The following is a 144,179-nucleotide window of genomic DNA, read 5'->3' as shown; positions in this document are numbered from 1 at the left end:
ATGATTAAAAAATGTCCAAACATTTCGGATATCGGATATTTTTTTTAAAACATTTCAAAAATGGCAGATGCAACATAGCAGATGTATCTATTTTTTAATAGCCAACGTATAAATGGATAAAGTGGCTAAAATGAGTGTGATGCTATATGAACTACTTTAGCTGGGGACCCCCTGGACCCCCCCCTTGGAGAACCACTGATGTAAGCAACACAGCTGCAGCTTGTCAAATTGAGGGTGTGTTAGATTTAGGCGTGTCTGTGCATTCACAATACTGTTGACGACTGCTTGCACATTGACACACAACCGTGGCTCTGGACACCTGAATGTAACACGCCCATTATTCATTTGATTAGCTGCAGCTGTTTGCCATATTTTCAATCTGCTGTAGTTTTTAACGTGAACCTGATAACTAACTACAAAATCACCCTAGGGTGTCATGCTCATTTAAACTATGTAGTTCAACTACATAGTAGTTTAACCACTTAAAGGAGTAGTTCACCCAAACATGAGTTATTTTCAATTATACACCCCATGAAGCTGAGATTTTGATTTTTTTTGTCGCATTCCTAAGCCAATAATTTAATGACCAACTAAGTCTCACTCAGAGTCTCCTACCGAGTCTCCTACTGACCGATGACCTTGTAATCAAATTATTGGCTTAGGAATGCGACAAAAAAAGAATCTCCATGAATTGAGGCTTCATGGTGTGTGTAATTAATAGAAAATAAGTCATTTTCTTGGGGTGAACTACTCCTTTAAACCCCAGCATCCATTTTCTGGGAAAACCTTTGTTGATCCGCTATTTTCCGCGGAGATAATGTAATACAGAGCGAAAACTGTAGCTCTGAGCGACTCCGTTCAACAGACGCTGTGAGCTACTGCATCCTGAAGCTACTGCTGGGCTGTCTCTTTCATGTAGGCCACGGACAATCTGGAAGAACTGCACCCAATGAAGGTCTTCCAGCTCTCGGTCAACAAATCCCCCCCGAGCTGAAAAAGGCCTCGCGCTGCCTCTGCCAACGCAAGGCATTTGTGTGTGTGTGTGTGTGTGTGTGTGTGTGTGTGTGTGTGTGTGTGTGTGTGTGTGTGTGTGTGTGTGTGTGTGTGTGTGTGTGTGTGTGTGTGTGTGTGTGTGTGTGTGTGTGTGTGTGTGTGTGTGTGTGTGTGTGTGTGTGCGTGCGTGCACTTACGTTAATATACTTGTGAGGGTCAAATGTCCCCGCAATAGTACAATTTGACGGATAGACGTTGTGAGGACCATCCTTCCTGGTCCTCACAAGACAAATGGTTGGTTTATGGTTAGGTAACAGATTTGGCCAGTTTAGGGCTCACAATTAGGAAAATATTCAGATTATGGGGTTAGGATGAGGATCCGAGATTTAGAGGTTAGGTTTAAGGGTTGGCATTAGTGGTTAATATCTGATTTATACTTAGTTGCGTGCCTGTTTCACCCCCCGAAAATAGCTGATCTACAAGCTTGCGACGTGTCACGAGCTTGTAGATCTGCTATTTTTGGCTTTAGGGTTAATAATGACCACTTATTGTTTCTTAAATGCCATTCATAACATCGCCGCCCTAAAATGTTTGATGTCCTCGCAAGTATAGTAATACGTGTGTGTGTGCGTGTGCGTGCGTGGTATTGCAGCTGTCTTGGATGTGACCGGGCCAGAGCTAGGGTAGGGGCTTGCCACGGGTATATTTATAAATGTCTTGATATTTCCACATGAACCGCGCTCTCACTCTTACTGGAAGTAAGAGTTTTGTCTCGCTGAATCTGAGTCAAGTTTTGTCTCGCTGAATCTAATTGAGTGTTTTGTCGGTGTCGTGCAGAAACCTTGTATCTCCATTATTACTTAGTGTTTTCATAAATGAATGCCCTATATATTATACTCCATTGTGTCATGCAAAAGAAGCGAAAATAGCCAATCTACAATCACAACATGTCGCATAAATGTTTTTTCAAACTTTTCGCCAAAATAACATAGCCAAAATTGTGGTGCCAGGTTGAAAGTGTGAAGTGTGTCTCTGGGTTTCATAAATACTGAACCAAAGAAAAGTATTAGAGCTTTTGACTAAATAACAACTACAGTACATTGGATCCATTGGTTCTTTTTTTTTTTTTATTTCCTGGAAGGTAACAGTTTTGCACATACACGTTTTTTCCACCCAACAGCCAGGATTTGCAACGGTCGCAGTGTACTTGAACTATAGCCCAGACCTGACCTTGATTTATTGAGGGGGACAGCAATGCATTCTGGTTACACTAGCAAACAACAGAGAAGGTCTAAGATGAAGGCAAGCATGATCGTGCGATATTAATCATATAAATTATATAACATTCCTGGTATTTCACATTTTCTCTTGGAAGCCATTAAGCCAAGGGGGGTGCGAGTGTTTGAAGGTCAAACCACAAGTCATATTTCAAGGCAGCGCCAAACAGCTGGTCCAATGTTAGGGCTGTCACCATCGTTACATTTTTGCTGACGATTGACTGTCTATTAATGGTTTAATTGTGTTTTTGGCATTGAACAATGGAACATACTGTATAAATTAGCCTTTTGGGAAACTACAACTGCACAGGGCAGATATGACAAAAAACATAAATATACAAAGAAATGACTGACAATGACCGGTAACAATAATCAAAATAAATAATATAATATGGCCGAAACAGGCTATATATTCTTAATCATTTTATATTTGAACTCATTGACAGCCAGAGTTAAAGCATCGTCTAATGCTGGCCTTGCGAGTGTTTTTTTTACTAACCTTTGAAATATCATGGAATATTATTCTTCCCAACGATCCACCGGGCGAACGCCTCAAAAGACGTAGAGGGGTCTCCGAGAGTCGGGGGGTGGGGGGGGGGGACGTGCCGTCGCGATAATCCATTTCATTGACGGGCAGTTGAACGAGGCTTGTTTTCACCAAAAAGCAACAGAAAGCAGAGAAAAATATATTTTTATAAATCCTATAATACTAAACAAAACCGGCTTCACTTTGTTGTGATCAAGTGATTTCTGGGTGTACTCTTTGGTGCTCCTGGGATCGTTCACAGGCTGCGGAAGAGCGCCCTCTATCGTAAACCACTGAAAACGCTACATGACGAGTGACTCGTCAATATCGGTGTGAGTCATGGATTGAAATGACGAACATACTCGTCAATGGCAGTCAATGAGTTCAAAAAAAGTTAACAGCGAAAAAGGCCAATGGGCTCTATTCACAGCAGCCATATTATGAAGACATTCACAGGTGTTACCAATGATACTAATGAAGGCTCTGTTCCATTCTGGTCAAACAGAGTCAGGGTGCTGATATTGTGCATGTTGGCCCACTGGAAACACTCTGTTACACCAGTGGGTCTACAGTTGGGGTCCAGGGACCCTCATGGGCTTCCAAATGGCCCCTTACAGGTGTGTAACTCTGAGAGCGTACAAATGGAACCAAATGGACCCGTAACCATTTGTACACTCTCAGAGTTATGGGGGTGTTGGAAACCACTGTGCTAGACTAAATGGAACAGAGCCTTCATTAGTATCATTGGTAACACCTGTGAATGTCTTCATAATATGGCTGCTGTGAATAGAGCCTATCTATATGAGCTCACGGCGCATAGCGCGACACGCTTTGTGAAAATATTCTTGCAAAACATTTTTTGCAAGATGTTTGATAAAACGTGACAATCTTCGCCCTACAATGACATTCCCAAAAAAACAGGGTCACCGGGTTGAAAAAGTGCTTAGCGGTTTGCCGGTGGAATTATGAGTTATGCGGTTGTTTGTCCTTGGCGAGCGCTCTCTCCGCGCACAAGGCTACATTTCAGTGTGCCCCCCGTCCCCCCGTCCCTTGCATGTTTCCGCTGAAGTGCACGCCGTTGCATTATCGCTGGGGGTGGGGGGGTGGGGGGTGTAACCTGAAACCACGCCCAAGACTGCAACCGTTAGCAAAACAACGAGCCTGGCTGTGGCGGAAAAAAAATCTTTTGTGGCCCTTTTGAGGATGAGTTGGACATATTCAGGTCCCCCCACTGTATCTTATTACAGGTATTTATCATTGCTTGGTCAGTCTGCCTCCCATCCATTATCCTACGTAATGAGGTGGTGAAGAGATGCTGAATTCATCACCAGAGCAGCGGTGGAAAGTAACTAAGTACATTTACTCAAGTACTGTGCTTAAGTACATTTTTTATACTTCTACTTCTTTATACTTTTTACTCCACTGCAATTATTTACTTAGTAGAGTTACTTAGTAGATTTAGATTATTGTTACAAAATAAAAATATACATTAATTACCTCGACTATACAATTCTATACAAAACGCGAGAGAGTGGTTGGAGGTCCTTACACGCTAGGTTTGTAGATGTGTTATTGTCACTATTTTATGCTACAACATGTTTAAAAAAATTGGACTAGCTCCAAACCAGACAACAAGGCCTCACACCGGCTCTGTGATATTTTGTGTCCGCTCAAGGAGGAGTCCTTGAGGGCGTTCCAGGGAGTCCCCAGCTAAAGTAGCTGATATTGCATCAAGATCAGTTTAACCACTTTAACCTTAGATACATCAGCTATTTGAAAATAGCCGACTAGACTAGAGCTATGTCTGCTATCAAAAATAAATACAAACTTATATGAAATGTTATAAATCTTGAATATTTTGGAAACATTTTAACAACACAAATCTTGTATGGGGGGGAGGGAAGGGCAGACACATACTGTATTAACCACTTAAACCCCAGCGTCCATCCATATTCTGGTGGGAACATTAATCAAAAAATAGCAGACGCATCGTGAGCTTGTAGATCGGCTATTTTTGGCATAGAGATTTGGTTGTAGATGAAAAAAAAAAGTGTTAAAAGTACACGTAACTCAAGTTCAGTTCTCTTTAAGACTAGAGGGGTTTTTAACGTGGTTAATTTGAGGGGTCCGTGATATGGAAAACGTTTTGACAACTGGCCTAAGAGGGGTGGAGAGGAGAGCGTGTGAGAGTGGAAAGGAGGAGTGGAGGAGGAGGAGGGTGGTTGTGGGAGAGAGAGAGAGAGAGAGAGAGGGAGAGATGCAGCCTATTAGCCTGCTTCTGGCAGCGGCCTGCCTGGCTCTTACTGGTCCCTGGGTGAAGACTCTCCCCGCTCTTGACATTCCCTTCACCGGCTGGAACAAAAGAGCCTCCAACAACACTGAGCTTTATGTGCGAGGAGCCGTGGCCTAATTCAAGGCTGCAGTGTCTATAGGGCGTGATAACTGTGGGCCCTCTCCTCTCCTCTCCCTCTGCGAGTCCAAGCCGCCCGTCTTGTCTGTCTGTCTGTCTGTCGGTCTGTCGGCCCTTCCAGCGCTTGTCGGAAGGGGGAGCGGAGAGATATGTCAACGTTTTTCAGGCCAAGGACCCCTTAGCTGAGAGAGAGAGATGAAGCAGGGACCCCCTCTGTAGGCTATTGTATAAAATTGTGTTTCAGATTAAACTTTTTATTGTTTTTACTTGGTCTGCTCTTTTTCCCCCTCTTCTACACCTTTACCTTTTTGCCAAAAATAGCCGATCTACAAGCTCACAACGCCTCGCGTGTAGATCGGCTATTTTTGGCTTAAGTTCTCCTCAGAAAAGGGATGCTAGGGGCTAACGTAAAAATGTGGTTAATGTAAAAAAAAAAAAAAATCATATCACACAAAGATTTGGCGGCCCCACTGTAGTATTCTCTGAGGACCCCCTAGGGGTCCCGGACCCCCTGTTGAAGACCTCTGCTGTAGAGGCATTCATTCTCAACCTTTTTCGTGCTAAGGAATTGATATATTTGGCCGCGGACCCCCGTCTGAAAATGTTTTGTGCCAGGGACCCCCCGGAAGAGAACATTTGTGTGAAACAAAATCTTCAACATTTTCGAACATATCTCACGATAAATTAAAATCTCTGCGATACGATTATTGTGAGCGTTATTTTTTTATCCGATTAACTCATTCAGTGCCTGACTTATTTCTGACAGTTTGGCTCAGAGTGCCAGAGCCAATATCTTGGGTTCTGAACATTTATTAAAAAAAAAAAAAGAAAAAAGAAATGTTTTAGACGTCCAGTGGCACAGGGCTTATGATACAACGGACGTCTTAGACGTCCAGTGGCACTGAATGAGTTAACGATGATGACGATTATCGTCCCATCCCTAACTTGTACATCATGTGACATACAGTACTAGCGTCATGTCCAGAGGGTGTACAGTCAGTGCATCAAGCTGCCTCACGCTGCAGAAACAGGAGCTGTGGCTGTGGGCCACAGGGCTCGGCAAGACTGACTTACTTGCCCAACATGAAAGTTGTCATTATGCAGAACTGTTTCACAATATTGTATTGAAATTAGTAATGCATTAATGTGTTCATCACTTTAATGTCACAGCCTGGTAAAGGTGGGGATGATTTGAATTACTTTTATGTGCGGCTGGGTAGATTCATAATACGTAATCATTTATCACTTGATGTATGTTTTGTGATAATAATCTAAATCTGCAAAATAACTAGCAATTTTAGCCTCTGAGATGTAGTGGAGTAGAAGTGTAAAAAAAGAAGAAAGAAATACTAAAGTACAGTATTCAAGTAAATTCACTTAAGTTACTATCCCCCCACTGGATAGACGGGAAACCAAACAGACATTAATACTGAAGTAGAACTATTTTAACCCATTAAAACCGGGAAAGAATCTGGGTTGTTTTAGATTTTTGCGTTGGCTATTCAAAAATAGCAGACATACAATCTGCTATTTTTGAACATTTTAGAAAAATCGTGAAAGCACGAGGACTACTGATTTTAGAAGGCATTTGTAGAATCGGCCTCCGGTCTAAACAAATAGATTAAACAAATCTCTATTTCATAAGGTTTCGTCTGTTAAGCCCGGGTAAAGTCATTTGAAACCTGTCATGTTGATTAAGGTCTGGACTGAATAAAGGGGGGGGGGGTTGGGTTCAGGAACGCGGGCCAAACGTAAAGAGGTTTGCCCCTTGGACCGTGACGCTCGGCTTTCACCTTTACGACCGAGAAGGTCAAGTGCAGCCGTCAGATACCAGCGATAGCTTCACCGCCCGGGAACGACTAGCCCGTATCCCACCCGCCACTGGTTTCGTTCTCGTGGTGGGGTCCTCCTGGGATCACCATGGGGTCCTTATGGGTCCATTTGGTTCCATTTTGTACACACTCAGTCTCGGAGTAAGTGAGTTACTGAGTGTACTCCTGTAACTCCAACCGTAACACAGTAGATTTGGGGGTTCCAGTAGTAGTTCAGTTCAGTTCAGTGATTTTCAACATTTTAATTTTTTCTATAGGATTTTACAGTGTAAATGTGGGTCCCAGAGATAAAAGAATGTAATCAAATGGGGTTCCGTGGACTTATCAACACTGGGGGTGCTTGGAAAAAAAGGTTGAGAAGAGTCAAGAATCAACTTTATTGTCACATCACAGGTTTAGAGGTGTAATATGACAATCCCTGACTTAAACTATAATGGAATCACAATCTGCCAGGTAAAATCTTCAGTGTTATTTAACCCATTAAGACCTGAGGCCGATTTAAAAAAAAAAATCTAAATCCTAACGCTTTAAAAAAAATATATATATATTCAAAGATGTGCACAAATTTTCACGATTTTACAAAAATAGCAGATCTACAAGCTCATAGCACGGCACTCGGTGCCGCGCTATGAGCTTGTATATCTGCTATTTTTGAATAGCCTAAAGAAATCTAAAAGTGACACAGATGCGTTCCCGGTCTTAATGGGTTAACTCTAGAGAGTGTACAAATTGAACTGAACGGGTCCATTGATGCGGTTCCACTTGTACGCCCAGAGTTACAGACTCGTAGAGGGTCCATCTGGGGACCCCCGGGTGGTCCCCGGACCTGTCGTTGAGACCCGGTTTCTCTTATCCCGTGCTGATTGGGTGCGTCTAACAACCTTTGGACGCACAGGAGAGACGGCGCTCCGTCAAAGTTCCCCCCCTTTTTTTTCCACGGCGCAAAAAAAAAAAAACGAAGGTCATTTTATCCAGTCATGCAGGAGAAAACCATCTGTTTGGCTTAAGCATTAAAAAGAAGGGAAAAAAAGATACTGACAGTAAAACAGTTGACTGAGTTTACAAGAGCCTAATCTGGGGAATAAATAAGCTATTATATAAACAGTAGAGGAATTGTAGGATCACGGCCCTGTGTAACCAGTGAATTAACCCATTCAATCCTTTCAAGATTTCTTTGGCTATTCAAAAATAGCAGATATACAAGCTTATAGCGCGGCACCGAGTGCCCCGCTATGAGCTTGTAGATCTGCTATTTCTTTTAAAGAAAATCGTGAAAATGTGTGCAAATCTTTGACTATATATATACATTTTTTACTCGAATATTTGCTTCTGGTGGGGGTCCCTGGAACACAATATTTGGAGATGTGGGGTCCGCGGCCAAATACATATCATTTTGGCCGGGTGGTCCTTGACAAAAAAAAGTTTGAGAACCACTGATATTATAGCAACATATGTTTTTTCCCCAAAAAACTGTTAGGATTTAGAAGACATTTGTAGAATCCCCAGAAGCAAAGATTTGAGTTAAAAATGTTCGCTTTAAAAATATACAGTATATATATTCAAAGATTTGCACAACAAAAAACTGATATACAAGCTCATAGCGCGGCACTTGGTGTCATGCTATGAGCTTGTATATCTGCTATTTTTGAATAGCCCAAAGTATGGTTATAACTAAAATGGGTTAACATGGATTGAATGGGTTAACATGACTTTTTGATCAATAGGAGACTTGAATGGGGAGTTTAAAAAAATTATCGTCTCTGTCGGGTGGAAACCTCATATGTCACCAAACTGTTGCTTTTCAATATTCAGATTGAAAAACGGCAAAAGCAGCAGCTCTACAAGCTCGACAGCTTTCGAGCTTGTAGATCTGCTACTTTTGATGCTTTTGTGTGACGCTGTTGTATGATCAAGTAGGGCGTTAATTTATGAAAAAACACAAACAGTAAAACATTTGGAGATGAGAGGTTTCTGCCCGAACAGCAACGATATATATCATCGCTGTCGGCCAGAAACCTTGAATCTGCATTGTACATCGTTTTATGTTTTTATTTAGCCATCATTCTATAATACGCTACTATATAATAAGTTATAATTCTGCCAATGTTCTGGTAAATGTATGTCACAATGATGATGATGCGAGTGAAGAATCAAAGAAAATCAACGATCCAATCCTAGTTTAACCCATTAAGACCAGGAACGCATCTGTGTCATTTTTGATTTCTTTGGCTATTCAAAAATAGCAGATATACAAGATATACTTGTAGATCCGCTATTTTTGAAAAATCGTGAAAACTTTTGCAAATCTTTGAATTTATATTTTTTAAAGCAAACACTTGTAACTCATCATTATTATAAAAAAAAATGTTTGATTTTTTTTTTAGAATTGGCCTCAGGTCTTAATGGGTTAATCATGAAGGTAAAGGGCCTTGTCATGGAACGGTTTTGGGAGCCCTTGGAATAGGTGGTGGGATTTTAGTTCTGCCTTGTTTACACATGATGTGGACATATTGGGGATAATTTGTCAAGGAGAAACACTGAGATCTAGGCCTGTTTGTCCCAAGAGTGACATCAGCCAGATGATCTAGGCTTTCATAAGGACATGAGGATGCAATAAAATTGTGCCCCAACCCAGCCTAACAGGTTTGGATTTATCATGGAGGGAAAGACATTCATGCTGGATCTACATGTTAAGCATGAGTGTTGACTTAACCTAGATAACATCTTGGCACACACACACACACACACACACACACACACACACACACACACACACACACACACACACACACACACTCTGTCTCGCTGCAACGAGCCATGATGACACCTCCCCACACACACCCCAAACACAGCGCTATCAGCAACGCTGGAGTCACAGTGTACCGAATGCGAAGGTCGCATCTTCACACACACACACACACACACACACACACACACACACACACACACACACACACACACACACACACACACACACACACACACACACACACACACACACACACCAGCTTATGTCATCACTCATTGGTGTTCAAGGGTGACAGACACACACACACAGACACAGACACACGCGCGCGCTCGCGCTCACACACACACAGACACGTTTATATTTAGACGGCGGCACAGGGACGTTGAGTGACATTACACATAACATGCGCTCCACACACGGACACTTTGAATTTCCATACTTGTAAATAACAGAAAAAGAAGGTTAGAAGTGACCTCAGAGAGCTGGTGTTATACTGGGAGAGGCAGAGAAATGACCGTGCACCATCTGCACGTGAACTTGAACAAGACAAGTCTCCGTTATACTATACCCAGCCTACTGTGTCTCCTAGGGGTTTCACCAACTAGTCCAGTTGTTCTCAACCTCTTCAGGCCCCGACCCAAATTTGATTACCCCCCCCCCCCCCACACTCTGACAAGCACTTGGAATTGTAGGAGTTGAGGCATTACATCGTGAGCTTATAGATCTGCTATTGCGTTTGTTGATTACTTTTGCTGTAATTGTCTTTATTTTATTTTATTTCTTAATTTCTTATTTTATGCTTTTTTTGTATTAAAATGGTCTTAAAATTCCTTAAATGGTCACTTCACTGTCACCTGGGGACCCCCCCAAAATCACTTGGGGGTCCCGACCCACAGGTTGAGAACCACTAGACCACTGAACTAGTCGACTCCTATAACCACTAGTCCACACTGTGGCAGTAGTCGAACTAGTCAATATTTGTTTTAAGTATGATTGAATTATTATTAATATTTTCTTTATAAATCAGGGCTGTATATCTACAGTACATAAGCAGCTGTGGGCCCTAAAACAATTGTTCTCTTAATACATCCATGGGTAATTGTTGACAAACAAATAATAGCAGTCATAAATGATGCTGTGCCTACATAGGAAAACGCACAAGCCGAGATACAGGATTTTTAAGTAATAAGTTAACCAGGAAGTGAATGGAGCAGTAAATCTTCCGTTCGACGTTCCACACTGACGGCCCCAGCCCGTAGGAGTACGTGCAGTGACAAAGACTACCCTCCCTGTCCGGCTTTTCCCCAACCCGAACACGCCAAATTGTGTTTGTATAGACGCCCGGCCAAGCGGGATGCACCACGGTGGATTCGAAACGCCTTAGACTGCCCACCACGCGGTGGTGGGCAGATACTTTACCCCTACATCATCTGAACACCACCCGAGCCCCCACCCAAGCCCCAAATGATCATTTTAAACATCGGCATTAGTATCGGCCCAGAATGTCCCAATATGTGGATCCCTAGGGCGCTGAAAGTTCTCAAACTGACTGTCTGCATATTGAATCAATGTCTAATTCAGTGGGGTTCTTTCAGGGGGTTCAAGGAGGTCCATTTATTCACTGTCAGAGTTCATGGGGGTCCATTTATTCACTGTCAGAGTTCATGGGGGTCCATTTCTTCACTCTGAGAGTCCATGGGGGTCCATTTCTTCACTCTCAGCGTTCATGGGGGTCCATTTCTTCACTCTCAGCGTCCATGGGGGTCCGTTTCTTCACTCAAGAGTTCATTGGGGTCCGTGGCCTAAAAGTTTGAGTCCCACTGGGTCTAATCAGTGTCATGTATTTGATTTGTTGCAGATCACAGATGTGTCCTTGCCAAACTACCTGGTGGCCTCGTCGGTGGGCCTGCTGCCCACCCAGCTCCTCAACTCCTACCTGGGCACCACGCTGCGCACCATGGAGGACGTCATCGCCGAGCAGAGCCTCAGTGGATACTTCGTCTTCAGCCTGCAGGTCAGCGGACAGTGAACCACAATGACACACATGACAACACCAAATACACCTGATAAAACTGGAATAAACCCGATACAACTGGAATAAACCAGATACAACTGGCTCAATAGGAGCTGGGATGAACCCTAGCATCCATATTCTAGGTCCAACATTTGGCATTAAAAAATAAAAGACAAGAAAACATGCAGTTTTTCCCTGCAATACACATTGTGTTCAAATGCTTTCTTAAATTTGATGGACTTATAATGTTATTTAAACATTTGATACATTTAACAAAGTGGCTATATATATATATATATATATATATATATATATATATATATATATATATATATATATATATATATATATATATATAATTATTAGACCACCTTTAATTATGCTATGGACCACTCGTGGTCTGTGGACCACTGTTTGAGAAACTGTGCACAATCATAAATCACTCCTGGGCACTAGCGAAGCGCGAATGGAATGGCAACAGGTGTAAGCAACGTGGTGACAGTTTCAAGCGACCTGCGGGTCAGAGAGATAGAGCGGTGGCACATTTCTCCCTTACACACACACACACACACACACACACACACACACACACACACACACACACACACACACACACACACACACACACACACACACACACACAACAGAGCAGGAACTGCCCCCTGGTGATTCACACCCTTCTTGAAACACAAGTCACTTCATCTGTTCACATGGGGCTCATAAAACTGCTCACCAAAACATTAATACTTTGCGCGCACTCATTTCCCAATACAGAGGATATATAAACCCTACAAAATAGATATGTTTTAACCACTTCAACCCTGGGTCCCTATTTTGGGCCATGTCATTATAGGCGAAAATTATTATTATTATTTATTTTTCCCACACATTTTCTATCTACAAGCTCACAACGTGTCGCATTGCGATGTGCTGTAGTGGTTAATGAGACTTTATTTTAATGAACAATGTTTTTCTTTTTTCAATTATGTGATTAATTGAAAATGTAATTGAAAGATTAATGGCTAAGACAATCGATAGTTGCAGCCCTACAATAAATCCAATCTCCTTTTAATCTAGGCTCCTATTTTAATGGTCTATCTAGGGTGTTTTATGTTTTATGCTTCATGTTCTTAGCAGTCTAAATATCGTCTAACATAGATTCTTGAATGTACCTGGTATCCTAGATTCTTTGAGGCGCTACACTGTTCTCTCTACACTCTATTTATGTGATTATTTACCTTTAATATTGACTAGAGTTCATGCTTACTCTTGCTTATTCAGATCTCGCACTTTGTTAGTCGCTCCGGATAAGAGCGTCTGCTAAATACCTACATTGCAAATTGCACAGGAAACGACAGTGTGGAATCAGCCAGCTAGCTCAACCAGTTAATGTCTGTACCTCTGAAAACGGTGTTTAAAAAGCCCACAGGAACAGATGACTGCATTCATTGCGTGCTCACCTCTTTAACAGGGCGTGTTGCTGTCTTATGGCATACCTATCTATTATGATGTGTCCTGACCCTGCCATTAACGGTCTATTTAATCTGGTTTAAGCAATGCTTAGTGGAATGTTTTCATTATCGGTATCGGTATCGGAGCAGGTGTGTCATCGAGTAAAAGCGACTTTAGACTGGAATGTGACCTAGTGAAGTTTGTCATATGTGGGTCATGTGTGATGACTCATGGGGTGCGTTCGGAAATACAGCACTGAGCGCACTGGCCAATGCAAACTAATAGGCGAGTGCGCTCCGGTGTGCAATTTCCGAACGCACCCAGAGTTACGATTCAAAAGGTTGTTCTTTGCCTTGTAGATCTGCTATTTCTGCTATTTTTAGACATTTTTTGAAAATGTATGAACATTTTTCAACATGGAAAACCATTATGACGATCATGCAAAAATAATTGTGATTATGTAATAATCAGTGGTGGAAAAAGTACTCGCATGTTTTACTTAAGTAAAAGTATCAATACTGTAATGTAGAAATACTATGTTACAAGCAAAAGTCCGGAATTCAAAATTGACTTAAATAAAAGTACAAAAGTATTGGTATCAAAATGTAGAAAGTACTCATTGTACTGAATGTCCCATTTCACAAGTTTTCAAATCCAGTCAGTAATTGAGTACATGTACTTAGTTACTTTACACCACTGGTAATAATTGTGCCGGTTCTAGCCGGCAATGACAGCTGGTCTAACAACTGGCAAAATTGCAAAGCAATTTGCTCTGTGCCTTTTTTTTATGCTTCCCGAAGGATGAAACCTTACTGATATTGTGTCTTTTACCTTCCATATCCTCTGGGCCATCTATCTACGGACATAGTTCCATACCGTGCAATCTGTACTGTACTGTAGTAGGTACATTCTGTACCCAACTGCATTTCATCCGGCTTTGAGATCTTGCACGGGGGCCGTTGTAACATTTTGACATTTTGGGAATCTTTTTGTTCCCTCTCGTATTCTATTTTGGTTTTGCTGAGACTTGCATACTTACCTGCTTGTTGGATCTTTCTACTCCACGGCTCTTCCTGTAGTAGTTTTTTTTTTTTGTACAGGTTTGCACATTTGATGCACCTTCAAGACTCATCGTAACCCATTAAGACCGGGGACGCATCTGTCATTTTTCGATTTGAGCAAAAAAAAGCATAATTTTACTCTTCGGCTATTCAAAAATAGCAGATATACAAGCTCATAGCGTGGCACCGAGTGAATTATTTTACACTTTGGCTATTTTTATTTATTTTAATATATATTATTAAATTTGTAAAACTCAAATCTTTGCTTCTTCGGGGTCCCTGGAACAAAATATTTTGAGATGGGGGTCCGCGGCCAAATACATATACATTTCGGGGTCCTTCACATGAAAAAAGTTTGAAAACCACTGACATAGTAACGTTGTAGAATCGGCCTGAGGTCTTAATGGGATAAGATCTTCTTTTTTTTTTTTTTTTTTTTTTACCCCCAGCGCCTCACAAAGCTCACTCTAACCATCACTAACTAGGCCTGTCAAAATGATTACATACTAGCCTGATCGCAATTATTTGAGACAATCCCAATTATTTTGAATCATTTCCCTTCATCTGTATGAATGCATCAGCCGGCAGATATTCATACATTTTCACGATGTGACGGGTTGTGAGCCTGTAGATAGCTTATTTCCACTACCGTATTTTCCGCACTATAAGGCGCACCGTCAGTGCGCCTTATAGTGCGGATGCGCCTTATAATCCGATGCGCCTTATATATGTATCAATATTGGTTCCCTTGGTTTCCGCACTATAAGGCGCACCGTCAGTGCGCCGTATAGTGCGGATGCGCCTTATAATGCGCATCCGCCTATATATGAAAATAATACATTTATTGAAGGTGCGCCTTATACTCAGATGCGCCTTTTAGTGCGGAAAATACGGTATTTAAAACAGAATTCAAAGACTTAATTTATTAAATATGGCCTGTTTTAGCCATATAGCACATTATTTATTTTTATTCGATTTTGATTATTATTTTTTTGTTTACAAAGCCTAAAAGAAACTAATTTGGATTTATACGTTTAATTTATAATGCCAAAACCACAATTAAATCGTTAATCTCAAATCTCAATTTGTATGACAAATCATTTTTAAGTGAAATGTCATGATCGTGACAGCCCGAATCACTACTAGAGTCCAAAACTGTTTCTTTTCAGGATTCAAATTCAAAAATAGCAGATCTACAAGCTCAAAAAGCGTCGCTTCACACCACATTTCGAGCTTGCAGATCTGCTTCTTTTGATAGGTCATTCGTTTACTGGAAGTAAAGAACACAAAAAGTTGAAATATTTTGATAAGAGGTTTCTGCCTGACGACGACTGTATTCAGTCAATCAAAATGTGCAGTGTCTCAGTTTAAAGTATAGTTAACTATACTTCATAGCAGGCCTGGAATTAAGTCGTTATACGGGCAAGGCCACTTGGCCTTTGGTGTGGTCAATTTCACACAGGCCAAAGGCCAAATGCTAAAGCAGCAAGTCCATAAAATAAATCAATGATTTTATGAATTTAATTGAAGGGTTAAGGATGATTTTGTTTTAAATACGCAAAATATCAGCGAAATAAATAAATACCGATTTGTTATTTCAGAATTTCAAGAAGACACTGGTGTCTAAAAAACATTGACAGGAAAGAAGTAAATGAGAAAACGCTGAAATCAGCTGGCACACTGGGGCAGTGTGAGTGGGGCATCAAGACAACTGTGGCCTTAGGGTATGTCATTGTTTGAAGGGCATAAGTCCAAAATGAGGGGCAACGTCGTGCATTGGAGTATAGATAAAGCTTAAAGGTAGGGTAAATTATTTTTTTGGGGGGCTTTTTTTTGCCTTCATTGATATTGAAGTGAAGATAGACAGGAAAGAGGGAGAGAGCCTAGGTGCCGGGACCGCTAGGCCAGCGGTCTGGCTCAAATAGCTTTATATTCTGATAGTACTCATTGCTATAGTTATAGTATAGAGCATTAGAGTATTTGTCCAGTAACAGGAGTCTTCCATGTCTCCAGCTCAGGTCAGGATACCAATTTTCTCCAATTAGGATCGAGAACTCAGACAGGATACAGATAAAACAAGTGACATTGAAAGTGATGACACAATGAAATGAGTGGACAAAATTGGAACTGGATCTGGAACACTATAAACATGAAGCTGATAAATGGGTACTCTCTCCTGATTGTCAGAAAAGTTGTCACCTACCTGAAAATGTATTTTCTATTAAATGAAGAGGAGATGGAGACCCCTGTTACTGAACAAACACTCTATAGAAATGATTACTATCAGAATATAGAGCTTTAACCTTTTAGCCAAAAAATATCACTTACCCTGCCTTTAAGCTTTGTTCTGAGCTGTTACAGTTACTGGTCTAAACGGACTGATTGGCACACTGCAGAAGAAGCCTTTTAGGCTAATTTATTCTCCTGTTAGTGCTTTGTGCTTAGAGTGCCACTGACTGGCTCTTAAAGGTTCAGATAAAACACTTTTTGAACTTGAACTTGAACAGTCAAATCCTGAGTGTTAATTGAACTCTGAGAGCGTACAAATGTAATCAAATAGACCCTTTCTTTCTCATTAAAAAAGAGAATATTTATCAAAAATCTAATTGAAAAATGTCGATCCCCTCATGCAATAGAAGGACAATATCAGTCACCAGAAGCAGGGACATGTGTTTTCAATGAGTCTAACATGATTCAAAGTTTGAAGTTCAATGGGCTTATGTAGGAGGGGGGCATGTGTGATAAAATGAATATAATATATCTAAATATTGAATCAAGCTACTTAAAACTGTTTGGGGTGCACACAAAAGCCTGAGTAAAATGTCAAAATGACCCCAAAAGTGCCTGCTGCCCACGGAGAAGGCCCCCAGGTACTTTGGCAAGGACACGTCTGCACAAATCAATACATGCACTGATTACACACTGCTTCAATGTGCAGGCGGTCCGTTTCGGAAAGATCACCGATTGGGGAATTGTGGGTGGATACCGATACTGATGTTTAAAGTTGCTCTCAGCACGTAGCTCAATATTTCTCATGAGTATCGTATGTGGCAGTTATTTATTTATTTTGACCTTTATTTAAACGGGCAGAACAGTTAAGAACCAAGTTCTTATTTACAATAGGCTCTATACACAGCAGCCATATTGGACAGAAATTGGGCCTCTTCCTTACTTCCTTCACAGGTGTTACCTATGATAACTAATGAAGGCTCTGTTTCATTCTGGTCAAACAGAGTCAGGGTGTTGATATTGTGTGTGTTGGCTCACTGAAAACACTCTGCTACACCAGTGGGTCTCAAAGTGTGGTCCAGGGACCCTCATGGTTCCTTGAGGGGGTTCCAAATGGCCCCTTACAGATGTGTAACTCTGAGAGTGTACAAATGGAACCAAATGAACCCTAATGGTCCATTTGGTTCCATTTGTACACTCTCAGAGCTATGATGGTCCTTCAAATGAGAACCGCTGTGCTACACTAAATGGAACAGAGCCTTCATTAGTATCATTGTTAACACCTGTGAGGGAAGTAAGGAAGGGGCCCAATTTCTGGCCAATATGGCTGCTGTGCATAGAGCCTATTGAGGCCTGGCAAAAGGCAAATCCTTTTTTTGAGGCTAGAATAAATCAATCTGATTAAAAACAAAATTAAAACAAAGCACAGTAAAAGAAAGAAAGAGCATAATCAATGGGTAAACACAATAAACCACAAATTAGTGCAGAGTGTAAGAGCGTACATGCCTGTTCAGCCAGCAGTGTGAAGGAGGACAGGACATAGTTGGATGACATATGGCACAGGTTCAAAGCCCATATCAATGGGATTAGTTCTGTACTGAGCTAGTTAACCCACTTAAACCCCAGAATCTGTATTGTGGGGAAAGCTTTTGCAGAAACTAGCAGATCGACAAGCTCTTTTCTGCAAAAGCTTTCCCTACAATAACAGAAAACAGTAAAGACAATAGTATAGAGTCCTGAGAGACTCCGGTCAACCATATAGAGTTTGAGTGGTTAATCCACTTTCTGAAACATTAGACTTATCACATCTCCCCAGAGATAATGTGTACCAATTTGTATGAGTTTGATCGATTTGTGGGAGTAGTAGGAAAAAAAAGTGTTTTGAAGATGTTTTAGCGCCACCATGAGGCCAATTAGAAATGTTTGGGGCAGAGCTTCTTCCTTGGCCTCCCGGGAATGTGTGTGCAAAGTTTCAGACAGACGGACGGACAGGGGGGAAAACAGTCTTCGGTAGTAGTGCAAAGTATACACAAATAAAACAAAAACAAAAAATAAGTCTTTCCTCTCTGTTGTTTAAATTAAAAAATGTTGTCCACTCCTCTAGATCATCATCAGCATCGGCCTGATGTTCTACGTGGTCCACCGGGCGCAGGTGGAGCTCAACGCGGCCATCACCGCCTGTCAGATGGAACTCAAGACGTCCCACATGAACGGCTCCTCGGCCAGTCACGGCGGCTTCACCTACTGCAGCAAGAGGGCGATGGCGGGGGGAGGGAACTGCGTTAACGTGGTCTGACCCCCCCCCCCCCTCCGAGACTGTCCGGACCTGAATGAAGCCCCCGGGAGGTAACTTCCTATGCCTATGAAAATGCTGAAGGGATACCCGCACAGCAAAAGAGGATTGAGGATTTCCGGGCTCCTCAAGCGTGTGTGTTGGCCGTTGGTTTGTCGACATCGCACCGCTCCCGAAAAACAAAGCACCTGGGAAAAAAATCCTACCACAGCTTACGTCTTTATGCAGACGATGTTGTGCTGTTCACTCGGTACGTTTTGTACAAGCGCGGGACCATGCGCCGTTTGACGAACTCGCTTAACGGCGCTGAAAGAAACGGTTTTGTGGTACGTCATCACAAGGCAATTTTCTTTTTTTCTTTTTCAAATGTTATAATTATAGTACTTCATATCAAATTAGTCCGGCTCTGTTACAAGAGTTGTCGTGCGGAGGATGGCTTCGGGAGAGGCAGTAAGTGAGTGAGTAAAATCACAACAAAGATGGGCGTAGAATGCCCGCCAATACAATGAATGTGCAACCAAGAAATCTCTCGGTAACCTGTTGTCATCTTTTTTTTTCTTTGCCATGTCGGTGTCAAACCATTGCCAACCTATGCACCTCTCACCAGTACAACATCGTCTTTTCATTTATGGCGATTTCCCTGTTCCTATTTCATCTTGTGCAGTCAATGCTTTTTTTTTTTACAGTATGATCAATAAGGGCATTATTAATTTTCTGAAAGACTTTGACTTTTTTCAACTACGTAAACCCTACAGTATATACTTAGTTCTAGTTCCCCCAAGGAACTATACTAGGTCTGCTTATTTATTTTTTCCCACAACTCTGTATCTCTTCGGAAAAATTGCAGATCGACAGGCTGTAGACCGGCAATTTTTGCCGAATGTTTGCTCCAGAATAGGGACACTAGGGTTCAAATGGTTGAGTCAAATTCTCAAATTTCTTTTTTTAAGTGTCTTATTCTTGGGCTAGTGTGTGTGTGTGTGTGTGTGTGTGTGTGTGTGTGTGTGTGTGTGTGTGTGTGTGTGTGTGTGTGTGCGTGTGCTCGCGCGCGCGCGCGTGTGCGTGCTTGGAGGATCCTCTCAGTAAGCATTTACCAGCCTATCTCTGAGTGTGTCGCGAGTTCTGCTGGCTAAGAAGCACACCAGCGCGTCTAGCTAGCCTGGGATCATTTTAGCGCTTGTGCAGCTTTGATAGGAACAGATGGATAGGGGAGCAGGCTTCACACAGCGGGGAAACTCTGCTATGTTCTGCCAGAAAAGCTGTAGTGTCAGCAGGGAGAGCACACCTAGTAGCTAATAAGCCAGTGATTCTAAACCTGTCGGGACCGGGGACCACTGGTTGGGCCGCGAGAGTATTGAAAGTGGGCCACCCCAAAAATAATTGGAACCATTTCATTGTGAATCCGATAAATAGGAGCGTAAAAGTGTACTATGTTTAGTTTCGGCTTGTGATCATCCAAGCCGGAACACAATCGATTGATCGATCATTCAAATTTATGTGCTCTGAAAATGTACGCGGCCCACCCATCTGACCACTTAACAAGTTAAGTGGTCAGATGGGTGGGCCAAGAACGAGATTTCCAAATGGGCCCTGATCCAGAAAAGGTTGAGAAACACTGTAATAAGCTACAGAAATGTCCCCATGCGGAGTTGCGAATGAAACCTCATTTGTTTTTGTTTTTAAAGCCTTTATACTTACTTTATTGGGAAAGTGAAGATCTATTACTTTAGTTGTTAGGCCGGTAGTTTTGTCTTTGACTTTTTCTGTGCAATACAACGGTCAGCAAGCAGCACACAGCATGAATGTCACATTTCAGTGCTGAAACCAAACTTAATAAGAAATGCTACTGCATTTACTTTAACAAAAGTTTTTTTTTTTTTTTTTACGGTTCTGTTCTGTTTTATCATTTTTATTTAGACTGAAAGCCGATGCACACCTTAAGTATCTTAGCGACAGGTGCAAAGGAGAATCCAAATGTTAAAAGAAGAGAGTGATCCCGCACACTGTCTTGAACTTGCATAAAAATATACTTTAACACATTAACCGCCAAGAACGTAGTCCTACGGTCCGTTAAATCCAACTGTTAAGCGCCGAGACCGTAGTGCTACGGTCCGGGTGCTTTTTCCTTTTTTTCGATTTTTTTTTTTTTTTTTTTCAATTTTCTAGACGGACCATTTTCAGTGTAACACTACCGGAAGTCGACCGGAAGTGCGATCCCGTTTTTTGTTTCCCGTCGGCCTCCATTCTAAGGCGCACACTAAAAGTCAGAACTCAAACATGGCGGCTCCGTTTGACACGTGGTCTGCACAAGTAGACGCAGGGACATGTGCACGTTGTTTACAAACAGTCCATCGCGCATTCTAAAGGACTTTAACGGGGCCTATGGCGATGTGAAAAAGCCCTTGGCAGTGGATGTGTTAAGGAACACTTTGACCTTCATCAGGACAAAGACAAGGTTCTGATCTTAACTAATACTTAAGTTTACAGAGGTCCGCACTCTACTTGGTGCCCTCTTTTTTTCCCCTCTACACGACATCTTTCCAATCTACAAGCCGATCTACAAGCTCACAACAAGCTTGTAGATTGGCTATTTTCTGCAAATGTCCCCCTCAGAAGGGACGCTAGGTTTCAGGTGGTTAATGATGTATATTTTCTTGCAAGTTCATAACAGCGTGATCATTTCTCCTTTTGTATGTTTTATGATTTTGTCACTGACGTTCTAGATGCATTTAAGCCAGAAGAGATGACAAGGCTGTTATTTTTCTATGTGCCATAATGAATCGATGCCGCATGGAGGGTTCAGTACATGTGACTTAGTTTATTGTATTCCAATTAAAGTAGGCAATATCAGCTGTTGTTCATTTCCAGATAAACAGCTGTGTTTCTTTTTTCTTGTATTAGCTCTCAACAAAACAAGCATAAAGTTATAGGTTCTTTTGCACAGTCCGTTAGAATAGGTAGCAGATATTTTCATACGGTTTAAACGTGAAGTCAGAGAGCAGTTTGTTTTCCAGACGATGGAAGCTCAAAAACAATGTGTCTCAAAATCGACAATCAAACACAAACATGGACTCTAATCGATGAATGTGATCATACCTTTCTTTTTGTTTTTTTTATTACATCTATTTTCATGATGCTGCTCCTCAGACACCGTCTGATTGAGGAATATAAATAAGGGCTCCTATATGAAATCTGTTTTATGTTAGTTTTTTTTGTGTGTTAATTTTTTTCCCACACAAGCCTGTCTTTGATGTATTCTCATTGCTGGCACAAATTATGTTCTTTTGTGAACTTTTAGGCGGTTGATGTGAAATTAGTCTCGCGAGGTTGACATGTTGCCTCCCACAATTTTCAAATGCTTCGTCCTAATCCTTAATTGATGCTCCATGGTACGATGACGTTCGTCAAAAATAGGTGATCTTTAAGTTTACAAAGTGTCGGATCCGCGATACATTGAAAGCTTATAGATCGCCTATTTTTTCTGCGCAACACGCATAAATTGTGCTTGACAGTCTGTACTTGAGAAGCTCTGAAAATGGTTAGAAAATACGTTCATTTCCCTACTTCCGTTTTGCCTTTGCAATCACGTAAACAACTACTACTGTAAACAGAATTAGCCGAAGCCTAGCTGCTTAGCAGAAAATAACAATTCAAAAATATATTTTTTACGTAATATATTTCTATTTTTTTCCGCGATTAGGCCGAATACCTTTCCGGTCTTCAGAGCGGACGACAGCTTCCTTGTTCTCAACCTTTACGGGACAGAATTACAGACTGTCAATGTAGCTTTTGAAGATTGTGGAAGAAATGGTGTGACTTGAGAGACTCATGTGAACCAAACACATTCCAATGCCGTTAGACAGTTTGAAAAAGCTGTAGAATTATTCCCACGCTCAATGTCTTCACATTCTCTACTGGTTGATCGGGGGCCCCCTTCCTGTGTGATGATTTAGCAATAATAATCAGAGTTTAAAGCAAAAAATATATATATAAATAAATATATATACAGTATATATACAGTATATGTGTGTGATATAAGTTGTACCAATGAGAACCAAGGTTGGAGTCAGCCGAAGTGTTGGAAATTGCCCATCACTTGCAGTATTTGGAAGAAAAAAAAATGTGAATATATTTTGTATTTGTGGAGTGTAGTAAACTAGAAGTTGGAACAGCAGTAGGACACAAATTAGATATGAATTGGAATGTGGCCCCGTGTTACAATTACAAGCCTCCGTAACGAACCAGACATTCCCAGGATTGTGCTCCGCTACGTTGTTCAGCCTCTCTTCATTCTCCCACAACTTTTATCTGTGAAATGTCCATGCTGCCTGTGATGTGATAGAGAGATTTCATGAGAAAAGAACAACAACCAATACCAGTATCTAATACAACAACATCCACCCCAGCACCAGTGTTGTAATACATCCACACCCACCCCAACACCAGTGTCTAATACAGCTTTCAGCTTAGTAGCACTTGAATTGGAGAGCCTGTCTACAGACTATTTCTGGACGTTTAAGTTCTCGACACGTTGCCCTTTTGGCATGTGAAAATATTAAAGTCTGATTTATACAGAATTGTGCGCTAGTGTCACACATTGAAAAGAGCAGATACACAAGCTCACAACATGTTGTGGTGCAACACTTTGTGAGCTTTGTGAGGTTCACAGATTGCACAACCAAGTATAAATTAGGCATTTGTCCGAGTTTTTGTACTTGAATTGATGATTCACACTGTCGTGCGAATGGGTTTTGTGACATGAGGGCGTGTGTTTTCAAATGGTACTCAGATAAGTTGTTCTTTTTCAACATTGTTTTTTATTATTATTCATGAGAAACCCATTTTGAAGGTGCAAGGCTTTCTGGAAATGGCGGTCAGCAGCGATTTCTTCATGTTATTGTCTTTATTGTCAAAGCTTAGCTTTTGCTGCAGACTAACTGACTAGCCGCAATCGGCTGGCTTGCTGACGGCCATCAGCTGGTTTTATCTGTATGGAGCGTCCTCTCCAAACGAAGGGTGATTGTCATACTACAAGTTCTTTGACGGAACAGAGTGGGGAACAATGGAGGTTCTGCTGAGTTTAATGCAAAAAACATTCAACCACAGCAGACTTAAGTTCACAATCTGTCACTGCGGTCATGCTTTGCATTATTTTAGACTCCCAAATTAAGATGTTTGAAAACGTGATGTTGGGGAGAGCAAATAAAACTGGAAGAAGTAGGCCTGTTTTTTACTTAAAGGAATAGTTCAGCCAATAGTGAAAACACTGTTTTATCTCCTCACCCTCATGTCAGTTGAGAGACGGATGCCATTTCTTTGGCCACACAACACAAGGAGTTGGTTCGCAAAAAAACGTCACGGCAGCTCTCTTCAAAACCAAGTCAATGGTGACCTGTTGTTCGAGTTCTGCACAATGCACAGGCAAGACTATTATTGTCTTGCGGTCTTCAAATTCAAATACAAATGCAAAGTTTAACCTATTAAAACCCTATATTTGTTGACCGGCGGAGTCACCCAGGTTTCCCTCCACACAAAATCTCTTTGTTGAAAATAGCAACAAATAGCGATAGTGATCTTGTAGATGTGCTATTTTTGCTGTATGTTCATCCCCAGAATAGAACAGTGTGCAGTGTTGCTTCAGCATCAATCCGGTGCTCTGGTCTTCTCTGACGCACCCTGTCTGGTTCTGTTGGCGTGCTCTGTAGAGTTTTGCTTGTTAAGAGTTCTGTTAAAAGTAAGTCTTTTGCACGCCTACGAAAGCAACACGTGCGTGGGAGAAGACCAAACGGGGACCCAAAACATCATTGAAAAAACTTCAACTGCAAAAAAAATAGTATTATTTTTGCATTTTAAAACAGTGTTGCGGAGGGTTTTTTCTCTCTATTATATCTTAAGAGTTCTAAAAATGAGTCATTTAAAAAAACATGAAATGACTCAAGGCAGTCTTCGAAAGCCAAGCGGGTTCATGCGCTGCTCGGTGAGAACACACAAAGTCTCCCCCGCATGTTTACACCCCTGCGTTGGAGGTTGACTTCACAGAGCTCTGCAAGCCCTGGGTGTACGACGGCAAGCATGATCACTTTTGAAAACAATAGCTATAGTGAAGATCTGCATTTTTGCAATCATTTGGATTCAGAAGGCTTGGATCATGCAAAAGGCGTAAGAAGTCATTTTAGGGTCATTATCTGCCCTTTTCTCTTAATTAGCGCCCAACCAGTGTCAGATTGTTGGGTCCGATTTGAGAGTCTTAGAGACCTAGACCACCGTTCCAATGTTTTGATCGATATCGTTTCAAAACGTGCAAAGTTTTGATTAAACTGTCTAAATTGAGAAATTTTCCTAAGCCAGAGAAATGTCGTTCAGGGCAGTGTTCATTTCGTAGACTAAAACTATGACGAAAAATGTTCGTCGACTACCTTTTTTCACTGATAAAACAAACGAAAAACTAAGCTATGATGTCTAAAACTATGACTAAATATATTGACAATGTCCTCAACAAATAAAAACTAGACTAAAATGTTAGGGAGGGACTAGTGGAGAAGAGATCCAGTAGAACTAAGACAAGTCATTTTATGCTTAGCTGTGCCTGGGTGTCATGCTCCGAAAATAGCTGATCTACTAGCTCACGACGCATTGTGAGCTTGTATATCGGCTATTTTCTATAGCCGATCCACAAATCAGGCATCACGACACCATCAAGGCCTGCCAAAATAATTTCTTGTCGCCTAAAATCTTATGATATTTAGTCAACTAAAACTAAAATAATACTGAAACATTTCAGATGACTCAAATATGACTAAATTGAAGTTTATTCAAAAGACTATGACTAAAACTAAATAGTTGCTGTCAAAATTAACACTGCCATTGACTTGAGTTGCAGAAAGCTGCTTTATCCTAGTTTTGCTGGAAAACTGCTTACATGCGGCATGGAAGAAGAAACGTCCTCCATCTTTCAACCGGCATGAAAGTGAGCAGATAAAATGGCTGAATTCTCATTTTTGGGGCGGTGAACACATTCATTTAAGGCTTTGGTTTTTCCTTAGGTGGGCTCTGAACTTAACTTAGATCTAGTTATGCAACAACCAATTCCCAAGGGAAGTTAATCTTTCATAGGCACCCACACGGACCCGAGTCTGGGAAGTTAGAACTGCACATTTTTAACTGTTGGTACGTGAGTACACGGGTACAGTATCATATTAACTTAAGGGTCGGCTATTAGGTACTATGAAATGAAATACTTCCCCACCTGTATCAAGTGCATTACACATAATACTGTATTTTGTAATACAGAGAATTTTACAGACGGTGTATGAATATTGATATTTATCGCTGTATGAAGCTTGTTCAGTGTTATTTATGAGAGAGAGAAATAAAAACTGTCAAGGCTTTCTTAATTATTCTTGTTTGTGTGTTATTTTTTTTGTCCGTGTTGAACGGGGTATGACTTACTTTAAAAATGGGTTATGTAACAGCTAATTTGTCAACTTCGCCAAAATAAGCATTTTTACTGTAGCCAGGGTTCATTTGTAAAAAACTAAACAAAACACACATGGGGGGACATTCTCTTAAACACTTAAGCCCTATATACTTCTTCATACGACAAACGGCGAAAATAGCAGATCTACAAGCTAACAAGGTGTTGCAATATGACGCGTTGTTAGCTTGTAGATCAGCTATTTTTTCGATTAAAATAAATGCTAAATTTGTTTCTGCTAAATTGAAAAATAAAAACTATGTTGAAATTATGCTCAAAATAGGGATGACAGGGTTAACGTATATAATTTTTACGGTGTTAAATTGTGATATTATCGTACATATTTAAAGGAAATGCATGTATTTAATCACTATCACAAGCAGGGATACAACTTAAAATGGGCGGAGGGCGAATATCAAAAGCAGAGGCATTGATTTCTCCCCCAGAAACATGATGCAGCTGTACCACAGTTAAGCTAATATTGTCTCTGTCGGGTGGAAACCTCATATGTCCAAAACTGTTACTTTTTAAGAATTCAAATTCAAAAGTTGCAAAAATAGCAGATCTACAAGCTCAAATCATCCCGCTTCGCGCTGCGTTTTGAGCTTGCAGATCTGCTACTTTTGATGCTTTTGTGTGATGCTGTAATAATATGATCAAGTAAGGCATTCATTTACGGAAAAAAAAAAAGAATTCTGTCCGACAGCAACGATATGCGTGTTGAGGGCTGTGTTGTATCATGTCCTCTGTCCTCTTTACCTGGGTTAATAATCGGCAGACTTCAGCAGGTGTTATGTAAAGGCACGTGTATCGTAATCCTAAATGTGAGTAGGCTACTTTCCAAATGGGACAGTGTATCTATGAGGTAACTTGCTATCAATGTCTGGAGTTTGCCCAGATGATTCAGACCATTTATTAGGTCGGAAAGCCCCTATAAGCCAGTGTTGCTATCAGATCTGGGGAAACCTCGTATCGTCGCTGTCAGGCGGAAACCTGATATCGAGGGCTTGGAGCGCAAAGGGCATGGATGACATTTTCCGAATTTTACAGGAGAGCTTTTCATTGATTGTAATTATTTAATTAAAAGCAACATATTTAAGCAATCTATACTTTTACACAGAATAGGTGTCACGGTTCAAATATATTTGTTTAATGTAGTTTTTAATTAAATAATTACAATCAATGAAAAGCGTTCCAGTAAAGTTCTGAAAATGTCACGTAACATCCTTTGCGCTCCAAGCCCTCGAGATTATGTCCAACAGGGTTACTTTTCAGGTAATGGAAAAAATAACCTGTTTTCCAATGGATCCAATGTAGTTGTTATTTAGTCACAAGCCCCTGTTAATACTTTTCATTGGTTCAATATTTATCAATTCCACAGACGCACTTAACCACTTTCAACCTGGCGTTCCTACTTTGGGCATGTTGTTATAGGTGAAAATGTTCAAACATTTTCAAAAACAGTCAAACTACAAGCTGACATCACATCATGACATGTTGTGAGATTGTAGATGTTTCTGTCGGGTGGAAAAAAAATGTCCAAAAGAATTTTCCAAAACTGTTACTTTTCCAGATTCAAATTCAAAAGTAGCAGATCTGCAAGCTCGAAATGCGGCTCGAAGCGATGCATTTCGAGCTTGTGGATCTGCTACTTTTGACGTTTTTGTGTGACGCTGTAGTGTGATCAAGTAGGGTGTTAACTTACTAAAAAACACAAAAGGTTTCAGCAGACGATATACTTGACCTATGAAACTCCATTGTAGGGTGTTGTAATGTTGTACTGTGGTGTTACTCTGGTGAGTAAAAATGGAAGAGATAATGAGAATTAGCATAGTGCATGTAGCAGCTGCCACACTTAATTTTAGGGCTGCAACGATTAATAATTGAATACAGAAATCAACAGAATTTAAAAAGAATGTACATGTATTCATTGAATAAATGCACTTGTTACGTGTCATACAATGACAACTTTTGCAGGGTGGGTTTATTAAGACGTTTCGAGCTGTCTGGGTTCAAATATCATGATTATTTTATTACCTCATTTTACTGCCATTTTATCATCTACATTAATCGCATAGATTAATTACAGTAAGCGTCTATGGGTAATTAGAAAAGCGTTATGCAAATGTGTGATATCATAATTATTATTATTAATATTATTATTAATAGAAATTAATCTGAAGACCCACCTCTTCAGACTCCACCTTAGCCCTTAACACTTGACCTAGTCTTGACAACCACGCAGACTTATGCAAAGGTTAAAATGTCATTTAGATGGCATGTTATTTAGACAGATGCTAGGTTCATTGTGTACCTGTTATCCTATCATTTCAATTGTACAGATTGTTATTTTGATAGTGTACTGTTTAGACAGATGCTAGGTTCTTGGTTTACCTGTGATCCTAGTTTACTTAGGCACTAGACTGTCTCCACATTTGATGTTATGTGTTTACCTTGCTTATTGTAAGTCCCTCTGGTTAAGAGCGTCTGCTAAATGCCTAAATTGTAAATAGAATAAAGAGAAAAATAATTGACACGTTAACAAATAATGAGATCGTGAAAATAATAGTTATTTGCTAGGTCCCCCTTTTTATTTATTTTCATCAAACTAGAACTCTTTCACAAACATCTAACCATAACCCTTTAACCCTCTTCATAACCTAAACCTTTAAATTATCATTCTGAACATGTAGTCTTTTTTCTGCCTTATCTGTCTTGACTTTGTGATAGCAGTTGTTCAGTACTGGGACAGTGTTGCCAGATTTTGTGAGAGAAACAAACGGACAGGTCTACGCAAACAAGCCCAAAAGAAGCAACCTTATATATTATATACAGTACATCCCCTATTTGAAAATAGCTGATCTACAAGCTCACACCGCGTCGCACTGTGACGCGTTCTGAGCTTGTAAATTGGCTATGAAAAAATCTTGAACAAACATTTAGAACATTTGGAATATTTCTGAAACATTTGAACAGCACAAATCTTGTCTGGGCGTTCCTGGCAGAAAACATTTTCAGATGGGGGGGTCCTTGACATGAAAATGTTTGAGAAACACTGGTTTAAACAACATTAGACAGCCCAAATAAGCAACTATACTTTAGACACAAGCCCCTATATACTGTGCCAATATTTACAAGTGACTTAACAGAAAAAACAAGCCCAAAGTCGCTTATAATAAGCAGACTTGGCAACACTGCGCAGGGATGATGTGGATAACAAACTGTGCTCTACTGTAGCACGAGCAATGTCACAAATAATGCTGTCCTTCTGGGTCACTGTCACAGCGATCAGGGTCTGAAGCTTTGACGGGAGTGGAGAGTGGCTGAGCAGCCATATCACCGCTTACTGTAACCACTTAAAGCCTATTTTATCATTTGTCACACACCGAAAATAGCAAATCTACAAGCTTGTAGATCTGCTATTTCTTTTACATTTTGGAGGGAAGAAAACATTTATCCTTTTGAAGAGTTTTGTGTATAATGGCATGCCAAAAAATAGGGATGCAAAGGTTAAAAGTGCTCACTTATGCTTTTCCTTGTTTTCTGTCATATACAGTATATCTTTTGATCCATAAATGCACAGAATCTCTAGCCAGGCCTATAGACCCCTTAACAGACGACGTCATGCGCAACGAAACCCATTATATCAGGTCTCGTTAGGACGCGTCTCACTAGCCAACACACACAAGAGGGGGTTGGGGTGTGCTGAAACCAGTGCACCCCGAAACAGGTTGGGAATTGATTGCGTGAAACAATCACCTGTGTGTCCAGGCTCAATGTTAGTAAACAAATAATTGGTCTATTCCACAGAGAGGGCGGGTCCCTAAGCTCAGGCTGGGGGAGGTGGTAGGTGGAATGTATTATCCTGTCCAGGTATTGCAGCCACTGGGAGCCTGGCAATGGACTCACCTGCAGCCAGTCAGGCAATCAAGGGGAGCCTTTAAGTAGCCGGCTCACAATCTGGGTGGAGAGTCAGTTTGGAGGAATGAGTAAGCAGGCCACCTCACGTCACTCTGTTCAACATGGAAGCTATAGTAGGAAGGACATCTTGCAAGTGAGCACAAGACTTAACTCCAACACTTGGAACCACCTTGGATGTGCTTATACTCTTGTGGCTCACCTACTTTCTCTCTCTCCCTCCCCCCTAGGCCGACTGAGCTCCAAACCTACTGAACCCTGAAACATAGTAGTCACTGCTCTCTCACTGTTTACCCCCAGGATTGTGGAGCCCCCACCTGTGTGTAGCGTATGTACAGGCCCAAGCCCCGGACGGGAGGATTCCTAAGTTGCTTTTGCCCCAATTCCCCTTTCCCCTAATCGTTTGAATAAAAGACTATTTAATTTAACAAGCCAACTGACTCTGAGCCTCTTGTTTTATTGTGAATCTCACCTGTATTCCCCTGGGTTGCCACAGTCCATATTTTTTCGTAAATTAATTCCCTACTTGATCATATTACAGCGTCACACAAAAAGCATCGTAAGTAGCAGATTGTAGATCTGCTGCTTTTGTTATTTTTTCATTTGAATCCTGAAAAGTAACAGTTTGCATTAACAACTTGACCTATTTCATTCTTTGGACTGTTTGGCCAAAATATCTACAAGCTCACAATACACAAATCAGCTATTCAGCTATTTAAAAACTAAAATAAAGAAAATCTACAACTTTTGAAAGCTCTTGTCTACTATTGCTTTGGCACTCTCCGTACCTTTCAATGCCAATAAAACCTTTGTACTTTTACTCCAGTCATATTGTGATAACAGCCTTTACTTTTAACAGTATTTGTACATTGTGGTATTGCTACTTAACCACTTAAACCCTATATAGTCCCTCAGGGCTCTATACTAGTGTCTCTATTTTGTGTTATTGTGGGGAAAGCTCTCACTGAAAATAGCCGATCGACAAGCTCACAACGCTAACTCGGCGTGTTTGTGAGCTTGTCGATCTGCTATTCTCCTGCGAAAGCTTTCCCCACAATACGGATGCTGGGGTTTAAGTGTTTATGTAAAAAATCTGAGTACTTCTTCCACCACTGATGAATTCACAAAGAGCCCCGCCACAGTCTATCAATCAGAATGTGAATAGACTGGGGCTCCTCACGCACTTAATGGCTCCATCTGTTACCAGGAGCTGCCGGTTTGTCTACTGCTTTCTCTCCGGACTCTCGGGTCAGGTTTGCGTCCGATCCATCATTACCCACAAGGACAAAACCTGAGACCCCCGCCCCCAACCAGCGGTGCAAAGTAACTAAGTACATTTACTTAAGTACTGTGTTTAAGTACAATTATGAGGTACTTTTACTTTACTAAAGTCCAATTTTCAATAGGATTTAATTGGCTTAATGGCTACATTTTGGAGGAAAAGGGTAACAAAGTCATTGGGTACTCTAAAATCGACACGCTCACAACACGTTATGTGGTAAATGTTATACTCTGTCCTTAATTCAGCCTCTACAGTAGTAGGTGTGTGGAGATTTGTGGATTCGTAGAGGGAAAGGTTGACGGGTCTTTGGTTGAAGGGTTCTTACTCGAGGCAAACGGATAAATCACGTGACCTGTAGTCTCTTGGCCCGGACATCTGTTGTTGTTGCCTCCATCCGTAGCCTAATTTTATACTTGGATGAGAATAACCTACTGGATTTCCCCACTGAAATACGTTGTGAATCTGTTTATTTCCGTCGAGGGAAACGGTCGCGTGACAAAGAATGAATTAGCCGTGCAAAAAAAGACACATAACCTGTTGTCACCTCTTGACACTGTGACATGGCTGTCACTGTGAAATGGTACAAAGCAGGGCACCTCTGGCAGACCTTTACTGTCCATGAGAAATGAATGAAGCCAGCATCCTGGCGATGCACAATCTGTAGCATGTACAAGTCTTCATGACAAAATGTTATAAAACACAGGTTTTCAAAGAGAGGACAGTTGGGGGGTGCGGGGCTTTTTACGGTTTTAATCTATCTTCCCTATTTTGGCCATGTCATTGTCAAAACATTTTCAAACATTCACAAACGCGGAAATAGCAGATCTACACGCTCACAACAACGCCTCGCACTGCGAGCAAGCGTGTGGATCTGCTATTTTTGCTTCTTGTCTTTTGTTCAACGTATTTCACAATAGGCAGCTGTACAGGCTATGGCTATTTGGGTTTTCTCTCTCGGCATAGTAAGGTATGCGAACCCCTGTTAAAAGTTCTCCTTCAATGAAGGTCTGTCTCTCCCTAACATTTTAATTGAACTGTATTTCTTTGTTTGACAGTTATTAGGAGGTAGGTGCCTTGTTATCACATCAGTACAGTGAAGAGATACAGTCAGTGTACATACCTGTTCATTTCAGATTCAGTGTGCTGCTATTATATGGTTTTATCATGCCACATGTCAAGTACATTTACTCAAGTACTATTTAAGTACAAATTGCATGTACCTTTACTTTATTTGGGTATTTCTATTGCCAATACGTATATACTACTACTCCATTGCATCTCTGAGGCAAATACTGTATTTTTACTCCAATACATACAATTATTATTTTTAATTTTTAATTTTTAAAATACTAAATTTAAAAATACTTTTTAAATTTGTATTATTAGTTAATACAAACCATACATTGACTAATTAAAGGCATAGTATGTAACTTTGCCCTGTGTTTGCACAACAAAACAATTACTTATTTTTTACCCATCATTTTCATTCTGCGGTTCTAGTGTGGTGGTGTTTACCTGCAGAAACACATTGCCCTCTCACTGTATTTAGGTGTTTTCACTGTTTGTTTTGGTAGACGGTGATGTTTTTGGGCCACCAAAACAACAGTGAAAACACAAAAATACAGTTAGAGGTGTTTCTGCAGGTAAAAATCATCACACCACTCCAGTGGCTGATAATTGCTGGTATAGAAGGAAAAGATTGGTAAAAATATATGTATTGTTTTGTTATGTAAAAAAAGGGCAAAGTGACATACTATGCCTTTAAGCTATATTTTATACTCTGTCTATTCAAAAAATAGCAGAGCTAAACTTTTTCATAGTTTTCATAGCTTCATAGACTTGTGTAGCGTTGTGTTGGATTCATGTTCATGTGTATTTTCAGACAGTTCACCACTTAAACCCTCAACACTTAGAAAACTTGTACTTGGCCTGTTGTTTTTTCCCTCTACACCAAACCTCTTTGGCAAAAATAGCCGATCTACAGTTGTGTGCTTGTAGATCTGCTATTTTAGGCTAATGTTCCCCTCAGAATAGGGATTCTAGGGTTCAAGTGGTTAATATCACACAAAGATTTGGCGGCCCCCCTATAGTAACTCTGAGGACCCCCTGGGGGTCCCGGACACCCTGTTGAAGACCCCTGCTCTATATCAATATGTGTATCAGCTTTAGCAAGGAGTTTGTGACGATACACTGCCAGATTTGTTTTTAGCACATCCCTAGTCACACGATTGTGTGACTCATTGCCACATTGCCCTCATTGTCCGGATGCCACCGACACAGTCAGTCAGTCGCACCACTCCCAGGGTCGTGTTAGACCTAAGATCCCCTCGGTTCCATTATATCTCCATCAGAAGGGATTATGTCAGTGCCAGGGCGGTTTTAGGAACCCAACCCAGGTGTGACAGCATCGACATGGACCAGCTCAACAAAGGCTGCCTTTACTTGATTTCCACTCATGCGAAACAATGGGGATTGAAAGGAAATAAAGGGGTTTTAACCCTCCATGAGTTTTATTACTCATTTAATCGAGAAGACAGACATGGTGCCATACTAGTACATGCCCACATAGGTAGATAGTAAATAGATTACATTTGTAAAATATAGAGGGAGGAGGGCATTTTCATAACCCTCTTAACTTAATCAGGTTATTTATTTTTCTTGGAAAGTGTCTACATTTAAATACAGCATGCTTTGATATTAAAAAGAAAATGTACTTTTGAATACTTTCATTTGTAGTTGAGTAATGTTTCACCAGGAGTATCTATACTTTGACTCAAGTACTGGGGTTGAGTACTTTGGTCCACCACTGCTGCCAGTAGAGCCTCATTTTGAAGCATATAGTCATGTTCAATTGTCCAGGACCCTTCACTGACCTGCTACAACAATATTATGTGCCCAGCAGGACCCTAAGGTCAGCTGTTCAGGGTCTATTGGTCATTCCTCGTACCAGGTTGGGCGGCTATAGTTGCATGGTTAGAGAGCCCGCCTGAGAGGCCTAAGGTTCGAAGTGTCCCTGAGCATGACACTTAACCCCTAACTGCTCCCCCCTCCGCGTTCCCCCACGAGATGAAGAAAGGTTAAAAAAAAAAAAGGCATGGAATGCCCTTCTACTGGTCTTGAGAACTGGAAAGAAAAAAGGTCAGCCTCTGTGGATTTTTTTAAGAACCACTTACAAACATTGCTGTTTAAACAAGCATTTGTGGAATGTCTTAGATTTTTTGTTTGTTTGTGTTTTTGTTGTTTTTAAACTGGAGGAGGCAGAAAAACTGAAGTTCCCCCGCGGGACAAAAAAAGGTCAAAAACAAAAAGGTATGGAATGCCCTTCCACAGGTCTTGAGAGCTGCAGGCTCTGTGGACATTTTTAAGAACCACTTGTGGAAAGCTTTAAGCCCATATGCTTGAACGTGTATGGCAATAGCATAACAAATGCTGATGTAGCCTACAAGCACAACGTGTCGCAATGCAACGCATTGTGAGCTTGTAGATTTTCACTATTTTGGAAGAATGACAAATTGAGGGTTCATGTGGTTGACATAATTATTTTTTCATTAAAACATTAAATAGTGATATTATCAAACATAGATATTAAACATATCAGACGGTCCATTTCCCAGAATTCATGCATTTCATTCAGTCTGACCAGAAACAGGGTTAAAAAAATACCCCCACTGGACAAAAATATGCATGACCAGAGAGGAGTGGGATATCAAAAGCAGAGGCAATGAAAGTGAGCTTGTAGATCGGCTATATTCAGCGAAGACATTTTCATATTTGTAGAGCACAAACCAGAAAATACACCAGAATAGAGCCCTTAGGGACTGCAACAGCTCAACAACGTATGGGCTTTACAGTAAATGTTTGATGGGGAATCTGAGGTGTGTGTTGTGATGGTGACATGGTGCGCTCCATGGGAGCAGTCACACATCTGTGTCCTCTGCTAAGGTCAGCACTTCTTTATACTGTGTGTAAATGTGGATGGTAGAAATACAGCCCTGTACATCAGTGTTGCCATGTCCCACTTATTATAAGCGACTTTGAGCTTGTTTTTCCTCGTTTGCAAATATTGATAGTTGTGGGTTAAGGTTTTTGGGGATTGTTTCTAAAGTGTAATTGCTTATTTTGGGTTTAAACCAGTGGTTCTCAACCATTTTCATGTCAAGGACCCCCAAATTATCATGTACAGTATTTGTATGCAGACCCCCCATCTGAACATATTTTATGCCAGGGACCCGTACAAGATTTGTGTTGTTAAAATGTTTCAGAAATATTCCAAATTTTTCACATTTTCTTGAAGAGTTTTTTTTTAAATCCCTTGTGAGCTTGTAGATCGGCTATTTATTTTCAAATAGCCAATGTATGTCGGGTTAAAGGGCTCAGCCTCATATAGCGTAGTTGCTTCTTTGGGGCTTAATTGTTTTCTTAGTTTGCTTACCATGTTTCTCTCGCAAAACCTGGCAACACTGCCATACAGCTTCTATATGCCACTGAGCTAATACCCACAACCCCCCTCTCCCCCTGTCACTGCGACTCAGGCATCTATATGCCACTGAGTTAATGGCCACAAGCAGTGGTGGAAATTGAAGTAATTACATTTACTCAAGTACTGTGCTTAAAGTTCTATTTGAGATACTTTCACTTTAATTTTCCTCCACTACAATTATCTGACAGCATTATTTACTAGATAGATACTTTGTAGATTTTGAGTATTATTAGAAAACTTTATTATTAATAAACTGAAAATGTAATGATTTAGGCCTATCATTATAGGTTAATCTACCCAGCAGCACGTAAAGTAATTAAAACCAGCCCCACCCTTACCATCTGCAATGTTAAAGTGATGAACACATTAATGCATTAATACTTACAATTTTAAAGAATAGGCTATTTAGATGTTGTACTTTTACTCAAATACAAATTTGAATACAGGACTTTTACTTGTAAAAGAGTATTTTCACATTGTCGTATTTCTACTTCGATCTGAGTACTTCTTCCAACACTGTCTGCCACTGAGCTAATGGTGACAACCCCCCCTCCCCTCCTCTCCCACTGTCTCTCCGTCTCAGCTGTAACCGGCACATCGCCGAGCTGGAGATGTCCTGACAGTGTGGCTGGCTGACAGGCTGGCTGGCTGGCTGGCTGGCTGGCTGGCTGGCTGGCTGGCTTGCTGGCTGACTGGTTGGTTGGCTGGCTGGCTGGCTGGCTGGCCGACCGACCGGCTAGCCTCGTTCCCAGCCTCGCTCATCTGCCAACCGGCTGGTTGGCTGGCCGGTGGGGGATGGCGAAGAGATGACTATAGACGGGGTTTGGGGGCAGATTGACGTTACGCAACCGAGGTCTAAGAGGACAGCTCCTCCGGTTAGAGCAGTCATTCTCTCAACCTTTCTTACATTTCAAGGACCCTCCCAGTTTGATATACATTGGCCCCCGACCCCCTTCTGACACCATGTTATTGTTGTTGTTTTTTATGTTGTTGTTGTTTTTTATCCCTGGGACCCTTAATCTACACTGATAAAATCCTCAGTGTTAATGTAAGATGTTCAATCTGTCCACTCTCAGAGTTACAGACCCGTATAAGGCTCCATTTGGACATTTGTGAAACAGTGGGCTAGACATGGCTTAACTGGGGGGCGGATTGGTGTTACGCAACAGAGGTCCAGGAGGACAGCTCTAGTCTGGAACATCCAAGACTCCGGGTCCCGTCTGAACAATGTAGAGTCTACACTCAGAGGCCTTTATGTAACAAGCATCTATTAAGCAGTTGCGGTCAAATATAGTCCAACGCACCAAACAAATGTCCCTGTTCAATGAGGCATTTAGACATATTCTCTCACTATTTGACAGTGTCATCTTAGTTTTTGTCATTGAAAAAAAATACAAAACAAATGTTTTGGCCTTATAAGCACTTAATCCCTATACTATACTTTGTTGACCGGGGTCCCCCAGCAGGGATCTAATACATGGCCCCTTCTTTTTTCCCTCTACACCAAATCTCTTAAAAGTACAGCCAATCTACAAGCTCAAAACACATCACTCTTCATCCAATTTTTTACATGCCCAAAATAGAGACTTATGTGGTTAACCTATTAACCCTTAACCCTGAACTTGGGGCAGCAGCAATGGCCTAAAGGATAGAGGAGCGCACTTGTTGCCAGAAGGTTGCAGAACCGGCTGGAAAGATCTGGATGGGGAAGTGAATGGCCAACACTCAGCCTCCCCCAACACAGCTACTTCAGCTGTGTTGGGGGAGGGCCCTTGAGCAAGGCACTGAACCCGCAACTGCTCCAGTGGGCCTGCTCAGTAGCCAACAGTGAACAGTATAAGACTGTGGTTGTACTGGTCAGCTCCCAGGTTTTAATGTGTGTGTGTGTGTGTGTGTGTGTGTGTGTGTGTGTGTGTGTGTGTGTGTGTGCGTGTGCGTGTGCGTGTGCGTGTGCGTGTGCGTGTGCGTGTGTGCGTGCGTGCGCGCGCGCGTGTGTGTGTGTGTGTGTGAAAAAGAAAAACACATGAACCCCAGCGGCCCCAATTTCTGGGCATGTCATAGGTGAACAATCTGCAAAAATAGTGTTTTGAAAAATGTGTTTTCGTTGTGATACAGGTAAATATTAACGTGTTGAATACCATGTTAGTTCCATTGATCCAAGCATCAGTCGACTGATTGATAATTCAAATAAATGGGGCGGCCGACCCATCTGACCAGCTGGGTGGTCCACAAACGCTTTTGCGATTTTCAAGTGGTGCCCTGATTCAGAAATGTTTGGGGAACCGCTGGTGTAGAGGGAAAAAAAGGGGAGGGGACCAAGCGTAGAGCCCTGAGGGACCCCGATCAGTGAAGTATATCGGGTTGAAGTGGTTAAGCAAGTCTGTTTGCTTCACTGGTGATGTCAGAAAAAGAACCGCCATCAAACTCACCGACAAAATGCGGCCTGACAGCTTGCAAGGAATCTACCTCAGTCAAGGAGGTCATGTTCTCACTCCCCACCTGTCTGTCTGTCTGTCTGTCTGTCTGTCTGTCTGTCTGTCTGTCAGGAAAGGTATATGGTTTATTTAGAAAGCACCTTCCAAAGGTGTTACAAGGTGCTGTACACATATGCTGTACATAGGAAGTTAAAGACTGAAAAAAGTATATTAAGAAAAATAATTCCAATAGAGGGAGACCACTGTATAATGCATATTATAGATTTAATGCCTTCAAAGAGTTATTTTACAACTTTCTGTTTATATTAGGCAAATTAATAAACGATTGGCTCAAAATCTAGACAGACTGTACTCAGCAACGTGACTCGAGCATGATAACTCTTCCTCAGGCAATGGTAAGCGTGTGAAATATTGTCAAAGATATAGGGAAAGGGTCGTGATCACTTGGGTTCAGGCAGGTGTGGGAAGGGTTTCTACCCCGGATTTGAATCTGGTTTCCTGCTTAAGTGCAGACATTTTTACCATTGAGCTAATAGAGCCGGCCTGCTTGCTCGTGGGATAAATTGAATCTTGACCATCAGGTCAAAATTGGTGTCCGATCCTGTGTCTAGGTGAGACATGACCTTTGACACGATCTAAATGTCTCAATAGAAGAGCAGGGAGACTAAATACAACCAACCCAATTGTTTAAGTTATATTGTATTAACATTCTCCACCGTACAGACTGGACAAAATTACATTTTATTCATAAAAAAAAGCTACATAGTGAGGCTTTAACACAAAGCGTTCAGGTGGCTCAGCGGTACCTCCTGCCCACCACTGTGGAGTGTAGGGGTTCAAATTCAACCATGGTGCATCCGGCTTGCAGAGCATCTATCTGATACAAACACAATTGGCCATGTTCAGGCGAGGGTGACTGATATTTGTCATTGCACATAACTCCTACAGGCTGGGACGGCACCTGTCAGCGGGGAATGTTGAACGGGATGAGTAGTACGGAGGTGGTACTGCCTCTCGGTGGGGGCTCCTCACTGGCAGGTGAGCCACTAGGCTACATCAGCAGTGGCAAGCAGTGGGAGGAATTGATTGGCTTAATGACTTATTCGGAAGGAAAAAGGGGTTAAAAAAAACTATTGGCTATTCCAAATTTTGAAGAAAAAAGTAAAACAACAAAAGGTGGGGAAAAAAACATTACACGGTATAGTGCTTGTGAAACAGGTGAGTTTTTATCAGCTTTTTGAAGGAATCAACTGACTGTCCAAGAGCGGGGGTTATACGCCTACGAAGTTAGCATGATATCTCAAGCTGTTATGACTTGCATATCGTCGCTGTCGGGTGGAAACCTCATATGTCCAAAATCTTTTCAGGATTCAAATTCAAAAGTAGCAGATACACAAGCTCAAAACGCAAGCTTGTAGATCTGCTACTTTTGGTGCTTTTGTGTGACACTGTAGTATGATCCAGTACGAAAAAAACACAAAAAGTTATGATATGGAGATAGGAGGTTTCTGCCCGACAACAATGATACGCACACAACTGGGTGGAAAGGTTTGTCCAAGGACTGTCATAAATGTCCTGAAGGGAGACACCCCCCCCCCCCCCCCACACACACACACACACACACACACACACACACACACACTGACCCACCCTAATCCCCTTCAGTCATGACCAATTCTATTGCAACCTTGTTCTTAGGCCTACCCAATAATTACTGTGACCAACACGGTAACAAGCACCGCTTCATTGTGCTGTTCTCTTAGTTACCTTGTGCTTACTCTATAGGGAGCAAGAGGTGTAAGCACCCATTACTTATTGCTTTGTTACCATGTACCATTATTATACCCCATAATTATTTCATAAGTACACCCGTAATTACAAAAGAATTACGCCACAATTGGCAGGCTGCAATGTAAAGCATTATGCAGAGTTTATGTAGAAGCGTCTGTAGGTTGCATTTATTTTGCTTCTATTGTAGTTTAACTTATTTCTCACTGCTGCAACAAGCCAATTTCCACCCAGGGATTAATACAGTTTTATTTTGTTTGTAATATTATCATTACTTTATAATATGATTTGTATAACCCCAAAGCAACAGCAAGTTTTGTCTTCATAACTCATGTTATATTATGAGTTTCTGGGAACAGTGTGTCAGTCTGTGACATAACCAGAAACAGAGATGGCATTTTCAAACTCCACAAAAATATTTTTGAATAGAAACAAATGTTATTCTAAATGTCCAACAGCCGCCACACACTGCCTCTCACTTCATACAATACCTTAACTCTGTAGTGCTCTCAAGTGGTCATGTCGCAGTACTACATTTCATTTTGCAAAGTCAGACAATCACACAGAATTACCGCAGCCAATTTTATTTGTACAACCCTTGTGTAGAAGTGCTTAAAATGCCGGGCTTAACAAGCCCAGCCCGCTATTAAATATAGAAAACAAAACAATGTCTGTGGCATGACAGAAAAGCAGAAAGAATAGAGATAGAACACAAACCAAACAAATCACAATTATCAGGCAACCTGAAAACCCTCAGACGAGCCCAGAGCACGTTAAGCTTTCAACACAGAAAGCATTTGAATTCAGTGGTCCATTAACATAATGATGATTACGATGACCAAAACATTACAAACCTCCATGTTGGAAGAGGCAACACTTCTCTCAACATTTGAAGACAATCGAGAGGCTATTGTTCATTTATAAACAAAAAGGCTGTTTTCAATGACAGTTTCAATGATATTTTTTTGAATGACTGAGTTAAGTAATCCATGCAAATACTTTTGAACACTGTGGTGCCATTGCATATGAGTGAGAACCCCTGCATACAAGGATTTTGAACAGGCTAATAACCAGTAAAAGCGTCAGGAAAGTCTTAGCCTGGCAAACCATCCCGGTCGCGGGAATTCACATTATCATGTGTCTTTGCCAGGATCTGTCTTCTTCATTATTATGTTGTATTGTTCCTGTTATCCTTGTACTTTTATTGTATAGTATTGTTCCTATTGTTTCCTGTCTGCCCTAGTGTTTGCTACCTGTCTTGTCTCTCCTCCCTGTGATTACTTGTTTCTCCACCTGTGTCCTGTTAGTCTCCCAGCCAATCCCTGTGTTGATTGTAGTTATGTTTCACCTGTGTCTTGTTAGTCTGTGTCTATTTAAACCTCCCTGTATTCAGTGTTCCCTTGTCAGATTATAGTTAATGTCATGGTGTGTCCTGCCCTTGTATGTCCTGCTTTACTGTCAGTTTGTATCCTGAGTTTATTAATAAATCTTCATTGAACCTTCTCTGCCTGCCTGGTTCTGCACTTGGGTCCAAACACTTGTCTCACATCGTGACAGTCTTCTGCAGACCGGTCTGGTTTTAAGCGCTGGGTGGGCGTTTTGTAGAAACCAAAACGTGGAAGAGCCAATCAGCGTGTGTCAGTCACAGGGCCGGAGGGCCTTGAGCGCAGACATCTGATTGGCTCTTCCACTTTTTAGTTTCTGCAAAACACCCATCACCCACCCAGAACTTGGGGCCAAATGATGATGTGAATCCCCGCGACCTGGGTATTCTATGGATATGATCTAAACTGGTTTAACCCAGCCCAGTCTCACCTAACCCACATGCTTAAATAATAACACCAGCAAAGCCTTTTCGTCGGGGCTCATAAATCCCTCCCTTAGCCAGCAGCCCCCCTGACTCATGTTTCAACCTGTCAATTGTGAGCCGATCTGTTCTCTCGCTAGCTAGTGGTGAACTGAGCGTATATCCCCCAGTGATCACTGGTGAAGCGGTCACAGTCCAACCTCTCTCGGCCAATCAGAGCCATGTTGCAGGGGGCCGGCCGCGGGACCCCGTCCCCGGTAGCAGGTCGGAGGTATATGCGGTCGAAGCGGAGCATGCTGGTGTAACGTGCATCCTTGTTGTCGTTGGCCCTGGTGTCCCAGGTGTAACGGCAGTGCTCCCGACTGCCCAACTTCTCCCATATGTCACACACGCCGGGTGGCAGCCCCACCATGGCCATCTGGGATGGAAACATAACGAGGGTATTATTAGAGGTGAGCTATGAATGGCCCGAAGGACTCCGTGGGCGAGGTTTAATTAATAACTCCATGTAACTGATCAAGATGCACAGCATGTATTATGCTTAGATGGCTTCACTATTGCTATATTGTTATTTCAGTTAAACTGCCATCCTAAAATGACATATCGGTCAACTGTGTGAAAGAATAATTCTGGAATTATGGTGAAATAACTCCTTCACTGTGTTCAATATGACTACAACTCCCAGGAACATTAACAAGTATATCATCTCTGTCGGGTAGAAACCTCATATGTCCAAAACTGTTACTTTTCAGGATTCAAATAAAAAAATATCAAAAGTAGCAGATCTACAAGCGCAAAGCGCGTCACTTCACGCCGTGTTTCGAGCTTGTGGATCTGCTTTTGATGCTTTTGTGTGACGCTGTAGTATGATCACGTAGTAGTAAATCTTTATTTCGGTCCATTTAAAAGAGCAAATGTACATACACACATTTGAGTCTACGAATGCTAGTGGCACCGAAAAGGTGTAGGCTGAAGCCGAGGCTTATTTTGCCTACCCTTTTTTAATTAAAATGTAGTAACACATCATCACATCCTTTTCAAACACATCAAGTAGGGCATTATAATTTACAAAAATGGAGATAATAGGTTGCTGTCCGACAGAAACGATATCTGAAAAGCCAGCTGCGTGTAGTAATAATAGGAATAATAATTAGCTGCCATAGAGGTCAAACATTTGCCTGGCAAATACCTGGCAATTCCTGGCAACACAACAGTGCCATACGTTCACACTGTCAGCTACAAAAAATACAAAGTGACAGCATAACTGCGTCACTGTTGAAGTGTTGATCAATGCGCCAAACCCGTCCGACAAGCGAGAAAAATACAAAGGATATATATAATGTTTTTCCCCCTGTAACAAAGAGGTCCTCCGTTACTGATAATTGGCACTAATTTGCACTTTACTCTTTTGCACAGTATATTTGCACAAGGATATTGGATCATAAGAGGAATGTGCAATATGTTTTAGTGCAATATAATTTGGCAATATATATGGGATGTTAGATTGTGATTTTAATACTGCTTATGTCTGTCTGTTCCAGGGTGTTCGGGCAAAAGAGTCACCAGGGTGCCCGAGCACCATATATGGGTGGACTGGACCACAGAGAGAGAGGGGGGTTTTGTGTTATATATTGGAAGCTGCTAATAATGTGATAATGTTTGTTTTGCCATAGGGTACTTAAAGGAGACACACCATGAATTTCACTTTTCTTTATTTTTTCTTTATTTTTTGGGCTCCCCAGTGTCTCTTGTACCCCAAAAAATATTTTTTTTTAACATTCAGTCATTCATTCTCATTTCAGAGATTTTCAGAATGGGCGTGTCTGAACAGGCCATCTCAGAATGGCAGGTTTGCTTACATCACCAAACTTTCTGCCCATGTATTTTGACAGACAGAATTGCTCCAGAATTGCTCAGTAGCACCCCTCTGCCCAACAGGACGTTTTGGTATTGCAGCTGAAAGTGCTTTATAAGCCTGAGAGAATTGACTTGGGATGAGTATATCTGAGTGTTGATTTAGGCTCAAACCTTTTGAAAATGGTTTGAGGGACATACACCATATGATATTAAATATATATATTTTTTTTTTTATTCATGGTGTGTCTCCTTTAAGTTATATGTTTTTTGCCAGGGTTATTGATTCAGATGTTTTAATGGAAGGTGTGGTTTAGATTTGTTGCATGTTTGGAGTAACCTGCAACATGGTTGAACCCACACTGATTGACTCACACTGATTGGCTCAGCTGAGTATAAAACGCTGCCAGAAACAAACATACTCAGTTTTAGTTGTAGGACAAGGACATGGTGGAGCTGCCGACCACCATGCCACCTTCCGCTGCTGATGCCCTTAACCTGTACACTTTGGATGAATAAAAGCACTTTGGTTGCAATTTACAGCTGACTCTGTGCTGTTTCCAGCCGCTTATTGGGCCAGTCCTTTACACCCCCCATTACAAGCAGGAATTGCGTTAAGAGCGAAGGTGAGTGGAAATGGTTAAATAACACTTGCTCGTTTTGTAGCTGCAGTGAAAGCCAGCTCAACTTGGATTGTAGCTTTGTAGATTCTGTAGCAGCTGCAAACGTCAAGCGTTGCTTTGTATCTTCATGTAGCTTGCTTCCATTAAAAAAATGAATGGTAGCCTCTAGCTTAGTAGCTGCCAGTGTGAACGGTGCCTCAGGCTTGGCCGGGCGCTTCAACGAACAGGATTGCCAGTGTTGTTCACTGATTGGAAGACATGGAATGATGTCCTTGCTGCATTAGCAACCCCTCCTGGTTGATCTGACAGGAGGGGTTGCGAATTGCCGGTGAAGAAAGAAACTACTACTAGACTAAGGCCTGACCTCCTTGTCTCTGAGGTTGGTGTCCCCTCCAAACAGCACTGTGACGTTATCGGGCGCCTCGGTCATTCTCTGCAGAACCAGTCTGAGCTGGTTCATTCTCTCTGCGGCGCTGGGCTTGCAGCTCTCAAAGTGGGACGTCATCAGACACAGATCCAGGCCTCTGAATTGCACCTGTGGTTACCAGAAAAAGCAAACGCACACTGGTCAGTTCGAGATCCAATGCATAAACGTTGACCTTTTCCACCTGTCTTCCTTTGAATTCACAACACAACTGTATTCAGTTTGTTTATGTGGCTTTGTATCTGTCAAATGATTAAAAAAAATTATCAAACTGATTAATTAAAAAGGTTTTCCATGTGGAAGTCTGGTACTCTGCACAATTAATTGTTTTCAATTAGGGTGACCAGGTCTCCCACTGCATGTAGGACTGCAGAGCATCTTCATCTCTTGTCTGGTTTTCAACAGTCAAACCACTGCAGGGCAATTTTCTCAAATCTGTCTTTTATCCAATGACAGTGAAGGAATCAGTCATCATCATGGGGTTGTGTTTGATGTCAACCAAACTGTGCACACGTGACGTGGGTCAAGTGCAGGTTAACCTGTTACCGTCTTTATTGCCTACGCTACGCCCACCGGGGATGTCATTTTAAGAGGATAGAAACTACCACAAAGAAAATTAAGTGCAGCTACAACAAAAAGCCAGTGTAAGGTCATTCTCAGGAAATGTTGTTTTTGCTATATTTTGCGGGTTTATTTTGCTTTTGGAACAAAATGTGTCCCACTTGCCCTTCAGTGTTGTTGTGGTGGGTTTTAGACCATCGGTCTCAGCTGTACCCGTTCAGCTGATGCGATCACACATCAACTGTGGCCCTGATAGGGCTGAGGGAGCATAGGGCTGAGGGAACTTGAGTACGCTCCCCTACTGATAAGACACTGACGTTTTAAACTGGAGGCCAAATACTTGGTTCTCAAAACAGCGGTTCTCAACCTCTTCTGGTTTTGTGAAAATCATGCAAGTGTTCGTGGTCCACCCATCTGACCACTTAACACGGCAGCCTTTTTTTGCTTTACAGAATCACTGTGTTTGTCTGGGTTGAGACAAACGTGTTATTAATATAGCACTGATATGAGAACCGACAAAAGCAGAGCATCAAGGCAAATGTTATTTGTGACAATATGCCAGTGGCTTAAGGAGGGCAGTAGAGTGGCCGCTTGGGAACGATCCCGGGCTCCCCCAGAGTTAGTGTCGAAATGTGGTATTAAACTTGCATGGTTTCATCTGCCGTCGGTGTGTGAATGCAAAGCTCTTTGGCTAAAGCTATATAAATGCACCATTTACCAATGTTTTAACATTCTATAACAAAGCTGTGTCTTCTGACATAAGGTGATGACTGAGACAATTATTACCAAAGTATTTTTCATAACTGCATAATCACCTGAGCTACCAGCAGGTTCCTCATCATCTTGCTGTTAGGGTACGCGACAGTGTTTCTCTCCAGCAGCTTGACCCGGGATTTCTTCAACATAATCCCAGTGAAGTAGTTCTCCTCTATGGAATCAGATCACTGCAATTACTCCTAACTTAAAACAAAGGTTTCAAAGGCTTGACAAATTATTTCCAAGACTGAAAACTCGCTTTGAAAAAAGTTTAGCATCTCTGAAAAAGGTTTTGAATCTCAAAATACAGTTTTGATAGGCATATGACCTATCAGGCAAACTCCTATCTCCATATTCTGCAGGAATATGCATTTTGGCACTGTTCTCCCAGGGTATTATTTTGTTTTCCATATTTGAAACCTTGCAAATGGTGATCGTTTTTGAAACTTGCAACTTTATTGTTGAAATCATCCTTTTCAATGGTTAAACTTTATTTTGAAACTGTGATTCAGTGTCACACACAGCAGCACAGGCAGCGTTCTCCCCAAATCTCAGAAAAAGCCTTCTGTTCCGAAACTCTGCAGTGAGGAGGGGGAGCGGGACAGTCTAATCACATTTTGTATTTGCTGGGTTGGGTGGGCCAACAGCGTTCGGCCAATGACTGACGCGCACAGGGGATTGGCAGACTGCTGTTACATAATAAATATTGTCTTATTGCTTGTATAAAAAAATACTGTCGGCCATTTGGAAATAGCCGATCTACAAGCTCACAATGCGACGCATTGTGAGCTTGTAGATCTGCTATTTTCAAAAGATTGTTATACATTTGAAAACTTGAAAACTGCAGAATGAGTACTTTGAGTACATTTTGATACCAATACTTTTGTACTTTTACTCAGTACATTTTGAATTCCAGACTTTCACTTGTAACAGAATATTTCTACATTGCAGTATTGATACTTTTACTTAAGTAAAAAAAATGTAGTACTTTTTCCACCACTGCTGTACAAAAGATTTAACAATAAATAAATCTTGACAATTATGGTAGTCTATATTATGTTCTTTGAGATGATGCTGTAATGTACTGAGTCTGTGGGTCCTGACGTTTATGGGACTGTCTATCTCAACAGTAGCCTACTGTGGGATAAAGTCCATATAATTAACTGCTCATCTTAAATCGGTTTCTTTTCTCTTTTGAATTGTTTTTAATACACCCTAAAAGTTCAGAAACCTTTGAACTTTTAAGCAACATCAAAGGTTATTCTGTATCCGCATGGTTCAAAATGTATTAAAAATAGCTGATCTACAAGCTCACAATGCGTCGCATCGCCACGTGTTCCAATGGATCCAATGTAGTTATTATTTTGTCACAAGCTCATATTAATACTTCTCATTGGTTGAATATTTATAAAATCCACAGACACACTTAACCACTTTCACACACAAAAATAGCAGCTCTACAAGCTCACACCGTGTTGCAACGCTGTGCGTTGTGATCTTGCATGTTGGCTATTTGTGCTACCTTTGTGTGACACTAGTATTGCGATAAACATTAATTTACGGGAGGGGAGGGGGAAACATAAGAATAATTGACATATGGACATATGAGGTTTCTGCCAACAGCAATGATTATATTCTGACCTGGAATGGGGATGGACCTCAGACTGTGTTCCTTATGAAGCCCAGTGGACTGACAGCCAGAGCACAGGTCATAGTCATCACACACTGTACACTCATACCTGGTCCCGAAAATATCTCCCTCACAGCCGTCACAAACCACATCCTGGTGCAGCATGCAAGGATCTGGCAAACAAAACAAGAGAAATGTATCAGTATGAATTTAGCATAAAACTAGAAAAAGTGCTCCTCGCAGCAGGTCTCCACCAGGCCAGGTAGCTAAAATGGACCTCATGGTGGCGCTATACCAGGACAATCTGAATACTTTTGAATGGAGGTTCTTCCTTGGCCTACTGGGCGTGTGTGTTCAAATTTTCTCACTTTTGGGTCCAGCATTGCTTGTGGCATTATGCACCTGATTCGGATGCTATCAATGCAAACGTGCCCCTCCTGAAAACTTTGTCAGGTTTTCAATTCCATTTTGTTTGACTATGATTGGCTTTCAGATACATCTTGATAACATGACTTAAGGGATAATGTGTACCAATTTGGGTGAGGTTTGGACAAAATTGGTAGGAGTAGCAACAAAATATGTCTGTGTTATGCAACGAAAACGCAACATGGTGGAAAACTTGTCAGGAGGAAATTTGGGGAGTTCCTTAACTTTCTCATTGCCACACAACGAGATATCCCGAGTTTAAATTATTATCATTATTATTATTATTATTTTGGAAAAAAATGTTCAGAACCCAAGATATCATTATCTGAAGATTTTCAGCTCCATTTTCAGCTCCATCAACTGTTCAACTTATAACTGAAAAAGGCTGTATCTCGCTTCCTAAGCACTTTTTTTTTACTTTGAAAAAACAAAAAAAAATTGCTGGCACAGTATGAACATATTTCTTTATTTCATTGGCACTGAGAGAGTTAATAATCCAAGAAATCCAAGTGTAAAGAATTTTGATTGTATGACGGTTCAAGAGTTATAGGCCAAAACGTGAATCGTCCTGTTATAGAGCCACCATGAGGCCAAAATTAAAAAAATCTTCCTTGGCCTAGTGGGAATGTGAGAGCAAAATGTCACGCCAATCAAACGCTGCGTTCATGATTTGAGGCATTTTGCTAAAAAACAATCAAGTCTTCATTTAACTCTGAGAGAGTATAAATGGAACCAAATGAACCCTTACAGGTCCATTTGGTTCCATTTGTACTCTCTGAGTTAAATGAACACTTGAACGCTTGATATCGCAAACTAGGAGTCCTTGGCCCCATCAGAAATCACATACTAACATACTATTTTAGTATGCCAAATAACTTTTTAGTATATCCGAGCAGCAACAGTACTAAATAAGAAGTGAGATGCATGCTAAATTCAGGCCTTCTTCTACTGCCTACTGCTTAGAAGATACTAAACAGTAGGCTGAAAATAGCATAATGTGCAGTACGTAGTACGTTAGTATGTGATTTTGGACGCAACCCTTGAAATGAAAAGAGTCTAGTACAACACAATAGGATGAATGGAGGTCAGGAGATAATGCACAGATAACAGAACACTAGATGCACTACAGACATGACCTACAAGTAGACTAGTGTTTCTGGCAGGACTGTTGGTACTGTTGGCATTTTAGCAGGAAGTTATTTTCCTTCACCTGGTGTCTTTGTGATTCTGTCTAAATTGGGGACTCGGACACCAGGTGAAAGCAAACAAGTACCTGGTAAAATAGAGAACCAGCTCTACAACAATGCCATGCAATACCGAATCATTCCATAATGAGAACTGTTTATAAGCAGGTCAATAGTGTCAGTCACTAGGTCTGTCTTCTCCTAAAGAAATAGGAATTTCCAATGGATCAATGAAGTTATTATTTAGTCAAAAGCTTGTTAATTCTTGTCATTGGTTTAATATTTATAAAACCCACAGATAGACTTAGACACTTTCACTATCACTTTCATTATTTTTTTAGCAGCTGATCTACAAGCTCACAACGTGTTGCATTGCAATGCATTTCTCAGTATTATAGATCAGTTATTTTCACTATTTTTGCGTGACTCTTGTACGGCAAGTAGAGCATTAACTTTCAATGATAATGATAATAAGTTGAAATATTGAGATGCACGTTTTCTGCCCAACAACACAATGTGGAAGGTGTCCACAACCCTGTCAGAACATCAGGCGACTCGCTTGCGGGTCCCGACCCGCTGTTCGAGAAACGGTGTTCTTTTGTTACCTAGGACGAGCAGGTAGTTGACAGCTTTTTTCTTCAGGTACATGACGTAGGGTAGAATGAGCTCTTGAAGGAACACCACGTCAGGAACATATCTAGAGAGAAACCACATCACACTTATATACTTCAAAAACCTATCAAAACCAACTCATTTTATTTTACACTTATGTACCTGCACACAAGACATAACAGTAAAGAAACTTGAAGAGTTCAAAGTCAAGACTTACTCAGCTAGATAGGAACAGAAGCCTTTGGCGCGCTCCATCAGGCATTCCAAGTCAAGTCCATCCACATTCCAGGAGATCAGAGACAGTCTGTCATCTTCTTTCTCTGGAGACTTCTGCTTAGCTTCTGTTTTGCTGGTTCCACTGGAGGAGGCTGGTTCCTCCTTTGTTAGATCAATGCTGGATAATCAAACATATCAAAGTAAATTAGTGCCTCTCAAACATTTTAATTTCAAGTTTGGCGGCATGACGCGTTGCGAGCTTGTACATCTGATCTTTTTGTACAATGAAGTATAAATGAGGCTAATGGCCATGGGGTTTAGTCCAGTCAGATCGCAGCTCATTTGTTAACAGCCTCTCAGAGCCAATGGAGGACTCTGCTAATTCATCCACCATTGGTGGGTCCTGCATACATTAGTTAACCATTTATTGGTCAGTATTTGAGACCTTTTTGATGAGAGTTGATCACTGTTATTGACCTTGAACATTCAACTTTCTCACCCAACAAGTAGGGGATTGCCTGGGTATCACCCTTTTCTTTTCTTGTGTCTTTGAAAATTATATGTGGTCAAGAAGTGAAGCTCTGTAACCACTCCTTGACTGCAGTGACAGTACAGTCTGTCCTGGGCAGCTAGGTCTTTCTGGGCTTTCTCGATGTCCAGGCTGTGTGCTCTGTATCTGTACATTGTTAAGCTTTTGCTTCGTTTATTAGTCACCGTGGTAAAATATTCTGCCATGGTGTACTGTCTATTTAGAGCCAGTGAGCATTCAAGTTTACTATGTTTTTTGTTTTTGTTTTTTACAATGGGTTTTTGTTGTTTTGATCAAATGGGGTTCATCATTGTATTTTTGTTGAAGGATCATTTGGTTGGGTTTAATTTGTTAAGAAATAATATCAGTGTCCCGAGTATTAGTAGTGTTACAATAATGAGGAGGCTGGTTCCTCCTTTGTTAGATCAATGCTGGATAATCAAACATATCAAAGTAAATTAGTGCCTCTCAAACATTTTAATTTCAAGTTTGGCGGCATGACGCGTTGCGAGCTTGTACATCTGATCTTTTTGTACAATGAAGTATAAATGAGGCTAATGGCCATGGGGTTTAGTCCAGTCAGATCGCAGCTCATTTGTTAACAGCCTCTCAGAGCCAATGGAGGACTCTGCTAATTCATCCACCATTGGTGGGTCCTGCATACATTAGTTAACCATTTATTGGTCAGTATTTGAGACCTTTTTGATGAGAGTTGATCACTGTTATTGACCTTGAACATTCAACTTTCTCACCCAACAAGTAGGGGATTGCCTGGGTATCACCCTTTTCTTTTCTTGTGTCTTTGAAAATTATATGTGGTCAAGAAGTGAAGCTCTGTAACCACTCCTTGACTGCAGTGACAGTACAGTCTGTCCTGGGCAGCTAGGTCTTTCTGGGCTTTCTCGATGTCCAGGCTGTGTGCTCTGTATCTGTACATTGTTAAGCTTTTGCTTCGTTTATTAGTCACCGTGGTAAAATATTCTGCCATGGTGTACTGTCTATTTAGAGCCAGTGAGCATTCAAGTTTACTATGTTTTTTGTTTTTGTTTTTTACAATGGGTTTTTGTTGTTTTGATCAAATGGGGTTCATCATTGTATTTTTGTTGAAGGATCATTTGGTTGGGTTTAATTTGTTAAGAAATAATATCAGTGTCCCGAGTATTAGTAGTGTTAGGAGAGTCTCATGCTAGTCTGTTGAGCATCAGGAACAGGACTATATTCTTTGTTGATCTTTTCGTTCTGACTCTATAATATGTTTACTGACTATGTTACTGACTAAGGTGCTAGCTAAGATAATGGCTATGGTGCTGACTGTGTTAATGACTATGGTGCTGACTATGTTACTGACTATGGTAAAAGCAAAGTTTGTTGTTTACCCAGGGTGTCGGACTAAGTACGAAACTTGTTTACAGCCGGACCCTGCATGGAAGCCTTGCTCAAGGGCTATTCAGCGGTGATTCATGATTGATGTGATGAATTGGGGAATCGAACTAGGGACCTTCCGGTATCAAGGCCGCCCCTCTAACCACTAGGCCACCGCTGCCATTTGTTGACTATGGTGCTGACTATGGTGTTGACTATGGTGCTGACTACATTAATGACTATGGTGCTGACTAGGTTAATGACTATGGTGCTGACTATGGTACTGACAATGTTAATGACTATGGTGCTGACTATGGTGCTGACAATGGTACTGACTATGTTTAATGACCATGGTACTGACTCTCGTTAATGACACGCACGCACGCACGCACGCACGCACGCACGCACGCGCACACACGCGCGTATGCACCCGCAAGCACGCACGCACGCACGAACGAACGCACGCACGAAAATATATAAAATAATAAATAATCTGTACATTGAAACTATACTATATAAGATGCCAGGTCAACAAATGAACCTGGCATCTGTTTAAATAACATAAAAATGTCATTTTAAACTGCATAAGCCTGCAAGGTTGTCAAGGCTAGGGCAAGTGCTACGGGTGATATATATATATATATGTACAAATATTACAATTTCCGCATCACTTTATTCAAGTTTTCTTGGCATTATGTTCCACTCACAGATACTGCCAAAAAATACAAATAGAAATAATGTCTCTTTTAATTTGAAATGAACAAAGTGAAAAATATTAACAAAATAAAAAAATATTTTGAGAACACTTTCATTTACTTAAAGTATACTATCAAATATTCCATTTTTGTGGTTAAACCATTTGACATTTCCAGGCGCATTCTGTAATTTTCATTGCAAAAAAAAGGTGCAAATGTCTATTCAAATGACATTAACATGACTACAAAATGTACATTTTAACAAACCTGATTCATGCCTTTAAAATGCAATTTTGTTTTTCAATAATGCTTTTCTGGTCGGTTATGTCTTGTGAGCATTAATAACAGAATCTCATACAGTATTTTTAAGCATCTTCCAAACTGCCACTAGGGGGCAGTAAATAATGATGTTCTCCCTCCAATGCCCCTCCCCTCGCTGTTGAGATGAGCGTCTGAGTTTCGTTTCTCCATAACATTAGCCAGACTGAACAACATCAACATTGGATGGAAGACAGTAATAATAACTAAACAATAACTTTTGTGTTTGCTCTGCACACCTCCACCACCTCGGTTCTAAGCCTTTAGGGCAGGGGTCTTCAACAGGGGGTCCGGGACCCCTAGGGGGTCCTCAGAGCTACTATAGGGGGTCCGCCAAATCCTTGTGTGATAGGATTTCGTTTTTTACATTAACCACTTGAACCCTAGAATTCCTTTTCTGAGGGGAACATTAGCCGAAAATAGCAGATCTACAAGCTCTCAACGCCTGGCGCTGCTAGGCGATGAGAGCTTGTAGATCGGCTATTTTTGGCAAAGAGGCTATAGGTGTAGAGGGGAAAAATAGCAGACTAAGTAAAAAAAAAAAGTAATCTGAAACACAATTTTATACAATGTAGAGTAGGGGGTCCCTGCTTCATCTCTCTCTCAGCTAGGGGGTCCTGGCCTGAACACGTTGAAGACCCCTGCTTTAGGGGAAGAACCAGCATAGACTTAAACTTTAATACATATCTAATCAGATTGTTAGGAGCCCATCATGGCACAAAGTAAATACTAGTTTTATTTACCATTCCACCTGCTTCTTTTCCGGAGATGTGTCCCTCTTGCTTTGGTGGCTGATGGTGTCTCTCTCGATTTCCTTCTCCATGTCAGCCTTGAATAATTAGGCTAATTCTGATTCATAAACAAGCTACTGAACTCAGTGAACTGTATGTTGCACGCTCTATGGTTGCACGTCGCTGCACTGGACTGACAGCTAACTACTAGCCTTAATTGGAGGAGTTCCATATCTGGTCCCATGACCTGTTAACTGAGTCTAGCCTGGGCAGCGCTCCTTTTCGGGTATATGATCCGGTCGGGAGCGGACCGGATCGCGACAAACCGGAAAGACGTCTCACCCCAAAATAGGTCCGTCCTATAAAATCCTTGATGCGGCGTAGTTTAGCTTATTTTTTTAAATATAAATGTGAGTGTACTTTCCGGATACTATTTAGCGTCTGTATTATCCGTATTATCCCACGGGGAAATTCTATTCCATTTAAATAGGGATTGGGGAACTAAAACAAAGCGGCACCGCAAAACCGGATCGCGACAATCCGGAAAGAGGATTCTTTTTTCTTTTTTTTTCAGTAGGCGTGGCCTAGACCGGATCATATGGGTCTTTAGTAACGCATACCAGGCTTTCCTCCGAGATGCGAGGTTAAACTGAGTCATACACCTATGACCACCAGTGGTGTAAAGTAACTAAGTACATTTACTCAAGTACTGTACTAAAGTACACTTTTGAGGAGTTTTTACTTTACTGGGGTATTTCCCATTTTCAATACTTTTACTTCTACTCCATTACATCTCAGAGGCAAATATTGTACTACTCCACTGCAATTATTTGACAGCTTTAGTTACTAGTTACTTTAAAGATTTAGATTATTATCACAAAACATACATTAACCACTCCAGCCCTATTATTTCGGCCATTCGAAAATAGCCGATCTACAAGCTCATATGCGACTTATTGTGAGCTTGTAGATCTACTATTTTCTAAATATTTGTATACATTTTGAAATTGTGAAATGGGACATTCTGCACAATGAGTACTTTTGCTTTTGGTATTTTAATACATTTTGATACCAATACTTTTGTACTTTTATTCAAGTACATTTTTAATTCCAGACTTTTACTTGTAACTGTCCGGTAGAGTATTTTTACGTTGCAGTAAAACATGTGAGTACTTTTTCCACCACTGAACCTATATAGTATTTCAGAATCAGAATGATTTTTATTGTCACATCACTCTTGACAGGTGTAAAGAAGTGAGTTAAATTTGTTTTGGGGTAAGGTCTAGTACATCATTCATTTCTTTTTGTGTACAGTTTAGACTTTAAATAGGCTACTGTTTCTCAATGTTTTATAATTAGGAATTTACTGATAAAAAGTAATTTGACTTAGTTAGATAAGCCTATTCCTGAAAACATAATGCTAAGGCTATAATGATATTGTAAACTACTTGCTGACCGTAAGCTAATATAACAACAGCTTTAATAATAATACGTCAGACTCTCTCATCTTTCTAGATATTAAAAAATGCTTTAAGTTACAAACAAAACAAGGGGTGCAAGAGTTAATCGAAATAATCTATTTAATGATTTTTTTTTTATAATAAAAAAACATTTTAACATTTTAAACAAGCTTATCATACTAATAACTGTGTAGTTAACATCTCTGACTGTATACCATCCTACTGTATGTTCAATGGCAACATTTACTTGAGTAAAAGTACAAAAGTATTGGTATCAAAATGTACTTAAAGTACCAAAAGTAATACTAAAATGATTGAAAATAGCAGATCTACAAGCTCACAACGCGTTTCATCGCGACACATTATGAGCTTGTAGATCGGCTAATAGCCTATGTATAAAATAGGGCTGAAATGGTTAATGAATGTTTTATAATATGATAATTTATATCCGAAAGGTAACTAGTAACTAACGTTTTCAAATAATTGTAGTGGAGTAAAAGTACAATGCACTGAGATGGGCAGAGCAGGCCTGTTTATGCAGATGTATTATAAGGACCTTTTATGTCTCTAATAAAGGAAGTAATTCCTTCCTTACCCTCAGGCTATTCAGATCAAGACAGGCATACAGGGAAATGAGCAATATAAAATGCTTAGAGTGAATGGAATAATGTGACTAAAATAATGGCACTCCCAGAGTTCAATTCAATTCAATTCAATTTTATTAAAGTGTCAAATCACAACAAGTTGTCTCAAGACACTTTACATAGAGAAGAGACCCGACAATCCCACCCTGAACAAGCAAATTTTGCGACAGTGGCAACGAAAAACTCCCTCTTAACTGGAAGAAACATCAGGCAGACCCTAGGCTCTAGGGTGGCGGCCTTCTGCCTCGACCGTGTCGGGGAAAGAGGAGAGAGAGAGAGAGAGAGAGAGAGAGAGAGAGAGAGAGAGAGAGAGAGAGAGAGAGAGAGAGAGAGAGAGAGAGAGAGAGAGAGAGAGAGAGAGAGAGAGAGAGAGAGAGAGAGAGAGAGAGAGGGGGAGAGAGACAGAGGAGAGACAGAAAGAGATACAGAGACAGAGGAGAGACAGAAAGAGATACAGTGCAGGTAGTAACAGTAACAATAGTAGCACATATAATAGTGTAAGATATATATGATAGTATAATATAGTCCATGGACCTGCGACGTGGGAAATAAAAGAAACTCCGGGGAGCGGGTCCCCGGTTGTAGAATTAGTGGCAGGCCTTACTAGAGCGTGAATCCGTACAGGGTTAAGGTCCTTACACACCGGTGAATATAGCGAATATACGCAAAATTCGGAATCGTTCCGAATAATTAAAAGACGCTTTTCCGCTTCGCTTTTTCGCCTTTTTGCTCCATGTACGGAGCCATTGATTTTAAGGTTTAAAAAAAAAACGCATTATTCGCACGAAAAAAATCGCCCCGGTGTGTAACAACCTTTAATCACGATTGTACCATTTTACCATTGGGACACAAACCCACACAACCAAAGGGAGGACGAGAAGAGAGAGGACGAGAGGAGAAGGGGGGGGGGGGGGGGGGGGGGGGCTCAGGGGAGGGGAGAGAGGATAACTATAGGGTGACTGAGTCTATACACTTCGGCTATAGGCTTTATCATAGAGAAAGGTTTTTAGTCTAGTCTTAAATATACAGAGTGTGTCTGCTTCGTGGACTGAGACTGGGAGAAGGTTCCACAGCTGAGGTGCCTGAAACTTAAATGCTCTGCCTCCTGTTCTAACTTTTTTGGGGGTTTCCTGGAGCCGTAAGCATTTTTTCATACTGTGGGCGCAGTGGTGTTCTGGCTGGTTTATAGGGCTCGATGAGTTCTTTGAGATATACTGGTGCCTGTCCATTGAGAGCCTTGTATGTGAGGAGAAGAACTTTAAACTCGATTCTGTATTTAACCGGGAGCCAGTGCAAAGAGGCCAATGAAGGAGTGATATGATCTCTTCTTCTGGTTCCTGTCAGTATGCGCGCAGCAGCATTCTGGACTAGCTGCAGGCTATTTAGGGACTTACTTGGGCAGCCTGATAGTAAAGCGTTGCAATAGTCCAGCCTAGAAGTAAAAAATGCGTGGACAAGTTTTTCTGCATCATTTTTGGACAGAATGTGCCTAACTTTTGCAATATTACGCAGGTGAAAAAAGGCATTTCTTGAAATTTGTTTTATGTGGGACTGAAAGGACATATCTTGGTCAAACGTGACTCCCAGATTCTTTACAGTGGCCCTGGAGGTCAAGGTAATATCATCTAGGGTAAAATTCTCATCGGCTAATTTATTTCTGAGGTGCTTAGGGCCAAGTACAATAACTTCAGTTTTGTCCGAGTTGAGGAGTAGGTAATTACGGGTCATCCAACTCTTGATGTCTATAAGACATGCTTGAAGTTTAGCCAGTTGATCTGTTTCATCTGGCTTCATTGATAGATATAATTGTGCTGCACAGTACATGTACTCAAGTTCTGTACTTTTTTAAATGTATTTTTTACTTTACTGGAGTATTTGAAGTTTTCAATACTTTTACTTCTACTCCACTACATCTGAGACAATTGTTTGTTACTAGTTACTTTAGTTACTAGTTACTTTGTAGATTTTAATTATTATTATACAACATACATTAACCACTTCAGCCCTATTTAAACTTCTACAAGCTCACAACTATTTTCAAAATATTTCATACATGATACCTTGTGAAACGGGACATCGTGCATAATTAGTACTTTTTGGTACTTAAAGTACATTTTGATTACCAGACTTTTATTTGTGAGTTTCTACATTACAGTATTGACACTTTTACTTAAGGAAAGACTCAGCACTCGGCACGGCACTCCTGTTCTTCACAGGCTCGCTGTTTTGTTTTTTGTCATGGCTGCCAGTTCCCACCTGATGTCATGTGGTAGTCCGGTCTGCTCCAGACCGTACTGAATAACTGCCAGCTTGCATAATGTCTGCAGACTAGGGCTTAAGTCTAAGATGTGCAGGTCATCGGGTGTGCAACACCCTCCAAAGAGGGTGATACGATCTCCCACCATGCAACAGCACATGTTGGACATTGCACACGGGCCACTCCCTTTGGGCACAACCTTCGCCCAGGAGAAGGTCCCGGGATTCAATTTCCACAAATCCGTGAAGTCCTGGTCAACCTTGTCGCCGCCGAATATGTACAGCTCTCCATCGTAGGCAAAGGCTGAATGGCCCATGCGTTCCTCTGGATGAAGCCGTGCAGAAGGCGTGCTCAGCCAGCAGTTGGTCTCCGTGTCGAACACTCTGATGTCGTTGTAGTGGTCCCACTGGCCCCCCCAGCCCCCAAATACAAACATCTTTGTCCCGATGACAGTGGCAGAGTGACACGATGAAGCAGGTGGCGGAATGCCTTTGGTGTTGATTAGAGACCAGACCATTGTGGCGGTGTCCAACTTGTAGACGTCATTAGTGTATACGTTCAGCTCGTTGCATCCTCCACAGATATACACGACCTTCCCCAAGACACAGGCCGTGTGGTCGTCCCTCGCTTCCGGAACACTCCCGTAAATCTTTGGATTGAACCATCTGTGGGTGTCGACGTCGAATGTGTAAAGCTCACTGCTGTACATCCACGGGCTAGAGTGTCCCCCCCAGATGTAGACGATATCGTCTATCAGCACAGCTGTGTGGCCGCAGCGCATGGGGGGAACCTCAAGGGGACGCTCTCCTCTTCCAGTTGTCACCGGCGGGGGCAATTTCATCCAACGGAAAGACACCGTATTGAAGATGTGCACTTCAATCTGACCCTTTGCTTTGTAGGACCCTCCGAAGTAGTAGACTTGGCACCCGACTGCTACAGCAGCACCGGTGGGGAACCCCTTTGGTGCGTCTTTCAAATGCACCGTCCAGCGAAACATTTCACAAAACAGCACCAACTGGGATCAAATTGGATTCCTGCAAGAAACTTGAGAAAAAGAGTGCTCCGGCGTTCAAGATTTGTGAAGAGGTATTAGAAGTGGTCTGTGGTTCCAAGAGGGTGGAAAAATCCATACAAAAACAAAAAAATAATCCAAGACACTTGATTTAATGTCAGGCTTAGTGCATAATTGAACAAGTAAAATAATTGCCAACACGTTTCGACCCAAAGGTTGCCTTCATTAGGGCAGACACGAGGAATCCTGGAGTGTTGCTCTCCAAAAGAATGGTGTTTTTCTGTGCTCGCTACCACTTATAATTAATATAATGGCACAAGCATCCGGCTAAGCTTGGCCAGTCCATGAAGTGGATGGGAGGGGTTGGCCAACCAGGGAGGCCGATGCCTGTGTATCTCCCTATTGGCCCAGGGCAAATCAGGGAAGCCCTTCCCTGATTATGTCCTTATCAGTGGGGAAAAAGTACTGATTTTAGTAAGAGTATCAATACCACAATGTAGAAATTCTCTGTTGTTACAAATAAAAGGCCTGTATTCAAACTTTTACTTGAGTAAAAGTACAAAAGTATTGGCACCAAATATATACTTACAAAATTGTGCTTACTAATTATCTAAATCTAAAAAGTAACTTTGTATTGTAATTGTAGTGGAGTACAAAGTACACTATTTACCTTTGAGATGTAATGGAGTAGAAGTACAAAGTATAGAAAAGTGGAAGCACTCAAGTAAAGTAAAAGTACCTAAAAATTATTAATGAGTAAATGTACTTACTTACTTTCCACCACTGCTCCCTATTATGGTAGATCAGGGAAGTCAATGCCTTTTTATCTCCCGATTATGGCAAATTGATGGCCATAGTGACCCCACCAAGGCAGGCTCTGGAACACAGCCGTCCAGATGGTCAATGTGTAAAAAGGCCAATGCTATTATTGCATGGCTTTATATCAATGGTTCTCAAACTTTTTCATGTCAAGGACCACCAAATTGATATTTATTTGGCCACGGACCCCCATCTGAAAATGTTTTGTGCTGATTGTGACGCTATGTTAACTACTTTTGCTGGGGACCCCTGGAACCCCCCCAAGGACCCACTTTGAGAACCAATCATGCTTTTATGGGATGGCTTTATATGGCTAAAATACAAAAATAGACCCCACTTTGAGAACCACTGGTCTAGAAGAGGTTCTGTCTGACTGTGTGTGCTTGTCTGTTGGCTAATCTCACAAACCCCTAAACCAATCCACACCAAATCTATTTGCTGCTGCCAGTAGGCCAAGGAAGTAGGGATTAAAAAAGTGAGTTTGTAGATTTGCTATTTTCAAAGTTGTTTTACAAATTGACCCAAAAAAGGCTATATTTTGATGTCAATACTTTTGTACTTTCACTCAAGTAAAATTTGTAATACTGGCCTTTTATTTGTAACAGAATAGGCCTATTTCTATAGTAGTATTGATACTCTTACTCAAATCTGAGTATTTCTTCCATTTTTCTAGATGTTTTAAAACTGCCAATAAAGTATTCTATCTATCTATCTATCTATCTATCTATCTATCTATCTATCTATCTATCTATCTATCTATCTATCTATCTATAGGCATCAGATGAAAAATATGTATAAAATATGTTAAAACAACCTGTGTTTTATGAAAAGGGTAAAGCTTTATATTGTGATAGTACTCACTGGTAGGCCTATAGTGTTTGTTCAATAGCGGGGGACTCTCTGTCTCTCCATCTTTTTAGCGGCGCGATATTAGCCCTCTATACCTGGCTTTTGCGTCAACGTTCTGATTGGTCAGGCTCGCCAAGGTTCTGATTGGTCAGGTCCGTCAACGTTCTGATTGGTCAGGCCCGTCAAGGTTCTGATTGGTCAGGCAAGGGGACTATTCATGACATCACTATGATGTCAAGGTTTATTTTTTATTTCCTCATGTTTTTTTAGCGGCGCTGGCGCCGCTCTATACTATGTGATTTTTAATTAACAGAAAACACATTTTCAGGTGGCTTGCCAATTTCATTTCGACAATAACCCATTCATCAGCTTGATAGTGTTCCAGTTCAGGTTTTGTCTGCTTGTTTTTTGTTTCATCACTTCCAATTTCCCTTTATCCTGTATGAATCCTCTCCTGATTGGATGAAATTGGTTTCCCAACCTGAACATTTATTTACTGTTCACTAAAGAGCTGGAAAGATCAGATTATAGAGCTATTTAACACTTTAAAGAAAAATACATCAGTAGAGTACAACTTTACAAAGAGTAGGTACTTGCTATTACAGGCTTTGACCAGTAGGTGGCTCTATGTTGTCCCTCGTCCCATCCCCTTTGTATACATTTCCCCAAATATTGCCTAAAAATTGAGCAGTTAAACTAATTTAATATGTTTTAATGTATCATGCCTGGATGTGTTTTAATGTACCATTTTTAACGGCAGACTTATGCATGTAGGGATTTTAAAACCACAATGAATTTAAGAAATGGTATGTAAACTGAATTTTGAAATATTCCTCCCCCTCCCTCCCTCCCTCTAAAAAGATCAATAAATAATGGTCTGTGATTGCTTTTGCTTACCATAAGTATACATTTAAGAACATAATTAATTTGAAAACAATATACAATCAGGGCCTAAAATATGTCAACAACAATTTCAAGAAAAATACATATGAATATTGTAAATAAATTCCCGTATTGGCTAATAATTTCATAAAATCAAAGTTCTACCTAAAATGAATGTATAATTATGCATTCAAATGGACGAAGAGGACTTCCAGGAACTATTTAATGGTCATATTATGAATAATGTGAGATTGGATCAAGTACAGTGAAATCTTCTGTTGAAGTGACTCTCTTCATTGGAGTTTTATTTTTTATTATTTTTTATTCACAAAACAACACAGTACAAACTCAATATGCAATTGATAGAACAAAACAAGAGCCAGGAGCATTTCACGCTATCAAAAATATTGTAACATGCAGAAGCTAGTAAGTGATTGATTTCAATAGCTTTTTGTAAGTCAGATTATAATGCATTTTCATATTTTGTTCAAGCAAAACATCAAAATAAGATTTTTACTGCTACATTTACGAATGGCACTTCTCTTTCAAACCATTATGAAATGTATTATACATTTATATTACATACAAAATGTGGCTTATTTTCTTCAAACACCACATATAATGACCCACGTTTTTTTTTAATATTTGAAATGCATGATTATTATTATTATTCTGTGAAGGTATTCTAAAAACAAACAAATAACTTTGTTATATTATATAGTATATATATTATATAATATTTCCGTATCCGGTAAAAAAAAAAAAAAAAAAAAAGACCGGATATGCTACATCCAAAGCGAATTGGTCCCAAAAGTGCCTGATGTACAGGTCACTCCTACGACGGTGTCGCGCGAAGCAAAAAATAGCAGATCTAAAAGCTCACGAAGCGTGGCGAACGCGACGCGTTGCGAGCTTGTAGATCTACTATCACCCTGTTGTCCCCCCCCCCCCCCCCCCCCACATGGTCACGTGGTGCGCGTGTCGTCATATCTTTTGTAGCCGTGTGTGTCGTCGCGGCCATTTTGGGGGCAGGTTCGTTCAGACCGTCGAGCAGCTCGCTCTCCTTACAATCACCCACCGTGAAATAGGGACAAAAACAAACGACGCAGACAAAGAAACGAAGAGACAAATCCACATAAATAACAGCAGAGCAGTGAAGATGGGTCCGCCGGGAGACAGAACTCAGCGCTTGTGTGATGAAAGAACGGAGGACTGCGGCTGGATGCTCACTTTATCTTGACATGGCGAGTACGACGTTGTGACGACGGAAGAAAAAGAAGAAGAAAAAAAACGACGAAGAGGAGAGAAAAAAAACAACGACGAAAAACTGCATAGAACAACGCATTTCATTGTTTAACCGTTCAAATCCCCTCTTTTCCCCCGTCGTCGTGCTGTTGTTCGGTCCTGTTGTTGTTATTATTATTATAATAAAGCCAACACTGGACCGAGGGGGGGCTTCGGTTCCATGTGTCAGAAGAATTGTGTCAAAATGCTGACGACGAAGTGGAAACGGTCGACCGATTAATCGTGTAACGTCGGGTCCGACCAACCGTGTAGTGTAACGGGTTTGACTAACCGACCAACCGTACGTTTAGCAGCGTGGTGGTGGTAGTCCCGGCCCTTGCACACACACTCACTAACACACACGTACGGCCCCGCAGACCCAGAGGCCAGGACGGAACCATGAACCAGCCGTAAACGATGTGAAAACGAAACAAGAAAGGGCGTCTTTTTTCAAAGATGACTACACGTTTAAGCTAGGTCTGCCAGTTGACTGTCAAACCGACAGAAAGATAAGATGTAGCTAGTCGACTCGGTTTGTTCACTAACTAGCTAGTGTTGGAGAATGTGTTGCGTAGATTAGCTCGAGGGAGGGGTGTTAGCTAGTCTAAGAATAGACTGTTTGACACGATGACAAACGACAACAACCGTAGGCCCCTTGAATGGCGCTGAGCAGAAACAAAAATACCAGAAATGTCAAGTTATTTCGGTGTTACCCGATGCCAACCTCTCCTGGCATCTGCGTTTACCTGCTGCCATGTTTGTCTCCTAACCCCCAATCCGTCTGTAATACTTATACAAACACTTTAAATAGCCACAAAACCACAGCCATGTATCAGAGACTCTGAGATGACCACCCCTACAACTATAGGAGATTTGTCTGCTTGCTAGATTTTGTAGTCTTCAATTTCACTAGCAACGTATATATATTTAGTGTTGGTATGGGTTTTGGTAGTAGCAGCCCCTTTGCTGTCAACCAAGAATAAGTGCATTTAATTTGATTTGCCCTTTTTAATTTGAAAGTAAATGTTTTAAAATCTAGGGATTCTCGAATAAGAAGTTAATTTGGCCCTCATTGAAAAGTCATGTCTTAAACATGCATCCTTGAGTTCTCAATAAGGAAATGTAGTCTTATGCTGATAAGCGTCCCCCCCTCCCAATATAGTCCCTTTACAAATCTGAAAATGACTTAGATTGATTTTGGATTTCTTTCCTTTTTCACTTGGTAGTTAGCGGGTATTTTGAAGAGCTAGTATAGAGTTGTTTGACGTATAATTTCTGCAAAGGGTAGCTAGCTACACCTCTTTGAGAGAGTGAGTGTATAGCCAAAATATTCTGTACAAGCAAGGGCACTACCATCAAAATCTAACCATGGGGGACCCAACCTCACGAAGAAACCAAACAAGGAATCGCCTTCGTGCTCAGCTTCGGAAGAAAAGGGAATCTTTGGCTGACCAGTTTGACTTCAAGATCTATATAGCCTTCGTATTCAAAGAGAAGGTTAGCATTCATAATACTGGGATCTTATCCATGGTACAATTTAATGTGAGGGTGTTGGCCTTGATTTCATCTCTTGCATCTTCCCGTGACATACTTCAATTGTTGTGTAATATCAACTGTTATGGCAGTGTCACTCAATGACGGAATGGTTTGTCTTTGTTGTTTGTCCTCACAGAAAAAGAAGTCTGCACTGTTTGAGGTAGCTGAAGTGGTGCCAGTGATGACCAACAACTACGAAGAAAACATCCTCAGAGGTGTACGGGATTCCAGCTACTCCCTTGAGAGTTCCATAGATCTCCTGCAAAAAGATGTGGTGCAATTGCATGCCCCCAGATACCAGTCAATGCGCAGGGTAAGTCAATGAGCCATGTGTTTAAGATGGTGTTCTTTCTAGGCCCCAATGTAGAGAATATTTGCTCTCTGGTGTCACAAGGCAGGTACACACTACACTTAGCCTTTTACATATTGATGCCGTTGGGCAGAAACCTCTTATCTCCATATTGTAACCTTTTTCATAAATTAATGCACTACTTGATCATACTAGCCTGGCATGGCCAGACTAATATCACTGCGTAGATATTAGTCTGGAATCTCTGTGTGGAACCTGCATTTCCGAGGGGCAAATAAAAAAAATGCAGCTGGTGATAAATCCGCCGCATATTATTTGCATACTGGGCTCTGATTGGTCCCTCACAACTTCGGAGGGAGAGAAATAAAATCTCTATTGAGAGGGGCCAGACCTAATCTGCCGAGGGCAAATAATTATTTTTTTGCAATGGCAGATTTGTCTGGAACCAGGCTATGATCATACTACTATGTCACTCAAAAGTAGCAGATCTACAAGCTCGAAACGTAGCGCGTTTTGAGCTTGTAGATCTGCTTCTTTTGCTATTTTTTTATTTGAATCCTGAAAAGTAACAGTTTGGACATTGAAGGTGTCTACCCGACAGACGATATCCCTAGGAAAATATCCGTTTGTTATAGGTAAATCACAGTGTGTCACTCCTAGGTTTAGTGATTCGAGGTGATTGATGTCATTGATTTGTTGTCATTCCAGAAATGAATGTCGCCTAATGTGACAAATTGAACTGACTACAACAGTAACAACACTTAACTCTGACTACTAATATTAACCAAGAACTAACTAACAATATAGAAAGTCCCCAATATACGATAATGACAATAAAGTACCACATCCACCCACAGGGTTTCAGCTCGGCTCATAAAGTTGCACAGCTTGTGCAACTTTGAGTTGACGTAATTTGACTTGGTATGAGTATGCTCCCTTAAAGCTCTTGCTGCTGTTCCAGTTCATAAACGGCATCTCGCCAATATAAGTGTGCATTCCCACTTAAAACTTATGTTGCAGATTCCATGGGGAGTAACATTTCTACACAACTCTTTCAGATAGCATTTAGTATTTGTACGTGGGCTATGTGGTAATGTATGTAGGCATCCTTCATTGCAGTTCACACTTTCACTTTTGATCTTCAAATACAACAGTGTCACAAACAGTGTGCTAAAAACAATGTTAAACTGCCCAGAAATCCCCTTTACGTTGGCAGAGGCTTCAGTGATCATCTTAGAAATGGTCAATTCATGATGTCGACAGCTGTCAGAACCTTTTTAACATTTAAGTTCAAGATTTTAACTGTGTTTATTTAGATAAGCTGTTATAGATATTTTAAGTATTCTGTCTTTCTGATTCACTCCTTTTAATTATTGTTATTTATGCATGACTCCACTATGTTGAGTATTGTGGTCTTTCGTTACCTCGGGCTACATTGAAAATGAGGGTCTGCCCCTCAATTGTACTCTGAGTTTAAATAAAGGTTATGATGAGAGAATGCATAAATGCAGAATGCATACATATTTGTCTAGTTTTACTGTATAGTTGCAAACCGGTGTTGTGCACCAGAAATATGTACTTGCTCACGACAGGTGAGCTTGTAGTGAGCTTTTAGATTGGCCATTTTGGGTGCACAGCACACCGGTGTGTAACATAGTATAACTCAGACTTGAGAGACCCTTTAGAACAGAAAAGCAGCAAAGATTGAGAAGCTGCAGCCCTTAAACTTGCCATGCTGTTTGATTTAAATTGTGTGATTAAGGAAGTTGTGGAATCAACAAGGCGTTACTTAAGTTCTTGTCATCATGTTGTGTCCATCAGGATGTGATCGGTTGCACACAGGAGATGGACTTCATTCTTTGGCCACGCAATGACATTGAGAAGATCGTCTGTCTCCTGTTCTCCAGATGGAAAGGGGCCGATGACGAACCCTTCAGGCCTGTTCAGGTTAGACGTTTCACCATGCTAGATTAGTATTAACACTGGGAATGCAACAGCAAGTCTGCTGAAGTCTTATCATTGTATCCACGGTCTTGTGTGGCGAAAATAACCGATCTACAAGCTCAGAACTGCTATTTTTAGAACATTTGGGGGAATCGGCTATGCCACAAATAGGGACGCCAGGTAGAAAGTGATCAATTTAGTGACAAATGGGTATCGCAGGGTTAAAAGTACTCACCCACTGCTGGACCCTGGGGTTCATTTCCTCCAATTGGCCTCCAAATGTTCATGGGTGAAAAGGCGGCAGGGGTTTCTGGTCTTTTTGTCACTGTACTCGTAGTCTCGCGAGCCAGACAGTTGCCTCCCACAATTCTCAAATGCTTCCGTCATACAGTCTGGAGCACGGAAGCGTTGAAAATGATCAGAGAATAAAGCGGATGTGAGGCCTCCTCCCCGCCTCCGTTTCGTCTTTACAGTCCTACAAAATGTTCCTAATATAAATTAAAAAAAATCAAAGCATGTATAGCTTGCTGCTTATCAGAAATGGAAATTCTAAAATAAAATTTAAAGATATTTTAAAATAGCATTTTTGTGAAAATGACAAAGAGATGGACATTACAACTTCCGTTCTCTGCTTTCGGGACGTGTAGTTCTAGACTATATAGCGTTCAAAGATTATGGAATAGTTGTCTGGCTACGCCAGACTTCTGCAGACGTGACTCCCACAGGCCGGTCGGGGCACTTGTTCCGCGAGCAGTGGAACTGGCGGATAGCGTGTTCCTCCTGGTGAAACTCTTCACTGTCATGTGAAAAGAAGCGGCTGTTGACTCCATGTGTGTCGTGTGGTTGTCTACACCAGTGGCTCTCAAACCTTTTCATGTCAATTAATACATATTAGCTCGCAGACCCCCATTTGAAAAGATATGCAAGGGACCCCCAGTAAGAGAATGATTGTTTTACGGCTATTATAGCAGTGATTCAATTTCAAGGAGACCCACTTTAATATGCATTAGTCCACAGACCCCCATTTTTTTTCTCCCAATCTACACCGTAAAATCCTCAATGTCATCAATGGACCCTCACGGACCCCTGGGGGTCTTTGGGCCCACCATGAGAACCACTGGTCTACACCCTCCCCAAGACCGACTGTGGTGGATAGCAGAGACAGGCGCTGTAAAGTATAGTTAATTGTTCCAGGAGAATTGGCATAACGATTGATGCCCAATTTATGCACTGTCGTAATGGCCGCCGTGACGCTTTGTGATCTTGTAGATTGGCAAATTTTGGCACACAGCACCATTATGACAAAGTAAAAACTGGGCTTAAGTTGGGGGAATTGGTTGATGTGTTTATTTTCCTCCTTGCTGCCAATTATACTGGACTTTTATTGTCCTTGTGGGGAAATATGCTTTGGACTGTCCATCCTGCAGTCATAAGATAAAACGCATACAATACTTTCATACACATGCCACACTTCAAATATACACATAAACACACCTGCTGACGATGATGACATTGCACTGCCCTCATGGCCCACATATTGTGCAACTCTTATACTTTCATTATAGCAGAAGTGGTGACATATCCTGTAACGTCTATGTGGATGTAGCAAATGAAACTTCCTCTGCGTTAACAGGCCAAGTTTGAATTTCATCACGGAGATTACGAGAAGCAGTTCATGCACGCTGTCGGCCGCAAGGACAAGGCTGGAATGGTGCTGAACAACCCCGCCCAGTCTGTATTCCTCTTCATGAATAGACAGCACTTACAGGTGAGTCTGACACCAGCATTATGGATAGACAACTGAGGTCGTGCTGTAGATTGCTTGATCACTTAAACTTAACCCAGGGGTCTATAATTGGTCCTCCTTTTTTTCCCGTCTACACAAATCTCTTTGCCGAAAACAGCCGATCTACAAGCTCTCAATGTGTAGTGGCTAGTTGAGCTTGTAGATCTGCTACTTTCACAGAATGTTTGCCTATTTTCGCAGAAGGTTTACATATCGACATGCCCATAATGGGGTTTGCTAGGGTTCATGTCGTTTAAGTATCCCTCCGGTATTGGTCAGCCTTTGCTTTTAGCTGTTTAGTGATCCCAGAGGAACCATAGACCATTTAAGCACAACATTAACATTCTAAGTTTTTGGCGAAATATGGCACATGATTAATCCCGGTGACACGGCTACTGTATGTTTCGGAACTACAGACTTCATTATTTGTATACAAACATTGAGACTGTGCACATGCACAGTTGCACACAGGTTGCGTTCATCTTGTTTCACTCAACGTCGCGGCAACGAGGTCCCCCTGCGAGTCGAAGCCAATCACAGCGATTGGGAGTGGGGTTTCGAGAACAGCTGGTTTGGGAATCGCACATGGGAAACCAATGAGTATACAGTATATTAAAGGAGACGTCACAGTACACTAAGCCTTCTCCCTTCGCAATGGCAGGCAAACTGCAGCCGAAGGTTTGATGAAATGCATTTCTACACGTAACTTCTTCTCCATTGCGTCTTATGAACGGTCAGGCTCTTGTGCAACCTGCCTGCGTGATGGCGTTGTGATGGCGTCTTATAAGGGGACTATTTCTGTGTGTTCTGTTCCATCTGGCTCTTCCTGGTGACTGAGGGCAGGCCCGGTGTCTTGACCAGGCAAAAGCCAGAACCCTCCCCCTCAAGTGAATGTTGTGCCCCCATCAGTTACAATGCTGCATAAAATCATTTTCATTTACTGTGTACTTTTGTTTGTTTATTTCTCCATTTCTTTTTTTCTGCCAATACACGTTGCTGTGGCAAATTGGTCAAATGAGAACTGACACTGCTTAATCTTTTTGGTGCATGGCTTTGGTACCATCACCCGGCGGGCCAGCCACGCTGTCATTGGCTAGTTGTTCTACTGAGTTGTATTTTATAGGTGAAGTTGTAGGAGAGTTATGTTTCACCTGGTTGCCAACTTGCCATAGCATCGTTCAGGCAGAAATGGAACATAAAATTGGATATAGGGGAGCTTAAGCTTGTTGTTTTGTATTTCATAATATGACTGTCAAGCAAAAGCGGTGAAAATAGCCGATCTACTGGCTCATAACTCATCCTATCAACACACTGTGAGCTTGTAGATCTGCTTTTCTGTTTAGGCTATAATATGCCCAAATCCTAAACCGTATTGCTTGCCCCTCCAAAACAAGTAAGCTTTAGCCTCTATTTTTTTGTTGTTAAATCTTTTGTGTTTTATGGCTCTTTCAGACTCCTAAAACCAAGGCAACCGTGTTCAAGTTGTGCAGCCTCTGCCTGTACTTGCCCCAGGACCAGCTGACCTGCTGGGGTGTGGGAGACATCGAGGACCACCTCCGCCCATACATGCCTGACTAGGACACCCACTCTGAACCCTCCTCTCTCCCCACGTATACCTAAAACTACTGAATCAACCTGATCTAGTTCTCACCGCCCCCTTTTTTCCATCCAATAGTATTGAACTTGTGCTTGGATCTGTCCTATTTGTCACCCACTCCTTCCTTTTTGTTTGTTTTTAGTTTTTTCTTCCCCGACCTGAAGCCGATTCAGTTCCTTATGTTTTTTTGCCTTCATCACCCTACCGTACATCCCATCCTGTGGATTGGTCGCCCCCTCCTCCCCTTTTATTTTTTGTTCAACCCTCAACACTCACCCCTGTTCAACCCCACCCTTCTCGCTCATCCACTTTTTATTTGAACCTGCACGTTGGTTTTTGAGTGGTTGTTTGTTCTCTTGGGAGCCATACTGTCAACAACACCTGTCACCGAAGGAACTCTTTTATGTTGTCACAAAACAGGAACAAAAAAAACACACAAAACACAGGTCTTCACGGAGGTCCTCAGTCGGACATGTTTGATAATCCTTGCTGTCAATACAAAAGGATTGAAAAAGCTTGTTTGTGATGTAAAGATACCTGGGGGGATTTCTAGAACAACCTTTACACAATCTTTTGACCAAGGACAGGCACGAATGGGTGTTTAAAACTCCTGTATAGACAAAGATAACAAGATGAACAATATTTGTCAAAGTCATTTGGTGTAGGTATTGCTTCTCTTTTTGAACCTGTTAGGTTTTTGTTTTGTTTTTGGCTGGACAGTTTGTTTAACTTTCAGGTGTCATTTGCTTTTTCTCTAAACATGCTAGGCAGTAGAGCCTGACTGATGCCAGATGTTTTGGTCCGATCCGGATTTTGGACAGTGCTAGACCACCGGTTACCGACAATTTTGACCAGTATTTTGTGAAAAAGTGCAAACTCTCGAATCAATTTGAAAAACTGATTTGTGATTTAACTTCTAAACCAAAATTTAAAAAACTGTTTTTTGATTGATTAAAAAAAGAAAACAAACTGAACTTTATTTTTAACATTTTTTAATAGCCGATCTTCATTTTCGCAATGTGATGTGTTGACAGCTTGTAGATCGGCTGTTTTTGAAAATCTATAGCCTATAACTATTGCGACACAAGGCATAGTCACTGAAAAAGTCAAATAATGGCCGATATATCAGTCGGGCTCTACGGGCAGACCTTTGGTAAAATCAGAATTGGAAGGTGTGACAGATGCAGACAGTTGAAATGTTTGGTTTAGTTGCTCATGGTTGTCACATGCAAGCCATTCATGCACTATTGATTTAAGCTACTGAAAGTGATGTTTTATGTTTTTGGGGAGTGTGGGTTATTGGTTAACTAAATGCTGAGGAACTAATGTTTAAATATAATGTACCTAACAGGAAAGTTTAACAGATTTTTAATTTGACTGACTAAAAAAAAGAAATAATTTGCTGCAGTGCTTATTAAAATTGAAATTCTTCTTTGCAAGCTTGCTTTTCAAAGAATCCGAAGCACAGATGAGTACATATAATTTAGCTCCATGTTGATTCATTATGTTACATAGAAAGGGGTTAGGGTGGGTCATTTGTTTTTGCTTTATTCTGCAATGATTCTCAAATCAACACTGCTGAACATATCCCAATACAATGCAAAATTTGAAAGCATAACTATTGTCTTTTTTTTATTGCATGTATGTTTGGTTGAGCTTGTGAATCCAGTAGCATGTTGCCGACCATTCAAAGAATTCATTTATTGGTCACAAATGTAAATCATTTCAAAACAATTTACAACAGCCTTGATTGCGACAGTGAGGTGGTGACTTGTTAAAGCCACAATCTACGTGTCATGTCCTCTCCGTTATACATGAACTCATATACAGCTTATTTAAAAATAGACCCAAAAAATATTAAATGAAGATGAAAAGGTCAGTGACAGGCTGATTTTACAGCCAAATGCTCAGTTCTACATGAGGTAATGCACTCTTATGCACAGCAGCCATATTGGAAAGAAATTGGGCTTCTTCCTTATGTCCTTCACAGATGCCCAATTTCTATGATTGTAATGAAGGCTCTGTTCCATTTATTGTAGCGCAGTGGTTCTCAAACTTTAATTTCAAGGACCTCAATAACTCAACAGTGTACAAATGGATCCCAAATGTTCCATTTGTACACTCAGGAGTTACACATCCGTGAAGGGCCATTTGGAACCAACTGTTGTAGCAGAGTGTACAATATCGGCACCCTGAGACTGACCAGAATGGAACAGAGCCTTAATTAGTATAAGTGGTAAGACCTGTGAAGTAAGGAAGAGGCCCAATTTCGCCTATTATGAGTGTAACGCCTAGAATTTGAGCCCATGTCACCTGTGTGGGGAAACCAAACATCTACCTCTCAAGAGGGAATCAACCCTTGGGCTTCAGACAGTACTACCTGTCAACCAGTAGGTGTCCTACTGACACCAAGGTCTTCAATAGTAAAGTCAGGAGACCACCTCCCAACCACTGCAGATGAACTAGTTAGTGTGGTTGCCCGAATGGGCAACCAGACTATAGTACTCCTTTGACTTTGTTTATTTATAGATAAACTTTATTTCGGGCCGCTACTCCTCCCACAGTCTATTTTTCCCAATTTAGTGCTATATGTCAAAATGACCGGTCTGACCGGGAATCGTGCGCTTGCATAAGGCTAAGAGATTGGTTGCATAGTTTAATTGATATTGATTTATTAGTGCATTAAATTTCCCCATCCACTTTAATGGAAACGTGAAAAAACTCAACTTCAAGTATTTTTCCCTCAGAAACCGTAAGAGCTACAGTTACAAGACTTTGAGGGAAGGTTCATAGTTTATTGCTAAATTATTGAAACAGTTATTACACCATTTGGCCTCATGGTGGCGCTATAATAGCCCACTTTACCTTTTGCCCTATAACTCTTGAACCGTAGGTCGTAAAATCAAAATTTATTTTTCCCTACATTCCTTGGGTCATTACGCAACTCCCCATATAGGCCATGCCCATTTCCGCCTAGACAGATTTTTTGATATTGATTTATTAGTGCATTAAATTTCCCCATCCACTTTAATGGGAATTGCAAAAACTCCCATTCAAGTATTTTTTTCTCAGAAACCGTAAGGGCTACAGTTACAAGACTTGGAGGGGAGGTTAATAGTTTTTTGCAAAATTATTATGAAAATAATCACACCAGTCGGCCACATGGTGGCGCTATAACAGCCCACTTTACCTTTTGGCCTTTAACTCTTGAACCGTTGGTCGTAAAATCAAAATTTTCCCCTGGATTCCTTGGGTCACGACGCAACTCCCCATATAGGCCACGCCCATTTCCGTAGATTTTCCGCCATTTTGAATTTTCCAAAAAACACACTTTTAGCTCCTCCCACATATTTTGTCCAAATTTCACAAAAATCTGTACACATGATCTCTGGGCCCATGCGGTAAACATATCCAAACGGCATTTTCATAGTCCTTACCGTTCGTCAGTAAATGGCTTCCAAAGTTAGTGGGAGGGGCCTGTTTTACCAAAAATGCCAGAAATCACGAACGAAACGTCCGGTCAATCCCAAATTTAAATCACATGTCGAGGGTGGTTTACTCAACAAATTACCAAAACCATTTCCACTTTGACCCATAGGGGGCGCCACAAATGCGCAAAATTTAACCGTTTGATGCAAAAACATTATTTCGGGGTGGATCGATCCTTTCAAAATGAAACGCAAGCGATCTCATGAGAGACGTGACAATGTAGCCTCCGACGGTATTCATCCCAGCGTATTCTTCGAGTCCCGGCGGCCGCAGCCCGCGACCGGCGTTGGCGCAACCACACTTTGCAATTGCCCTGAATTGCGACGCGTCTAGTTCCAGTATATTGTATTAACATACTCTACCATACAGATTGGTTAACATAACCTTTTATTCATTCAAATAAGCTCTGGATTGCAGCCTTAATAGTCATGGAGTAGTGTAGGATTGTGGCACAAACATAGATCACCACTGACAGAGTTCAAGCCATAAAGTGTTTTACAGTGGACTTAACACCATTTCGTTGCTGTCGGGAAGAAACCTTGTATCTCCATATCCCCCCCCCACACCCACACAAACAAAATAATGCCCTCATCCACAGGAGTGTCGCACAAAGGTTGTGAAAATAGACAATCCGCAAGTTTTCATTGTGAGGCATTGCTTAGTACTGAGCCTGTCGATTGCCTATTTTCACTTTTTGAAAATATGTAAGAGTGGTTATGTCGTGTGCTTTTCAATTTTGAAATATGTAAGAGTGGTTAAGTCTGTGTGGATTTATAAATGTGAACTAATGGAATTTAACAAGTGCGTTGACAAATTAAGTTTTGAATTCAGGTTTACATTTCCGTGAAAGTACAGTTTGGACATACAAGGTTTCCACCGTCAGTGACGATTTACGATGTTGGACTCAGTACATTACAGCACAGAAAGTCGGATAAGGTCCAGGGACCAAGCCTTGAGCGTTAAGCCATGTTTAGCCGCTTCCAAGGTGCTTTGTGTGTCTCCCCTGTGCAAGGAGCTTCCCGTGGCCTTGTTGGTGAGGTCTACAGTGGCAAACGCCAAGGTCCGGCCCTGCTTCAGAACCTGTGCGGTGATAAGTACATCTTCTCCTATCTTGGCAGCGTTCATGTACCTGGAAAGACAAGAACATTTCCCACTTTCTGTTAACCAGTCAGTGAGGTTGCACTTCAATCTTGACCTTATCACCCAGTGCCAGACAGTGAAAACCACCACACTGGGTTTCCAGAAGGTGGCATAACCATTTCTTGTTTTGCTTCAATTTCCCATAGATTCATTCGATTGGCTCCGCAGCCGATTTGAACCAGAAAAGCACCCTCGTATGTAGTTCCAGTTCAAATCTGCTGCAAAGCCAATCAAATGAAGCTAGGAAACTGAACCCGAACAAGAGACGGGTATGCCACCTCCTGAACATCTGGGGCTACAGTTATGCACAGAGCCTAGGCTATTATCTATTGTAGGCCGCTAATTAGAATAACACAAGCATAGAATAAGTCAATAACATAATAACACCTGACATACGCGTGTGTCAATAATTTAATATGAATAATAAAGATAAGACAAATTCTGACTATCTGGGAAGGACATGATTTATACACATCCAACAAAAATGGTTAATAATGTTTGTTTTCTGATTAACGCGATCACATCAACAGCATGATCTGATCATCACCTGGTAAATCAAAACGAGGCGGTTGCCCTCTCCTCCCCTGCCTGCACTAAGGAATAGTATTTGTGTGAAATTGAACTGGACATGACGTCACACTCACGTGATGTTCATGTCCACGCTGACCCCCGGAGACCCCCTCTCGCTGTACATGATGGCGGCGGTGGAGATCACGTCCACCAGAGTGGCTGTCAGGCCTCCGTGCAGCGTCCCTCCTCGGTTGGTGTGTTCCTCCTGTACGGTCATCTGACACACCACCTTACCAGGACTGGCTGAAACCACGTTCACCTGAATGACACACATTGATTAAACACTTTCAACCTTGACGTCACTATTTCTGGGCTCATCATTATTACCCAACAAAATAGTAAAAACAGCACATCGTTGCTAAATTTTAACTTTGTGTGTTTTGTTTTTCATAAATGAATGTTTTTTTGCGGTGCTGTACCATTGCATGACAAAGCATACAACAGGGCTTAACCACTATGGGTCCCCATTCTGGGCATGGCATAACACAGTAGTTCTCAACCTGTGGTTGAGAACTACTTAACCAATTAACCAATTAAAACCAGGAAAGCATCTGTGCCATTTTAGATTTTAGCATTGGTTATTCAAAAATAGCAGATCTCCAATTAAATGTGTGCGTTGCATTGAAGGGGTAATATTTCTGACAGACATCCGCACTCTGTCAGACCTACACTAAACAAACAAGAAATGACTAAAGTCATAATATAGCCGCCAGCGGCAGGCTTTTTTTGCCCCAATCTGCAGCACAAAATGTAAAAGTGGTCTTTAAAATGAAATTTCAGCCATTCCAATGCAACCAAAATAACTCAACAGAGAGGTTCATCGGTTGGCTACCAATATAAAGGATGTGTGTGTGTGTGTGTGTGTGTGTGTGTGTGTCGCAATGTACTTGTGTGAAAGTACAATAGTATTGGTATCAAAATGTACGTAAAGTTCCAAAAGTGAAAGTACTAAAATGTTTGAAAATAGCAGATCTACAAGTAGGTATTATACTTGTAGGTGTGAAATAGGGCTAAAGTGTTAAATGTATGTTTTATAATGTAATGCACAATATTTGCCTCTGAGATGTAGTTGAGTAGAAGTACATTAAATTTGTATCAGCAACAAAAATAGTTAGCCTAGCCTACTTATGCTTAGGCTATGAAAGTAAAGTGCAACCCTAATCCTAAGTGAAACCACCTTTCAGGGTGAAAATGGCACAGCCTCGCTTCTCCATCTAAACGTGCAATACAGGGGAATCCGCAAAAGTGTGATGTTATGTGTCACGTAGGCTGACTAGGCTCTCTTGCATGAGTGAAATAAGCAGTCAGTTCTATGAAAACAAAGCCAAAAGAAGCGACTAGGCTACATGAGCAGTAGCACAGACTAGTACATTGGCTATTTGAAAATAGCATATCTACATGTGCGCAAAGTGTTGCATTCACAACGCTTTTTGAGCTTGTAGATCGGCTATTTTCAAAAAGATCTTGAAAAGAAAAAGTTAAAGAATATTTGGAATATATATATATATACATATATATATATATATATATATATATATATATATATATATATATATATATATATATATATACATACATATATATATACATATATATATACATATATATATACATATATATATATATACATATATATATATATACATATATATATATATACATATATATATATATACATATATATATATATATATATATATATATATATATATATATATATATATATTCTGTCAGTCATTGTACGTATATTGTAATGAATTGATTACTGCAACAAAGTAAGGATACAGCACTATTGTTACAACTTGTGCGACTTATTTCAACTTAACCACAACAACAATATCATTATGTGCATGCAAATATGCACTGAAGGGCAGAGCAGATCACTCACTCCAGACCGTTCTTTGCGATCCGGGGCGACCGTGTTTAGGGGCGAGGCAGAACGGCACTGGTCGCTCACCCCAGACCGTTGCGATCAGGGGCGACCGTGTTTAGGGGCGAGAGATAGTGAGTTGTGGCTCGTTGAGTTTTTCGGAGCCTCAACACGTATGTTCGTCTGTTAAGAGGTGTAAAGTAACTAAGTACATTTACTCCAGTAAAGTACAATGATTGTGAGCTTGTAGATCGGCTGTTTTCAGAGTATTTCAGACAGTATGCGCGTGTGTGAGTACTCTAGGGGGTTCCCATCTGTTTTGAGAGGGAACCCCCTTCCCTGCGGGGACGGGCGATGTGAAGTCGTCGAAAAATAAATGTTCTAAGTAACTAAGTACATTTACTCAAGTACTGTATAAGCGTGCATCCGTTGTTTGGCCGCTATTAGACCTTTGCAGTCAGAGGTAAGGGGGGGTGGGAGGACAACTGCCCGGCGTGCCTGCGCCGCGGTGCTGCGAGGGGAGGCGGGTGCTGTAAACGACGGCCGTCCATTGGCTAGGACGGCCGTCCATTGGCTTTAAAGTAGTGTCTCCCCATTGGCTGTGAAGTAGTGAAGGACAGCCAGGACAGCCAATAGCAAAAAAAGTGTTGAATACATGTCGGAAATCTGTCGGGTCAGAGTCAGAGTGAATACAGAGCCGCGCTTTCAGCTGGCGGCTAAAAAAAAGGCTGGGATTCCGAGGCTAGACCTACACAGACCCATGTGCATTACATTGGAGGGGGAGACAGAGACACACACATTATGACAGGGTCATGTACAGTGGCACAACACCTGTTGATAACAGGTTAGCCTAGACGTGTTCTGCCTGTTATACAAATCATCATATTCCATTGATGTTTGTGTGTTTTCCATCATTCCACTCCATGGGCCAAAACTATGTCATTTAAACCCCAAAATACCAACAATGAATCATGAAAAAAATCTCCTCAATGATGTATATTTAGCAAAGTTTCAAGGGATAATGTGCAGTGGTGGAAAGTAACTAAGTAAATGTACGGAGTTAATATACTTAAGTAAAAATGTTGAGGTACTTTTACTTTACTGGAGTATTTCCAAATTCCAGTACTTTTACTCCACTACAATGAATTGAAAACTTTAGTTACTAGTTACTTTGTCAATTTTGATTATTATTACAAAACATACATTACCCACTTCAGCCCTATATACATTTCGGCCATTTGAAAATAGTAGACCTACAAGCTCACAACGCATTGCTTTTGATCGGCTATTTTCAAATGATTTTGATACATTTTGAACACTTGTGAATGGGATTCTGCATAATGAGTACTTTCGACTTTTGGTATCTCAAGCACATTTTGATACCAATACATTTGTACATTTACCCAAATAGATTTTGTATTCCAGACTCAACTTGTAACAGAGTATTTCTACATAGTATACTTTTTCCACCACTGATAATGTGCAGGCACATCAATATGGCTACCACCGGGTGTATGATCTAAACAGTAGTGGTATTTATTGAGTGTTGTTACCTTACTGAGGACTCTGTCGAACCCTGGACTGTCCACCATGGCCCTCATGACCTGTTTTATAGCGTTTAATGACATGGTCACCATGATGATTGCTGATCACTGAGCTTCAATGTCAACTTCTGCCAAAGCTACCTGCTGCTGCTCAGTGTTGCCATGTTTTGTGAGAGAAATAAGCAACCAGGCCTAGGAACACAAGCCCGATTCTACAAGATCTGCTATTTTTTGTAAGATAAGGGGGAAAAACTTAGTAATAATCGAATATTTGTAAAACATTTTAACAACACAAATCTTGTATGGGGTTCCTGGCACAACATATTTTCAGATGGGGGTCTGCGGACAAATACATATTAATGTGGGGGACATGAAAACGTTTGAGGCACTTGTTTTTATATATATAAAAAAGAGAAACACTGGTTTAAACAACCTTATGAAACAAGCCCCAAATAAGCAACTACCCTTTAAAAACAAGGCCTAAAAACAGCAACCCGCAACTACCAATATTTACAAACAACTTTACAGAAAAACAAGCCCAAGGTTGCTCATAATAAACGGACATGGCAACATGGGTGCTGCTGCGTTGTTTACGTTTCACACCGGAAGCTGTTGCGTTCGTTAAAACGTCCGGTCAAAACCATAGAGTGGGTAGCCTCGTTCCCAGCCTTACTCATCTCCGAAGAGAAACATGTCAAAATACAAAATACATACATGTACTCAAGTACTGTACTTAAGTACAATTTTGAGGTAGGCCTACTTTTACTTTACTGGAGTATTTCCATATTTCTCATAGAGTTATAATGTATCAGTGTGCAATACACTTCACAACCGATAGGGTCGCGTAGTTGAAAGCATATGGAGACAATACGGAGAAAATGTCCACTGGTTGGATTAAAAGGCTTTTTATTGAATAAGACGGAACATACGAGTAATTTTGAGGGCCCGTACATAATTGTAACATCCATGGCCATGGGGTAAGCACTTTATATTTGAAATCTGAATGTTTATGTAGATGTACGGGCCAAAAGGGGAGAACGTGCAAACACCAGGTTGATGTTCATCTATGACTGACTGTCATTTTATAATGCAGGACAGTCATGTATCACGGCTACACAGGCCTGGTACTTCGGGTAAAAGTTAGTGATTCCACCCGGAGGTTTTTATCGGGTACACCTCAAACGTGTGCATCAGTAAACTTGGTGAAGACAGACAGTGCTACAATGAGCAGCCCGCCTGAAGCTCACAAACGACCTCATTCTGATGTAGAGCAGAGCAGGACTCAGCTCTGTGAGGAGTTTGCTAAGATCACAGGATCAGACAGCGCTGTGGCTCAATGTTACCTGGCTGAGAATGAGTGGGAGATGGAGGTAAGCAGTCACAATAATAACAATAATAACACTGCATGCATTCTACCCAGTGGTGGAAAGTAACTAGGTACATTTACTCAAGTACTAGTCTACTGAAGTACAATGGTGAGGTATTTCTTACTTTACTGGAGTATTTCCAATTTTCAATAATTGTAGGCCTACTTCTACTCCACTACAGCTCAGAGGCAAATATTGTACTTTTACTCCACTACTATTATTTGGAAAAAAACCTGCTGGTTACTAGTTACTTTGTACATTTTGATTATTTTTACAAAACCACATAAGACCTGCACATATACTTTCGCAATTTGAAAATAGCTGATCTACAAGCTCTTTGTGACGCGTTGTGAGCTTGTAGATCAGCTATTTTCAAAAGATGTTTATACATTTGAAAACTTGAAATTGGTCCTTCTGCATAATGAGTACTTTTACTTCTGGTACTTTAAGAACCTTCACGTCTTTGCCAATTTTGACCCATTTCAGTTAGAAACAAGTATAAAAATGTTGGAACACTGTTTGAACAAACCGTAACAATATGGTACATTTATTATTCTTGGGTTGGTCCATAAATGTTGGGATAATAGATTTAAAGCCCAGGGTATAGTGCAGGAGCGTGTCCATGTTCCCATGGCCCTATGTTATCCCTGAGCCTAAAATTAACCTTAACCCTAACCCTGAGGGAACAATGCTAGGTTCTTGGTGTACCTGGGGGGATCCTAGTTTCTTGAGGCACTACTACACTGTCTCTCTGCATTCTATGTATGTGATTACCGTGCTTATTTGTAAGTCGAGCCTCTGATAAATGCCATGGCAAATTGGAAGATAGAGTTGAGGGAACATTGGGCTGATGGAACACGTAGGGCTGAGGGAACATAGGGAGGGTTCCCTCCAGTGCAGCAACTTCCCGAATAAAACAGAGTGTTTTTTCTTTGTACTAATTACTAAATGATCCTGCAGAGAGCACTGAACTCGTTCTTTGAGGCTGACCTGGAGGCAGTGTTCGCAGTGGACGATTCCCCAGAGAGAGACACCAGCCACCAAAGCAAGAAGAAGAAAACTGACAAGGATGCAAAGGGGAAATGGTAAACTCAACAGGGAGGGATGCACTTGTAATTGACCAAGTCTGAATGTTTGTAAACAAGATGGGTAGGGTGGATTTACGGGTGTATGTAGCATCCGGCTTGCCTTGTAAACAGGATGCAACTTTAACAAAATCTAGACAATAACACCAAAATCTTGTCACGTTTGTGGCTGTAAGTATTGTAATTAATTAGGACTAGGCACACACACACACACACACACACACACACACACACACACACACACACACACACACACACACACACACACACACACACACACACACACACACACACACACACACACACACACACACACACACACACTTTTGCAGCGTGCTTCAGAGGAACTTCTCATAATTAAACATCCAATGCACAGTTTATTACAACATGGCTTGACAAAAACAAAACACAAAGATCTAACTCGTTTCAGCTCAACAAGCCTTCATCAGGGTCCACTGATTATAACAGGTGACACGTAGAGACACCAAGCTGTCAAACTCCATCAATAACAGATCTCAATAGATCAATATGACATTAAAACAGGGGTGTACACATTATCAAACATAAGATGTGCCGTATTATTACAAAGTACATCTCAGAAAGTATGTGTGAAACATGAACAAAGATACAATGGGGTAGGCAATAAATGTAATAAGCCAATACCCATGACCGTGTCCTCTGATAAAACACTGAGTCATTACTAATTGTTAATCTATTTGGTTTGATTGTCCAGCATTGATCTGACGGAGGAGGAACCGGCCTGCTCCAGTGGAACCAGCAAAACAGAAGCCAAGCAGAAGTCTCCAGAGAAAGAGGATGACAAACTGTCTCTGATCTCCTGGAATGTGGATGGACTTGACACGAACAACCTACAAGAGCGCGCCAGAGGCCTGTGTTCATATTTAGCCTTGTAAGTCTTTATTTTGAACTCTCATCCTTGGTTGGAATTCCAGGATCCTGCATTATTGTTGAGGTCAATTATTATCGAGGGGCGGCCATAGCTGAATGGGTAGAGAGACCGTGATCACTTCTTTGTGTCATTACTTATAATTTCACTTGTTTATCCTGTATGAGTTCTCTCTCATGATAGGTTAAAATTGGTATAATGACCTGAACATGTATTTTCTGTTTGTGTTTACTGAAGAGCTGGAGAGACGGGGAGACCACTGTTACTGGATGAACAAACACTCTGTTGCAATAATTACTATCGTAATATAGAGCTATTTACCACTTTTTATGACAAAAGAATATCACTTACTTACCTTTCAATTTACTATAACAGTACTTTGTGCAAGAGCTGGAGAGATAAAAGCCATTTAACACTTAACACCTCCTTTAACCCATTAAAACCGTGAAAGCATCTTGTGTCATTTTTTATTTTAGCTATGCATATAGCAACATACGTTTTTCAGAAAGCTCTTAGGATTTAGAACAGTGGTCCTAAAACATTGCAGATATCCAAGCTCACAGCTTGTTCATTTCGCGGCCAAATACATATCAATTTGTGGGTCCTTGGCACGAAAAAAAGTTTAAGAACTACTGATTCAGAAGGCATTGAGGTCTTAATGGCATACGTTTCTGAATGAAATGTGTTCTACAGTATAAAAGACACGTAGCCTGTCGAGCTAATTCATCTGAAGGTCTGTGTTTATTGTGTGTACAGTATTGTACACACAATACACATGCTGTACAATATGCTGTATTTCAAAGTCCTCGACCTCACTCAGTCACGTGGTTTCTCTGCAGATATACCCCTGACGTGGTGTTCCTTCAGGAGCTCATTCCACCCTACGTCATGTACCTGAAGAAACGAGCCGTCAGCTACCTGCTCGTTGAAGGTAACAATAGAGCAGAGTTTCTCAAACTGCAGGTCAGGGACCCTCAACTGAGTCGCCAGATGTTCACGACAAGAACCACTTTCCATTGGGGAACATTGTGTTGTTTAACCATTAAGCCCAATATACTTGTGGTCATATGACGAATAGCGAAAATAGCCAATCTACAAGCTTACAATGCATCGCGATCCAGCTTGTAGATTTTCGGTGACAATCTTCACCTATAATCATCTATTAACCACTTTCAACCCGGACGGCAGGTTGAAAGTGGTTAATAGGGTCCTGACTTTTACAGTAGCGCTCAATGGAGAAAATCTAGCTGTGTTGTAAATGCCATTGAGTTTATCTATTTTTGTCAGATTAAAGAAGTGATTCAAAGTTTGTGCAGTGAAATGTCGATGTACCAGACTTTATATTATAACAATGTCAAACATTTATAATAAACAAGGTATACTACAAGAAAGTTACAAAATTCAATTGTGTAAAGTGTAGAAAATGTAAGTAACCTTGCATGCAAAAACAGTATCAATATACACAGACATTAGTGTGTTGAGAATGACCATAGACTAGTATATCGTCACTGTTGGCCAGAAATGTACATCTCCAATTCTCCATATTTAAAAATGGTATATTTTTAAAGGTAGGGTAAGTGATTTTCTTTGGTTAAAATAAGTGTTAAATAGCTCTATATTTGGATAGTACTCATTTCTATAGAGTGTTTGTTCAGTAAAAGGAGTCTCCTTGTCTCTCCAGCTCTTTATAAAACAGAAAATGCATTTTCGTTTCAGTTTCAGTTTCATTTCCAATTTTATCCAATCAGGATAGAGAACTTAATCAGGATATAGATTAAACAAGTGAAATTGGAAGTGATGACACTAAGAAATGAGCAGGCAAAATTGGAACTGGAACACTATAAAAATGAAGCTTAAAAATTTGTACTTTCTCCTGATTGGCTGAAATTTTGACACCTACCGGAAAATGTATTTTCTGTTTATTAAAGAGCTGGAGAGACGGGGAGACCCCTGTTACTGAACAAACACTCTATAGCAATGATTACTATCAGAATATAGTGCTTTAACCTTTTAACAAAATACTTTTTGTTTTAACCCAAAAATATCACTTACCCTACCTTTAAGAAAGGTAGGGTAAGTGATATTTTTGGGTTAGGGTTAGGGTTATACCAATTTAATTCAATGGTATATTATACCATTGAATTAAATATACCAATATACCGCCCTGTAAATGAAATCCCGACTTTGTCATATGACAGTGTTGCACAAAGGTAGCGAACATTGCAGATCTATTGGCTCACAATGCATTATCACTGCCTGTAATCTACTGCCCTCCACTGGACTTGTCGTGACATACCATTCTAGTAGCAGGAATTTGTAACGCACACACCAAGGGTTTGGTGAGGTGCTGACCTTCGGGAACATGACTTACTATACTAACATGACCTGATCTGTGTCAGGTGGTGAGGAGGGCTACTTCACTGGGATGATGTTGAAGAAATCCCGCATCAAGCTGCTGGAGAGCAACATTGTCCCGCACCCTACCACTCAGATGATGAGGAACCTGCTCATTGCTCAGGTAATTATTTGTGTGATCCTATGTCAGAAGATGCAGTCATACAGTGTCTATAAGGCACTACACCAGTGGTTCCCAAACGTTTTAGCTCAAGACCCAAAAGAGAAAGGTTTTGCCCGAGACCCAAACTAGTGTAAATAGCAGATCTACAAGCTCGCAACGTGTTGCGAGCTTGCAGATCTGCTAGTTTCACTACTTCTTAAACATTTTGTTTTCTAATTTAGGGATTTTCTTAGATTTATTTTTTTTTATTCATGAAATTATTTTTGGAAAATATTTTAGGCACAAATAAGATATGCCTTGATGATCTGTATGTTCAGTTTATAGTTTTATTGATAACAAATTCATCACATTAGCTGCCTTTAATAAAAGGACAGAGAGTGTCATCTGGGCAGATGACTGATATTAGTCCTATGGTTGGTATGGCAGTGACTGACCGTTTTGCTAGAGGCTGTCATAGCGTAATGTGCATAGAGGCCGCCTGGTAATCAAAAATTCGCTGGTTTGTTCCCCTGACCTTCCATGACGTCTATTTATGTTTCGACGTGTCCCTGAGCACGACACTTAACCTCTCACAGAAGCAGAACAAATACTTTTATTCTTATGTACCTGTAACAATAAAGAAACCTTGTAGAATTCATTGCATTATACATTTCACCAGCAGTGAAAGCAAGCACAATGCATGTGAATGCGAGGGAAGGGAAAGGCGGAACAAAGTCCACTTGTCTACTTGTAGAATCACTTTTCCATCTCATGAAATTCAAAAATGGTAAATGGTGCATTTATATAGCGCTTTTATCCAAAGCGCTTTACATAGATTGTGCATTACACAATATATATATATTACACATTTCACCCATTCACACACACATTCATACACCGATGGCGGAGGAAACCATGCAAGGCACCAACCTGCTCATCGGGAGCAATTAGGGGTTCAGCGTCTTGCTCAAGGACACTTCAACACTAACTCTGGGGGAGCCCGGGATCGAACTGGAATCACGGCTTCCATCCGGCCCGCTTTACCGGCCACTCTACCCCTGAGTTTAATTTAAGACTTAGTTTAATCGTGTGTGTGTGTGTGTGTGTGTGTGTGTGTGTGTGTGTGTGTGTGTGTGTGTGTGTGTGTGTGTGTGTGTGTGTGTGTGTGTACGCGTGTACGCGCGTGCACGCGCTCTGGTGACCTCAGGTGAAGTTCAGAGGGTTGGATTTCTGTCTGATGACGTCCCACTTTGAGAGCTGCAAGGGCCACGCGGAAGAGAGAATGAAACAGCTGAGGCTGGTTCTGAAGACCATGACCGAGGCGCCCGATAACGTCACAGTGCTGTTCGGAGGGGACACCAACCTCAGAGACACAGAGGTTAGGCTTCAGTCTTCTCGTTCAGTAGTCACTTTTTCATGTCAAGGACCCCCAAATTGATGTACATTTGGCTTGTAGATCAGCTATTTCTGCTATTTTTGGAAAATGTTTGAAAATGTATGAACATTTTTCAACATGGATACGATTATCACCATTATGCAAAATAATTGCGATCGTCTCAAATAATTGCGATTATGTAATAATTGTGACAGGCCTACTCTATTCCTAACTCACTTTTTAATACCGTCTTCAGGTGGCCAAGGTGGGGGGGCTGCCGCGCAGCGCGTGTGACATCTGGGAGCATCTAGGCCGGCAGGAGCACTGCCGCTACACCTGGGACACCAAGGTCAACACCAACAAGGCCGCGCCGTACGTCAGCCGCTGCCGCTTCGACCGCGTGTACCTCCGGCCGGCTTCCAGGGCCGGGGTCCCCCGCCCGGCCCCCTTCAACATGGCTCTGATCGGCCTGGAGAAGCTGGACTACGGCCGCTTCACTAGCGATCACTGGGGGATATACGCTCAGTTCACCACAAGCTAGCGGGACACAGGTCGGCTCACGATAGAACACCGGAGTCTGACATCACTGCCGCTAGAGGGCCCTAATCCCCCTTGGGTCACGGTGTTATTTGTTTCTCTTGAAAATCCCATAGGGGAATCTTAGATTGCGACATATAAGAACTGTGTCCCAGAAATAAACAAATCAGCTGGGCAATTTCATTCATATGGATATGAAGCATTAACTGACGGTGAAAAAGTACTTTAATTATCCAAAAGGTAAGAAAATATATATCTTTTCTCCAAACACAGAAGTTATCAAATATAACTCGATATCATAAAAGTCACATATCTGACAAAATTGCCATGTTGGTTTGTTTATTTTTGCAACACAGTTCTTATATGACACAAGCTAAGATTCTCTATGGTAGGGGTCTTCAACAGGGGGTCCGGGACCCCTAGATGGTCCTCAGTTACTACAGGGGGGCCGCCAAATCTTTGTGTGATAGGATTTCCTTTTTTTACATTAACCACTTGAACCCTAGAATCCCTATTCTGAGGGGAACATTTGCCAAAAATAGCGGGGCTACAAGCTCACAATGCCTCGCGCTGCGGGGCGTTGTGAGGTTGTAGATCGGCTATTCCCAGCAAAGAGGTATATAGGTGTAGAGGGAAAAAAGAGCAGACCAAGTAAAAAAAAAAAGAAACACAATTTTATACAATATAGAGAGGGTCCCTGCTTCATCCCTCTCAGCTAAGGGGTCCTTGGCCTGAAAAACATTGAAGATCCCTGCTCTATGGCATTTTCAATAGAAAAAATTACGCTGTGACCTAGGGGTAGTGGGAGTGACGTCAGGACTCCGGTACTCTATTGACAGTTGAAACATGATTCGGGGGGGGCTGCTGGCTAAGGGAGGGATTTATGGGCCCTGATGAAAAAAAGGCTTTGCAGTTATTATGTTTAGAGCAGGGGTTCTCAAACTTTTAATTTCAAGGACCCACCTAGGTTGATGTGCATTAGGCCCACCCATTTGATATGATACATTTTTTTAAATCTCTGGGATCCCAATGTCCACTTTAAAATCCTCAGTGGTTATTTAACTCTCAGGGTTACGGATAAATAAGGGTCGGTTTGGACGTTGAGAACCACTGGTTTAAAGTAAAGCATGTGGGTGAGGTCTGGAGTTATGAGTGAGACTGGGCTGGGTTAGACCAGTCCAGATCATAATGGTTGCTGTCGGGCAGAAACCTCTTATCTCCATATTCTTACTTTTTTTCCCCGTAAATGAACGCCCTACTCGATCATGTTACAGCCTACAGCGTCACACAAAAGAATCAAAAGTAGTAGATCCGCAAGCTCGCGTTTTTAGCTGGTAGATCTGCTACTTCTGCTGCTTTTGAATTTGAGTCCTGAAAAGCAGTTTTGGGCATATATGGACGATGAACTGCTTTTTTTCCTGCAAACCTCCCAAAATCCATGTATGCAGTGGTTAAAAATACATGAAGTATTTTCAAAATGGCATATTGTTTATGCATGGAAAGAAAATGCCACTTTGCTGTCTTCAAACAGAGAGAAAGAGAGAGAGAGAGAAAGAGGGTGGTATTTGACCTCTTCAGAGAGGGAGGTGTTTTGTAATGTTTCGGTCATCTTAATCATCAAATCAAATCAAATCAAACTTTATTTGTATAGCACATTTACATCGTCCAAAGTCGAACCAAAGTGCTTCACATTACAGAGCATAATAACATAGGCTGGGATTATTTCAATACATAAAAGAGCAAAATGTGAAATACAATAAGCAGTGCATGGGATCAAAGGCTACACGGGTAGACTTACATTAAATTGAATTAAAAGCAATAGAGTAGAAATGAGTCTTTAATAGGGATTTGAAAGTCGTCATTATGTTGCATTCAAATGCTTTCTGTGTTGAAAGCTCAGTGTTCTGGACTCGTCTTGAGGGTTTTCAGATTGCCTGGTTAATTTACTGATGTGATTGGTTAGTGCTCTGTCTCTAGATGGACATTCGTTACATCCAAATGTTTTTTTTTTTTACTGCTGCACAAAAACCTCAAGAAATAAACATTAATAATTGACATATTCTTTATAATTACCCACAGTTGGGAAGTTTCTATTACTTCACAGACATTGTGTGGGCTGTTGGAACCATTTGGGTTTGTTGGTCTTTTTGTTTTCTGTTTAAATGTGGACCTGAACTAAAGCCCTTTGACACACAGTAACTGATTGAGGGCCATGCAAATAACATTGGCTGCAGTAAATTATTGATTGAACCTGATTGAACCTGCCCTCAGCCACTGATATGAATTCTAGATTGACATGCAATTTAAACTATAAGTTTTCCAGAAGCCATAGCCCTTTTTGGGACCCTGTATACCTTTTTTGTATTTGTGAAGACCTGAATACCGTCTTCCCAAATACAAAAAAGGTATACAGGGTCCCGAAAGGGGCTGCATAAGCCATTGAACATAGGATGGTAGACAGTCAGAGATGTTAACTAAGCAGTTATTGTTTATATGATAAGTTTGTTTAAAATTGATTGTTTTGTTATTATTTTAAAGAATCATTAAATAGATTATTTTGCACCCCTTGTTTTGTTGTAACTTAAAGGATGTTGAATATCTAGCAAAGTGAGAGAGTCTGACGTATTATTATTATTAAAGCTGTTGTTACATTAGCTTATGGTCAGCAAGTAGTTTACAATATCATTATCTTAGCATTATGTTTTCAGGAATAGGCTTATTGTCAAATTGTAACACATTGAGGAACAGCAGCCTATTTAAAGTCTAAACTGTACACATAAATTATTGTGTAGACATTACCCAAAAAACAATTTAACCCACTTCTTTTCTCCTGTCAAGAGTGATGTGACAATAAAATGTATTCTGATTCTGAAACACTGAATAATATTCAGTACTATTACACCTTTATATTATAAAGGTGTGGTCATATTGTTGTGTTATCACTTGACTTTTATATGACTCAGTTCAGGTCATGGGACCAGACCAGCAGTGGAACTCCTCCAACCAAGGCTATACAGTGTAGTTCACACTCTGTCAGTCCAGTGCAGCAATGTGCAACATACAGTTCAGTAGCTTGTTTATGAATCAGAATTAGCCTAATTCTTCAAGGCTGACATGGAGAAGGAGATCGAGAGAGACTCCATCAGCCACCAAAGCAAGAGGGACACATCTCCGGGAAAGAAGCAGGTGAAATGGTAAATAAACCTAGTGTTTACTTTGTGCCATATGGGCTACTATCAATCTGATTAAATATAAATGTATTTATATTTTTTTTCAAGTTAAAACAAGCGAGGTGGTGGAGGTGTGCAGAGCAAACACAATAGTTATTGTTTAGTTATTATTACTGCCATCCATCCATCCATCCAATGTTGTTCAGTCTGGCTCTGGCTTATCATGCTTATGTTATGTTATGGAGAAACGAAACTCAGACGCTCCTCTCAACAGCGAGGGGAGGGGTAGTAGAAGCCACACTTTCCATTTTAAAACACATTATTGAAAAACTAAATTGAATTTTAAAGGCATGCATCAGGTTTGTTAAAATGTACATTTTGTAGTGTTACAAAATGTATGTGTTAATGTCAGTTGAAAATACATTTGCACCATTTTTTTTATGTGCCTGAAAATGTCAAATGGTTTAACCATAAAAATTGAATATTTGATAGTGTGCTTGAAGTGAATGAAAGTGTTTTATTATATATATTTTTTTATGGTGGATACAGAGCTTCACTTCTTGACCAAATATAATTTATAAAGACACAAGAAAAGAACAGGGTGATACCCAGGCAATCCCCTACTTGTTGGGTGAGAAAGTTGAATGTTCAAGGTCAATAACAGTGATCAACTCTCATCAAAAAGGTCTCAAATACTAACCAATAAATGGTTAACTAATGTATGGAGGACCAACCAATGGTGGGTGAATTAGCTTCCATAGCCATTAGCCTGATATTTCATTGTACGAAAAGATCAGATGTACAAACTCGCAATGCGTCATGCCACCAAACTTGAAATTAAAATGTTTGAGAGGCACTCATTTACTTTGATATGTTTGATTATCCAGCATTGATCTAACAAAGGAGGAACCAGCCTCCTCCAGTGGAACCAGCAAAACGGAAGCTAAGCAGAAGTCTCCAGAGAAAGAAGATGACAAACTGTCTCTGATCTCCTGGAATGTGGATGGACTTGACTTGGAATGCCTGATGGAGCGCGCCAAAGGCTTCTGTTCTTACCTAGCTGAGTAAGTCTTGACTTTGAACTCTTCAAGTTTCAAGGTTTCTTTACTGTTATGTCTTGTGTGCATGTACATAAGTGTAAAATGTGTTGGTTTTGATTCCTTACCAGCATTGATAATGATAATTATAATAATAATAATAGCAAACATATATATATATATATATAGTGTGTATAAGTGTGATGTGGTTTCTCTGTAGATATGTTCCTGATGTGGTGTTCCTTCAGGAGCTCATTCTACCCTACGTCATGTACCTGAAGAAAAAAGCTGTCAACTACCTGCTCGTCCTAGGTAACAAAAGAACACTGTTTCTCAAACAGCTGGACCGATCGGCGTGAAACTTTGCACACACACTCCCTAGGGGCCAAGGAAAAAAAATCTAAAGTGCCACCAGGAGGCCAATTTAAAAAAAAACGTTGTACAATTATTTTCCAAACATCAGGTATATCGGTACACATTATCTCTATAGTCATGTGATCAAGGTGGACATGTCCGATTTTTCACATTCCATCCTGATTGGCATCTAAAGTTTGCAGGAGTGGCTAGTTTTTAGCCAAATGCCTCAAATCATGAACGCAGCGTTTGATTGGGGTGACATTTTGCTCTCACATTCCCACTAGGCCAAGGAAGACATTTTTAAAGTTGGCCTTATGGTGGCGCTATAACAGGACGATTCACATTTTGGCCTATGACTCTTGAACCGTAGGTCATACAATCAAAATTCTTTACCCTTGGATTTCTTGGATTATTACAGAACTCCCCAAATTTCTTCCTGACAAGTTTTCCGCCATGTTGCATCATAGTTAAACAAAATGGAATTGAAAACCTGACAAAGTTTTCAGGAGGGGCACGTTTGCACATAATGCCACAAGCATTGCTGGACCCATCAGTGAGAAAATGTGAACACACACTCCCAGTAGGCCATAGCCTGACTCTGCCAGATGGGGGGGTATTGACTTCACAGGTTCAGAATAGCGTGTGAAACAAATGTGACGCAAGCTTGTCCATCTGGCGGAGTCAGGTTAAGTAGGCCAAGGAAGAACCTCCATTCAAAAGTATTCAGATTGTCCTGGTATAGCGCCACCATGAGGTCCATTTTAGCTACCTGGCCTGGTGGAGACCTGCTCCGAGGAGCACTTTTTCTAGTTTTATGCTAAACTCATACTGATGCATTTCTCTTGTTTTGTTTGCCAGATCCTTGCATGCTGCACCGGGAGGTTTGTGACGGCTGTGAGGGAGACATTTTCGGGACTAGGTATAACTGTACAGTGTGTCCTGACTATGACCTGTGCTCTGGCTGTCAGTCCACTGGGCTTCATAAGGAACACCGTCTGAGGTTCATCCCCATTCCAGGTCAGAATATAATCATTGCTGTTGGCAGAGCAGAAACCTCATATCTCCATATGTCAATTCTTATGTATCCCCCCACCCCTCCCATAAATGAATGTCCTACTTCACACTAGTGTCATACAAAGGTAGCACACAAATAGCGAACGTGCAAGCTCACAACGCACAGCCTTGCAATGCGTTGTGAGCTTGTAGAGCTGCTATTTTTGCTTTTTTGTTTGTGTGTGAAAGTGGTTAAGTGTGTCTGTGGATTTTATAAATATTCAACCAATGAGAAGTATTAATACATGTATTAATCCATTGGAAAACGTGGCGATGCGACGCATTGTGAGCTTGTAGATCAGCTATTTTTAATACATTTTGAACTTGTGAAATGGGACATTCTGCACAATGAGTATGTTTACTTTTGGTACTTAAGGTAGGTAGGATTGATGCCGATCCTTTTGAACTTTTACTCAAGTGCATTTTGAATATTGGACTTTTACTTGTAACAGAGTATTTCCACATTGCGGTATTGATACTTTTACTTAAGTAACGCATGTGAGTACTTCCTCCATCACTGGTGGTGCGTGTATGACATGTTGATGTTAGATTTAAGACTTTCTATAGTTGCTCTGTTTTGGCTCAAGGATTCAAGCTGCCGTGAAACCAAATTCATAAACAAATCTTTAAAGGGAAGGAAACGACTAAAGACAAGTTCACCCAAAACAGACAGCCAACAACTTGCAGAGATGTATATGTTAATAAATCATATTTTTTTTCTTCTTTATTAATAGGCTTAAAAAAAGAGACGAAAAATGTTTAGGCTAAATATTTTGACCTCTCTCTCTCTCTCTCTCTCTCTCTTTCTCTCTCTCTCTCTCTCTCTCGTCTGCATAAGATCTTTTTGGTTGCAAGACGTGTCAATAATTAGCTCACAAACCATGCGGATACAAAATTACCTTTGATGTTGCTTAAAAGTTCAAAGGTTTCTGAACTTTAAGGGTGTATTAAAAACAATTGAAAAGAAAAAAGAAACCGATTTAAGATGAGCAGTTAATTATATGGACTTTATCCCACAGTAGGCTACTGTTGAGACAGTCCCATAAACTTCAGGACCCACAGACTCAGTACATTACAGCATCATCTCAAATAATGTAATATAGGCTACCATAAGTGTCGAGGTTTCTTTATTGATAAATCTTTTGTACAGCAGTGGTGGGAAAAGTACTACATTTGTTTACTTGTGGTAAATGTATCAATATTGCAATGTAGAAATACTCTACTTTCGTTATAAGCGAAAGTCTGGAATTCATAATGTACTGAGTAAAAGTACAAAAGTATTGGTACCAAAATGTACTTAAAGTACTCATTCTGCAGAATGTCCCATTTCACAAGTTTTCAAATGTATAACAATCTTTTGAAAATAGCAGATCTACAAGCTCACAATGCGTCGCATTATAATAGCTTGTAGCTATTTCCAAATGTCCTAAATGTACTGTATTTAGGGCTGAAGTACTTACTGTATGTTTTCCAATAATAATCAAAATAATAATAATAAATAAACACATTTATTATGTAAGCAGTCTGACAGTATTTTTTTAATACAAGCAATAAGACCATATTTATTATGTAAACAGTCTTATGGCTGAGCAGTCAGTCATTGGCCGAACGCTGTTGGCCCACCCAAACCAGAAAAAAAAAGAGGACATGGAAAACAAAATAATACTCTGGGAGAACAGTGCCAAAATGCATATTCCTGCAGAATATGGAGATAGGAGTTTTGCCTGATAGGTCATATGCCTATCAAAACAGTTTTTTGAGATTCAAAACTTTTTTCAGAGATGCTAAACTTTTTTCAAAGCGAGTTTTCAGTCTTGGAAATAATATGTCAAGCTTTTGAAACCTTTGTTTTAAGTTAGGAGTAATTGCAGTGATCTGATTCCATAGAGGAGAACTACTTCACTGGGATTATGTTGAAGAAATCCCGGGTCAAGCTGCTGGAGAGAAACACTGTCCCGTACCCTAACAGCAAGATGATGAGGAACCTGCTGGTAGCTCAGGTGATTATGCAGTTATGAAAAATACTTTGGTAATAATTGTCTCAGTCAGTGTGTGTGTGTGTGTGTTTGTGTGTGTGTGTGTGTGTGTGTGTGTGTGTGTGTGTGTGTGTGTGTGTGTGTGTGTGTGTGTGTGTGTGTGTGTGTGTGTGTGTGTGTGTGTGTGTGTGTGTGTGTGTGTGTGTGTGTGTGTGTGTGTGTGTGTGTGTGTGTGTGTGTGTGTGCGTGTGTGTGTGTGTGTGTAACCCAGTCCATAATTATAGTGTATGTGTATTCAATATATTCGTTGCTGTCCGGCAAAAAACAGCAAACTCAATTCTGTGCTATTGAACACCCTTAACGTCTCTGTGTTGATAAAAAAAAATTGAACCAATGAAAAGTATTCAAAAGCGCTTCTGACAAAACCAGCTAACTCCATAGGATCCTCAAACTTTCTGCTAAACCAGCTAACTTCACCAAAGGAGGGTGTACATACACATACACTATATTACAATTAAGGACTGAGTCATATGCAGTGTGTAGTGCGCACACACACACCCCTTTGATGTCACAGCAACTTGCAAGCAGAGTTCACCATAAGTTCAGCTGTAGCCTATTCAACACACCTGCGCTTGAAAAAAAAAAGATGGATGGAACGCTTGCTGGTTGGTTGCAGAAAACGAATCAGGTGTCTCCAAATTCTTTATCTCCACCTCCATCTTTTCTCCAACCAATTAGAATCGAGCATTTCCATTAAATGGAAATGAGGAGGTGTGATTTGAAAACAGCAGTCAATGAGAGTGTAGCTTTCCCATCTTATGGGGGAATTAGGAAATGCTGAAACGTGATTGCGCGTTAGGTATCCAGACTATCCCTCTCCCGGCACCGCTCACTGCCTCCCTTCCTCAGTTCTCAGTGCTATATTGATTGATGAACACCTTTGTCTCAACCCAGACAAACAGTGATTCTTTAAAGCAGTGACTCAAAGACTAAGATTTTAACTAAGATTTTAACCCATAAAAAAACGTGAATATTTTATGAAAATAAAAATTCATGTAATTCAAAACCTTGAAAAATATGTTTTTATTGTTATACCAATAAATAGGAACTTTGCCATTGATCCAAGCAGGAACATACGTAATCGATTGATTCATCATTAAAATAAACATGCTCAGGATATGCATGCGGCCCACCCATCTGACCACTTGTTAAGTGGTCAGACGGGTGGGCCGTGAACACTTTCAAGACTTTCAAGAAATCAGAACACTCTTTTAAAGTCTTTGGCCTTTAGTTTTAACTCACAAAACTCTGCAAAAAGAAAACTCCCTGACAATGGCCTTGCACTGGCTTCACCCTGTTGTGAGTTTCCCAGTCTTTTGTTGTAGTTGCACTTCATTTTCTTTGTGGTAGTTTCCATCCTCCTAAAATTACATCCCTGGTGGGCGTAGTAGCGTAGGCAATAAAGACGGTAACAGGTTAACCTGCACTTGACCCACGTCACGTGTGCACAGTTTGGTTGATATCAAACAGAACCCCATGATGACTGATTCCTTCACTGTCATTGGATAAAAATGGTTTGACTTTTGAAAACCAGACATGCGACGAAGATGCTGTGGGATACCTGGTCAGTGTTGTCACCCTAATTCAAACAACAAATGGGACAGATACAAATTGAATACAGTTGTGTTGTGTCTCAGTGTGTGAATTCAAAGGAAGGGAGAGGTGGGTTGAAGTCCACTTGTCTGCTTGTTGGATCACTCTATATACTTCAGCTAAAGAAATGCAACTGAGTGTTTTGCTTTCTCTGGTGACCTCAGGTGAAATTCAGAGACCTGGATCTGTGTCTGATGACGTCCCACTTTGAGAGCGGTAAGCCCAGCGCGGAAGAGAGGATGAACCAGCTGAAGCTGGTTTTACAAACGATGTCCGAGGCGCCCGATCACGTCACCGTGCTGTTCGGAGGGGACACCAACCTGAGAGACAAAGAGGTTAGGCTTCATTCCGTATTTTAGATCAATCAGGCATTTTGTCGTTAACCCCATCGCAGATGCAAATGTTCACTTTGAGATTTGTCCAAATGTAAAGTGCATTATAAATAAAATGCATTATTATTATTATTACAGATATAGTCCATGGGCCCAGGTCAGAATTTTCACTAATCAGGGACACTCAAGGTGGCAAATTCTAGTTTGGTATTTTGAAAAGGTCTATATCCCTAGATAATATTTCAACATGATAACCCTTCCCAAGTAGTAGCTTAGTCCTAGTTATCAGCCTTCAATGACACCAACCATAGATCCAAAGAATGAAAAAATCGCCTAACCTTTTTTGAATAGAACATGTCATACAGAGGGAAAAAAAACATTATTCAATCTCTTACATTCACTTATTTAACCACATCTGAAGGCTCTGTCCCCGACAGAGCCTTCAGAACAAGGTTCAGAACATGGTTCACTTGTTTGCCTTAGGGACAGAGAGGAGGTCCAAGTCTGTGGACCACAGGGTCCGTGACAGAGTCGGTTTATGGAGTAGGCTTGAGAGGTACTTTAATCAATGATCATCATCATCATCATCATCATCATCATCATAACTGTCATACCAATATCAATTCTTCAGTATTCGTCATCGTCATCATTATCATCATCATAATCAATCAGTTCCACTTCATCTTCCTCCTCTTCCTTCTGATTGCTGCAGGTTTGTAGCTTGCACATTTTTGTGCACTTTAATTTGTTGGCAAGGCAGGAACAGTCTGGAAGCTTGCAGGTCCGTACACACTTGCAGGCCATAGGTTCCAGGACAGCCATTGGTGCTGAGGCTGACAGGCTGGTGGTAAATGCTAAATGGTGCATTTATATAGCGTTTTTATCCAAAGCGCTTTACATAGATTGTACATTACATTCACCCATTCACACACCGATGGCGGAGGAAACCATGCAAGGCACCAAACTGCTCAGAGAAATTAGGGGTTCAATGTCTTGCTCAAGGACACTTCGACACTAACTCTGGGGGAGCCCGGGATCGAACTAGGAACCTTGCGGTTTCCAGTTCACTTTACCCGGCCACTCTACCCCTGAGCCACTGCCGCCCCATGGTGGTGCATGTGGAGTGGGCTGTTCATGTGAAACAGTGCAAGAGAGTTGTCATAGTCTCCAATGACACACACACCTTCACATTACTGCTATACTACACCCCATATACTTACTTCCAAGCACTGAGGATGAAGGAGATCTGGCAGCAGTATGGCACTGGTGAGAAGCGGCGCATTTTCCCACTGCATCAAGCAGTCTCTCATCTTGGAGCACCACTAGCCAAGACAGTGATCAAGGCACACATCCTGACTGGAGATGACTGCATGAGTAAGGTGGGGACCAAACATGCAGCTACGGCTTTTGACCCAGTGCAATATCTGACAATCTTTGGAGAGGCAGACACCTTGACCGAACAAGACACAGCGTTGACAGAGAAGTACTTGGTGCGTGTCTGGGCAGGGTCCAGTTCAAGTACAACATTTGATGACCTCAGGGTAGAAAACTATACATGTGCCAGTGCTGGAATGGATGCTCTCCCTCCCACAAGTAGTGTGATCAGAGGCCACATCCAAGGTGTCTTTTTGGCGCATAGGGCTTGCGACCTGTTGCGACAGCCAAGGAACCTCAGGCAAGACTGGCACCAATGGAACATGGATGGGAGGAGCACTTTGGTACACTCCTGCCATCTAAGTGTCTGAAGGCCTTACCACCAAGTCTGCTCACAGCATGCAAGTATACAGGCAAGTGTGACACTCGCCGATGTGGGTGCCGTGCTGCTGGAGTTCCATGCATCATATTCTGCCATGGAAACATTTAAAATCCATCCTGTAAAAGTCCATCACACTAACCAGCATGCACACATATAGTGCACTTTGAGAGGAATTGTTATTTGATTTTGAGTTACGATTTTATTTGTATGTCTTTTGTTAGAAATAAAACAAATCATTATTGGAAAAAAAATACGATGAAAGTTATTGAGTAATTGAGTTATTGAAAAATTGCATTGACTTACATATTTCAATGACAAGATGCTCCTTAATGGTCAAAACAATATCAGAAAGGAATTATAAATGCCAGAATTAGTTTAATTAGTCTTATTACACCTGTTTTTAGTCCTAACAATGGCCAAGTTATGGCCAAGGTCTTCGAAATAGCAAGATGACCGTGACCATGACCTTTCAAGGTCAACATCACCCAAAGTGGTCATAACAGAAATGAATTCCCCACCCCACAATTAGTCAACATGGAGGTATTGCATGTGTATATACACTCAGAAACAAAAAAAGTTGGATTTTCATCATAGGCGATGGCGGCCATTTTTGATTTGGCCATTGCGCCATTCGTGGCACTATGGCGGATGAGAACCTCTGTGATTTTTCATGTCTAGGTACCCATTGACTCAGTTCAAGTGAGAAATTCTCCTAACACCAAATTGCGAACGGTTCTATTGGCCAGGTACAGAACTACTGTGCAGATAATGTGGGGAGATAATGGCAAAAACATGAATGTCCTAAAAAAGTATTAAAGCTACTCATTTGAAAAGGTTATCATGTTTCAAAGTACTTATATGGACCCTACAAACAAAATGGTGCCAAAGAGATTTTGCCACCTTACGTGTCCCTGACTTCTCGTCTGGCCCATGGACTAATAGGCTACATTTAAAAAAATATTAGTTAAGTAAATCTGGAACATATCGTCTGTGTCGAGTGGAATCTTTATGTCCAAAACTGTTACTTTTCAGGATTAAAATTCAATGACAGCGAAAGTAGCAGTAGCAGTAGATCTACAAGCTCAAAACGAGCTTGCATCTGCTACTTTTGGTACTTTTGTGTGACAGTGTAGTATGATCAAGCAGGGCATTAGTTTACGAAAAAAACACGAAAAGTTAAAATATGGAGATGAGAGGTTTCTGCCCGACAGCAACGATATTCAGAGTAACAGCTTCCCCCAATGGGGATGTCGGAGGGAGAATAAAAACATGGGAAAACATTTTGGCAGCCTAAGTGTGATGTAGATTAAAAGTCCTAGAGAAAAGTGTAAAAGGAGCTTTCAGTATAATATACAATCTATAAAATGCATAGGCGACAAGCTCAAAATGTTTGTTCACCAATCTGATAGTTGCTAGATATGAAACTGTACCAAAGGCTGGTGTTGTAGCGTGCTACTCATACCGCTCGCCTCTAATACCACCTTGCTAAAATAATGGCATATAATGGGATTTACATTTTTAAGTTTTTCAGAAAACACTGAACCAAAACAAACTATATGATATTTCTTAATCATTTCACCGAAAAGGTTTATAACAATATACTGTATGACTATTGACATACAAATAACACTGTCTGTCAGTTATGTAACATAAGAGGATTACATTACTTGATGGCAATTGTAAACCTGACTTAAGCCAAATTATTTCTGGACGTAGGACATTATTATTATTATTATTTTTGCCTAAATCACATTGTCTTTGACTTAGGCAAAATAAAATGGCATAGGTCATACTCTTGACATAGGCCACGAAGAGCTGATTTAGGCAAAAATAAAGATTTCCTAAAAAAAGACGACGTAGGCCTTTATTTTAGTAAGGTGACGCTTTGTTTCCATCCCAGATGGCCATGGTGGGGCTGCCACCCGGCGTATGTGACATATGGGAGAAACTGGGCAGTCGGGAGCACTGCCGCTACACCTGGGACACCAAGATCAACACCAACAAGGACCCGATCCACTTCACCCTCTTCCGCTTCGACCGCATATACCTCCGACCCGCTACCGGGGACGTGGTCCCGCGGCCGGCCCCCTTCAACATGGCTCTGATTGGCCGAGAGAAGCTGGACTGTGACCGCTTCACTAGTGATCACTGGGGGATATACGCTCAGTTCACCACTAGCTAGAGAAACACAGGTCAGCTCACAATTGAGCGGAGTCCCTCAGGGCTCTATTCTGTTGTCTGTTATTGTGGGAGAAAAGCTTTTGCTGAAAATAGCAGATGAAAATAGCAGATGAAAATAGCAGATTGACAAGCTGACAGCGCGTCGCGCTCAGCTTGTCGATCTGCTATTCCCTGTGAAAGCTTTCCCCACAGTACGGATGCTGGGGATTAAGTGGTTAATGATGATTCAGGGGGCTGCTGATTTTGAGTTTACCCATGCGGGCTATGTCTACATGAGAGTATGGGCAGTGGTGGACAGTAACTAAGTACATTTAATTGAGTACTGCACTTAAGAATATTTTTGCAGTGTTAGTTTTTTGTTGCATGAATTTCACTCCGCTACATTTCAAATAGAAATATTGTACTTTTGAAATGTAATTAACCACTTAGACCTATTTCAAAGATAGTGAAAATAGCTGATCTACAGACTCACAAATCTCCATACTTGTATTATATGATGCAATGGCACAATCTTCTATGTTCTATGAATTATTGAATTCAAAACCTATTTAGCTGTCATTCAAAGTGGCATTTTGTGTACTGTATATAAAAAAATCCTCATATTTGTATTCGAGAGACGTATTACCTCTTCAATAGAGGGAGGTTTGTAACATTTTGATTATCTAACCATCGTCATTTATCTCTACCTAATGTTCCCAAGCAGTCCTATCTAATACTGTACAAGTGTACATGGACCACCAGTGTCGCCAGGTTTTGCGAGAGAAACAAGCGACCAGGTCTATGAAAACAAGCCCAAAAGAAGTGACTAGGCCATATGAGCACTTATATGCATTGGATATTTGAAAATAGCACATCTACAAGCTCACAACGTGTCGTGATGCGACGCGTTGTGAGCTTGTAGATCTGCTATTTTCAAAAAGATCTTGGAAAAAAAACATTTTAACAACACAAATCTGGTACGGGGGTCCCTGGCACAAAATATTTTCAGATCGGGGTCCTGTGGACAAAATACATATTAATTTGGGGGTCCTTGATTTGAAAATGATCGGGAACTACTGGGTTAAACAACATTAGGAAACAAGCCCAAATAAGCAAAGCAAAAAAAAACAGCAATAATTTACAAGCAACTTTACAGAAAAACAAGCCCTTTCGGATGCTTTCTGTGTGAAGACTTGTGCTGTGTACTATTATTAAATATAATGATTGCATCGCGCCATCGCTATAGACAGATAGATATATAGCATGTTCTCATAGCAACAGTTTGGGGCATGTTTGTGTGGACGCGCTCAAGACAGCCGTGGGAGGCGTGTTTGGGTTCAAGGGGCACGGCCTCCGGATCGAGTGCGGTGGGATTCTGAAGCACACGTCCTTGAGGGGGTTCCAGGGGGTCCCCAGCAAAATGAGTCAATACAATACCATCAAAATCAGCTTAGCCACTTTAACCCTAGTACATCGGATATTTGAAAAAGTTTGCAACATTTTAACAACACATCTTGCAAGAGGGTCCCTGGCACAAAATGTTTTCAAATGGGGGTCTGCAGCTAATTGCATTATTTGAGGGTCCTTGACATGAACATTTGCATGAAAGGTTTTAATGATCAATCAATCAGTTTAGTCCTTGAGCCAAGACCCAAACGTTCACATATCGGTACCATCTGGGTGGGCAAATGCTACAGTATACATAACTAGATTCAGTTTTGATATGATAGACCTCACAACGTATATATGGCATTGCAATGTTTCTGAATATATATTTAATGAATAAATAAATATACTGTGTGTGTGTGTGTGTGTGTGTGAGTGTGTACATACACTTGTGGGTGAGAGCCACCAATATTCCACCAGAAATAGTGTAACCAATTTTATTCCTATTAGATTTAAAACCCTGATGGGGAAGACTTATTTTAGGTATAGTGCAGCAACTCAATGGAACATTTACTCCAGTACTGTACTTAAGTGCAACTTTGAAGTAGTCATTTAATGTTTCCTATTCATCTTTTCTTTATACTTCTACTCCACTACGTCTCAGATATTGTACTTTTTACTACACTACAATTACAATCACAGTAAAGAATCTGAGTACTTCTTATACCACTGATACTGAATAGATAATAACCCAAAATGTGAACCCTTTGTGAGGCTTTGGGCCATGATATCTTTCATAGTTTATGTAACTTCGCTGTTTTTAAAAGTAGGCCAATACATAAAATAAGAGATGGCCTAAACAGTTCTCTGTGTATCAGTTCAAATGTTCAATTCATAAACTCCCAAGACAAACTTTGTTGTGTTTTATTTTTATATTCAAACTGTACAAAAGTATGCATTATGAGAAGTACAGACATTTCACAATAACCCAAAACACCTTCCCTCCAACCCATTCCATCCCTGTACCTCCAGGCCCCTACAATCAGTCCAAACACATGCCGTACACACAAGCATAATATATTTTCAATGAGAAAATAATAATAAGCATTAAACAAAAATGAAAAAAAAAAAATAGTTGAAACTTTTTTTTTTATGACATGCCACTATAGCACTGTCTCCCCAGGCGTCTTAGTCCTATGGTACCTTCAGGTTTTGTTGGAGGCTGTGGCCACTGGCAAGGCTTTTGGGCAGTGTTGCCATATTGTGCGAGAGAAACAACAACCAGATCTACTAAAACAAGCCCAAAAGAAGCGACTAGGCCACATGAGCACTCACATACAGTACACGCGTGCTATTTGAAAAAATTATATTGAAAAAAATGTGTAATGTTTTCTAACATTTTAAGTACACAAATCTTGTATGGGGGCCCCTGACAAACATATTTTCAACTGGGGGTGGACGGACAAATAATAATTTGGGGGTCCTTGACATGAAACGTTGGAGAACGACTTTTTAAGTTTAAACAACATTAGACCGCAAGCCCAAATAAGCAGCTACACTTTAGAAACATGCCCAAAAACAAAAAGTCGCTTACAAAGCGGATATGCATGGCAACACTACTTTTGGGATCTTGTCTGTCATATAAAGAGGCCTTTTTGGAGGGTGTTATAACACCCTTTTCCCTGCAGATGTCAAAGAGGAAGATGAATTCCTCACATCCAAGTATTCTAATCGGTACTGCACCACGTTCTCTGACAGCTGGTACTGCACCTGTAAATGTCAAGCCTCGATTTGCAGGTGGAGATCAGATATCAGATCCCTTCCCATAAGTGCAGTAGTGCCTGAGTCCACAACATAGAAGTTGGCTGGGACTTGAACGCCATTCCTGTGAACAGTGGCTTGCATGCAGCCCAGCACCTTCATAGGGCTCCGTGAACATGTCACCAGCGCAGTGGAGTGATGGAGAGGAGCCTCCTTGAAATGCTCCTCGTAGACGCATCGGGGTAAGACAGAGACCGCAACACCAGGATCCACAGTCAGCTCCACTGTCTTTAGTGCCTTTTCTGCTGCCTGAATGTCCACCGGCGTTGTGTACAACTGTGTCTTAACAGGAGCAACATGGAGTGTGTATCTGGGCGTTTCATCCTCTGTCTCTGAACTGAGTGTGTGTTCAGGTATGTCATCCTCTGTCTCCTCTGAATGGGGCCTAGCAGGCGGGTCTAAAGGCATAAGAAAATTCTCCTCTTTCACTCTTGGTATGTATTCACCTAGCTCTTTTATCACCTGTGCATTCTGAAAGGATGCATTCTCTTTCATTGTTTGTAAAAATCCTTCCATTCTCGCCACATTCTCGCCACATTCTTGCCACATTATCGTGGCGAATGTCTCCTCTGAATGGGGCCTAGCAGGCGGGTCTAAAGGCATAAGAAAATTATCCTCTTTCACTCTTTGTATGTATTCACCTAGCTCTTTTATCACCTCATTCTGAAAGGATGCATCATCCTCTTTCATTGTTTGTAAAAGTCCTTCCATTCTCGCCACATTCTCGCCACATTCTCGCCACATTCTCGAACATGCAACGCAAGTTACGCAATCACATTCGCGGTGGTGGCTCTTTTTACTGGGATTTGGTTTAGGCTGTGGTCTTCTTCTCCTGCTGCCTGCTGTCTTCTGAGTAGGCCTACACACAGCATCGTGTACAGAGACCTGCTGGTCATCACCTCGGCCTGCCATTGTAGAGACGGTAGCTTACTTCACCGGCTGAGCAGGATACAATCTGTGTGTCAAAAGCAGTGGTACTCAGATTATAATAAGGCCTGTATTACATTTTTTGGAAATGTATTGGCTTCAAAATATACTTTGAGTTAGAGTACCCAAGTAAAAGTACTCACAGAGTGTAAAACCCTACTCTCTTTCAAAACTGCCCTAAAAGAATACCTTCAGGAGGCTGCAATTCAAAACTGGCCCCGGTAAAAGTCATAACCTACCCCCCCCCCCCGCCTCGAATTGTTTACTGCAGTGGTTCTCAAACTTTTTCATGTCAAGGACCCCCAAATGGACACTTATTAGCCCGCGGACCCCCATTTGAAAAGATACATTTTAAGGACCCCCGGTTTGACATGCATTAGGGCTACGGACCCCCATTTAATGGCATTTCTATCTCTGGGACCCCAATTCATGTTGTAAAATCAATGTTAACTTAACTCTGAGAGTGTACAAATGGACCCTTTAGGGTCCATTTGGTTCCATTTGTACACTCTCAGAGTTACAGACCCATAAGGGTCCATTTGGTTCCTATCCATCATTTAGCTGGGGACCCCCTGGAACCCCCTCAAGTACCCCTGGGGGTCCCCGGACCCCACTTTGAGAACCAATGGTTTACTGTACATATTTTTTTGTTTTTCTTACATTGTTCTCCAAAGTAGTGTGTATCTGTCTGTCATTTATTGTCTTATGAATTGAGTATGTGAGGAATTGAGGACCCCTATTGAATCAAGCCGAAAGGCTTCTTTGGGTTTTTCATCCTTTTTAGTTGACCTTGTTTTTGAACTGTACTTCCATGTGCTTTTCTCTCTGCAAACTTCTAAATAAAGTATTCAATCAACCAATCAATCAATCAATATTCAAGAGCTTGTAGATCGGCTATTTTCGAACAGCACACTATAAAATAGAACTTAAGTGGATAGAATGTATGTTTTATGAATTCAAATCTGCAAAGTAACTAGTAACTAATGCTTGTATAATTGTAATAATTGTAGAGGCGTAAAAGGTACATTATTTGCCTCTGAGAATAGTGGAGTAGAAGTATAGCAAACGGAAATACTCAAGTAAAGTAGCTTAATACCTCAAAATTGTCCTCAAGTATCACTTGGTCACACGTTGTCAAGGGGGGGTTGAAGCCAAATGCAGGCAACACGCTGGAAAAGCTAGTTTAATGAAGATTAATGGGTCAATGTTGATAAGTGCAGGTGGTCAATCTGAACATTTAACATTGAAGCCTGTTAACCATTTAGCCAATCACTGCGCGGCCGACCGCCCAGACGATGTGATCTAGTCTGGTGCCTGGTAACCGTGTAGCCAATCACAGCGCGACTGGCCGCCGGCGTTGCCATATTTTGTGAGGGAAATAAGCAACCAGCTCTAAGAAAACAAGCCCAGAATAAGCACTTTAAAACCAGAGCCTCGGCTATTTGAAAGTAGTTTTTGAAAATAGCTGATCTAAAAGCTCACAACGCGTCGCGATGTGACGCGTTGTGAGCTTGTAGATCTGCTATTTTCAAAAACTAATGCAATAAATGTGGAATATTTGGAATATGTTTGAAACATTCTAACAACACAAATGCTCCCCTGGGCATAAAACGTTTTCATGAAAATATTTGAGAACCACTGGTTTAATTAATAAAAATGGAAAGGAAGTATTCGCACATCCACTTCATTCGGATGCAGGTGCGTTAGTGAAACCTGAAGCAAACATGAAACAAATATTTTCATGAAAACAAAATCCCGCACACTGCTCTTGCTCAGCAGCCATATAATAACAAAAGAAATGGAAGCAAGCCTAAATAAGCGAGTACACTTTAGAAACAAGCCCCAAAAAAACGTATACAATTTTTTACAAGCAACTTTACAGAAAAAGAAGCCCAAATTCGCTTATAATAAGCCGATATGGCAACACTACTGGCCGCCCAGACTATGGGGCTCTAGTGTCCTAGTGTAAACTAAAGGTGTGTGCTCCTTTTAGAACAACGGGCCTCCCGTTGGATCCGGGGAGGCGGAGTCAGCAGGCTTTTCTCAACGAATACAAAACCCGCGCGGTCACGTGATGGATCAAAACGAGCGCTCCCCAGTGTTGCCATGTCCGCCTATTATAAGTGACTTTGGGCTTCTTTTTCTGAGACGTTGCTTGTAAATATTGGTAGTAGTTGCGTTGTTTTGGGCTTGTTTCTAAAGTGCAGTTACTTATTTGGGCTTGTTTCACAATTTAAATGTATTTTAACCAGTGGTTCTCAAATATTTTCATGTCAAGGACCCCCAAATGATTATTTATGTATCTGAAAATGTTTGTGCCAGGGAGCCCAGCATACCAGATAATGTGTTGTTAGAATGTTTAAAAGTCTTCCAAAAAAATCCACATTTTATTTCAAGAGTTTTTGAAAATGGCAGATCTGCAAGCTCAGAACGCGTCGTGAGCGTTGTGAGCTTGTAGATCAGCTATTTTCAAATAGCCAATGCAGGTTTTAAGTGCTCATGATGTAGTTGCTTCTTTTGGGCTTGTTTTCCTAGACCTATTGCTAATTTATCTCACAAAACCTGGCAACACTCCTTTCTTGGTGAGCCACGTGACCTGTGGGGGCGTACTTAAAACGCTGGTGGCGCGAGATCTGTTAGAGAAAACTAACAGGAAGGAACGCGGCTTGAAAACAAAGAACCAAAAACAGTAAGTAATGTGCTATTTACTATTCATTATTTGCCTCATAGTGGTTGTTTTATGAGATCATGTAACGTTGTGCGGACCCACACACAGCTGGTACTAGAGCTATGAAACAAACGAGCGTTGTTTTGTGTCTGTCCACCGACTATAACGTCTCATTTAATTATTCCTGGTTTGTTTTCGTTGTAGTTCTATGGATCAGAGTCTGTTAAAGATTAGATTAACTGATCAATGCTGGCGGTGCGTTTGATCACTGACGTGTTCGAATGGTATCCATGCAATGCAAGTTACATTTGCTTAGAACGGTGAATTCTCGAACATCTATAAGTTTGAGACCATGGACACCCATTTTGATACGACTTACTAATGTCTGTAGTGTTTATTTAACTCTTGAGGTTCAAGACAATGGTGTAAAAAGAAACAAAGTACATTTACTAAAGTACTGTACTTAAGGACTTTTTTTTTTAATTTACTGGGGTATTTGCAATACTTTACTTGTACTCTACTACATCTAGAGGCTAATATTGTCCTTTTTACTATTATTTGAAAACTCTTTGCAGATATACATTATTATACTACCAACTGCCATGTTGTCTATCTAGTCTTCTCAGCTCTCAAGTAATGTTACTGTTTGCTTTTCTCTTTAGGCTACTACTGAAAGAAAATGAGTGCCAACAAAACAATCAAACAGGCGGCCAGGTCCTCAGAGAATATCAAGGTAAATATTGTCCCCCTCCCTTCCCCCTAACATGTAGAGGGAAAGGCACATTAACCCTGGCACCTCTGTTTTATGAAACATTTTCAAGACTGGCAGATCTACAATCTAACGTGTCGTGAGCTTGTCGATTCCCTGTTTTCAAATGGGTTAGTGTAAAATAAGGTTTATGTGGTTAACTATCTGATCACTCTTCTGGGTCTGGTGTTATATTATGAGGTGATTACCTCTCTGGTCTGTTAGAATGTTGGGGTCTTCCCTGGCCCGGAGCCCACTTTCAGAACCTCCAGATACGGGGTGTAATCAGCCAAGTAACTGAAATCACGTGTGTGTGTGTCCATGGTCCAGCACTTCTGATTTCATTGTCTATGGTACACATCATGCACTACCACTTTGCAATAGAGCTGACCTATACAATATCGCTTTGGCCAATTTATGGGCCGTTGTTTGTTTTTGGACAATTACATCTTTTTGAATAGTTGTAAAATGTTCAGTTTGCGTTCATTTTTTAATCAAAGTTATTTAGCTTTATTTTGTGCGCAAGTTAAATGTTCACTAAATCCCGTCTTAAGTTGAACTTGTTTGTTCAAAACATTCATGGTAATGGGTGGTGTAGGACTCAAAATCTGAGTCGGCTGGAACCCAAAAATCTGGCATCGGTCAGCCTCGTACTGACTGTTCTTACAGTTGACCTGTCTTGTTTGCTCTGGCTCGACCCCAGATTTTCCACTTGAAATGGCCTGTCTGGGTGTTCATGGGTCGGGTGCATATTTGTATTTTTATTGCAAGTTTATCTTGCTTTTCATTCCAAGTAGCATTATGTAAAATGTACTTCCTGATGCATGCGGACACCTGCTTGTGTTTTGTTTATCGTACGTGGCTCCTGTGTGCTCATAATGGGCTAAATCAACATTATCATAGAATTCCTTTAGGTCTGGTTCTTTAAATGGCCTTGAGACGGAGCCACAGGTCTGTAATGATCACCGAATGTGACACCACCAGTGTTCATTTAAACTTCCATAAACGCACACGTTGTGTTTTGACCGCCGCCAAACATTAACTAACCTAACCTGACCGTTGTCTGTAATGGGCTGTGGGGGAGAGCACTTTCCCACGATCATTACCAACGTGCACGCGAGGTAGGTGAAGGTGCAAGGTCCCGACGCGGCCGCGCACCGTGGGAATCGACACGGCCTACTTGTTGTCATGCATTCAGCCCATCCCCTTTCCCCCCTGTCAACAGAGTTTCCCCCCCACCCCCTCATTGTACTTTAGTTGCATGGCGGTTTCCTTCACTGAAACTAGGCAATCTACAAGCTCGCATCGTGTCTCAGCGTGATACCGATGTGAGCTTGTAGATCACCTGTTTTCAGTGAGCGACACTGGCGCACAGCTAAGTACAAATCGGGCTTCACTCTTCCCAGGAGTGACAGTGTAACTAGAGTAAGGGCTGTAAAGTGGTACTAAGCCGCGGTGAATGAGCTGTGAAGGCGCGCTGCTGATTGTCCTGCGCGTTTTTCCCACGGGACTGAAGCGTAATGGCTTCTCAAGACCCAGACGAGGAGGGTGGGGGCTAGGGGGCGAGGGTCACACACAGCTTGTGTTTTTGTTTTTTTGGCAAGCTCTTGTGTTTTAGTTCACACTGGGAGGAACCAAATGTACTTTACCACTGACCTGTGGAGGCAATCAACTTGAAGTCGAGATGTGCAGTAGCGCTCATTTTTAACTGGAGCTTTTTTGCATCTTCTCCCAGAGCTTTTTCTCACCATCTAGCCAGGTGATGGGAGCCGGGAGGAAAACCCTGCAGGTCCTGCAGCCCTCAGCCTCCGGCCCAAACGTGGGCAAGTCACACCAGGTACTGTATGCTCAAGAGGCCTTTGGCTTTGCTGTTGTAATGATTGTCTTATCTGGTGTTTTTAACCCATTAAGACCTGAGGCGATTCTTAAAAATGTTTTCTAAATCCTAACAGTTTTTTGCACTCGGTGCCTCGCTATGAGCTTGTATATCTGCTATTTTTGAATAGCCAAAGAAATCTAAAGTGACACGGATGCGTTCCAGGTCTTAATGGGTTAAGGTAAAATAGCTCTATATTCTGAGGGGAATTCATTCAGTTGGTTTAGTAACGGGGGGTCTCCCCATTCCTCCAGCACTTTACATTCTCAGGTCGGGAATTGGAAGTGTCAAAACAAAATGAGGGTTGATAAATGAGTTCTCGTCTGATGGGACAACATTGGTAGCCTGAAATGTTTTCTGTTGGGGAGACCATTGTACAGAACAAACGCACTGTAGCAATTATTACTATCAGAATATAGAGCTTCAACTTTTTAACGGGACTCCGCTCAACAACTTTAACTACAGCTTTCTAACTTTTTAACAACTTTGTTAACCAAAATCTTGCTAGCCTATAATTGAAAGCATGTATCTGAATTGCAATGTTGTGCGTTCTCTCTCGCCTCAGAAGGACAAAGTCATCCCCAAAAGGAAACAGTGGGGTTCTGACCCGGAGACTGGCTCCAAAAGGACGAAGGCTGAAGTCAAATCCACCCAGACGCAGACGGAGAGTGAGTGTCTGCCGGACGGCGTCTCAGCCGAGGCTTACATGCTCATGGTCAAAGGTGGGTTTCAGTTCTGGTAGCCACCAACTCCCTATTGATTGATGATCACATCAGCCCCCAGTCAAAGCTATTGTGACTTATCTTATCTCCCTTAATCATTGAACCCAAGCATTACTATTTTGGAGAGAACATTCAGTGAAAATGGCAGATCTACAAGCTTGTAGATCTGCAGTTTTTGTTTTGGGACACACACACACAAAGTATAGAACCCTGGAGGACCCCAGTCAAAGTAGATACGTTGTTAAACCCCTTTTGTTCATTGAGTGACTGCTTGTCTCCCAATCTTTCAGAGACCCCTCCCTCCGCTTACTGGAAAGAGGTAGCCGAGGAGAGACGCAAGGCCCTGTACAACGTTCTGCAGGAGAACGAGAAGGTGGGTTAATCGCTGAGAGATCTGAACTAATGTTTAGCCGTCAGTCAGTCCAGCCTGTTCCCACGCTGACTGAATCATCCATTTGAGTGCTTTTAGGCTTCTGTCCCGGTAGCCTCCATGAGAGACCTTAACTGTTGCATTTATAATTATTTGATATCTGTTCATTCTGATATTGCATTCTTATGGCTGATACCGATTATAAATGCAAATGTTTATGAACTGTTCAGACCCAATTCCACAGTAACACTGTATTTCAGTACATGACTTTTGTGTCTGTCGGCCACATCACATCAGTCACCATGATTGTCCTTGTCGCCTCAACAGTTGCACAAAGACATCGAGGCCAAGGATGAGCGTATCACCCAGCTGAAGAGCGAGAACGAGGAGCTGCAGGAACTGGCCCAGCATGTCCAGTATATGTCTGATATGATTGAGGTATAAATGTTCAGTCATCTTTCTTTTATTGATTGAGAGCTTTCAATGACCACTGGCATCACTGAATTTTTATACAATAAGGCCATATTCCCCTATTCTTTAAAAAAAAAATAGATCTCTTGTAGGTTACTAAAACATTTTTGGAAAAGTGTAGAAAAGAATGGTTAATTCACCTCCTAGATCACTTGTACTGTAAACCCTGAGTATCTCTGGGAGTTAATGAGTGGACCAGAAACTGCTTCTAGCATGGAAAGCGGAAGAGATTTGATATTAAAGGACATGAATAGCCTTTAGTAAGGTGCAAAGTTAACGCATTAGAGGGAAAAACTCAAAGCTATTTATAGAGCAATGTGGTCAGTGCTGTAAATCGTCTGTAACCTCATGCGTCCAAAACGGTTACTTTTCAGGATTCAAACGCAAAAATGGCAAAAGTAGCAGATCTACAAGCTCAAAACGCGTTGCTTTGTGCCTTGTTTCGAGCTTGTCCATCTGCTACTTTTATGCTTTTGTGTGACGATGTAGTATGATTAACATTAATTTACAAAAACACAAAGTTAAGAATATCTAATATCACGCTTTAGAGTATGCGCTTGCTAATGTGTGACTTGTCTTTTCAGAGGCTGACCGGGTCAGGTCCAGACAACCTGGAGCAGCTGAGAGACATGGCCCTGGACATCGAGTGTGACGATGACGAGGCTGACTGTAGTCTCAGTGACGACGGGGAGGATGATGCTGACTCTAGCCTGGCTAGGGATGATGACGCTGAATCTAGCCTCGATGGGGAGGACGCTGAATCTAGCCTTAATGGGGAGGACGCTGAATCTAGCATTGTTGGGGATGATGATGCTGAATCTAGCCTTGATGGAGAGGAGGATGAGACTGAATGTGGTTCCAGCGACGATGAAGAGGCCTCGGACCAGGACCCAGCTGAACCGTCAGGACAGTAAAAACCACACAGCCACCATTTGTTTTGTGAGACTTAATGCTGTTTTAAGATCCCAGCTGCAAGTTCCCTCTTGCCTTTTTTCCCCCTTTTTTTTTTTGTAAGACACTTTAACAGCTTTAAGTTTTAACTCTCAATGACACTTTGGTGTGTAGAGTTTTGGTCGTGTAGTTGCCTTGCCACGATGTTTACTCCAAATGTGGTGAGGGGTCATTAGTTGGTCATCATCATCCTTCAACATTGTTGCTCTGATAATCCTAAATAAGTCTATAATTGACATTGCATAGTGAAGCGGCTCTCAAAATATTTTTTTTAGCATAAACGAAGACGTTTCTGCCAATATAACATCAGAAAGCGATGGCTTTTCGTCTTAACCCATTTAGAACTGAGGCTGATTCTAAAAACGCCTTCTCAATCCTGACCAAGTTTTCTGCAACAACTACACATGGGTGTAGTTTTTATATATAAAAAAAAGGCGTAGGTTTCTTGATGTCTAATGGCAGAATCTGCTTGTTTGTGTTGAGAGTGACTTGGAGAGCTGTTTCACTCACTGCTGTCCCAAGTCAATGGTGAGACTTATTTTTGGATTATTATTACCAAAATTTGCACCATGGCAAGGTAACGACACAACCCCAAACGTCAATGTGCCTTCAAGGGTAAAGGGAGCGGTTCTAGAATGAAGTCCTGTATGTTGTTTGAAGAGCAGTTCACTCTCTCCATGAATGGTCCCATGTTCTCTCTAAACCTCCAGTCACACGCTGTAGCTCATCTTTCCTTTGCGAGGACTTGACTCGCCATTCCTCCTAGGCGGAGACGCTTGAGCCTCCGTCCCTGACGCTGCAGGTTTGGAAGCTGACAGTCGGTTTGGTTCTGAATCTGCCTGCCCTTTTGAACTGGGCGGATTCAGGAGCATGTGTGAGTGTACAATTGTACATCATTTCTTTGTCTCCAGCGCTTGTAGTGCTTCTCCTGTTGATGCTGAGGATGCACTCTTCGTTAAAGCAGTAAACCAGCCATGTCCAAAACCTCTCTCACAGCTGGTAACCAGCTCTCTCTCTCAGCTGGTAACCAGCTCTCTCTCCAGGCCATCCCGAGGAAAATCAAATTTGAGATCTGTCGGGACTTCAACTATTTCTGTTCCTCACCCCCGGCCACACTTCTCTTTTTTTAATTTATTTTTTTATTACCGTACATAAACAGTTTTGCCAGTTTTGGGGACATTTCCAAAATGTACAGCCTGATTCATGTAAAACCTGAGCCATACATTGTCTGTCACAACGTTGTGGAATTCTTTAGATGTAAATTTAGTTAAGGGTGGCTTCTTAAAGTTGGCTTGTTCTCCTCGACTTAATCTGCTCATCGAACACAGCCGACCTACAATCACACACAGCGTGTCGTCGTAACGCATTGTGGGCTGGGCTTGTAGGTCGCGTTTCGCCGTCGTGCAGACGGGGCATAAATCAGGCTTAAGACTGAACTAGTTTATTTTGTTGCCATGTGGTGTTTTAATAACTACTGCAGTGCAGTTTTATTGCACTCTTATGTACATATGATTTGAAGTTGTGTACAATAAACATTTTCAAACTTGCATTGTTCATTTTCTTGGTTTGTGTAGGAAATGCTTTTTTCCCACTGCCTCTGGTGTTGGTTCACTTCAGATTCACACTTATGTCTTTTGTAAAATATCTACATTTCAATACAGTAATGCATTATTAAAAAGTAAATTTACTTAAAGCATGCACTTTGAATACTATAGAGCACTGTTTCCCTACAGTAGGTTGGGACCCATGTCGACTAATATTTCTGTCACAGGTAAATTTCCCCTTATTTCGTTTCCTACATTTAATAAAAAGATGTATTTCAGAATATTAAGTTGTCATCAATTAAAACAGTTTCACAATTGACTTTCCATTTCAAAACAAGTGAGAATGGATCTGCTAGCAAGCTCACAATGTGGTGCGACACTTGTACGTCTGCTATTTTTCACTAGTTTCGGTCCCAGGCAAACGTCTAATTTCTCGAGTCTTGAGCTAAACTTTTGGGAACCACTGCTTGGAGCATAACTGCGAGTACAGATTTGACTGAGCAACTTTAACTTGGAGTAATATTTGACCAGGAGTATTTACAGCTGCTGGGGTTGAGTAATTTGCCCACAAATGGGTGTATGAGATTCAGTTGTGTTGCACTGATGCAGACATGTCTAGAAACTAGCACATTGACAACTTACATGAAGTTCTGTTTTCATCCAGTAGAGTGTACCAGTGACTAGTTTCGGTCCCAGGCAAACGTCTAATTTCTCGAGTCTTGAGCTAAACTTTTGGGAACCACTGCTTGGAGCATAACTGCAAGTATGCGAGTACAGATTTGACTGAGCAACTTTAACTTGGAGTAATATTTGACCAGGAGTATTTACAGCTGCTGGGGTTGAGTAATTTGCCCACAAATGGGTGTATGAGATTCAGTTGTGTTGCACTGATGCAGACATGTCTAGAAACTAGCACATTGACAACTTACATGAAGTTCTATTTTCATCCAGTAGAGTGTACCAGTGAGCCAATAATACAATTGCATCCAGCCAGACCACATTTTACAGTCTGAAGTGCTTTTGTTTTCCCCAGGTGGTGCCCAAGTAAATTATTTGATATCTAATCTTCATATTACATGTACGAGTATATAGAAGTACACGTATGTACAAGAGTTATCTCTATACTTAAGTACAGATAGTGAAGGAATTTTGGCCCAAATGATAGACCATATCAGATCAATCTAAAGTATGCAGTGGTGGAAAATGTACCTTTTTTTGGTTTTTACTTAAGTTAATACTGCAATGCAGAAACACTGTTACAAGTCTGGTATTCAAAATGGACGTGAGTAAAAGTAGTTTTCAAAATAAACATCTTTTGATGTCAACTACAAGCTGCACTCGTGAGCTTGTAGATTGGCTATTTTCAAATAGCCAAAGTATATATCCACAAGTTTCCTAGGGGTTGTGGGCATCACTTCCTGTCGATGTCATTGGATTTGATCAGATTAAATTGACAGGAAGTGATGCCCACAACACCCTAGGAAACTTGTGGATAGGGCTGAAGTGGTTATATGTTTTGTAATAATCAAAATCTACAAAAGCAACTAGTGACTAAGGTTATCAAATAATTGTAGTGGAGTATCTGTGGATAGTGGAGCATCTCTTGAGATGTAGAAGTAAAAGTACAGACATTTTGAAATACTCAAGTAAAGTAAAAATACCTCAATTGCACTGAAGTACAGTACAATAGAACATTGCAATTAAAAAGTGTATATAATTAAGCCCATCATGCAGCTCTCCTCGCAGTATAATCTCTTGAGGGAGAGGGAGGGGAGTTGACACAGATAAATCACATGGGAAGGACCAATGAGGGTATAATAATGTAAAAGTATATTGTTTATATTCAAATTTGTATTAGTAAATTGTTTATATTCTAATAGGGCTTGTTTCTAAAGTGTAGTTGCTTAATTGGGCTTGCTTCCAAATGTTGTTTAAACCAGTGGTTCTCAAACATTTTCAAGGACCTCCAAATTAATATATATCTGAAGACCAGAGACCCCCATACAAGATTTTGTTGATTTGAAAATATTCCTGACTTTTCCCTTTTTTCCCAAGATTTTTCTTTGAAAATAGCAGATCTACAAGCTCACAACGCCTTGCATCACCACACATTGTGAGCTTGTAGATCGGCTATTTTCAAATAGCCAATGAATATATGGGTACAACTATCCTAATTAATAAATGATAGTATATGATGTGTATATATGTACATAACATACACTGGGCATGAAATACTTACAAATGTAACAATCCTTGTTATTTTTCTTCTTTAAAAAAATATATAATTACATTAATTAAGCAATTATATATTAATTACATGGAATTTTGTGAAGCAATAAACAACAATGTAAATATATAAATATATGCAGCACATCCTATCGATATAATTTACGAGTATAGTAATTTAATGCAAATTAAGTGAAACGTGACAAAGGCCGGTTGCTTCATGGAGTTGGTCCGTCCATGGGGTCAAAGTTGAAGCCAATTGAGTATACCAGCTGTAGCTTGTATGCAATCAACCATCTCGGCAGAAGTTCGACAGCAAAATGGACGAGCTAAAGTCTTAATTTTTAACTCTATGGCTAAAGTTGATAGCGGAGCTATCAAAATGATATGATCTGTCATCCTTTCTATCATCACAACCTGAAAAAAAAAGTCATCTGGAACAGTGGTTCTCACACTTTTTCATGTCAAGGACCCCCAACTTGACACTTATTAGCCCGCGGACCCCCATTTGAAAAATATGCCAGGCAGGGACCCCATAAGAGAAGACTTTTACAGCTCTAGCAGTGATTCTCAACCATTTTAATTTCATAGACCCCCATTTAATGGCATTTCTATCTCTGGGACCCCAATTTATATTGTAAAATCAATGTAGATGTAACCCTGAGAGGGTGGAACCAAATGGACCCCAGTGGGAGACCCCACTTTGAGAACCACTGATCTGGAGAAAGATCTCAGCAGCAGTTGGAGCTTCAGGTGAGTGTTTTTTTTACAGAACATAATATGACGATGGAGACAAAAAACAACAGGCATACTAGTTTAAGCTATAGGCCTAAGATTCAAATTTGGAAACCATATGATTAACCATGGTTTTTAATATCTATTCGATTCTGCATTGAAATGTGTTATCAAGGACAGATTAGGTTGATTGAAAATATTTGTCTGGTGGGATTTTCTGTTAGTTCACTAGAGTGAAGCAGTGATGGGAGCAACATAGTTTTCTGACCACACTCACAAGAAAATAAGTTGTACTGTTTTATTTTAAGTAAAGCACCTGTGTTAACTCTTTACTGACTTATTTTGTGTGTCAAGCTTAGCCGTAGAATACAACTCTCGTAGATGTACGCTTCTGACGTTTTCAATCTACAGAGTTGTAGGGTTGATCCCCCATGGACACATGGACTTTCATCTCCTAGCCCGTAGATCTCCAAACATGTACAAATTAAAAAAATATATATATACTGTATTAGACAGAAATTTAAACGGCACGAGTAGAGGTACAGCCAGACATTTATGCTAAGGATAACATAAGAAGTACTAGGGACTTGTTTCCATTGTGGTGCTGTGTATTCAATTCAACATCATAGCATAAAAATAACACAACAAATGCATATCAACACATATAATTGTCGCTCCCTCTAGTATTGTGGCTGTGGGTGTCATTCTCTTTGGAGAAGTAGTAACTTGTCTTGTAGTTGTCCACAATCTCCCCCACCTCCCCATGTATGATGCTTGTGACCGGCAGTGGTGTAAAGGGATTGGAGAATACATGTTTCATTCTATTATCATTCCAGTCTGTTGATTCATTTTCACTGCATGCATACTCTTTTATTTTAATCCCAGTTTGTGACATTTTGTGTGATATAAATGTGTGTAATTCAATAATCTGTTGATATTAAGAAGTGATATGTCCATCAGTGAAACAGAACATAGCACTGTAGGCTGAAGGGCTGGGGGGTTCCTACAGGCATTGGGTGCTGTTTTTGACAAATTTGGACACATTTTAGGACACTTTTTTTGACTCACACCGTCAAAATAAATGGGTAAAGAGTGACACCTGCTGGATATAACATTTACCGCAGTCATTCTCAAACGTTTTCATTTCAAGGAAACCCAGCTTGATGGTAAACGTCCCAGTGGAAAGAGACCCCCTGGGCCCTGGCAGACCAAGGACCAGATGGGGGGGATTATATCTCCACACTGGCCTGGGAACGCCTCGGGATCCTCCAGGATGAAGGGGCTGATGTTGCTCGGGAAAGGTAAGTCTGGAGCTCTCTTCTGGAACTGTTGCCCCCGCGACCATACTCCGGATAAGCTGTTTGTGGGTCTCTGGTAGCCTGGTAAACCCCTCCCTCCGGAAATACAAATAAGATTTCCAGAGGGAGGGATTTACCAGGCTAGGTCTCTGGCACAAAATATTTTCAGATGGGGGTCCGTAGACAAATAATTTTGGGGTCCGTCCTTGATTGATTGATGTACTTTATTTAGTAAGACATGAGAAATACAGTACATGGAAGTACAAATTCACAATACATGGGTCTACTAAACTGGGAGACACATTAAGCACTAAGCTTGTTTAAGGTGAGATCCCCCATCCTTGACATGAAGATTTGAGAACCACTGGCTTAAACAACATTAGGAAGGAAGACAAATAAGCAACTACACTTTAGAAACACTCTATTTACTTTACTAAATACCATTTTACTTTTATCTTATTATAATTGTATATATTTGTATTGATCCAGATTCAGAAAAGGCTGTTCAGTAATAACATAGTAATAACAAGGGTAGCAGCATGAATGTCCCCACACCCACACCCACAGTCACACACTATGTTCATGTCATGACAATGTTACACAGTGATATGGAATGATAAGGCAGTACTTTTGGATTTGCTCTCAGTATAGCATAACAAGAAGTCATAACTAAACATGTAGGGTCACGATTCAAAACCCCACTATCGATTTATTTTGTCGTTAATTGCTTGTACAATAAACAGACATTGAATCCTTTTCTCCTACAGATCAGGTTGTCAACATGTGATTACGTTACATGTTAACTGATAATATCAACAAGTAGCATTTGTGTCAAGGGTTATAAACTGGCTTGAACTTATTGACGTAACTGAGAAAGAAATGATGATCACATGAAAACCAAAGTCAATTAAGACTGATCAATCAATATTGTAGCATGAATGTATCAGTGTAAATTTGCCTTACCAATATGTACATTATACATGCAGGTCATATATAAACGCAGTGGTATTTGATGCAGGCACAAGGGAGAAGTTTGCCCTCAACACGTTCTGGCAGGAAATCGTGGCCGACTTCTTCCTTGTGCTTTTGCAGCTATGCCAACTCAAACTTTAACCCTATAGCCTTTACTTCACAAAAACTATGCCTAAATCTAACCTTAACCCTAGCCTTAACCTCACGAAAAAACTGCCTAAACTTCACAAAAAACTATGCCTAATCTTAACCTCACACTAACGTAATTTTTTTTTTGGGACATGATTTGGAAAGAAACAAACCAAACAAATGTACACCCACGGTGGATTTTGAACCCGTGAAAAATCTGAAAGGCGAGGTGCCGTGACTCCCCCCCCCAAAAAAAACCCATAATCATCAGGTATTGTGGTTATACTAGGAGGAAGATTTTTTTCAAAAAGGTTTACAGAAATTGTTAAAATTATGTTTTTATGCGGACACACCTCCAGTTCATTAAGTATACCTGGTTCTCACTTTGGCACCTCCTCCACCACCTTAGCACCACCCACCTTGTCCTAGTCCCTCCTCCTCCTCATGCCCACACCTGTTGTGTTATGATAATGAGGGGGAGGGTATGTTTTTACTATGTCACTAAAGCGCTGTTTCTCTATTGGCACGTTTGACCCTCAAGGTTTCAGCCTCCAGCACCAGCTCTTGAAGAAAGGGAAGCAGACGAGAAATTTGACATCAAAACTAGTGAAAATAGCAGATCTACAAGCTCACGATGTGTTGTGAGCTTGTACATCTGCTATTTTCACTAGTTCTTTTTTTTTTGGGGGGGGGGGGGGCTTTATCTGCCTTTATTTATAGTGGTAAGTGGAGATGGACAGGAAACAGGGAGAGAGAGATGGGGAGAGATATGCAGTAAAGATAGTCATTATCGGGACTCGAACCCACGACGCACTGTCTACTTTAGAGCCTAGGTGCCCGGACCGCCAAGACACGGTCCAGGCCATTTTCACTACTTCTTAAAAGTATTTTTTCCCTCTAAGCAATGTTTTTTTTTTTGGAATTCTTTTGAAAAACAGTAGAATGTTTTTACGTTAGTGTGGTGAACACCACACTAACATGTCAATATGGTGACAGAACAACCACCTCTTCACCACACTAACATGTCAATATGGTGACAGAACAACCACCTCTTCACCACACTAAGATGGCAGTGGGGTTGTCAATGTCATGACATTTTAATTGTCACACAAATAATCGCGATTAACAAATTAATTGTGTTTTTTCCCCCACTTTTTTTGTTATTGAACATTGTAACATAAATTTGCTATTTCCGTTATTTTTTTTAAATGTTTGAATACGTATGAACATATTCCGACAGATATATGAATAGAATCAATCATGCAAAATTATTGCAATTATGCGATTATAATAATTGTGACAGGCCTACATGTCAGAGGAAGAACAGGATCAGATCCTTCACCGCCCGGCCTGCACACCACCAACGCAACTTCTTAACTTCACCGTTATCATTATTATGATCATGATAATGATATTTCATTGGTAACTTTAATCTGCCGCTGTCGCTGAAAGTTATATACTGTAATAAAGAAAAGCTAATTTAGTGACTACTTTATAATGTGGCCAAAAGGCCTGTCTTGAATTTTCAAGGAATTCCAAGAGATTGTCTTTCTTCGGGGGAAAGACATTGTGTGTGTGTGTGTGTGTGTGTGTGTGTGTGTGTGTGTGTGTGTGTGTGTGTGTGTGTGTGTGTGTGTGTGTGTGTGTGTGTGTGTGTGTGTGTGTGTGTGTGTGTGTGTGTGTGTGTGTGTGTGTTCATAACTATTCATGTTTTATTTGTAATAGAGGTGTATAATCCACATTGACATAATTTTATCCTAGAATTTTGCAAACATTCCCGGATAATGCCCCTGGAGGGTTTTTGAAAATTCTCATAATTTCTAATTTAGTGACTACTTTATAATGGGGCCAAAAGGCCTGTCTTAAATTTTCAAGGAATTCCAAGACATTGTCTTTCTTCGGGGGAAAGACATTGTCTTTCTTCGGGGGAAAGACATTGAGGGCCGTGTGTGTGTGTGTGTGTGTGTGTGTGTGTGTGTGTGTGTGTGTGTGTGTGTGTGTGTGTGTGTGTGTGTGTGTGTGTGTGTGTGTGTGTGTGTGTGTGTGTGTGTGTGTGTGTGTGTGTGTGTGTGTGTGTGTGTGTGTGTGTGTGTGTGTTCATAACTATTCATGTTTTATTTGTAATAGAGGTGTATAATCCACATTGACATAATTTGATCCTACAATTTTGCAAACATTCCTGGAGAATGCCCCTGGAGGGTTTTTAAAAATTCTCATTCACATTTTACTGATCCTTTGTGTATAATTTTTACATTCAGTTGTAAGTGAAAATAAACAAACAAAGGTGTTTATGTGTTGCATTGGTAAGAGTGTGTCACTACATTGTCCAATTAAGTAGCTCACAGTGTGGTGTTGCTCAGTGGTAGGTGTTCTTCTCTCTTGTATGAATTCTATGGTGAAGTTTGAGATTACCGTTCAGGCTGAACCGTTTCCCACACTGGTCACAGTTGTAGGGCTTTTCTCCTGTATGAATTCTCTGGTGAAGCTTGAGATTAGCGTTTATGGTGAACCCTTTACCACACTGGTCACAATGGTAGGGCTTCAACCCTGTGTGAATTCTTTGGTGTACTTTGAGATTACTGCTCTGGCTGAACTGTTTCCCACATTGGTCGCAGTGGTAGGGCTTCTCTCCTGTATGACTTTTCTGGTGATATTTGAGATGACCTCTCTGGCTGAACTGTTTCCAACACTGCCCACAGTAGTAGGGCTTCTCTCCTGTATGAATTCTCTGGTGTTGTTTGAGCTCATAGCATGTGCTGAACCCTTTACCACACTGGTCACAGTGGTAGGGCTTCAACCCTGTGTGAATTCTCTGGTGTTGTTTGAGTTTAGCGTTTGTGGTGAACCCTTTACCACACTGGTCACAGTGGTAGGGCTTCAACCCTGTGTGAATTCTCTGGTGTACTTTGAGATCACTGCTCTGGCTGAACTGTTTCCCACACTGGTCACAGTTGTAGGGCTTTTCTCCTGTATGAATTCTCTGGTGAAGCTTGAGATTAGCGTTTGTGGTGAACCCTTTACCACACTGGTCACAATGGTAGGGCTTCAACCCTGTGTGAATTCTCTGGTGTACTTTGAGATGACTGCTCTGGCTGAACTGTTTCCCACATTGGTCGCAGTGGTAAGGCTTCAACCCTGTGTGAATTCTCTGGTGTATTTTGAGACTACTGCTCATTCTGAACCTTGTCCCACACTGGTCACATTTTCTTTCCGGCTTCTTTCCGGTATGAATTCTCTGGTGTTCTTTGAGATGACAGCTCCGGCTGAACCGTTTCCCACACTGGTCACAGTAGTAGAGCTTCTCTCCTGTGTGAATTCTCTGGTGATGTTCTAGATGACTGTTTTCGCTGTAGACATGTTTCGTCAGTGATACTTGGGCAGGAAATACATCTTAGATGGAGAATGAGGAGAGGAAAAAAGAATACAAAATCATATATATTTTTTTAAATAACATGCAAGTTGTGTTGCATTACCAACTGATAATGTTCTAAATTTAAAAGCATCTCACTACTTCTTTCTTAAGAGTTTCATAGAGTCTATGACATGAACCATTTAATCAGTTAATACAGCATATTCTTTTATACAGGGCGGCAACAGCAACTGCCAGTCACAGATTGTTCATTGGACAGCAAATACAGTTGTGTATGTACAGTACAGTACAGTATGTTGGTTTGTTTACTGTTGAGTGAGAAAACAATGTTGCGCATTAGGAAAATCATCTGGGGAGGATGGTGGAGGATTCAGTTGAAGTGGCCCTTCAAGAAACGATGCCCTAGCACAGTGGTTCTCAACCTCTGGGTCATTAAAGTAATCAACAAAAACAAACATTGGCCAAATTGTCAAATAATATAAGAAAGAGGCAAAACTATTTAAAATAGCCGATCTACAGTTGCGAGGTGTTGTAAGCTTGTCAGAGTGCTTGTCATGGTGTTGAGGTCCCCAGTTCAAATATGATTATTTTGGGGGTCACAGCCTGAAAAGGTGGAGAACCACTAGCCGTAGCAGAAAATCACGGGCTCCACCCATCCACCAACAACATACATAAGCACAGAATTCCCTTCATGGGTCGAGTTTGTCAAGGTTGTCAAGCACTCTAGAATAGATCATCTTCTGCTCCATTGGCCCGCTTCACGAAACCTAGATAGCAGATTAAGCCGGGATTTATCGACTATCCTGGATGAATTTATCTTGGATAAGAATCAGTTTCATGAATCGGTTTCATTAAAGCTGAGTTATCTCTCCCGATTTAGCCAGTTAACCTAGATATGTTTATCCATGACTCGGTTTCATGAAAGCAATGCCACACTAGTTATCATGGAAATGTGGCTGTGAAGTTAGCCTGCCGGGTTGAAATAATACTATTGCCTTTACTGTTCATTAAGCAGTCATCTGAACACAAACCAATCAGTTTTTCCACACTTATTAAATTCTTATGTTTATGTTGCCTTATTTTTATTAGTCTGCATTAAAACATCATATAGGTGCACATTGGCATTAAAAGACTACTTAAGCCCTCTATACCAGTGTTTATCAACCCTGGCAAAGGGCCCAATTTTGGGCCGCGAGTACTGCTGAGGTGTGCCGCGACGTTTGAAGAAAGTGTGAACCCAGCCCCTCGAGAACAATAGCGGTGATTGTCCGTCAATCGATACGGCCATTCAGTGTAGCGACCATCACCCATAGGAATGCAAATATGTTGTCCTACCTGGTACTGTATAAAAGGGGCACAGGGTACATGCTTTGGCACTCAGTATTATTACTACAAGATGATGAGAGCTCCACCAGCAAAGAAGAGATGCACCCAGGGCCAGCCGCTAAATTCTAGGTGTGCCCTGGGATATTTTGGCTATGCCAGGTGTGCCTTGGCACCAAAAAGGTTGATAAACACTGCTCTATACTATACTTCATTATAGAACGTCAAATAACGGAAATATATAGGCTGCACAACCTCATCATGACAGTTTGTGAGCTTGTAGATTGGCTATAATTATTTTTATTAAGAATAAAAAAAAATGCTATTAAACATTGTGACCATTATAATTTTTTATACTCATTATTTTTGAAGTCAGACTATGATAGACCATAGTTTACTGCTTATGAGTGATCTATTTTGCTAGGCCTTGGCCTATTTGTGGAATATATAACTTAACGACAAAATTTTGGCATGAATTGTGGATTAGCTAATGTCAGATTATTTCCTGGACTATGGATTATTAATTTATCCTGAGGAGTTATTGGATTCTTTTTTGTTTGTTTGGATTGATTTATGAACATGTGGAGTGGGGACACAAATAGATGCATGCGTGTACAGTAAGTACAATATTAAGCGTTGTTGCGATGTCACTTGAATTTAATTACTGCATGTCGGAGTGATCTATTCAAATTTATACAAAACTAGGCTTGATCTTCAGAGCTTGATCGTTTATCCTTTTATTTTTAAAATAACTTAAATCAATATAATTTAGAAAACATTTAACATTATAGTTTAATCTGAACGACTTAAACCCTCTATTAGTCAAACACACCACTGTACTACGCTCTTTTTTTCACTTTTAGGCCTACCGTATGCCTACAGCCAATCTAGCCGATCTACAAGCTCACAACGCGTCGCACAAGCTTGTAGATCGGCTATTTATGGTGAATGTTCCCCCAAAATAGGTTTCCTGTGGTTCAAGTGGTCAAGGTGAATGAAATAGGCCTGCATCCCATTTATTTTAATGTTTTTGTAAAAATGAATTTAATTCTGCCTTTGTGAAACGGTCCCCAGGCCCCCAGCAGTGTACCATACAAAGTATTCAAGAAAGGCCCCAAGCACCTCCAAATGCTTTGTAAGCTTACAGTACATGCAGGTAATCTGGTATCTCTCTCACACACACACACACGCACACACACACACACACACACACACACACACACACACACACACACACACACACACACACACACACACACACACACACACTCGACATTGGTAAACAAACATTTTGTGGGCACGGGTTGAAGGGAGAACAGATGGGGGGTTCCCAGAAGATTAGCTTAATGTGCAACATTGTCAACATTGTCAATGGTGGAAGAAGTACTCATATTTGTTACTTAAGTAAAAGTATCAATACCACAATGTAGAAATACTTATAATTACTATATAAGTAAAAGTCTGATATTCAAAATGTAGCCTACTTGAGTAAACGTCTAAAAGTGTTGGCATCAACATATACTTAAAGCACCAAAAGTAAAAGTACTCATTATGCAGAATATACCATTTCACAAATGGTATATTGGTGATATTCACAAGATATTCACAAGCTCACAACGCATTGTGTGCTTGTAGATCGGCTATTTTCAAGTAGCCAAAGTATATAGGGCTGAAGTGGTTAATAATGTATACACTACCATATGATTATTTAAATTACTACAACCCAAACACCTCTAAATGTCAAATCAAATATTACTAAAGAAATACGCAAATATTGTGAAAATTGCCGATACAAGTCTAATTACATTTTAAAATAATAATAAACAATGAACAGTTTTGGACATACAAGGTTTCTACCTGACAGCAACTATATAGCAACACATTGTTATTGGACAAATGAATGCTCTCATTTCATATAAATGATTCTCCTTCTGTCTCTATAGCCAAATGAAGCATTCCTGTGAGCTGTAAGTATAGGATTGACATGTTGTGTAAGCATTTTAAAATAGCCCACAATGGTCTCTGAATACCAGAGTATTTACTTGAGTGCATAGGCTACTTTATCAACCACTGGAAAAGCGTTACAGTGACATTAAAACATGTACACACCTATTCTGTGTAACTTAATCACAGGCTGCTTCAGCATCGCTTCTTCTGACGCCGTTAAAAAGCTCTCGGACGACATCTCTCTTTAAAAAAAAAATGCAATACTTCATCTCCTTCAGTCCACTTTGATAGTTTACATTTGAGGCCCGGTATATCGTCTTGAGTTCAGTAGGACATTGGTAATGATGACTTAAACTCTCCCAGATCCACACAGGACAGAACAGTGCTTAGTTATAGGTTAACCTGTCCTGGACCCACCCACTCGCCACCCCTGCTGCACAGTCGCGTGCACACACACAGTCGCGTGCACACGCACGCACGCACGCACGCACGCACGCACACACCTACACGTGTGAAGAAGCAAGTTAAATAGCATGTGCGCCATGTGCTCCACTTGATAACACGATGTACCGTAGGCCTATATGTAAATAACTAGATTTTGGCCTTCAAACCTAGTCCTATGCTGATAAGAGCAATGGTCATCAAAGTATGGCCATTTGAAGTGTTAAACACACTGCTATAACACTGGTGCCGAGCAGTGATACACTTGCAGAACCCAGGTCCACTGTCATACCTGTGTGACCTTGTGTTGGGGAGGGAGGGCCAGGGGCACTTCCAGGTTGCACCATTGAACTCCAAACCCCTCAGAGTGTGTGGGTGAAGTTCAGGAGTTCGATTTTTTAGGGGGCGCATGCAGTGGAATAACTAAAACATTTTTCCATCCAGTGGAATATTTTCTTTTCTGGACAAAAAGTGTATTTTAGACGTGAGGTGGGGGGCTCTGAGTGTTCCCACTAAGGAAAGTACGCTTTCAACATCTTAAAACTGTCTTTGTTTTGTTGAGTAGCGAAAGTGTATTTTTTTTCAAACTAGCGACGTGAGGCTGCGCTACCGGGGTTGTGCGGGCATGCTGGACAACGGCTGAAAAGTAACATAACGTTAAGGAGAACTTCTAACGCAGTGGACCAGAGCTAACGTCCATGCCGTAGGTTGACCCACTAGGTAATTTTAATATAGGATAACGTCGGTGTCCAGCCAGGACCAGCTAACTCCATTTTCAGTTTTTTTTTTTTCATAAATCAAGGCTATTGAACACCCTTTAGGTCTGTGTAAAATATCAAAACATTTGAACCAATGAAAAGTATTAAAAAGCGCCTCTGACGAAAACTCCCAACTCCATTGGATCCTCAAACTGTCCGTCAAAAACAAACAACTCCCCCCTCTCCTCTACAGCGCTGCTTTTCAACAGCATGAGTAGAGCGCGTTGCGCAGTGAACGAGGAGGAGGAACACGTAAACAAGCTCCCCGTAGTCTGTTAAAACTATGCAGTGTACCTGTTTATCAAACGTAGCACTGACGCTAATGTTATGAAAACAAGTAATTATATTTCTAAAATCTATTAAGTGTTTAATGAGGAGAGCAATGTGACAAGAAGAAAGGCGTTCATAGCATTTCTGTCGCGCTATTCTACTACCTCTTTGCAGAAGTTATTGTAATATTTAAAGTCCTGTTTATTATTGTAGGCCTATATAATAAGTGGCATGAAGCATCAGGGCATTAATTCACACGTTGTTGTGATGCATTGTGAGCTTGGAGATCCATTGTTAGCTTTTGAGAATTTGTACCCTTCAGAAACCTCTCCCTTAGCAGCGAGTGGAGCTATTGTTGTTTGGACACCTAACTCCACTTCAGCTTGATTTCTGCTCGTCTGAAACTGCTAACTCCACTTGCGCTGGGTAAAGTGTTGATTTACCCGCGATTTGGTTAAAGTGTTGATAATATAATGACACATGCAAGTATCTGACAATATATAAAGTCACTATACCAACTTTGATGAGGCAGTGTTGCTTTGTTTTAAAAATATAAGGTTTTATTCATTTCCTGAAAAACGTATATTTTGTTTTTGCGTTTACTGAACAATGAGCGTTTTGGAGTTAGCAGTTTCTTTTTTTTTAAAGATTTTTTTTGGGGCTTTTATTGCTTTATTTGGAGAGGGACAGAGAAAGTAGTCTGACAGGAAATGGGGAGAGAGATGGGGGAAGACACGCAGCAAAGGCCGTCGGGAACGGGACGCGAACCCGCGGCACGCTGTCTGTTAAGGGATTTCAACCAAGGGTGCCTAGACCGCGACGCCACGGCCTAGGCCGGAGTTAGCAGTTTCTGGCTGGACAGCAGAGATAAGCTCTTTAGTGAACAGAAAATACATTTTCAGGGGGGTTGCAATTTTTCTGCCAATCAGAGAGAGTAGGCCTACCCATTTGTCAGCTTAAATGTTATAGTGCTCCAGTTCCAATTTCGCTTGTTTAGTCTTTAGTCTGTAGTCATTGCTGAGTGTTTCCTAAGTGGCAGAGGTCTCCCCAGTTCTTTAATAAACAGAAAATACATTTTCAGGTGCGTTGCCAAATTCAGACAATCAGCAGAGATTTCAGTTTCCATATCAGCTTCAATTTGATAGTGTTCCAGTTCCAATTCTGTCTGCTCATATCTTTGTGTCATCTCGTCCAATTTCACTTGTTTATCCTGTATCCTGTGTGAGTTCTCTCTCCTGAATGGATACAATTGGCATTCCGACCTGAACATGCATTTTCTGTTTAGAGCTGTAGAGACATGGACACTCCTGTTACTGAACAAACACTATAGCAATGATTACTATGAGAATATAGAGCTATTTATCACTTATATATTAAAAAATCTATATTCAATATTTCTACTTCCCCTCCAGAGGGCACCATCAACCTGCGAGAAGGGACAAACCAAATCCTTGCTCTACATTTTGAAAAGTATATCATTGATCATACTATGGCATATAGGAGGGGGGAAGGAGGTCCCTTATACATGTACTTTATATATGTGTATTGGCTGCCCTTTTATCCTGTTACAATGTTTATACATTTATTTTGCAGGGGTGTCTCTGACTCCACATCTTGGCCAACTCCAGCCCGGCCCTTATTTCCCCCTATGGTTAATGGTTAATGTTACTCGGAGGTAGTTGTTTCCATGTATCAGATCTATTTCTAAGCTTTTGAATCATAATGAGTTATGTCTTTTTTTTTACATCCATCTGGCACGGCTTAACTTAGCCATTAACCCCCTTGTAATGTAATCCTCTTCCCCTTTTTTGAAATTTGAAAGTAAAAAAAGAAAAAGAAAAAAGTGTACGCCTATTTTTTTTACATGGGCGGCAGGCCTCCTTTATCGTACTGTCTATATTTTGTATCTTTGGCAAATGTATTAATGATATGTACATTTGAATTCTCAGTTATTTGAACCACTATTGTGATTTTGATTACAAATTGAATATCTTCTGCTTTATTGTGAGATTGCCTCATGCAGAGCTGCACTCATTTATAGGTTGTCGTCAAACATTGGCTGATTAAGGGACTGAAGATTATTATTATGAAGCTACTGGTGACAGTGTTGTGTCAGCAATGCATTTATATAGTTGCTGTCAAGTGGAAACCTTGTACGTCCAAAGCCCTTTTTTATTATCATTTTTAAAAAATGGTGAGAATAGCGATCTACAAGCTCCCAAAGTGTTCTGTGGTGACGTGTTGTGAGCTTGTACATCTGCTATTTTCCACTACTTCTGTGCGACTCATGTATGATGAAGTATAGGGCATACATTTTTGAAAATCCATAACAAGTTGAAATATTGAGATAAAAGTTTTCCACCTGACAGCGACACTATCATAGAATGTAAATGTTTTAAACAATAGCGCTGGTCCTGCAAAAACATGTCTCCTTTTGAGACAAAGCCACACTGATATCGTCACTGTCGGGCAGAAACCTCTTATCTCCATATTCTAACTTTCTGTGTTTTTTTTTCCCCCGTAAATGAATGTCCTACTTTATCATACTACAGCGTCACTCAAAAGCATCAAAAGTAGCAGATCCACAAGCTCGACGCTCGTTTTGAGCTTGTAGATCTGCTACTTTTGCTGCTTTTGAATTTGAATGAGGAAAACTTGAGAGAATATCTGTTTCCATCAGGTCAGATTGAAAATAACTTCATACTTTGGACGTTTAACCACTTGAACCCCAGCATCCCTATTCTGGGGGTAACATAAGCCAAAAAGAGCCGATCTACAAGCTTACAACGTGTTACGTTGCGATGTGTTGCGAGCTTGTAGATGGGCTATTTTTTAAGACATTTGGTGTAGATTGAAAAAGAACACAAGAAGTGCAGTGCAACTGAGGTCCGCTTCCCTAAGGTATACCTTTATATTTTATTTATATGATATTTTTAGATTCCAAATATTATCAAAGTATTCTGCGGCACCCCGCCAGTGCCACGGCGCCCACTTTGAGAAACCCTGGTGTAGACCCAGCGGCGACCTTAAAGGGCAAGACCACTTTGGTTTGGGTTGTGTAGTTTCCTTGCCATGATGTAACTCCAAAAGTGGACAAGAAATCAAAAATAATTGCCCCATTGATTTGAAATTGATAATTCAAAATATGCTCCTCATTGACTTACATTGTACGGCGAAACGGCTCTCAAAGTCACTCTTTTAGCACGTAGGCTAAACGGAGACAAACAAAGCTGATTCAGACAATATGGAACATCACCAAACCCAGTAGTATTTACTTTTTAATAAAAACTTTAACTTCCTCTTGATTTTACTATTTGAAGATCCGGATCCGCGGATCCAGTCCGGGTTTTCTTCCAGAAAAAAACATGGACAGACAGCTAAAACAACTCACTCACATTAAATTAACAAAAGTAATATTGTTTTGCCATTATCATTACATGATTCACTTTCTTTCAAAAATAGTCGGGTTAATCGGATCTACATCCCGTTTACTCCATATGATATTAGACTGTTTTAATCAGTCAGTAACTAAAAAATCATTGTTTTAGTTACAAGTTAGGCTACTAGGCTGTGAAAGACTTTGACACATTCTGAAAACTGTTTGAGGGGAAAAAACATATATATACAAATATGATTATTTTGGGGGTCACAGCCTGAAAAGGTGGAGAACCACTGCCCTAGCAGAAAATCACAGGCACCATGCAACCACCAACAACATCCATAAGCACAGAATACCCTTCATGGGTCGAGGTTGTCAAGCACTATAGGCCTAGATCATCTTCTGCTACAGGTCTCCAGCGGTATACCATACAAAGTATACGAGAAAGGCCCTAAGCTCCTCCAAATGAAGGCTTTGGAAGCTTACAGTATAGGGCTTAGCAGTGGTGGACATTTTCTGGTTCCATCGTTCCAGACACCATTCATTTTTCCCATTGAGATTTCCAAAAATATTTATATCAATTATTTTTTAATTTAAGCCTAGAATCAAGCCATCCAGGATGCGGGTGAATCATTTAAGTATATGATCAGGGGTGCACATAACTGGTGCGCAGGTGCGCATGCGCACCCAAAATAAAAAATGCGCACCACATCAGGCGACGCGAGGCGCTTTTGCGCACCAACAGCTGGGACAGGAATTTCCAATCTTTTATTTTTTAGCAAAACTAAAAAATAAAAGCCTGGAGATCGAGGCTAGGAATTTACTTCCTGAAGCCACACTCACACAATCACTCTAAAGCACCCGTCGGCCCCATGTACAGCCATTAGGCACAGGGGTAGAGATATGACTCGCGTCGCATCGCCTCGCATTGCCTCGCTGCGTGCACGCAGCCAGCAGCGGCTGTTAGAGGCACTCGTCACCGATGCAGTAATGGTGCAAAATATGCCGTGAACGTCCCAATCTGGCGGATAAAATCAGCGCAGCAGCACAGGGCACCAACCTTGGGGGCTTTATCTAACAGCATGAAAAAAAAAAAACGGCAAAAATCGGCTGAATTTAGAAGCAGAGCCCCCCCCCCCCCCCCCCCCCCCCCCCCCCGCCGTTGACAAAACTGTCCGGTGGCACCGTGCTGACCACCCCCCCCCCCCCCCCCCCCCCCCCCCCCCCCGTTGACAAAACTGTCCGGGCTGAACCCCCCCCCCCGTTGACAATACGGGACGGGCGCCATGCGCACCAAGTCACATGTCCAGGTGCTCTTCTGCGTACCAGACCTAAAAAGTTATGTGCACCCCTGTATATGATATACTATATTTAATAAATACCCTTTGTTTTGCGCTTTTCAATAATTTGTTTTCACAGAATCAAATGTTTTGTGGTCATGAATCACCAGGATCCTGGATGGCTTGATTCTAGGCTTAAATTAATTGATATAAATATGTTTGGAAATCTCTATGGGAAAAATGAATGGGGTCTGGAACGATGGAACCAGAAAATGGCCGCCACTGCTATGCCCTAAGCAGGTAGTCTGGACACACACACACACACACACACACACACACACACACACACACACACTCCCCATCATACTTCATAGGCAGTCGCGTGCACATGCACACGCGCACACACACACACACACACACACACACACACACACACACACACACACACACACACACACACACTGTCCATGACTGTCCATGCTGAGTGCGTATACGGTTAACAGCAATGATGCGCTTATTTTGCCCACAGTGCAGTGGCTGCAGCCCATACAACTCCACACGTTTTCACTTGCCAAACACTCATAATTTCACAGCACAAACATCGCTCCTAATCAAAACACACAACAGAAAATAGCAGTAAACAACGTGTGCTTACGTTTCAATTTATCTGTTGAAAACCGCCCACACAACATCCATAGAGCCCGCTTCCTCCATATTCCTGCTTCTTACTTTACTCCTCTGGCTTAGTCTCTTTGACATTTTAGCAGTAGGCTAACGCTTGCTCGATAACTACCTGTTTACCTCTTGAGTGCGGACACCGGACAGTGCCGGTGCGGAAACAAAACAACTCATTACGCATTGCGTGGGGTGACACGGGACTCCGTAAATCACTTTTTCCCCCTCTTTTATTTTTTCCTGATTAAAATGCATAAAAAAATAAGCAAACGGGCATCACTTCAGAGAGAAATAAAACACAGAGAGAACAGAGATAAAAACAGAGTTTATTTATAGATTTTCATTGACGGGAAAGGTGCCGGATCCAATCAAAGAGGTACCGGATCCAAACAAAAAGGTGCCGGTACCAATCAAAGAGGTGCTGGAGCTAGCTCCGGCTTGCTCCGGCACAAATTAAGCACTGTCTCTCTCCCGATTGGACAAAATTGGTATTCGACCTGAAAATGTATTTTCTGTTTAGAGCTGAAGAGACATGGACACTCCTGTTACTGAACAAACACTATAGCAATGATTACTATCAGAATATAGAGCTATTTATCACTTATATATAAACAATCTATATTCAATATTTCTACTTGAACCTCCAGAGGGCACCATCAACCTGCGAGAAGGGACAAACCAAATCCTTGCTCTACATTTTGAAAAGTATAATCATTGATCATACTATGGCATATAGGAGGGGGGGGGGGGTGTAGGAGGTCCCTTATAAGGGACTGAAGATTATTATGAAGCCACTGATGCAGTGTTGTGTCAGCAATGCCCAGGAACGTCCAGGGCCATATAACTGGTGTTACACACACATTGGGAAGGCGAGCTCATTGAAAGCACACTATGGATCTGTCCGTTATATGTTCCACTCCACCGCAACAAGCAACAATTTGTGAAAATCACACTGATAACTTGAAAAGAGCAAGCTCCATGTATGTAAGTTTATCCATTAGAAATGACTCAACCTGTAAACCATTGCATGAAGAAACATACTTAAATACCAAGTATCGACTCTTGTTTTGTGCTTCCTACCCCAGGTACCCCAAGGTACGCGGGATAAATGTACATGGGGTATCTGCATACAATGGAGCGAACTCAGCGAAGGTGTTGAATGCCAAGAATAGCCGATCTACAAGCTCACAGCGCGCCGCAGCTATTTTGCATGTGCGACACCAAAGTGCAACCAAAGTGTCAATCAGGCCTTTAGTCATCCTAGGGAGTAGGAAGGAATTATTCTGGCCACAATCACGTGTTTGTTATGAGCCATTTATATAGTTGCTGTCAAGTGGAAACCTTGTACGTCCAAAACCCTTTTTTATTATCATTTTTAAAAACATTCTAAAATGGTCAGAATAGCCGATCTACAAGCTCACAAAGTGTTGCGTGGTGACGTGTGACACTCTTGTATGATGAAGTATAGGGCATACATTTTTGAAAATCCATAACAAGTTGAAATATGGAGATAAAAGTTTTCCACCCAACAGTGACGCTATCATAGAATGTAAATATTTCAAACAATAACGCTGCTCTGCATAAACATGTCTCCTTTTGAGACAAAGCCACACTGATATTGTCACTGTCGGGCAGAAACCTCTTATCTCCATATTATAACTTTTTGTGTTTTTTTCCCCCGTAAATTAATGCCCTACTTGATCATACATAAAAGCATCAAAAATAGCAGATCCACAAGCTCGAAGCTCGTTTTGAGTTTGTAGATCTGCTACTTTTTCTGCTTTTGAATTTGAATCCTGAAAAAGTTACAGTTTTGGACATAATGTGACAGCTAAGAAATTCTGATCCAAAAAGACAGACCGTATCAGATCAAACGTGTCTTTTTTACCCTGATAAAACTCTTATCAAATGGGGATCATGGGATCTGTGGCCTAATGCATGTTGAATTGGGTTCCTTGAAATTGTAAAACTGCTGTATATAGTCAAACAATGATCTAATCATTGATATATCATGATTAGATGATTTGATGGTTGTGATTGCTACACTAATCACAGCCAGCCAGACTTCAGACAACATTTAACACTGTGCTTCAGGGGGTCCCTAGCAAAACAAGGAACAGTTTTCAAGACGCCCCCTCCCTTCCCTCCTTCAAAACCGCACCCTCAAAACCCATATCTTCACAATTCCATTTCCCATCTGAGGCTGAGTAGGCTATAGACATTTCTCAACCTTTATTTGAATGTTTTATGGTAATTATTCTTGTACTTTCATTGTTTTAGCTTTTTCTTAATAGACATTTGATTTCCTTTATTTCCTCTCCCCATGTAAAGCGACTTTGAGTACTTAGAAAAGCGCATTATAAATCTTTGGTATTATTGTCATTATTAATAAAAGATTTCTTCTTTACTCCTGCATCATGTTCAATTCATAGCCCCCCCCCCTGCCTTGGCCACTGTGACATTTATGACACATGCTCTCTCTCACACACACACACACACACACACACACACACACACACACACACACACACACACACACACACACACACACACACACAGTGCACAGTAGTTGGTTGCATCTGAGGCGAAGTACTACAGAGTAGACTACAGAATTAGGCAAACTAATAATAAAAGCACCTAACTCTGTTTATGTCTTGATGTAATATATTATCATACTTGTTAGCAGACATTCATCAAAAGCAATATAGAATGACTGCGGTCACTGCTTGACCATTTTTGCAAAAGAAAGTGTGACCCCTTCCCCTGTAATCTAGGGCACCGTTATTATGGAGCACCAACATCTGTGTCATAATTCACATGTTAACAATAACTCTGTTTTGATAATTAAAGTGGCACTATGTAACTTTCCTCCTTTACCCTGGATTTGAACCCGGTTTCCTGCGCAAGTGCTGACATTTTTACCATTGAGCTAATAGTGCCTGCCTGTTTACTCGGGATGAATTTAATCTTGAAAAATTTGTGTCAGATCCTGTGTCTAGGTGAGACATGACCTTTGACAGGATCTAACTGTCTCAATACAAGAGCAGGGAGACCTCTACCATACAGATTGGACATTCTGCATTCATAAAAACTTATCTGAGCACTTTTGCTTTTCAGGAACAACACTACAATGCTGCCTACATAGGCTATACAACATACTACAGTATGATCAGTTACACTCAAAGGTGGCCACAGTTGGGAGGAGGCAGTGTCAGGGTACAAGGGCTTTCATGTAGGAAGATCCTAAAGGCTTGTTTCTCTTAATACAACCATGGAAAGAAATTGTGAAATGCGTGAAAATGCATGTACAGTACGTCAAAGTCTAAATCAGTCTTTTTATAGAGGATTAGAATAATAATTTCCCAGAAATATTCTGCTTAACTAAACAATCAATGCAGAAAAACAGAACCTTTTCAACCGCTCACCCTCAGTGTTAATTTAACACTGGGGAGTATACAAATGTAACCAAATTGTACACTAGAGAGTCAGATTAACAGGGTTTTGCCTATGGTGTGCTTCACTGCCTTTAGAGTGGATGGGAGTGCTAGGCAAATAGAGTGAGATAGACAGATGCCACGTCTGTTTCTGCTGTTGAGCCAGAAACAAACTTCTTCATAGTTCCGTAAAGATGCCTCTTAAAGCTCAAGAGAACATGAACAATTATCATTTACAATTTAACTGACGTTTTATCCAGAGTGACTGACAAGTGTGAGATCAAAGTAAGTGGCATAAACCCTACGCAGCAAACAAGGTGAATATTATATGAAATATTAATATTACACTCAGGGTGAAGTGTAGGCAAGCATTACAGCAACAGCCCCACACCCCACTAGCCCCAGCAGGGCAAAAGCACCCAGAGCACCAAGCTGCCTGTTACACTTATGGACACCATCAATGGCATTGAAAATAATTATTGCCTCAAAGAAACTAGCTATGAGGTAAATTAATGAACCTAGAATCTGTCAAAACAACATGTTATAGATGTAGTCTAGTCTTGTCTATAGCATGTTGTTTTGACAGATTCTAGATACCAAAAGCAACAGCTGCTTTTTGCGTGTCTTCAATCCTGATAATATTGTACAATTGTACCTTATAAATGTAAATCTTTTTGCCTGGTGCCCAAATGCACGGAATATTTGTATCAACAATACTCATGAAAAGGAGATTAAGTTATTGTGTCCGCCAGGCCGAAAGGCATGGCGAGAGAGTATTTTTGAGTAGTTTTGCACCCCGTCCGTCCGTGTGTGTGTGTGTGTCCGTGTGTGTGTGTGTGTCCGTCTGTCTGTGAGCAGCTATTCTCCGGCACAAGGGGACCCCACTTTTAGAATCACTGACCTGGCTGGACCTTGTATGGGCAGTTTGTTAGACGAATATTTGCAGTGCAATGGTTTATCACACATTTTATGGCTCTATTCTTGTAGACATTTGCAGGGAGGGTCATATCAAACATGCGGGCGTGTGAGTGATCTGCCGGATTAAGTATGTGGTTTGTCATTTGCCTCTACCGCCCAGGTGGACAGCCGGCTCTGTGTAGCTTATGATCAAACAGTGAGATAATAAAGAAATGTAACTGAAATATTTCCAGAGGCCCTTTGTTGAATACGCAAAGTTAGAACAGGACAATTGCATGGATCTCCAATAAGCGGCCCGAGGGCCAAGTGCAGCCTGCGATTGTGAGGCCCATACCTACCCCTGTTAATGTTTACAGTTTACAGTTTAGGCATTTAGCAGACGCTCTTAATCCAGAGCAATTTACAGTAAGCAAGGACACAAGATAATACATCATAATACATCAAATGCATAAAAATAGCAATCTAATAATAAAGTAATACATAGTAAACCAATAATCTAATAATAACTAATACATACGTAAACCAAGAACCTATCATCAGCCTACATTGAAACTATACACACTAGGATGCCAGGCCAACAATTACCTGGCATCTGTCTATAACATGCTATCTAAGTTACATTTTAGCCAATTTGCATAATCCTGCAAGGACATCAAGGCTAGGGCAAGTGCTACGGGCTGAGATGGAGTCTGAAGAGGTGAGTAGTATGTAGTACATGCTGTAGTGTGAAAGTAGGGCGTTAAATTACGAAAAAACACAAAAAGTTAGAATATGGAGATAGGAGGTTTCTGCCTGATAGTTAGGGAATTTTAGCAAGATGTTTGGACCATCTGTGAAAAAAATTACTACCAATAGCTTTCTTCACCAATGTGTTCTTGTAGGTGTCTAGAATCACCTCTCAATACATATGCAAACCCAAATCCTTGTGGAAAATCCTGGAGAGCCAATCAAAGTTAAGGAGCCCAGAGGAAAATGAACTTGTGAGGTGTATAACTAGGGGTTTTCAGGGGTGGTGAATCCATTCCAACCATTATTTTTGAGTAGAAATGTCTCCCTGGCCATCTAATATTGGTATATTGGTTATTGTTAAGCTGTAATGTAAAGCAAAGTGTACTGTATAGCAAAGTGTTGTTGAATTGATTCTATTCTGAAAAATAAAATAAGAAAATATTGCTAAACACTTCATAAGAGTGTACACCTACTGTGCACATGCTCAGTGGGATACACTGTCTGCATGTGGGGAAGGAGTGGGAGTGTTGCATCCTGGAAAATATGTCTGGACGATTTTAAGGTATCGTAGTGCCTTTTTGGGTGACTTTTGAGAGCTTTTGAATCTCAGTCTCAGGACCACCACAGATGAAGCACCTTAAGCCACAAGCTACAGAATCCTCTTCCATGTTGTTGCCTACTAAAAGACAAGTGTCATGATTGTTTAACTAATGGTTGTTCAATGTAAAGACAAAATTGATATTCTAATTTCACAGTAATCTTTTTTTTTTGCCAGCAGAGGAAAATAAATGCCAAAAAGTAGATAAAGTACCATACCTTAAAATTGTCCAGAAATATTTTCCAGGATGCAACACTCCCGCTCCTTCCCCAGATGCAGACAGTGTATCCCACTGAGCATGTGCCCAGTAGGTGTACACTCTTATCAAGTGTTTAGCAATATTTTCTTATTTTATTTTTCAGAATAGAATCCATTCAACAACACCCCAATCCCCTACCATTGATTATACACTGTGCTTTACATTACAGCTTAACAATAACCAATATACCAATATTAGCTGGCCAGGGAGACATTTTTACTCAAAAATAATGGTTGGAATGGATTCAGCACCCCTGAAAACCCCTAGTTTGACACCTCACAAGTTCATTTTAGACTTTTATTTTTCCCCCCCATATTTTTCACCCAAGTCCTCTGGGCTCTTTAACTTTGAATGGCTCTCCAGGATTTTCCACAAGGGTTTGGGTTTGCATTAATTGAGAGGTGATTCTAGACACCTATAAGAACACATTGGTGAAGAAAGCTATTGGTAGTATTTTTTTTCACAGATGGTCCAAACATCTTGCTAAAATTCCCTAACTACTGACAGCAACGACATGAAAGATCAAAGTTAGATTAGGACACTTTGTTTGACTTATCTATACTTAGCCAATAGCAGGTAGCTGATGAATCTCTTGTGTTGGATTGGTAGGCTACTGGTAGTATTTGCATTACAGTTAGATACAGTACACAGTTTAAATATTGTCCATGCAGTCAGTCCTGTCATCCAGCGAAGAGACGCCACAATGAAGACTCTCACACTTCTTCTTCTCTTGATGCTGCCATGTAAGTGTTCCACCTAATGTGCATCAAGGTTATTATTATGCATTTTTCATTTGTTTTCATGTCTACTTCATTTTGACTTTTTGTTTTCAATTTCATTTTTTTTGTTTTTATTTGTTTGTTTTTGTAAGCCAGTTTGTTACTTCAATTTAGTCAGAATTTAATATTAAACAAATATTGTTGTTTAATATTTATTAGTTTTAGTATTATCACATTTTTATTGTATAACAGTATGAGTTACTTGGGAGTGAGATTCAACCAAGGTCTCAAAATAGTAAAAATAGCAGAACTACTTGTTGCTTGTAGATCTGCAATTGTTGAAGATTTTTTAAGATTTTTTACAACAGAGCTTAAAACTAGCACAGCTAAAAATATTGGAATCCACCCAAAGTATTAGGCTTATGCACAAAATAGCTTATTCACCAAGACAAATACTGTAGACATTTTCTTTATTTATTTAGTTAGTTAGTTTGAGTTAGTTTAGTAAATACACAAAACAGTTTCAGTTAATTATTATTTAAAAAAGAAAATATTTTTCTTTATTTTATTCAGATAACAACAGTTCTAGTTTTGGTTATTTGTTAGTTTTTGTTAACCAATAACGCTAATTGCAACATGAGTGAGCCATTGAAGTAGAGCACCCTAAAGACTAAATTATACTGATCTTATTTGATTTAAAAAATGATCTTCAAATAAAATATGGTGTGTATCGTAGCTATAATTAAGTACAGGCCTATATTAGTCATTACCCGAAGTGTAACAGTTCCAGGATGTGTAACAGTTCCAACTGTTACAGTTCCAGACATTAGAACTGTTACAGTTCCAATGTCTGGAACTGTAACAGTTCCAGACATTGTGGAAAAACAAAAATAAATCGTGTTTTGATTTCAGGTGCAGCATCAAGGAACATTGAAAAGAGAATTACCGGTGGTCGCCAATGTAACACCAATGAAAGAATATATCGTCTCTGTTAGATGGAAACCTCATATGTCCAATTAATACTGTTCAAATTCAAAAATAGCAAAAGTAACAGATCTACAAGCTCAAAATGCTATTTGTGTGTGACGCTGTAGTATGATCAAGTCGGGCGTTAATCTACGAAAAAGCACAAAAAGTAAAAAATGGAGTTAAGAGGTTTCTGCCGACAGCAACGATATGTTATGCTTCGTTGCTATAATTAAGTATACATTAGGAACAGTTCTGGAATGTGTGATGTGCCTCAGAAACTTGAATAATAACCTCCCAGGAACTGTGATTATTAATATATTTTTATGAAAGATATTGTCAAAAAACTAAAATAAATCTTGTTTTGATTTCAGGTGCAGCAGCAAAGAACATTGAAAAGAGATTGGTACGTGGTGAAGCATGTTACGACAATCAAAGGTGGTATCACGTGGTGATGATAACTCAACGTCCTACTGGTACTGGTGAATGTGGAGGTTCACTCATCAGCGCACTCTATGTCCTGACCGCTGCCCACTGTGGTGGAGCGTAAGAAATACAACCGTGGTTCTGCTGGGGGTCCTTAAGGGGTTCCAGATAGAGGTCGTCGGGTTAGGCATGTAACCCGAAATACCTGTGTTCCGACCCGTACCCGGCTCGGTCACGGGTCCATTCACAAGAAGTGACTCCGGGTCCGGGTCGGTTTCCACCCGACACCGACAGAGACGATACATACAATGGCCCATGATCATTATGCAGACACTGACAGATCTTTATTCCAAATCAAATGAAATAACCCCAAAAAGTTAGAAGAGTTCCCGTATGAATTGCAGTGGTGGAAAAACTGCTCAAAAGTACAACATTTCAGATGATTAAAACGACTAAAACGAATTGGAATTTTATTCAAAAGACTATGGACTAAAACTAAAACTAAATTGCCGTCAAAATGTACACTGCTGTCAACTCATTCATAAGCTCTCAAGAACAGATTCCAAGTTCATTTGTTTTGCCGATGGGTTCCCATAATGATTCATTCGTAAGCCATACAAAAAAGCAACGACAATAATAATTTTCTAACTGACATTTATATCTTTCTCACTCAGGCCGATGACTTTGATACTCGGCACACACAGTCCCCCACACTTGATGTTGTCAAAGCAAGTCAACATTCCTGTAACCAATCAGTTTACTGCCACCGGCCACGACATCATGTTGGTGAAGCTGTTTTCGGGCGTCCCACACCTCCCCATCGTCCACCTGCCAGGACTCAAACGTGTTGGTCAACGCGTTGTTCATGTTCCGTGTGTGAGGCCTGCCATCGGCCAGCCCATTGAAGTAGCAGGTTACGGGGGAACTCAAATCTTCCAGCTTCCCAAAAGTAATTTGTTTGTTAAAGGTAAGCTAGTATCTGTGTATAATAACCTGAGATCTAGGCCTGTCACGATTATGACATTTTACCTGATGATTAATTGTCACTTAAATAATTGCGATCAAACGATTTAATTGTGTTTTTGTTGTTTGAACACCGGAACATATGAATATAAATTGCATTTCTGCTTGGCTTTTAGGCTTTGAAGTTGCACAGGGGCCAGGGCAGATATGACAAATAACCTACATACTGTATACAAAGCAATGACTGACATATTTAATAACTTTATACTAAAAGTAAGGTGGAAATAGCCGATCAACAAGCTCAACACCTTGTGAGCTTGTAGATCTGCTATTTCTACTATTTTTCTTGTGTTTGAAAATATATGACAATTTTTCAACATGGAAACGATTACACAAAATAATTGCGATTATCTCAAAAGTAACTATAAGGCGATTATGTAATAATTGTGACAGGCCTACTGAGATCTAGGCCAGGGGTTCTCAACCTTTTTTAATACCAGGAGGAGCCTATTTTTATGGAGAAAATGTTTTCGTGAACCCCACACTTGATTTATAGTGCAATATCAAAGTGGAAATAAAAGCAGATTTTAAAATAAAGCATACTGTGGGATGGAGGATGACATGTATGATACGTATTTTCTATCAATTACACACCATATGACATGAAGCATTGAATTCATGGAGATACTTTTTTGTTTTTGTCGCATTCCTAAGCCAATAATTTGATTACTGGCGTAAATATGCTAATTTACCCGGTAGGAGACTCAAAGGAGACTCATTGAGACTCTTACCGGAGAGACCTCCGGTCATCAAATTATTGGCTTAGGAGTGCGACAAAAACAAAAAAATAATAATTTGTGTCTTATCAATATAGTTTAAAAGCTATAAGTAAAAGTGTTTCTGAACACATTTTGTGAATGGAAGCATTTATAATGTGACAGATCTGTTAATACAGTGACGGAGGCAAATGATACCATATGCAACGTGTCCCTCCCAAATAGACGGACCAAGGCCAGCTGCCCTGCAGTGTGGCACCATGAAGGTAGCAGCATGCGAGAAGAATTATTGGAACGCCTTCTGCTATGACCAAATCCCTGGAAGCGGTACCGATACCTGTGCTGTGAGTGTGTTACATTTGTAGATGGAGCAATTAATACAATAATGTTTCTGGAAGTTGAAATGTTTGTGTGTCGGATTACAGGTCAGGGGTGTCATTTGGGGTCCCAGGTGATGACAGTTGCCACCCCTATAGTGTTAGCATTTAACCTCTTAAACCCCTATATGGTTGACCGGAGTCCCTCAGGGCTCTATACTAGTGTATTTTCTGTTTTCTGTTATTGTGGGGAAGGTTTTCGGGCAAAATGGCAGATCAGACAAACTCACAACGTGTGGCGTCGCGGCACGTTGTTGTGAGCTTGTAATATATCCCCACAATATGGATGCTGGGGTTTAAGTTGTTAACCTCAACGTTATTTTGTGCATATTTATTCAGATCTTTTTTTTTTTTTTTTTTTTTTGATTAATCTAATTTGTGACACACATTTTTATAGACATGTAGCCATACAAAAATGGACCAATTTCAACCTGGCGTCCCTTTCTGGGCATGTCTTTGTATGTATTTGGCCTCGGACCCCCATCTGAACATGCTTTATGCCAGGGACCTCCAGAAGCAAAGATTTGAGTAAAAAAAAAAAAAGTTTTTAAATATTAAAAAAACAACAACTATATATTCAAAGATTTGCAGACGATTTTTGAATAGCCAAATTATGGTTTAAGTGTTTAAGTGGTTCAAATGATTGTGACAATATATTGACAACTTTTCCTGGGGACCCCCTGGAACCCCCTCCCACCCTAAAGACCCAAGGGGGCGGGGGTCCTTGGGAACCACTTTGAGAACCACGTACTGCTAAAGACTTCAACATACATGAAGTTTGTTCTCGATTTTCCTTGTTCTCATCCTCCCTCCTCTTTTGTTCCCTTTCTCTTTTCACTCTCGCTCTTATTTTCCCCACTTCTCTCTCTCTGTGTGTCACTGTCGACCACAGGGCGATTCTGGCGGAGGAGTGGAGTACAACGGCTTCCTCCACGGTGTGCACGTCGCCGGCACTGAGGAGTGGTGTGCAGCACCGGCTACAGCCACGGATGTCTGTCCGTTCATAGAGTGGATCCGTCAAAAGATAGGCTATTTTGCCTAACCCACTGGTTCTCAAACTTCTTCGTGCCAAGGACCCCCAAATTGATCTGTACTTGGCCGCGGACCCCCATCTTAAAACGTTTTGTGCCAGGGACCCCCAGAAGAAAATATTTGTGTTAAAAATGTTCACTTTAAAAAATATATATATATTCAAAGATTTGCACATATTTTCAAGATTTTTCAAACATATCCGATCTACAAGCTCATAGCACACAAAGTGACGCACTGTGAACTTGTATATCTGCTATTTGTGAATAGCTAAAGTATAAATGTGGTTAAAGTGTTTAAAATGATTTTGCTGGGGACCCCCTGGTACCCCCCAAAGACCCTGGGGGCCCGGACCCCACTTTGAGAACCAATGGATTAACCCAGTGGGTGACGATTATTTATCCTAATCTTTAATCCTATCTGGTAATAAACTCAGATCCTAGATCTCCCTACATGAAAAAAATGTTTCTGAGTGTTTTTTATGTTATGTTCACATTTGTGT

The 144,179-nt window shown here is 40.8% G+C and overlaps 9 protein-coding genes across 12 annotated transcripts in view; 7 read left to right on the top strand and 2 right to left on the bottom strand.

The window, feature by feature from the left end:
* Positions 1-19,863, top strand: part of tmem64 (transmembrane protein 64) — a 33,651-nt gene extending 13,788 nt beyond the window's left edge. For all 3 annotated transcript variants that reach the window (XM_084081363.1, XM_084081362.1, XM_084081361.1), the window contains 2 exons: positions 11,646-11,801; positions 18,648-19,863. In XM_084081363.1, the coding sequence (XP_083937489.1) occupies positions 11,646-11,801; positions 18,648-18,839 (348 nt within the window). In that variant the 3' untranslated portion in view covers positions 18,840-19,863. The remainder of the gene's footprint in view (positions 1-11,645; positions 11,802-18,647) is intronic.
* Positions 19,864-40,781: 20,918 nt separating this feature from the next.
* Positions 40,782-54,158, bottom strand: LOC311061980 (tyrosyl-DNA phosphodiesterase 2-like). Of its 2 annotated transcripts, XM_084080723.1 has the most exons (7): positions 53,954-54,158; positions 50,308-50,484; positions 50,084-50,175; positions 47,880-48,041; positions 46,298-46,410; positions 44,862-45,032; positions 40,782-42,438 (listed from the first exon to the last, which is right to left on the bottom strand). In XM_084080723.1, the coding sequence occupies exons 1-7, from the start codon at positions 54,031-54,033 to the stop codon at positions 42,157-42,159; spliced, it is 1,077 nt and encodes a 358-aa protein (XP_083936849.1). In that variant the 5' UTR covers positions 54,034-54,158; the 3' UTR covers positions 40,782-42,156. The 2 variants fall into 2 exon arrangements, with proteins under 2 accessions (XP_083936849.1, XP_083936850.1); XM_084080724.1 differs by lacking the exon at positions 44,862-45,032.
* An 8,720-nt stretch (positions 54,159-62,878) lies between these two features.
* Positions 62,879-71,933, top strand: cUnh6orf62 (chromosome Un C6orf62 homolog). Its single transcript, XM_084080982.1, has 5 exons — positions 62,879-64,645; positions 64,821-64,997; positions 66,816-66,941; positions 68,572-68,706; positions 70,177-71,933. The coding sequence occupies exons 1-5, from the start codon at positions 64,517-64,519 to the stop codon at positions 70,300-70,302; spliced, it is 693 nt and encodes a 230-aa protein (XP_083937108.1). The 5' UTR covers positions 62,879-64,516; the 3' UTR covers positions 70,303-71,933.
* Positions 71,934-74,780: 2,847 nt separating this feature from the next.
* Positions 74,781-79,086, bottom strand: acot13 (acyl-CoA thioesterase 13; the record flags this gene model as incomplete). The annotated part of the gene is given in 4 exon segments (XM_084080574.1): positions 74,781-74,833; positions 74,836-74,939; positions 75,595-75,779; positions 78,944-79,086. Coding segments are annotated over 4 exon segments (426 nt in total). The 5' UTR covers positions 79,028-79,086.
* Positions 79,087-80,116: 1,030 nt separating this feature from the next.
* On the top strand, positions 80,117-89,044 carry LOC311062451 (tyrosyl-DNA phosphodiesterase 2-like). Its single transcript, XM_084081504.1, has 7 exons — positions 80,117-80,304; positions 81,262-81,386; positions 82,120-82,296; positions 83,133-83,224; positions 84,693-84,811; positions 85,998-86,168; positions 86,422-89,044. The coding sequence occupies exons 1-7, from the start codon at positions 80,158-80,160 to the stop codon at positions 86,704-86,706; spliced, it is 1,116 nt and encodes a 371-aa protein (XP_083937630.1). The 5' UTR covers positions 80,117-80,157; the 3' UTR covers positions 86,707-89,044.
* Positions 89,045-89,793: 749 nt separating this feature from the next.
* Positions 89,794-92,923, top strand: LOC311061652 (tyrosyl-DNA phosphodiesterase 2-like; the record flags this gene model as incomplete). Its single annotated transcript, XM_084080343.1, has 5 exons — positions 89,794-89,896; positions 90,760-90,936; positions 91,130-91,221; positions 92,125-92,283; positions 92,907-92,923. The coding sequence occupies exons 1-5, from the start codon at positions 89,817-89,819 to the stop codon at positions 92,921-92,923; spliced, it is 525 nt and encodes a 174-aa protein (XP_083936469.1). The 5' UTR covers positions 89,794-89,816.
* Positions 92,924-94,229: 1,306 nt separating this feature from the next.
* On the top strand, positions 94,230-100,218 carry LOC311061651 (tyrosyl-DNA phosphodiesterase 2-like; the record flags this gene model as incomplete). Its single annotated transcript, XM_084080342.1, has 3 exons — positions 94,230-94,319; positions 96,113-96,283; positions 99,937-100,218. The coding sequence occupies 3 exons, from the start codon at positions 94,230-94,232 to the stop codon at positions 100,216-100,218; spliced, it is 543 nt and encodes a 180-aa protein (XP_083936468.1).
* A 6,747-nt stretch (positions 100,219-106,965) lies between these two features.
* On the top strand, positions 106,966-113,555 carry gmnn (geminin DNA replication inhibitor). The gene is made up of 7 exons (XM_084081364.1): positions 106,966-107,019; positions 107,661-107,731; positions 109,482-109,583; positions 110,188-110,344; positions 110,635-110,717; positions 111,042-111,152; positions 111,770-113,555. Exons 2-7 carry the CDS (start codon positions 107,678-107,680, stop codon positions 112,097-112,099), a joined length of 837 nt encoding a protein of 278 aa, XP_083937490.1. The 5' UTR covers positions 106,966-107,019; positions 107,661-107,677; the 3' UTR covers positions 112,100-113,555.
* A 25,530-nt stretch (positions 113,556-139,085) lies between these two features.
* On the top strand, positions 139,086-144,052 carry LOC311062371 (mast cell protease 4-like). The gene is made up of 5 exons (XM_084081366.1): positions 139,086-139,164; positions 140,481-140,652; positions 141,207-141,499; positions 142,497-142,615; positions 143,541-144,052. The coding sequence occupies exons 1-5, from the start codon at positions 139,125-139,127 to the stop codon at positions 143,688-143,690; spliced, it is 774 nt and encodes a 257-aa protein (XP_083937492.1). The 5' UTR covers positions 139,086-139,124; the 3' UTR covers positions 143,691-144,052.
* Positions 144,053-144,179: the final 127 nt, after the last annotated feature.

The sequence above is a fragment of the Gymnoscopelus microlampas genome, assembly GCF_963454915.1.
Source record: "Gymnoscopelus microlampas genome assembly, chromosome: 15".
In the NCBI taxonomy this organism is placed as follows: domain Eukaryota; kingdom Metazoa; phylum Chordata; class Actinopteri; order Myctophiformes; family Myctophidae; genus Gymnoscopelus; species Gymnoscopelus microlampas.
This window is presented reverse-complemented; position numbering and strand designations above follow the sequence as displayed.

Coding starts and splice junctions, on each gene's coding strand:
- LOC311061980 (XM_084080723.1), bottom strand. CDS start 54,033: ATGGAGAAGGAAATCGAGAGAGACACCATCAGCCACCAAAGCAAGAGG. Junction 48,042..50,083: donor CAACTACCTGCTCGTCCTAG/GTAACAAAAGAA, acceptor TTTGTTTGCCAG/ATCCTTGCATGCTGCACCAG. Junction 45,033..46,297: donor GGAACCTGCTGGTAGCTCAG/GTGATTATGCAG, acceptor TGGTAACCACAG/GTGCAATTCAGAGGCCTGGA.
- cUnh6orf62 (XM_084080982.1), top strand. CDS start 64,517: ATGGGGGACCCAACCTCACGAAGAAACCAAACAAGGAATCGCCTTCGT. Junction 64,646..64,820: donor CCTTCGTATTCAAAGAGAAG/GTTAGCATTCAT, acceptor TTGTCCTCACAG/AAAAAGAAGTCTGCACTGTT. Junction 64,998..66,815: donor GATACCAGTCAATGCGCAGG/GTAAGTCAATGA, acceptor TGTGTCCATCAG/GATGTGATCGGTTGCACACA.
- LOC311062451 (XM_084081504.1), top strand. CDS start 80,158: ATGAGCAGCCCGCCTGAAGCTCACAAACGACCTCATTCTGATGTAGAG. Junction 81,387..82,119: donor AAGGATGCAAAGGGGAAATG/GTAAACTCAACA, acceptor TTGATTGTCCAG/CATTGATCTGACGGAGGAGG. Junction 82,297..83,132: donor CTGTGTTCATATTTAGCCTT/GTAAGTCTTTAT, acceptor GTTTCTCTGCAG/ATATACCCCTGACGTGGTGT.
- gmnn (XM_084081364.1), top strand. CDS start 107,678: ATGAGTGCCAACAAAACAATCAAACAGGCGGCCAGGTCCTCAGAGAAT. Junction 107,732..109,481: donor GGTCCTCAGAGAATATCAAG/GTAAATATTGTC, acceptor ATCTTCTCCCAG/AGCTTTTTCTCACCATCTAG. Junction 110,718..111,041: donor TTCTGCAGGAGAACGAGAAG/GTGGGTTAATCG, acceptor TCGCCTCAACAG/TTGCACAAAGACATCGAGGC.
- LOC311062371 (XM_084081366.1), top strand. CDS start 139,125: ATGAAGACTCTCACACTTCTTCTTCTCTTGATGCTGCCAT. Junction 140,653..141,206: donor GCTGCCCACTGTGGTGGAGC/GTAAGAAATACA, acceptor TTTCTCACTCAG/GCCGATGACTTTGATACTCG. Junction 141,500..142,496: donor AAGTAATTTGTTTGTTAAAG/GTAAGCTAGTAT, acceptor CCTCCCAAATAG/ACGGACCAAGGCCAGCTGCC.